At 53.9% G+C, this 135,920-nt stretch overlaps 8 protein-coding genes, 1 long non-coding RNA gene and 1 pseudogene across 26 annotated transcripts; 4 read left to right on the forward strand and 6 right to left on the reverse strand.

Annotated features, from left to right (window-relative positions):
- Nucleotides 1-2,257, forward strand: part of LOC133263059 (probable tRNA(His) guanylyltransferase) — a 3,171-nt pseudogene extending 914 nt beyond the window's left edge.
- Nucleotides 2,258-17,281: 15,024 nt separating this feature from the next.
- LIX1L (limb and CNS expressed 1 like) lies at nt 17,282-23,992 on the reverse strand. Of its 2 annotated transcripts, XR_009741438.1 has the most exons (7): nt 23,695-23,992; nt 20,987-21,150; nt 20,037-20,177; nt 19,722-19,817; nt 19,163-19,240; nt 17,978-19,043; nt 17,282-17,920 (listed from the first exon to the last, which is right to left on the reverse strand). XR_009741438.1 is itself a non-coding variant. In XM_061442714.1 (6 exons), exons 1-6 carry the CDS (start codon nt 23,975-23,977, stop codon nt 18,801-18,803), a joined length of 1,005 nt encoding a protein of 334 aa, XP_061298698.1. In that variant the 5' UTR covers nt 23,978-23,992; the 3' UTR covers nt 17,927-18,800. The 2 variants fall into 2 exon arrangements, 1 of the variants encoding a protein (XP_061298698.1); XM_061442714.1 differs by lacking the exon at nt 17,282-17,920 and having other exon boundaries at nt 17,927-19,043.
- Nucleotides 23,993-24,526: 534 nt separating this feature from the next.
- Nucleotides 24,527-26,260, forward strand: PEX11B (peroxisomal biogenesis factor 11 beta). Its single transcript, XM_061442715.1, has 4 exons — nt 24,527-24,609; nt 24,684-24,799; nt 24,876-25,077; nt 25,165-26,260. Exons 1-4 carry the CDS (start codon nt 24,554-24,556, stop codon nt 25,529-25,531), a joined length of 741 nt encoding a protein of 246 aa, XP_061298699.1. The 5' UTR covers nt 24,527-24,553; the 3' UTR covers nt 25,532-26,260.
- A 798-nt stretch (nt 26,261-27,058) lies between these two features.
- Nucleotides 27,059-39,911, forward strand: ITGA10 (integrin subunit alpha 10). Of its 3 annotated transcripts, XM_061442695.1 has the most exons (30): nt 27,062-27,502; nt 28,315-28,426; nt 28,817-28,914; nt 29,036-29,124; nt 29,217-29,331; nt 29,411-29,538; nt 29,971-30,119; nt 30,629-30,779; nt 31,799-31,964; nt 32,428-32,501; nt 32,719-32,863; nt 33,503-33,651; nt 33,725-33,868; nt 35,203-35,406; nt 35,482-35,612; nt 35,687-35,853; nt 36,549-36,688; nt 36,810-36,917; nt 36,990-37,075; nt 37,147-37,288; nt 37,444-37,536; nt 37,825-37,901; nt 37,987-38,070; nt 38,168-38,252; nt 38,544-38,657; nt 38,727-38,813; nt 38,908-39,021; nt 39,177-39,272; nt 39,377-39,490; nt 39,575-39,911. In XM_061442695.1, the coding sequence occupies exons 1-30, from the start codon at nt 27,460-27,462 to the stop codon at nt 39,638-39,640; spliced, it is 3,471 nt and encodes a 1,156-aa protein (XP_061298679.1). In that variant the 5' UTR covers nt 27,062-27,459; the 3' UTR covers nt 39,641-39,911. The 3 variants fall into 3 exon arrangements, 2 of the variants coding, with proteins under 2 accessions (XP_061298679.1, XP_061298680.1); XM_061442696.1 differs by lacking the exons at nt 28,315-28,426; nt 28,817-28,914 and having other exon boundaries at nt 27,064-27,502; XR_009741434.1 differs by lacking the exons at nt 37,825-37,901; nt 38,908-39,021; nt 39,177-39,272; nt 39,377-39,490; nt 39,575-39,911 and having other exon boundaries at nt 27,059-27,502; nt 37,959-38,070; nt 38,727-38,751.
- A 269-nt stretch (nt 39,912-40,180) lies between these two features.
- RNF115 (ring finger protein 115) lies at nt 40,181-47,375 on the reverse strand. Of its 3 annotated transcripts, none has more exons than XM_061442706.1 (9): nt 47,246-47,375; nt 45,616-45,674; nt 45,091-45,142; nt 44,117-44,328; nt 43,676-43,747; nt 43,442-43,514; nt 42,447-42,540; nt 41,484-41,599; nt 40,181-40,902 (listed from the first exon to the last, which is right to left on the reverse strand). In XM_061442706.1, the coding sequence occupies exons 1-9, from the start codon at nt 47,327-47,329 to the stop codon at nt 40,798-40,800; spliced, it is 867 nt and encodes a 288-aa protein (XP_061298690.1). In that variant the 5' UTR covers nt 47,330-47,375; the 3' UTR covers nt 40,181-40,797. The 3 variants fall into 3 exon arrangements, with proteins under 3 accessions (XP_061298690.1, XP_061298692.1, XP_061298691.1); XM_061442708.1 differs by having other exon boundaries at nt 41,484-41,661; XM_061442707.1 differs by having other exon boundaries at nt 47,264-47,368.
- A 248-nt stretch (nt 47,376-47,623) lies between these two features.
- On the forward strand, nt 47,624-52,100 carry POLR3C (RNA polymerase III subunit C). The gene is made up of 14 exons (XM_061442709.1): nt 47,624-47,813; nt 48,481-48,736; nt 49,244-49,429; nt 49,512-49,597; nt 49,686-49,790; nt 50,013-50,105; nt 50,198-50,278; nt 50,667-50,718; nt 50,817-50,877; nt 50,959-51,109; nt 51,276-51,377; nt 51,613-51,662; nt 51,746-51,895; nt 51,974-52,100. The coding sequence occupies exons 1-14, from the start codon at nt 47,667-47,669 to the stop codon at nt 52,053-52,055; spliced, it is 1,602 nt and encodes a 533-aa protein (XP_061298693.1). The 5' UTR covers nt 47,624-47,666; the 3' UTR covers nt 52,056-52,100.
- A 317-nt stretch (nt 52,101-52,417) lies between these two features.
- Nucleotides 52,418-62,049, reverse strand: PIAS3 (protein inhibitor of activated STAT 3). 3 transcript variants are annotated; one of them, XM_061442705.1, is made up of 15 exons: nt 61,951-62,049; nt 61,007-61,062; nt 59,876-60,252; nt 58,983-59,067; nt 58,441-58,491; nt 57,384-57,474; nt 56,317-56,451; nt 56,112-56,217; nt 55,646-55,719; nt 55,095-55,171; nt 54,483-54,619; nt 54,094-54,220; nt 53,742-53,866; nt 53,441-53,478; nt 52,418-53,335 (listed from the first exon to the last, which is right to left on the reverse strand). In XM_061442705.1, exons 3-15 carry the CDS (start codon nt 60,174-60,176, stop codon nt 53,123-53,125), a joined length of 1,560 nt encoding a protein of 519 aa, XP_061298689.1. In that variant the 5' UTR covers nt 60,177-60,252; nt 61,007-61,062; nt 61,951-62,049; the 3' UTR covers nt 52,418-53,122. The 3 variants fall into 3 exon arrangements, with proteins under 3 accessions (XP_061298689.1, XP_061298687.1, XP_061298688.1); XM_061442703.1 differs by having other exon boundaries at nt 55,095-55,255; nt 61,951-62,048; XM_061442704.1 differs by lacking the exons at nt 61,007-61,062; nt 61,951-62,049 and adding an exon at nt 60,784-60,972 and having other exon boundaries at nt 55,095-55,255.
- A 655-nt stretch (nt 62,050-62,704) lies between these two features.
- ANKRD35 (ankyrin repeat domain 35) lies at nt 62,705-68,371 on the reverse strand. Of its 3 annotated transcripts, XM_061442699.1 has the most exons (13): nt 68,151-68,371; nt 67,004-67,134; nt 66,821-66,909; nt 66,497-66,561; nt 66,305-66,362; nt 66,098-66,168; nt 65,913-66,019; nt 65,339-65,514; nt 64,206-65,110; nt 63,624-64,046; nt 63,083-63,172; nt 62,942-63,007; nt 62,705-62,826 (listed from the first exon to the last, which is right to left on the reverse strand). In XM_061442699.1, exons 1-13 carry the CDS (start codon nt 68,187-68,189, stop codon nt 62,767-62,769), a joined length of 2,280 nt encoding a protein of 759 aa, XP_061298683.1. In that variant the 5' UTR covers nt 68,190-68,371; the 3' UTR covers nt 62,705-62,766. The 3 variants fall into 3 exon arrangements, with proteins under 3 accessions (XP_061298683.1, XP_061298682.1, XP_061298681.1); XM_061442698.1 differs by having other exon boundaries at nt 63,624-65,110; nt 65,913-65,959; XM_061442697.1 differs by having other exon boundaries at nt 63,624-65,110.
- A 389-nt stretch (nt 68,372-68,760) lies between these two features.
- ARHGEF2 (Rho/Rac guanine nucleotide exchange factor 2) lies at nt 68,761-85,952 on the reverse strand. 8 transcript variants are annotated; one of them, XM_061442686.1, is made up of 26 exons: nt 85,671-85,952; nt 84,841-85,006; nt 84,498-84,606; nt 84,328-84,367; nt 83,600-83,714; nt 76,122-76,272; nt 75,638-75,705; nt 75,462-75,525; nt 74,854-74,983; nt 74,666-74,775; nt 74,439-74,585; nt 73,740-73,990; nt 73,537-73,662; nt 73,223-73,340; nt 72,890-73,147; nt 72,445-72,521; nt 72,149-72,318; nt 71,796-71,863; nt 71,518-71,706; nt 71,348-71,437; nt 71,177-71,244; nt 71,058-71,099; nt 70,917-70,967; nt 69,558-69,977; nt 69,292-69,463; nt 68,761-69,213 (listed from the first exon to the last, which is right to left on the reverse strand). In XM_061442686.1, exons 1-26 carry the CDS (start codon nt 85,943-85,945, stop codon nt 69,128-69,130), a joined length of 3,561 nt encoding a protein of 1,186 aa, XP_061298670.1. In that variant the 5' UTR covers nt 85,946-85,952; the 3' UTR covers nt 68,761-69,127. The 8 variants fall into 8 exon arrangements, with proteins under 8 accessions (XP_061298670.1, XP_061298671.1, XP_061298675.1 ...); XM_061442687.1 differs by having other exon boundaries at nt 71,058-71,081; nt 85,671-85,801; XM_061442691.1 differs by lacking the exons at nt 83,600-83,714; nt 84,328-84,367; nt 84,498-84,606; nt 84,841-85,006; nt 85,671-85,952 and adding an exon at nt 81,880-82,012.
- A 24,068-nt stretch (nt 85,953-110,020) lies between these two features.
- Nucleotides 110,021-113,627, reverse strand: LOC133263064 (uncharacterized). 2 transcript variants are annotated; one of them, XR_009741436.1, is made up of 5 exons: nt 113,482-113,627; nt 112,818-112,898; nt 110,377-110,493; nt 110,200-110,257; nt 110,021-110,108 (listed from the first exon to the last, which is right to left on the reverse strand). It is a non-coding gene; the product is annotated as an uncharacterized LOC133263064 (long non-coding RNA). The 2 variants fall into 2 exon arrangements; XR_009741435.1 differs by having other exon boundaries at nt 112,818-113,609.
- Nucleotides 113,628-135,920: the final 22,293 nt, after the last annotated feature.

Below are 135,920 nucleotides of genomic sequence, written 5' to 3' on the forward strand. Positions count from 1 at the left end.
TGAGTACCACTCTGAAACTAAAGCTGTTTTTTCTGAGTAGTCACTTAGATCTTATAACTAGTCTTTGTCTCTTTTTTTTTCTGTAGGCTGTATTAATAACCTTTATAATACAGTGTTATGGGTGCTTGTACAGCCAAGTGGTTTGACACCAGTGCAAGCACAGGATAGACTGCAGGTAAGAGTCTTTTTAGATCATGTGTTTTCCAGCTACAGAGAAAATCCTAAGATTTGTAAAGCTGGACTTGCCTACCCAGCAGGCGTGGCTGGATTGTCTGTTCTCACAATAATAATTTTGTGGATGTTGATTCAACGACTTCCTCACTTGTACAGGTGCTGACGTGATGAGAAAACACTGGGTTTTTGGCCGTAGGATTTTAATCCTTCAGTAGCATGCTCAGAAACCATAGAAATGTCATATAAACATCCAGTATATGTGTGCATGAAGTACTCTGGCAGGATTCAGCTAGTATGGATCCCCAGTCCCTTCTGTAGGATTTTGCCTCAACGTGGAGGCTCGAGCAGATCATTTTCTCCTGAAGTCTGTTGACTTTTATCGGTTTGTCTGGAAAATGGAACCACGCAGACAACAAAACCTTCTCTGTATTAACATCCTCGTTTGGCAGTTGGAAAGAATTCCTCTGTTGGAAGAGGTAGTTAAACCCTGTGACTTAAAGGTGAAAATCTGCCTAAATGTCAGTCTTGCATCCAGTGTTCACCCTTTTTCTACTCTAGAGATTCAGTTTGTTTGGTTTTCTCTAAGAGTGTTTTCTGTTTTCGGTTCTTCCCAGGGGACTTTGGCTGGAGATGAGAATGAAATACTCTTTTCTGCATTCAACATCAACTACAACAACAAACCTCTGATGTACAGAGAAGGAGCTGCCTTAGTATGGCAAAAGGTAAACAGCTGTATTACCACTTGCTTCATGCTCAGGGTTTTAGTAGGGACACTATGGCAGATAAGCTGCACTGTAAGGTCACCAGCTATATCCCAAATATATGTCTATGTATTTAACATATTCCTATGTATTAACTAACCATATTTACCTTGTAATGATGTGTGAGTATCTAATTATTTTGGAGATATTTTTGAGAGATGTGTCTCTATGAGCACAGTATAAAAACTGGTGTTTGAAGTGTGACTTAGGTACAAATTATGACTACTGAGCTAACCCATGTATCCATGGCTGAGGGGTGTTGGACTAGATGATCTGCAGAGGTCCCTTGGAGCATTATTGATTCTGTGAATTACACAAGTCTGATGTTTTTGCTAGACAAACCTGCTTTGTTTAATGAATTGTACCCTTGGTTTGTTAATGTTAGCAGCTTTGAAAATGCAGAAAGCATTCTGCTTCCTGAAAAACTCCATTTCAGTGACTATTGTCATTTTGATGTGATAATTGTTGGGGCCTGTGTTGAGCCCTTCACAGGACTAGATCCCAGGTATTTCCACTGCAAAGGAATTATGACCTTCTGGCCTACTGTTTCTTTGTTTGGCCTACTATTACTTTGTTTGACCTAATTGGAATAGATAGAGGCTTCCACCTGGAAATCCGTTCCACTGGGTCCTTATGCATGTTTGTTCTTGGTAATGACATTTGCATGGTTTCCCATTTGCCTTGTATAGCTCCAAATTAAATACTGTATTTTATTCAGGAACACTTGCAATCAGGTGACTTTGCGGGTCATTTCTTCAAGCCATGTGATGATGACATGCAGTTTCAGCTGCTCGTGGTTGAACTGAGAATAAGCTTCCTTTCAAAGGGTGCTATGTAGTGTGCCATAGGTTGACAGTTGCTTTTTTTGTAGCTTTGGTTCTTGTCCATTTGTGAATTCCCTCTGGAGTCTTTCCTGTCTGCTAATGTGTCAACTGTATTTTCAGGTTAATGAAGTTGTGACTGAGAAAATGAAACTGCCAAGGGAAGCAGAAGGAAAGGAAGTTGAAGTGACTCGGACTAGGAATAAAGTTGTTCCCTTGCACTGTGACATAATCGGGGACCAGTTCTGGGAGGAATACCCTGAGATTCTGGCTGAGGATAGTTGATATCTCTGAGTATCACTGATGGTTTACACTTCCCTCTGCTTGGGTTGCTGGCAAGTGAGGAGTATGAATGATGGCAGGGGGGTTGGAAGTAGACGATCTTAAGGTCCTTTCCAACCGTCACTATTCTATGATTCTGTGGCTGGCAGTTTAATCTGTAACCCTCTACAACAACTACTTTTTACTTAGCACTGTTGAGGCCTTGAAAAGACGCTTGTATGCTGTGACATACAAGGGTATGCCCGGATGGAAAAGCAAACTCATAGTAGAGTTTGAATGTTAAGGAATCATAATTGAGGACAGCTCCTTTCTTTGGTTTGTGTATTTGAACAGTTCAAAGCAGAGGAGAAAATAATACATTTGATTTTTTTTTTTGTTTGTTTGTTTCAACTGCAATGGGCCAGAATAGGATCATAGAAGAGTTTGGGTTGGAAGGGACCTTAAAGATCATTGTCCTGGCTTCCACTGTAGCAGTATTTTTTCTCCTTAGTAGCTGGTGCAGTGCTGTGTTTTTGGCTTTAGCCTGAGGACAGTGCTGGTGGCACCAACTGAAGACATGGGTGAGTTCAGTAACGTTTACTGCCATCAAGGACTTTTCAGTCCTTTTCTCTGCCTGGGAGGAGGGGCACAAGAAGCCAGGAGGAAACGGAGCCAGGACACCCGACCCAAACTAGGCAAAGGGCTGTGCTGTACCGCAGCACGTCGTGTCCACTGCATAAACTGGACAGAGCTAGCCGGAAGGCACAGATCGCTGCTCAGGTTGGGCTGGGTATCGGTTGACGGGTGGTGGGTGGTTGTATTCTCACCCCTTGTTATTTCCCTTATCATTATTGTTACTGGTGGCAGGAGGAGGGGGTTGTGTTCTACCTTAGTTACTGCACTGTTCTTATCTCAACACGTGGGAGTTGCCCCCTGTTTTGGCAGCCCCCTTTCTTGCCGCTCTCCCCCTTTCCTCCGGGCCCCCTCTCTTCCTCCTCTTGCTCCTGGAGGGATGGGGAGGAGAATTGGAAGAATATAACTCCTACAAGCTAAGAACAGTCCAGTAACGAAGGTAGAACACAAATCACTACTGTTTCTGCCACCAATAGTAAAAATGATAAAGGAAATAACAAGGTGAGACAGTACAATTGCTCACCACACACTGACTGCTACCCCACCCAACCCAAACAGTGATCTGGGCCTTCTGGCTATCTTCCTCCAGTTTATACACTGGGCATGATATGCCTGTGCTATGGGATACCCCTTGGCCTAGGTTGGGTCAGGTGTCCGGTCTCTGCTTCTTCCCAGCTTCTTGTGTCTCCTCACTGGCAGAGCATGAGACTGAAAACGTCCCTTGATAGGAGTAAACGTGACTTTAACACACCCATGTCTTGTCTTGTTGCTCTCAGCATTGTTCTCAGGCTGGAGGCACTGCACCAGCTCCTAAGGAGACAAATGATTACTACAGCTGACCCCAGGACCGTCGTTCAGTTCCAACCCCTGCCATGCGCAGGGCCACCTTCCACTTGAGCAGCTTGGTCTGTGTCCCATCTGAGGGAAGGAGGGGGCACAAAATTACCAAATGGAATGTATAAACCTCGAGAAGGACAGGAGGATTGTCTTGGCCGTGGGGCTAACGAACCAACTGAGCTGGTACCAGCATCTACTGCGCGTGCTTCAGAGCCTGCCAGAAGTGATGAAGATTGTTGGAAGAAGTAAACGCCCCTCAGAGACCCAATTCTGTACGCGGGCGGGGAACCTTCTGGACAATGCTGTAATCCATAGGCAGCCTCATGACTATGTGTGCCCAGGGACTACAGAAGGATGGCTTGTGTAGCAAGGCGGGGACACATGCTAGGAGGAGCCATCCGCCGTGTCTCCCGGTGTCGCAATAACAAATAACCTGCTCGGCAGCTTGGAAACTTTGTTGGCGAGTTTGGTCCTGGAGTTTTCTCCAAGTCACGTCTAGCCTGGCCTTGAGCACTGCTGGGGATGGGGCAGAATCCTTCAGCAGGCATTTAGTGTTGAATTTCAAGGCTCCTGTGTTTCATCAGATCAGTGCAAAGCTGTTTGAGTGCTTCCTGTCTCTGATCCTTACACAAAGGGAGTAGCCCAGCGGTTTTCTGTGATTCTGAAAGCTTTTGTCAAATGTACAGGATTTTTATACTTTAACAAAATAAAAATAATAATTTCTTCCCTTTATTTTCCGGGGAACTTTACTAGTAAAGTTACTAGAGGGGAATTGATAACCAAGATACCACAGAGATTTGCATCCTGTTGGGATAGGTGTTTTACACATTGTGTTCTCTTCTGTGCCTGGCCGAGTTGGTGTGCATCTCCTCCTGGCCAGCGGAGTCAAAAGTGGTACTGGAATGTTCCTGGGTGCCTGCAAAGAGGCTGCTGACACGAATTTGTACTGCTGTCTTGTGATGCTCCTGGGGATGGGACAGACAGTGCTCCCGGCAGGGCAGGTTAGAGGGAAAACAATCAATTAATTAATGAATCATAGAGAATAGTTAGGGTTGGAAAGGACCTTAAGGTCCTCCAGTTCCACCCCCCTGCTATGGGCAGGGACACCTCACACTGAAGTATGCTACCCAAGGCTTCGTCCAACGTGGCCTTGAACGCCGCCAGGGATGGAGCATTCACAACCTCCCTGGGCAACCCATTCCAGTGCCTCACCACCCTTATAGTAAAGGATTTCTTCCTTCTATCCAATCTAAACTGCCCCTGTTTCAGTTTTCACCCTTTCCCCCTTGTCCTGTCACTACAGTCGCTAATGAAGAGTCCCTCCCCAGCATCCCTATAGCCCCCCTTCAGATACTGGAAGGCTGCTCTGAGGTCTCCACGGAAACAGTTAAATCCATTAATCCAACAGTTAAATCCATACAACCTCTCTGAGCCGAGAGAGCTCTGCCGAGGTTAAGGGGCTTGGCCCAGTGCAGCTGGGATTGGAGAGAAATAACCTCTTTCAGTACAGAAATACAACTATAAAATAGGTTTTTATAAGGATATTACTGCTAGAACAGCAATCTGGCACACTGCTGCTAAGGGAGAGACAGGCAGGAGGTGGGACTGGCCATGAAACTGGAAACAAAGGCTAAGGTGTGACTGAATTCATTACCCATGAATTGCATCGCAGCCTGCTCTCTGTTTCCCCTTTTCTTCCCCCAGGAAGAACTTACACCTTCAAGGCAATGTGCATTTGGGTTTGGGTTTGGTTTTTAAGAGCCACTCACCAGGTGCTGATGTAAACTACACCTTTGCAGGTTCTTCCTGAGATTAAACAATGAGCCAACGTGCTCCTGATAGCACAGGGCTTCCCCTTTGCTGTGGCGTTTAACACGAAGCAGTGAAGCACACCCAGTGGGAGAACGGGCATTGAGTTTACTTTGGAGAAGGGGCTGTGTAATTCCCAGGAAGAGGATATGAGGGATTGTGAGAGGATGAGTCCTATGATGAACACTTGAATGCATTGGCTTTCGCAAATCATAGGTGTTGCTATGTGGATCTAACTGTATGAGCTGGCGAAGCTCCCTGAAGACACAAGATCAGACAACGAGCTTAATAAAATGGCCAGAATTCTTGAGCAAAAGAATTTGTAAAGGTAAAAGAAAAGGGGGGGGGGGGGGGGGGGGGCTTGATACAAGAGAAGCTAGTGCCTGGAAAACATAGGGTTAAAGTACTTTTAGCCTGACTTAGGTCGAAGATAAAGAACAATGTTTGTGCTGTAAGTCTGTGGAATTTAGTGGCCCCACTAAACATGAATGAGTTATTTCACACCATCCTTCTCATTATCAGTTAGCTTAGAGACAAGAGCCTCCGAACCATCTGCTAGCTTGGGATACTCCTTGTCTGCCCATCCTGTAACAGATTTTGCAGGAAGGTCGCACTGTTCTAAATCCTTGCCAGCTACCAGAAGAATTACAGCTAGGGCTGGTTTGGGCTGGTTCTGGGATTACTGGGGCGGCCGACTGTGCCAAAGGTGAAAAGTAACAGCGGGGAAGACTGTTCACTTCATCTGGAAGACCCCTACTCACAAGAGGAAGACTGCTCACTTCATCTGGAAGACCCCTACTCACAAGAGGAAGACTGCTCACTTCATCTGGAAGACCCCTACTCACAAGAGGAAGACTGCTCACTTCATCTGGAAGACCCCTACTCACAAGAGGAAGACTGCTCACTTCATCTGGAAGACCCCTACTCACAAGAGGAAGACTGCTCACTTCATCTGGAAGACCCCTACTCACAAGAGGAAGACTGCTCACTTCATCTGGAAGACCCCTACTCACAAGAGGAAGACTGCTCACTTCATCTGGAAGACCCCTACTCACAAGAGGAAGACTGCTCACTTCATCCTCACGACCCCTGCCCACAGTCACCGCAGAGCAGTGCGCAGGCGCCAAGAGGAGGGGACTCGTGATAATAAGTTCCTGGAGGTAGTTAGAATATTCCCCGCCTGATGATGATGACTATGTCTGTGACTAACTATATGATGACTATGTCTGTGACTAACGCAATAGTGAAAGGATGGAAACCTGGAACAAATGCCAATCAGGGCGCCTCTGGCTACAGGCACGCACCAGGTGCTGCTGCTCTTGCTTTATTGACTTTATCCCTCAATACAACCGTGTTATCTCTATTAGAAGAGTGAGCTCGGATTTCACAATTCCAAATGAATCCAAAGCATTGCACCCGCCATTGGCCCTGAAGCCCTTCCTGTCTCTACGTTGGTTTGGGGTTTACTTTCCTTTGAGATGCTGTGTGCTGCTGTCTCTTGCAGACTTGGGACATTCCATCTAAAGCAACTGTTCCAGAGGTGGTAACAGCTGGATTTTGGAGACAGAGTAAAAGTTTTAGATCAAGAGATTTGGCAACCATGATTCATGCTTGGAGCGTTTTATGTCCGCACTGTACCCCTAAGGAAGACGAAGCCGGCGCAGTTACCCCACATCGGGTGTTTAATGCATAAAGTCGTACACAAGGGTTAAGATGTCTGTGCTCTCATCCCGGTCTGCTGGCACAGCTGCTTGTGCAACCTTCCCCACATTTCCCCTTTCTTTATAAACCAACAAACCATTTTTGATTGATTTAGTAATGAAAGGATTTACACAAGCAGTTAAACAAGGAACCGCCATTAAACTGCCATTAAGCAATGCGATGTTAATAGTATTTTTCAGCTCTGCACTGATGCCCCATCCTGACAGCACATCTTCCAGTCAATCCCAGCCACTGCCCACCTGCAACCGCTGAGATCTGCCCTTTAAGTGTTGCATTGCTTCATGGATAGACTGGGACTGATCAGACAGGCTCATGCAACTCGTCCCATCGGAGCCTTTACAACCATGGCCCTGGGCTAACAACAGATCTATGGCAGCTCGGCTCTGAAGGGTGGCATGTCTGATCGAACCGACATCTGGTAACAGATCACTTAAGGCTAAAGAAGTAGCATTAGTTTGCTGAGATAACCAACAGCCAAGCTTGTTTAACGTTCCTAACGCTTTCCCTATAGCTGCAGGTGGGATAAATAATGCTGCTGCTGCTGCAGTCTCACCTGTAGTCCAAAGTGTACAACCTGCTTGATGAGTATGCACAGAGCGTGTAGGCTGTGCTTTCCTATGGCTCTCCATCATAGCAGCATTTGGCATGAATAGCGTCAGTCTTCCAATGCTCCGTGGTCTCCCACGCGCGAGAGGCGATACCAGGCCAGGCACGGTCTCCACAAATAAGGAAATATCCCGGTGGGAATTTCCTGGGATATCTGCTGGGTGTGGTATAACCGCACCAGGATGAAACACTGGGATATGCTGGTAGGGCAGCATGTACCCACTGAATATGGTGAGCTGTTGATCGATGCCACCCGGGTGGGATCTGTTAAAACCGGCCCGTATGTCTGTGCAATTCAAGGGTCGTCAGTAATCCATTTCTATGGATCCTAACACATCTAACTCTTGTGGTTCAAGGCGTGGTCTGGGGAGCCAACCCCCCAGCTCTTCCACAGGTCTACGATGTTGGAGCGGTTGATGCTCAGATTTAGCTAGGATAACCCGTCTTTGGGAACAGCCCAGTTATCGACAGGAGTCCCCACCAGACATGTGCCAAAGGGGTTTCCTCGATGCACATGGTGTGTCTTGTCCTCTTCGACTGGCTAGAGTTACCCATACATTCATTTTTGGCTGCGGTGGAAGCCAGTCCAGTGGTCATTTTCATCTTGCTGGTGATGATGATGGTGAAAATGAGGGCTTGACCCATTGCGCCGGTACCCATCTGGGACCCGAATCTGTGGGAATGCAAGCAATCCCTTGTCCCCAGGTTATTAACTGATAAGGTCCTTCCCATTTATCGGTTCTTAAATCTTTTACTACAACTTCTGCTTTATCTTTTATTTCTCGTTGCTTATCATATGCTGATAGAAAATGCCTAGAGATTGGTGGCCCACCTTGGTCACTCCATTGATTAAAAAACTTCAACACATAGAGCGCTTTCACCAGGCGTTCCTGGGGGAGAGTGTGCAAACTCCCCCCTTTTGTTTAAGTAAACAGATTGGATATAAGGAGGAAGTTCTTTACTGTGGGGGTGCTGAGGCACTGGAATGGGCTGCCCAGGGAGGTTGTGAATGCTCCATCCCTGGCAGTGTTCAAGGCCAGGTTGGACAGAGCTTTGGGTGCCATGGTTTGGTGTGAGGTGTCCCTGCCCATGGCAGGGGGGGTGGAACTGGATGATCTGAAGGTCCTTTCCAACCCAAACTGTTCTATGGTTCTATGAAACATGCACATACTTTAGTTTACCAAACTCAGGTATGTGAGTGACATCCAATTGCCAAAGCTCTAGCACACACAGGCCTCTCGGATTTACACCAAATGACAGTGAAGGGGCTGCAAGCTGGCAACCAGGACACGCTGTGACAATTTGGCGTGTTTGATTCATAGGAAGGTGAAAGGTTTTTTGTGAGGTTTTTGCACGTTGATGATAAAATGCATGAGAAAGACAAGCTTGTTCAAAACCAGTGGGCAAAACTGTGAGGCCGGGGAACAGGTCTGCACGTTTATTTCCCTCTGTCAGACCAGGTAGAGTGGAGTGAGACCAAATACGCACTATATAATATGGATGTTTGCTATGATTCAGACATGGTAACAGTGTCTGAGACAAATCAAACTCAGGTTTATGGTTACTTTCCTTTAGCTAGGCAGCTTTTAGTCTCAATCCTACTCCAGCCACCAGCTGAGTCTGTGACTCTATTAATGGGATCGTGCCAGTCCGGAAAAACTCGAGTGACCGCAGAGAGTTGGCTAATTGGAGGCGATCCTTGCCCTGTAAGAATTTCTGGTTGCCATTGCTTGTGGCGGTCTCTCCATACAGTAACTGCACGGCTTGGTTTACCAGACCCGTCAGTGAACACAGTGTGCTTAAAGGAGCAAGGTTACATTTGGGTAGGTTTTGAAGCCCAAACTGTAACTGCAATGGCTTATGGTTTGGAGGATGCATCGAGAACCGTCCACTGAATCCTTCTAAGCTGGTCTGAAACTCAAAGGAACTTTGAATTAGTCGCTGTAATATTTGCATTGTGACAGGTAACACGATTATTGTTGACTCTTTATCACTAAGGGCGATTAAACGTTGTCTGCCCTTTATTATTAGAGCAAAAAACATTTCAATTCGAGTGGTTATTGTTTTCCCAAATTGGTGAGACAAAAACCCCATTCAATCACAGCAAAGGGTTTGGATCTGAGAAATCCCATTGGAAAATTAATCTATATGGTTGGAAGTCAGAATTTCAAATAATTAGATGGAAGCTACAGTCAGGATTGCATTGCTGTGCCTGTCTATTGCTAATGGCTACAGCCACCTTAGGGAGGGCCTCTTGGGCATCAGGGTTCAGTTTTCATTCTGAACTAAAGAGCAGGGCGGCCCTTTAGTAAAGAAAACAAAGGGTGTAGCTCTTTATTAGAATAAAGTCCTAATAAAGCTCTTACCCAATTTATGGCACCTAATAATTTCTGCATATCATTCAGTGGTCAAGCATTTTTGTTGATTTTAACAGACTGGGGAACTGTGTGCTCACCTGTTATTTTCCACCCTACATATTACCACGGTGCAATTCTGCTCCTTTTTAGGGGCTATTTCTTGTGGCGTTATCAAAGACAGACTCCAGTTCTGGTGAAATATGAAGACCTTTATTGCACGTCTCACATCCCTTTTACAGTCTACTAAGCGCTAAGCAGTAATTTTCCACTCCTCTTACTTCCTTCTCATCCCGATTCAGCAAAACCACCAACGGTCACAAATATTTACAGGGTCTGCTCTGGTTTTGAGCTGCACATCCTGTTTTATCTTGCAAACCGCCTGCTTTGTTTTGCTAACTGATCTTGACCCTTCATTGTTCTCTTTACCCTTCCCAAGGCTGAAGCCCGACCAGAATCCATTTCATGACCTATTTCTGTCCCATTACCCACATCTCCCCCCTTCTGTTTTACTATAAGGACAGCTTTTCTAGATTTCTCAGAAAGTCGTTGTAAACATTGACGTAACCAAGGCACACCGATTAGAATGCATAGAAAGATTAACAAAAGGATTAAATCAATTGTGGTTTGAGTACTAAGTTCATTAGTGACATTTTGCAAAGCCTGGCTAACAGTGTGAGCCGTTTGTACTGGTTTTGTTAGTGATGCAGTACCAGCAGACACAGCAGCTGATATTACAATAGCTGATATTATAGCAAAGAAAAGCCAACCTATAAAACACCTAATTCTACGCTGTCTTGAATATGTTTGTGTCGTGGTTTAAACCCAGTCAGGTAACTCGTTCGCTCACTTCCCCCCCTTTCTTGCCCTCCCCCTGCTCTTGGAGGGACGGAGAGGAGAATCGAAAAGAATGCAACTCCCACGGGTTGAGATAAGAACAGTTTAGTAACTAAAGTATAACACAAATCACTACTGCTACCACCAATGATAATAATGATAAAGGGAATAACAAGGGAAGAGAATACAACACCTCAGCACCAGCCGATAACTTGCCCTCCCTCAGCCCGACCAAGCACCGACCGATACCTCCTGCAACCCTGCAGTCCCCCAGCCCTTCCGGCTAACTCCCAGTTACATCCTGGGCATGACATGCTGTGCTATGGAATACCTCTTTGGTCAGTTTGGGTCAGGTGTCCTGTCTCTGCTTCCTCCTGGCTTCCCCTCCTCCCTGGCATAGCATGAGGCTCACAAAGTCCTTGGCCAAACCAAAACATCGCTATCAGCTCTGTTCCCAGGCCGAAAGTCAAAACACTGCACTGCACCAGCTACCAAGAAGGAGAAAAATGACTGCTGCTGCTGAACCCAGGACATTATCCACCCCTTATTCCATACCATTCACGTCATGCTCAGATCCCACATTTTCAATATACCATCACTCTTATCTCGGTGCATTCTTATCTTAGTGCATGGACCAGTCCCAATAAAGCTGCTGCGTCCATCTGGTCCATGTCAGGCTCCATCTCTTGTAACAGTCTTCCAGAGCAGGAGAGACTGTGTGCAGTGTTCACACTTGTGAATAACCTGGGCAATAGTGTCCATTGCTAAGTCCACCCCTCGATCATGAGTCCATCTCTATGTTGCATCTCTGCTCTGATGACCTGAAGTGCAATGGGCCCACCAGGCTCAAAATAATTCACTGTCCCCTTCAGCAGTTTCTGCAGCTTGTTGCTGGGGACTCCATGCAGCTGCCTTCCATCTCCAATGCTTCCAAAGCACTGGAGGGGCCCAGTGGACTAGATACTTGCCCATACTGTCCCACACGCCCTGCCACTCATGACTGTCCAACCTTGGGGAAAATCTCTTGGTCCCCCTATATTGTTGTCTAACCCCAGACAAGACCCAAACCTGACTCTGCTTAACTTTTGAGATCAGACAAAATAGTGGTGGGTAAAACACACTCTGTATGTGTGCCAACATGCTGATCCCCATCACAATCAGCAGGCAGGTCCCAAGGGTACCCAAAGGCCACTCAAAACCTTCAGAACTCTCAGTTGATGCTGCTGTACTTGTCGGCTCTCCCACCGCCAGCTTCTCTTTTCCTGAGTCCAGCTCTTCCTCCTCTGCCTTGCTGGGAAATGCTGCCTGGTCTCCTGCATCCTCCTGGGGCTTGGCGGGCGGCTTCCGCGGAATGCTCTCGGCCATCGCGGGGCTCGGCTCGGCCACGGGGCTCGGCTCCTCCGCGGGGCTGGGCTCGGCTCGGCCGCGGGGCTCGGCTCCTCCGCGGGGCTCGGCTCCTCCGCCGCCTTCTCCGTCTGCTCGGCAGCCGCCTCCTTCCTCTCCTCGACCGCCCCGACCTCCTCCACCGGCAGCCGTCCCCTCGCGGCCTCCGGCCCCGCTCCCGCCGCCGCCTGGTCCCCGGGGCCGCTCTCCCGGGCCGCTTCAGCAGCCGCCGGCTCCCGGGGCCGCTCCCCCTCAGCTCCCCGCAGCCTCACGAAGATGGAGAGTAGGGCGAGGGCCAGGACGGTGAAGAGCAGCCGGACGGCCAGGTACAAGTCCACGGCCACGTCCGTCCCGCCCTGCTGCTGGAGCCCACCCGTATTACAAGCCATTGACATAAAGCACAGTGAGACAAGAACCTTAGCCCAGGCCCCACACTTGATAAACACTAACACACCAAATACCAGCTCTACGTAAGTTACAACATTCTGAAGCTGTGAGATCAAGAGAAACAACTCTGAGAGCCAATAAATCGTCATTGTGATGAGTGACTATTAATCTGGTCAGATCTGTTGTTATCTCAACCCTTCAAGCCCCACGTTGGGCGCCAAAAAGAACTGTCCTGGTTTAAACCCAGTCAGGTAACTCGTTCGCTCACTTCTCCCCCTTTCTTTCCCTCCCCCTGCTCTCGGAGGGACGGAGAGGAGAATCGAAAAGAATGCAACTCCCACGGGTTGAGATAAGAACAGTTTAGTAACTAAGGTATAACACAGATCACTACTGCTACCACCAGTGATAATAATGATAAAGGAAATAACAAGGGAAGAGAATACAACACCTCAGCACCAGCCGACCGATAACTTGCCCTCCCTCAGCCCAACCAAGCACCGACCGATACCTCCTGCAACCCTGCAGTCCCCCAGCCCTTCCGGCTAACTCCCAGTTACATCCTGGGCATGACGTGCTGTGCTATGGAATACCTCTTTGGTCAGTTTGGGTCAGGTGTCCTGTCTCTGCTTCCTCACGGCTTCCCCTCCTCCCTGGCAGAGCATGAGGCTCACAAAGTCCTTGGCCAAACCAAAACATCGCTATCAGCTCTGTTCCCAGGCCGAGAGTCAAAACACTGCACTGCACCAGCTACCAGGAAGGGGAAAAATGACTGCTACTGCTGAACCCAGGACAGTTTGTAACAATCGAACATTCCCTTTCCCATTCTGGGGTGAGATTCACTGGTAGCCATGCAGAAGCTCTTCGCTTAACAGGTATGCTACTACCATTTCAGTAAATTTAGTCTGATTTGAAGTCACTCGAACCTCTGTAACACGTGGCATACCAGTGAATCCTACACACCATTCGAGAGTCCCATTTGTTCTATATTTGTTAATGCAAATTGGAGGAGTAGCTGTATAAAATGTGGCACTTTTCAACATTACCTTGTCACTGACATCACTAGGACTGGGTGGAATGCATTTTCCACCAAGCCATGCTGTTTCTTCATTTAAAATTGGTGTTTCCCCATCCCACCATGTAACAGGTTGGAATAATGGGGGATTTAGTGAATGTGCCCAGTATACTTGACCATTACCCATGGTCACACATAATAGAACAGATATTACAAAGATTTCTGTCATTGTCACTTCTTTATGTCATTGAATTCTGGGCTTTCTACGCTTCGCTGGCAGCGAGTACGGTGCTGTCGACAGCTGTACGCAGCCGTACCCTTGACCCCATGTCAGCAATGGCACTGGTCCTTTCCACTCCTCATCATGCAGGTCTCTATATGGAACTGGTGGTTTGGGCAAGGAAGCGTCCATCAGATGTCACAAGCGCTGTATTGCGGAAGGAGAATCAAAACTAGACAAGTTTAAGAAATTTAGTACAAACAGCACTTTTGCCAACTGTCTGAAGCTGTTCATCTACCAACTTCTGTAACTGGTGCAGCTTTTCAAGAGGGGCCACTGAGCCACCCACCCCGCAGTGTCAGGTTTAGGGTGCGCTGCTCATCAGGGGCCCTCAGGATAAATGGGTGCCAATGCTCAGGAGGTCTCATCCCCAAAGTGCTATGGGGGTCGGGAGAACAAAAGGGCACACCCCAGCTCTGTGTCCTTCTGGGCCTGTAACGTGAACTAAGTCACGACTTCACCTGGGCAGAATGTGGCCTCCTGTGCCTGTGACTGCTGTGGGTACTTGCTCTACTTGCCAACCGGGAGGCCATGAGGCTGCAGAGATAACGGGCGCATCTGCTCCTGTGTCCGTTAATCCTGATAACACGATAGATCGTTCCGGGTTTTCTGCTTCCAGTTTGCATTTCAACAGAGGTCCAGACCCAGAGATTTTTTGGGCTTGTAATATCTGAGGGGCTCCTGCTGACCCCAACTTTGAGTCCCTCTTTCTGTGGCCGGCACGCCTCAACGCAGATCAATTGTGCAATTCGTGACTTCGCTGGAACAGAACAAGGGGGTACTGGGGTCCATACTTTGATTTTGACTTCTTGTTTAAAGCCGGCATCGATTAAACCAGGCACTACAAAAAGCCCTAGCGTGGAATGTGAAGAATGTCCCATCAATAAGGCACTTCTGTTGTTTCCTAGCGGCGCCCACATTCCTGTGGGAACAGCCTGGACCGCCGCTGCGCTCAAAGTTACTGACGCTGACGTTGCCAGCCCCCCTGCCGTGCTGGGGCCTGCTCTGGGGACCAGGCTGGATGCAGGGGCCCGGCCGTGCCGGGAGGCGCAGGGCCTGCTTGTGCCACCGCGCGATCCCGCTTCACGCTCCGGTTCCCGTCTGCCGGCATCGGCCTGCCATCCTTCCCGAAGCGCGACCGGCACTGACTGCCACCATGATGCCCCTTCTGACCCCTGGGACAGGCCCCCGGGCCCTGCGCCCTCTGACGAGCTGGGCAGCTGCACTTCACGTGCCTGGGTTGTCCGCAGGAGAAACAGCTTTGTTGGGAGATTTTCAGAGCCGCCACAACAGAGGCTATCAGTGAGCACTGGTGGGAGATCGTTCCCACGCTGTTACAGGCTTCGATCATTTCTAACACCGTTGGATTGTCCAGTGGCCGTAAGATGTTTTTGCAGTCGTCATTTGCATTTTTCACTGCGAATATTTTCAGTAAAATCTCCTTCACCTCTTCGTTGTCTACTTGCTTATCCAGAATATCTTTGAGCTTATCGATAAACTGCGCAAAGGGCTCCGTGGGCCCTTGCCGGAGGCTGCTGAATGATCGGCGCGGCTTTCCGGGATCCGGTATCTTCAGGAACGCTTGGAGCGCGGCCTCCCTGGCATCGTGCAAGGCGGTGACCGGCAGCTGAGCCTGAGCGGCGGCTGCAGCGTACCGACCCTTTCCCAAGAGCGCGTCTACACCCAACGCTCCTACCGGGTCTCCACGGCAACGTCCGAGATAACGAAGGGCTATTTGTTGGGCGGCTTCCTCCCAAAACATGGACCAAAAGACATATTGGGTGGGCGTTAAAATTAACTTTGCCAGCACTTTACAGTCCCACGGGTATAAGGGATAACTGCTCATAACGGACTGCAGGAGCTTCCTCGAATACGGGGCTGCCAGGCCGAAATCTAAAACCGCCTTCTGCAGCTCCGTGACCAGAGTAAAACTGAGCCCTCCCCAGCGCGGCCCGCGGCGCGCCTCGTACGGGATGGGACAGGCAGCGTTCAGCTTCAGGAGCAGCTCCACATCGCCCTCCTGCTCCGCCCCTTCCCTCACGTTTCTCCACACATCACCCGGGTCCGGGGGGCAGAGCTCGGGCGCTGCGGCCGGGCTGATCGGTCCGGGATCAGCGGGGTTATCTCCGCTTGGCTCCTCCGGTGCCGCCGCTCCGAGTGCCGGGGAGCCGGAAGGCTTGGCTGGATCTATCGAGTCGATGTGTTTCTTTATCACCTCGACCACAGCGCGCCAAGGAGACGGCAAGCTCGATGCTGTGGAGTCTCCCCGGGTGGCCTGGTCCGAGAGCTTAACCCCTGCTACAGCCCCCTTGGCAGGGTCATAAACGTTCATGGCGTCTACGCCCGGGACCTCCCGGGAGACCCAGCTCGGCAACCTGCGCAGCTCGGCCATCGCGGCTCCCAGCACCCCGCACACGTTCGCCTCCTCTCCAGACGCTTCCGAACCCATCTCTCCCGCCGCTCACCTCTGTCCTGCAGAGAGGATCGAGCGCAGCGCCGGGGTCCCGCTCCCTGCCCGCAGCCTCCTGCTCCGCTTCGAGCTGGCGGTTACCTCCCGGGTGCCTGCTCGGGCGCCGGCTGTGGCAGCTGCTGCCGGGCCCCGCTGCTGCCGGCGCACCAAGAGCTTTATTCCGCGGCACAGCGCGTCTGAAAGAGCTCTCCAACGGTAACTTCGGTAACTTCGCACCGGCACCCCGGGCAGTACCGGGCTACAACAGCTCCTCCTTCCCTCAGCCCCTTCCTGTCCCAGTGGGTGCACTTCTCAGCAGCTCTCTCGGTGTTCTCTCTTCCGTTCCTCTGGGCTTCCCTTGCGCGCTTCTCCCGTGCTTGCAGCTGATGACACCCAAGATGTCTGCGCTCTCGCCCAGCTCTGATGGCGCAGCTTCCCGTGCAGCGCTCCCCACACGGGTGCGGCGGAACCGGCGTCGCCGCCATCTTGGGGAGGTCAAAGCATGGCGTCCGGCCCGCGCCGCCATCTTGGGGAGGGCGTGCGGCGGAACCGGCGTCGCCGCCATCTTGGGGAGGTCGCGGTGCCTCCGCCCTCCCCAACGCAGCCATGGGCCGCGCTGCACCCCTGAGGAAGACGAAGCCGCCGCAGTTACCCCAAATCGGGTGTTTATTGCATAAAGTCGTACACAAGGCGCTGTGGTGGCAGCGATTCGCCCCGTCACTGCCTGAACACTGAGAATCCCATGGGATGCTCTAGGAACCGGGATTTGCTCCTTTCCCAGCCTCTGGGCAGAGGCAGAGTCTCACAGCAGGGTCCGGGGTTGCCGTTTGATGCTCCAGATGGTTCTGGAAGGCTCCAGAAGCACCAGTGATCCCATCCTAATGGAAGAAGGGAGTAACAGCGGCAAATCCCCCCCATTTCCATCCCATCAGACATTAAGCATCGTGGCAAGAGCTGCGTATATAAAAAAGGTACAAATCCCACTAACCCGGGTTTGTTAGGACAAGATTACAAAAGTGGAGGAGCTACGGCTAAGGCGGGGGGTGGAATTCCAGCTGCCCGCGTTGGAAAAGGAGGAAGGGGTTTGGGAATGGCCGGGAGCAAGGGGCAGGACCTGAGCCCTGGCTCAGGGTTAAACATGGCTCTGGTTAACGAAGACTTAAAGTGAGTTCTGGTTAAGCAAGACTTAAACCCAGCTCTGCTTAGGTAAGACTTAAACACTGTTCTGGTTAAGGAAGACTTAAACACTGCTTAAGCAAGACTTAAAATCAGTTCTAGTTAAGTGACACTTCAACACTGTTCTGGTTAAGCAAGACTTAAAGTGAGTTCTGGTTAAGCAAGACGTAAACAGCTCTGGTTAACTGAGACTTCAACACTGCTCTGGTTAAGCAAGACTTAAACCCAGCTCTGGTTAGGTAAGGCTTAAACACTGATCTGGTTAACAAAGACTTAAACCCATCTCCAGTTAGCTGACACTTCAAATCAGTTCCAGTTACCTGAGGTTTAAGCACAGCGCTGGTTAACTGAGACTTAAACACTTCAGTCTGGTTAAGGAAGACTTAAAATCAGTTCTAGTTAACTGAGACTTAAAACACTTCAGTCTGGTTAAGGACAACTTAAAATCAGTTCTAGTTAAGCGAGGCTTAAACACTGCTCTGGTTAAGCAAGACTTTAAATGAGTTCTGGTTTAGCAAGACTTAAACCCAGCTCTGGTTAACTGGGACTTAACCCCAGCTGCAGGGAACCAGACCTGATTTGAAGTCCTGGCATTCCCAGGGCTCCCCATTCCCTGCTTCCCATGGGAAGCCTAGCTAGGCCTTTGGAAGCTGGCTTGGGAAGGATGCTCCAGAAGGAACATCCACCTCCTTTGAGCATCAAACACTCACCTGGAAACCCAAACCCTCCATTGCCAGCAGAATTCCCAGCTGCAGCTGGGATTTGGGTTCAACACTCCAAGCATCCAACAAGGATTAAGGAGGAGCAGGGCAGGAGATGAATTAAACCCCCCTTAAGCACCATATGGCGTGGTTGTTAATGCACTACAGCCCACCCTGGGCATGAAGAGCCAGAGCAGGGCTGCAAATCCCAAGCCTGGAATGCCGGATTCCCATGTTTAAGCCTGGCCAGACAAGATCCCGGTTTAAGTCCCTTTTGCCATGCTCAGGAGCTTTTCCCCTCTGGGCTTGAACTTGTTGTGAAGGGGGTTGATAGAGCCCCCTCTATTCTAGAAGCAGAACAGCACCAGAAAGCAGGTCTGTGCTCCAAGAAGTGCTAAATCCCTGGAATGCTGCCGCCTCTGGAATACCACCAGAGCAGGAGGAGCAGAGCTGGAAGCAAAGTATTACAACATGGTTTTGAGATCTCTAAAGGAGCTTTTCCCTTTCCAATTCCTCTTCGCTGTGCAAATGGGCCAGAAGTTGGGAACATGCATTAGGGCTGGATCCCATTGGGAATTGGGATGCCAGCACTGGAGCCTAGCAGCTGGAGGAGTGTGTGCTTCCCAGCTGGCCAGCAGCCAGCATCAGGATGTCTTTCTTCTCCTTATGGAAGCGCAGCTCCTTCCCAGCCAGGCGGGCTTCATCCAGCTCCCGCTCCGTGGATGCCAGCTCCCTGGAAAGAGCCCCCGGGCTGCTCTGCTCCCGGTTCACCCAGTCCATGGCCATCTGGTTCCTTATGTCATCATCCAGAGCACGGTGGGAATAGTGAGCCAGGACCTCCTGGTGGGAATGGCAGGGAAAAGAAGTCACTGCACGGGATACAGGGTGCTGAGTGAGCTACAGGAGCTTTGGGAAGAGGATAAGGCGTTGGGAATGCTTCTCGGGATAGCAGGACTCACCTGCCGTGAGCACTGCCTCTCCCGCATGGCTTTGAGGCTGCCGTTCCAATGCAGCAACTGGAACACGGTCATCAGCTCCTGCAATAGCACGAGGGGGTCAGGAAAAAAGTGTGGGATGAGGGGGAAGAGTCAGGAGCACGTGTTGGGATGAGGACTCGGTGTCAGGAGCAGCCAAGCCAGTTCCCAGCTCCAGGCACAAAGGAAGGACTCTGGAACATCACGTCCCATCCTTTGCAGCTCCAGGGATCACGAAGCCTGTTCCCAGCTCCAGAGGCTGGAAGGCAAAGACTCCCTCAAGGTTACCCAGATGCAGGGTCAAGATTCCCAAAGCCAATCCCAGCCTGAGGAATACCCTCTGTAAACAGCCTGTCCATATAAACAGGGCTGGCTCCTACCTCTGGAGCGCTTCCATCCCAGGGAAAGGAGCCAGGCAAGTGCTACAGGAAAAGCTTCCCTAAGGCAAGGAACCCCCATTGCAGCAACACAAGGGGCTTTGGGATGCACCCAAACCCCCAGACGGAGCGGGAACGGATCCATGGCATTCCCCTATGAGCAGTACCTGGAACTCCAGCATCGATTTCCCCTTGTTAGATTCCAGCATGAAGCGGAAGGCACCAATCCCGGTGTTGGGATTATCAGCTTCCTCTCGATTGCCCTGCAGGAGACATTCAGACAAGAGCTGCAATTCCCAACCCAGCATGGCTCTGGGCACCATCTGCGTGCCACTGCAGTGAGAATTCCCTCTGGGATAAGTTTTAATCCTCACTATAAAACCAGCCCCCAAACCTGCCATAAAGAATTCCAGCTGGAAAAGCAACCTTCTCTTCCCGTCATTTGAGGTTTTCCCTCACCCCCATCAATGGGAAAGCCTTACATTGAAGGATGCCAGAGCCTCAGAAACACTCTTCTCAATGAACTCATCCGTGATCCGTCGGGAAGGGTGCTCATTGAACACGGAATTCATCAACGCGATCTTGGCAGCGCTCCTCCGGGCTTCAGCCTTGGTGGGACAGAACTGGGGAGACACAGACCCCATGAGAGAGCCCTTTGCTCCCAGTGGGAACTGGGTGGCGCTGCTGGGATGTGGCATGCTCGTACAGCCTGGAATCCTTAGGAAACCACAGTTATCCCAAGCACGCCAAGCACAGGGAACAGGGAGGCGGCTGAGCTCAGCACCAGGAAATGCCACTGAGCACAACAACAAACCCAAGGACCACAAAGACCATTCCTTGGGCCTGGGGTTGCCAGAGCTGTTCCTTTGGGATACATCCTTCAGGGCATGGAAGTTAAATGCCTGAAGCCAGGAGAGTGCAGGAATGGGAAGCGCTGTCAGGACCCAGCGTGCGTTTGAGACCTTCACTTCTGGGCTGGACCCTTTCCTTTGCTCCTCCTATCAACCCAATCGCTTCTCAAGCCATTTGCCACCTTTGGGAAGTGGTTCTGGGTGAAATGGGAATGGTGCTTTACCAGTTTGGAAATGGATCTCACTGGGAAGGAGGCTGAAAGATGAAAACCAGCCATCAAATGGTGGTCTCCAGAAGCATGGATCCCACCCCAGCACTGCTGAGGTACAAGCAGGGAACACATCCAGCGAAGTAAAAGCAGCATCCCGACTGCTGCTGGATGAGGGTTTATAGGAACATTTAGGAGGCAGCTTGAAACAGAAGAGGGTTACAGGGAGATCCCATGGCATTCCCATGCTGCCAACCAGCTGGAAAACAGTGCTGCTGCCCCCAGGAAGCTACTGAAGCATCAGTGGTGGTGGGGACCCGAGTGTGAGAGCAAGCTCTGCAGCAGGGACAGCCCCACCTGAGCCCCAGGTACCTGGAAGCTGCCGAAGCAACTGCCCCCAGGCAGGGTGACGTAGCAGACGTAAGGGGGGCTGTTGGAAGGGACCATCTCGTACACCACGAGGGCTCCGTTCTTCAGGTCAGCGCCGCGTGACTGCTTCATCTGCCAGAACTCCTGAAGGGCCTCCACGACGTTCACTGAGGGCACGGGGAGAGAACTGAGGTCAGACACAGGGAACCAGATCCCCCCCCAACCCCACAGCCCTGATCCAGCTCGGGGGGGACAGCACCAAAAGGACGTGGAGCTCCCTGGAGAAGGCTCCTAAAGGAGACCTTAGAGCAGCTCCTATAGGGGCTACAGGAAACCTCGAGAGGGGCTTTGGACAAGGGATGGAGGGACAGGACAAAGGGAATGGCTTTAACCTGCTAGGGGGGAGACTGAGGTGGAATATTGGGAAGCAAGTCCCTTCCAGCCCACCCCATTGTGGGATTCTCTGACCCACAGTCGGGCTCAGCAGTGTGGGGAGAGGGCGTGCAGGTGCTTCCTTAGTGACTGGAGTAATAGGGCAGAGCACTGAGATGTGGCCAAAAGGGTTGGGATTTGACTGGATTCAACACTTCCAGATACAAGAATGTTGTAGGAAAGTAAAGTACCTACTGGAAACTCTACAGATCCTTTGGGATAATGGGATCTCTAGGGCTGGAGAGCAAATGGCAGCGAGAGGAGCAGGAAGCATCTGCCCTCTCCTCAATGCAAGGCTGCCCAAGTGGTGCTGAGCAGCTAAACCCTGGCTGAGAGCTTCAATCCAAGTCTGGAATCCGATCTTCAGGCTGAATTTGCCCTCAATCCATGACTTTCACCCTTGGAAAGAGGCAGAAGATTGGAAACAAGCATCCTAAATCCTGGTCGGTGCCATCTTCGTGAGACTGGTCCTTAAAGAAGCAAGGACACATGCATCCTGAAGGATTTTAATCCCATATGGAACACGAAACACAAGAGAAAAGGACTGAACAATTTGCCCGGTCCCTGGCAGTGTTCAAGGCCAGGTTGGACGGGGCTTGGAGCACCCTTCTCTAGTGGAAGGTGTCCCTGTCCATGGCTTTAGATGAGCCTTAACATCCCTTCCCAAAGTATTTCATGATTCCATGACTGAAGCAGCACTGTTCTCTTTGCATCCTGCTTGACACAACACAGAGCCTGCTCTGCCCATCAGCCCAAGCTCTGTTTCTGGCTCCAGAGCTGTGGATCCCACAGCACATCTGCCTTGCATATTAAATACAGAGGAATAAGTGATTCCACATGGAGCCCAGCTACTCCGGAGCCAGATGAGCAGCATTCCCTGCTCCTGCCAAGCACTCCCAGCCTCTGCTGGACCTGCCGGAAGTCAGGAACTCAAACCAGTGGCAAAGCGTCTCCTTTTGGGGGGGCTCAGAAGGGTTCTTCCATCCCAGGACCAGGAAAATCTGAGCTTTAACCTTTGGTTTTGGTCTTTGTTCAAGAACAAGGAGTGGACACGAATCCCAGAGTCTCTGATGCAACACTTGGATGCAGCCCCATGGAGCCGGAGAATGGTGGAATGCTTCCCAGACATCAGCAGCCCCTTCCCGGTGACTTCTCCTCTCAGCCATAGGGATTCTCCTCGGTGAGGTGAGGAGCAGGGAAGTGAGGGCGATCCCAGGAAAGGAGGAGTTTCCCGGGATCACTGAGAGGAAGCAGGGGTTTCCTTGTGCTGCCATCAAGCTGAAGTCAAGGACCGACCAAATCGCTCCCACGTGAGACGAAGCCTCCTTAAACTCTCCAAAAAGGCTCAAACAACTCAAGCAGCCGCCACCTTATCCCACTTTTCCAGTGGGTCACAGCACAAGGGAGAATCCTCCTCTGCTTTATCCCACCAGGCAGGGACCCCCTCCAGGTCCTGCACCCTCCTGGGCACCTCCGGTTGTGCCCTACCTTGTGTCCTACACCTTTCACACCACCTAAACCATAAAGGTCTCTCTCTGGGTGGGAGATCCCAAGCACAAGGCTTGAGCTTGGGTGGCTCGGGGTCACTGTGGGGTGTCTATAGGGTGTCCATGGGTCACTATGGGTTGCTATTGGCTTGTGGAGGGTCTCCATAGGGTACCTATGGGTCGCTAGGGGGTGTCTATTGGTTGCTGTAGGTCATTATGGGGATCTCTATGTCACTATGTTGTGTCTGTAGCATGGGTTGCTACGTGGTGCTCATGGATCATTGTGGGTCACTACTGGGTATCTGCAGGGTGCAGAGGGTGGTCTCTATAGGGTATCTGTGGGTCGCAGAGAATCTCAATAGGGTCTCTATGGGTCGTGGAGGGTCTCTATAGGGTGTCTATGGGCTGTCTATGGGTCACTGTAGGTCATGATGGGATGCCTATATGGGGGTGGGGTCACCCTATGGGAGATGCTGGGGGGCTCTACGAGGTGTCCATGGGTCGCTGTGGGGCACGTAAACAAATAAAGCTCATTAAAAGTGACTAAAAAGCAAACAAATCCGACTGGAACCGACCGAAACCGCACATGGGAAAAGCCCCCAGGAACGGCACCGGTCAACGCCGATTCCTGACACCGAACCCAGCGACAACAACCGGGGGGACCAGAGCCCACGTTAAACCCATTCCCTTCTCCCGTCCCCCTGCCCCGTGCCCAAAGCCCGTGCCAGGGACCCTGGAGCTGCCCTGAGGCCCGGCGTGGGGCTCACCCCCCGCTCCCGCAGCCCCGCTCACCGCGGCCGTAGCCCTGCGTGTGCTTGGCGAAGCTCCTCACCACGGCCTCCACCGCCTCCCGCAGCACAGCGGGCGGCCCGCAGCCGGGCAGCGGCGGCGCGGCGGGTCCCTGCAGCCCCAGCGGGGGCGGCGGCGGCGGCAGCCCCAGCCCCAGCCCCGGAGCCGCTGCTGGCAGCGCTGCCGCTGGGCCGGGCGGCGGGGCCGGGGCCCCGGTGACCCCCGGGCGCAGGGAGCGCAGCGAGCCCAGCCCCGGCTGCAGCCGCGCCGCCCGCACCGACTCCATCGCAACCAGGGAAGGAGCCCCGCCGCCAGCCGCCGTCACTCACAGCCCGAGGGGCCAATGGGCGTGCGGATCGCCTCAGGGAGGGGGCGGGACAGAGGCGAGAGCTGACCAATGGCAACGCGGAGAAGGCTTCGGGGAAGGGGGGAGGGAGGGAGGGAGGAGAGAGGCAGCGGGCCAATGGCAGGGCAGAGTGCCGGGAATGTGGGCGGGGCGCTGGGAGAGCTCCCAATCAGAACTCGCTTGTGGAGAGCGTGTGGCGCACCCGAGTTACGTGCCCCAATCGCAAGTGAGGGACGGGGTGAGAAGGCGAGGCTTAGAGACAGCAGCCCAATCGTGCTGCAGGGCTGATTATAATGACAGAGAAATCAACCAATCGGAAAGGAGATGGGGGTGGGAGAATTGCGATCGCCTTCTGAGCGGGGTGCAGAAAGAAGCCAATCAAACCCTTCGATACACACTGCAAGGCGGAGCCCGCCGCCCGCAGCCAATCAGAGCGCTCGTTCAGCCCGTCACCGCCTTCCACCGCGCTGCCGGAGGCGGCTCCGCTTCGCGTCGCGGGCCCGGCCCGGCGCGGCCATGGAGCCCTGGGTGCGCTTCAGCGCTCAGAGCCAGGCCAAGGAGCGGCTCTTCAGGTGCGGGCGGCGGCTCCCGGCTCCCCGGGGCGCCCGGCGCCGGTGCGGCCGCGCTGACCCGCGCTCTCTTGCAGGGCCGCGCAGTACGCCTGTGCGCTGGCCGCGGACACGCTGCGGAGGAATGGGGCGAGCGCTGCGGCCCTGGCGAGCGTCCGGGAGCTGGAGGCACACCTCAGCCTGGGCCGCAAGCGTGAGTGCAGCCGGGGCGGGGGGAGCGGGCCTGGGGCGGGCGGGCGGCCCCAGTGACCGGCGGTGTCCGCCCGCAGTGCTGCGCCTCGGCAGCGCCGCGGAGGCCGTGGAGGCGGCCAAGCGGGCCATGCACCTCTCGGACACGGTGCTGCGGTTCTGCGTCACCCTCGGCCACCTCAACAGGGCCTTGTACCTGGCCTGCGACAACGTGCTCTGGGCCGGCAAGAGCGGGCTCCTCCCCAGCGTGGACCAGGAGAAGTGGAGCCACCGGTCCTTCAGGTGAGGCGCTGCCCGAGGGGTCCCTCCCCGGGCCGTGCGGGCCGAGCGCCGGTGCTTCCCCCCAGCTCCCTCCCGCTGTGTCCCCAGGTATTTCCTCTTCGCGCTGGTGCTGAACCTGAGCCGCGACGCCTACGAGCTCCGCATCCTGCTGGAGCGGGAGGCGGGCGGGAAGCGAGCCAAGGGCGGGGACAGCGCGCTCCAGGCCCGGGCTGACACCCGGCTCCAGCAGCTGGGGCTGAGGCTGCAGCTCCAGCTCCGGCTCCTGCTCCGAGTGCTCCGCAAGAACCCGCCGCTGCTGCTGGACCTGGTGAGGAACCTCTGCGACCTCTTCATCCCCCTGGACAAGCTGGGGCTCTACCGGACCAGCTCCGGCTTCGTGGGGCTCTGCGGCCTCACCTCCTCCGTGCTCTCCATCCTCACCATCCTGCACCCCTGGCTCAAGCTGAAGCCTTGAGCTCTGCCACCGGGATACACGGGGTCATTCCTTGGCTGCGGTGGCTTGGACCGATGGGATGCGGTGGGAATTCTGTGCCTCCCACTGCCTGTGGTGCCAGCAAGGAATGGGAGAACTCATTGGACCTAAACGTCATTCTTTTCCCCATCGACTTCCCCGGCTCTTTTAGGGGGTTGATTTTCCCTTTTTCCTCTTCAGAGGGAATCTCCCAAACTGGATCCAGCCAAAAGAGCTGGAAAAGGCTCCCTGGGTGCTTCTCCCAGGCTTGAGGGGGTTAAACCATGGGGTGGGATGAGGTGGGATGTATCCAACACCCCTTTGGATGCTGAAGGGAGTGGCCACAGATGAGCCAGGCTGGATTTGGGATGCCTTGGAGCTCTATGGATTCACCCTGCTGCACCTTGCTTCCCACATATTCTCCTAGGGCTTTTCCTTGGGATGAATCCAGGTGAGGGCAGCTCCGTGCCATGATTCCCATTGTTCCCATCAGCTTGTTCTGCTGCCTCACTGGGTTTATCCATTTCACTTGGGGTTTATGGCACTGTCCAGGGCAGGCAGCAGCATTCCGGCTGTGAGGAACGGGGCTGGGAATTCCCAGCAATGGAGAGGGAAAAATGTCATGAATGGGATGAGGAGCTTTGGATTTTGACCCTGGAATGGGGTTCGGAAAGCTCCTATGCTCCAAGGTACCCCCAGAGTGCTGTTAATAAATAGTCTGTACATGTGTTATTCCAGATATTCCCCCTGTTATTCCATACTCCCCCTTCCAGATCCCCCCTTCCAATTATTCCACGTATTCCCCCCATTATTCCACATATTCCTCCTGGTTTTCCATATTCCCCCCATTATCCCAGATCCCCCCTCTAATTATTCCAGTGATTCCCTCCCCGTTATTCCACATATTCCCCCCATCTTGTTCCACATTCCCCTCTCGTTATTCCAAATCCCCCCGTTATTCCACCTGTTTCCCCCATTATTCTGTATTCCTCCCATCCACATACCCTCTCATTCCCTCCTGTTATTTCAAAGATTCCCCCCCTTGATCCCAGTTACCTCCCACTTATTCCAGGTATTTTCCCCCTTGTTAGTCCACGTATTCCCCCAGTTGTTTGTATTCCCCATGCTCCTGACTCCCACCATCAACTGCCAGGATCCAGTCCTTGATTCGCTGGGGATGCTGCCCTCCAATCCCCCATGGATCCAGTCCCTGTTCCCCTGGGATTCATCCTCCTTGGCATGCAGTCCTTGATTCCCTGCAATCCAAATCCCCCCGTGGAGCCAGTCCCGAAGTCCCTGGGGATCTCCACCCCCCCCGATGCTGTCCCCAATTCTCCCCATTCCCTGGATCCCTTTCCTAATCCCCTGAGGTTCCAGATTCCATTCCCTGGGATTCAGTCACTGTCCCCCTGGCATCCAGTCCCTGATCCCATGGGAATCATGGGGCCAGGAACTGGAGATGGGGACCATGAACAGGAGGCTGGGGACAGCATCCAGGAGGTGGGAACAACGTCCAGGAGATGGGAACACAGTGTCCAGGAGGTGGCAGTGTCACCCGGAGGACGTGGCACCCCTCAATGCCCCATTCCAACATCCCGCCTTGGAGCCGGGTCCCTGGGGATGGCGCTGCCCCATCCATGGGGTTCACATCCTGAGGGGTGGGGGGGACCCGCTGGGATAAGAGGACCCCACACACACGATGATCCCGCATCGTCCCGCCCGCTCCTTCCTTCCCCTCCTCTGTTTTTCCGTGGTTTTCTGCCACTTTGCCTGTTTTTCCAGCGTTTCTCCCCCAAAAAAGCCCCGCTCGGGCACGTTATTTATAGCAGCCAATGGGAGGCGAAGGAGGAGGGCGAAAAACTATGGAAAAACTCCAAAAAGAGGGGAAAAAAAAACCCCATCCCAGACGGAGACAGAGTCACCTTTGAGCCATGGCCATGGCGGGGGCCGGCTGCTGGATCCTCCTGCTCCCAGGTAACGGCGCCCCCAGATCCAACGGGATTTGGGGTGGGATTCGTACGGGAAGGTGCGAGCCCCAACTCAGAGGGGTTCTGGGGGGGAAATCATCCCGATTTGGGGCATCTTTTGGGATGGGGGATCCCAAAATTCCTCCTGGATGTGGGGGGAGAAGCTGGATCCCACTTGGAGGAGCTGGGAAGTGGGGAAATCGATGCGGTTTGGGGGGGAGAAAGGGCAAAACTGGGCCAAAATGGGGATGTTGAGTTGGGGGTTACCAGCCGGACACTGAGGGCACGTCCAGGAAGGGGAAACTGAGGTGGGAAAGGAGGAACTGAGGCACCCATGGGTGCTGTGTGCTGTGTGCTGTGTTTGCGGTGCTGTATGTGGGGTGCTAGGTGCTGTATATGGGGTGCCAGTGCTGTGTATGGGGTGCTATATGTGGGGTGCTATATATGAGGTGCCAGAGCTATATGTGGGGTGCTGTATATGGGGTGCCAGTGCTATATGTGGGGTGCTATATATGAGGTGCCAGTGCTGTATGTGGGGTGCTATATATGAGGTGCCAGTGCTATATGTGGGGTGCTGTATATGGGGTGCCAGTGCTATATGTGGGGTGCTGTATATGGGGTGACAGTGCTGTATGTGGGGTGCTATATATGAGGTGCCAGTGCTATATATGGGGTGCCAGTGCTATATGTGGGGTACAATATATGGGGTGCAGCTGCTCCAATGCCCCCCCCAGGATCTCCCCCTTTCCCACCCCAATCCCGGGGCTGTGACCCCACATGGGGGTCCTGAAGACTCCCCAAACCCCTCCTGCCCCCCAGGCCTGTGTGTGGGGTTCAACATCGACGTGAGCCACCCACGGCTCTTCCATGGCCCGGCCCAGGCCCAGTTTGGGTACAAGGTGCTGCAGTGGGTGAATGGCACAGAGCGGTGGTGAGTGCACCCATGGGTGCTATGGGGCGGGGGGCACCCATGGGTGTTATGGGGTGGGGATGGGGGGGCGGCCATTGTGGGGGGCTAAAGCGTCCCCAGGGAGTGGAGGTGTGGGGCAGGGCAGGGGTGGTGGTGTCCTGAGGGGAAAACCGAGGCAGGAAAGAGGGAAGTGAGGCAGGGAAACTTGGCGCAAAAGGGGGAAATCAGCAGGGCAAGGGGCGATGGAGGCAAAGCGCGCTCCGTGCTTCCCGGGGCAGGAATGGGGCTCTGGGGCTCCCCGGGGTCGCTCCGGGGCCGATCCCGGCATTCCCGGCCGGAGCTTGGGCCGCGCTGGCGCCGCTCCCGGGCAGCCGCAGCCGGGCGGTGCCGGGACCCTCCGTGTCCCCGCAGGCTCCTGGTGGCGGCCCCGTGGGACGGCGACCGCCGCGGGGCCGTCTACAAGTGCCACGTCGGAGCCCGCGGCGAGCCCTGCGCCAGAGCCGACCTCGGTACCGCCGCGTCCATCGGGGGGGGGACCCTGCCCCTGGCGCCATTCCCGAGCCGCGGTGGGGCTCGGGGGGTCGGGAGGTTATCCCGGTGCTGACCCCTCGCACCCCTGTTTTCCCATAGGATCCGCAGCCCCGTGGCTCTTCCCTCTGCCCGAGCACAACATGCACTTCGGGATGACGCTGCTGGACTCTAAGGATGGGGGATTCATGGTGAGAGCTCCTTCCGAAGGGAAACTGAGGCCGGGATGTGGGTGGCTCAAAGCCACATTCCATGTGTCCCTGTGTCCCCCCACCGCGGCCAGGCTTGTGCCCCGCTTTGGTCCCAGCCGTGCGGAACCTCGCTCTTCAGCACCGGCATCTGCACCCGCCTGAATGGGGACCTGCGGGCAGTGGGGACCGTGGCGCCCACGGCACAGCGTAAGTGTGGGGCTTGGGATGCGGGGTAGGACATGCAGGGATGCGCCGGTGCCAGCCCTGTCCCCCCCTCACCCCACAGGCTGCTCCACGTACATGGACATCGTCATCGTCCTGGATGGCTCCAACAGCATCTACCCCTGGTACGAGGTGCAGAACTTCCTCAGCAACATCCTCAGCAAGTTCTTCATCGGGCCCGGCCAGATCCAGGTGACCCTGGGGGATCTCCAGGGCCGTGATGAGGTCCCCAGGGCCCAAATAGGGTCCTCAGGGCCTTAACAGGGTCCCAGGACCTTGGATTGATGCCATCATCCTTAGGGCAATGCTCTTGTCCCCATGGGGATGCCACCTCATGCATGTCCCTTGCATAATGTCCCCTTGTGCCAGTGTCAGCCCTGGGATGCTGGCAACATCCCTGGGGTGATGCCATTGTCACCAGGGTGCTGCTCTTGTCCCTGGGGTGATGCCAGAGTGCCCAGCATGATGCTGTTGTCTCTGTGCCAATGTCACCCCTGGGATGATGCCATCATCCCCATAGTGATACCACCCATCCCTGCAGTGGTGCCATTGTCCTCAGGGCACTGCTGTTGTCCCGGGGGGATGCCACCATTCCCGGGATGATGTCCCTGTCCCCTGGCACAGGTCGGGGTGCTGCAGTATGGGGAGCTGGCGGTGCACGAGTGGGACCTGGACCGGTTCCACACGGTGGAGGACGTGGTGGCTGCGGCCAAGAACATCAGCAGGCAGGAGGGCAGGGAGACGCGCACGGCACTCGCCATCCGGCAGGCATGGTGCGGGACTGGGAATGGGAGCTGGAATAGGGCTGGGATCTGGAATGGGATTGGATCTGGATCCAGAATTGGACTGGGGTCAGAGCTGGGCTCTGGTAGTAGGAACTGGGTGAGGATTGGGGTCATTGTTGGGTTAGAAATGGGATGAGAAATGGGGTTGGGGTCAGGATCAGGGTGAGGGTTGGGACTGGGGTTGGGATCAGGGTCAGAATCGAGATTGAGATTTGAGTTGGGGCTGGGATTTGGATCAGGATTGGGAGTGGGGGTGAAATTTGGATCAGGAATAGTATTGAAGTCAAGATCAGGGTCAGGACTGGGATCAAGATTTGAGTCAGGGTGGGGATTTGGATCAGGATCAGGGGTGAGATAAGGGTTGGGATTGAGATTGGGATCAAGTTGGGATCATGGTTGGGATGAGTCAGTCTTGCAGATTGGGATCGGGCTCAGGGCTGGGATCAGGATCAGGCTGAGGTTCAGGACTGGGATCAGCCCCTGTCCTCCCCCCCCAGCACGGCTGCATTCAGCGCGGCGCGGGGGGGGCGCGCAGATGCCACGCGCCTGCTCATCGTGGTGACAGACGGGGAGTCCCACGACGGGGAGGAGCTGCCGGAGGCGCTGTGGGAGTGCGAGCGCCGCAACATCACCCGCTACGCCATTGCCGTGAGTGCCCCCCTCCTGCATCCTGCTGCATCCCCATCCTGCATCCCACCTGCATCCCCATCCCACTGCATCCCCATCCTGCATCCCCATCCTGCTGCATCCCCATCCTACATCCCACCTGCATCCCCATCCTGCATCCCCATCCCACTGCATCCCCATCCTGCATCCCCATCCTGCTGCATCCCCATCCTACATCCCACCTGCATCCCCATCCTGCATCCCCATCCTGCTGCATCCCCATCCTGCATCTCCATCCTGCTGCATCCCCATCCTGCATCCCCATCCTGCATCCCCATCCTGCATCCCACCTGCATCCCCATCCTGCATCTCCATCCTGCATCCCACCTGCATCCCCATCCCACTGCATCCCCATCCTGCATCCCACCTGCATCCCCATCCCACTGCATCCCCATCCTGCATCCCACCTGCAACCCCATCATGCTGCTTCCCCATCCTTTGTCCCACTGCCTCTGCTCCTGCATCCTGGCTGGCATCCCTGCCCTGCTTCCACCACTGGGATCCTCATCCCACTGCATCTGGTCCTGCATCCCACATCCCACTCCATCCCCATCCTGCTGCATTCCCATCCCACATCCACCACCAGGATCCCCATCCCCATCCCACTGCATCCCCATCCCACATCCTGGCTGCATCCCCAACCTGCTGCATCCCCATCCCATATCCTGCTGCATCCCTGTCCTGCCTCCAACACCGGGATCCCCATCCTGTATCCACTCCTACATCCTGGCTGCATCCCTGTCCTGCATCCTGGCTGTATCCTCATCCTGGCTGCATCCCCATCCTTCAGCCTGGCTGCATGCACTCCCTCATCCCAACTGAATCCCCTTCCTGCATCCCACTGCATCCCCATCCCACATCCCAACTGAATCTCCATCCTGCATCCCACCTGCATCCGGTCTCGCGTCCTGACTGAATCCCCATCCCCATCTTGCTGCATCCACTCCCAAATCCACCACTGGGATCCTCATCCCGCATCCTGCTGCATCCACTCCTGCCAGGTCCTGGGCCACTACCTGCGCCGGCAGCAGGATCCCGAGGATTTCATCCGGGAGATCAAGTCCATCGCCAGTGACCCGGATGAGAAATACTTCTTCAATGTGAGCGACGAGGCCGCCCTCAACGACATCGTGGACGCACTGGGAGACCGCATCTTCAGCCTGGAAGGTGCCGTGGGGCTGGATCGGGGATGGGATCCCCGGGAGGCTGCGGGCAACCAGCTGGAATCACACCTGGGATCAACACAAGTCCCATGAGGAGCAGCTGAGGGACCTGGGGGGTTCAGATGGAGAAGAGAAGGCTCAGGGGGACCTTATTGCTCCCTACAAATGCCTGACAGGAGGATGGAGCCAGGAAGGGGCTGGGCTCTAATCCCAAAGGATGGGACAAAAGGAAACAGCCTCAAGCTGCACCAGGAGAGGTTTAGATGGAGGTTGAGAAGAGTTTATCCACCCAGAGAGTGGTCAGGGATTGATCAGTGATGGAGTCGCCATCCCTGGAAGTGTTCCCAAACCATGTCCATTACTGCCATGGGTTAGTGCTGGGGAGCAGTTGGACTGGATGATCTTGAAGCTCTTTCCCACCCTGCCTGATTCCATGATTCCAGTCCCATCTCCTTCTCCCTCCCCAGGCACCCACGGGTACAATGAGAGCTCCTTTGAGCTGGAGATGTCCCAGATCGGTTTCTCCATCCACCCCCTGGAGGTGAGGCTGTTGGGATGGGCAGGATCCGGCTCCGGGAAAGGGCTGGAGCAGGATTTGTGGAAGTGGAAAACAGTCCTCAGCCCATCCCGGGGCTGTGCATCCCTGTCATGGTAGGGTCTGGGGACAATGAGGCATCGCCATACACGTGGTGTCCTTGAGGCGTGACACACGCTTCCTCCCAAGCTCCCAGCATCATATGCCATGTTTCCACCTCCAGGATGGGATCCTCTTTGGCATGGTGGGGGCATACGACTGGGACGGGGCCGTGCTGGAGGAGAGCCGGCGGGGCCGCATTGTCCCACCCAGGAAAGCCTTCCAGAAGGAATTCCCCCTGGAGCTGAAGAATCACGCAGCTTATTTGGGTATGGGGGTGGGGAGACATCCGGAGGGATGCACCGTGTCCCGGGGATGTGGGGCAAATGGGGGTTCATCAGCAATTAAAGGATGCTCAGTGTACCCAGTGTGCTCTGTGTCCCTGGGATGCTCAGTACCCTGGGATGTTCAATGCCCCTGGGATGCTCAGTACCTCTGGGATGCTCAGTGCCACCAGGATGCCCTGTGTCCCTCGGATGCTCAGTACCCTGGGATGTTCAATGCCCCAAGGATGCTCAGTGTCCCTGGGATGCTCAGTACCTCTGGGATGCTCAGTGCCACCAGGATGCCCTGTGTCCCTCGGATGCTCAGTACCCTGGGATGTTCAATGCCCCAAGGATGCTCAGTGTCCCTGGGATGCTCAGTACCTCTGGGATGCTCAGTGCCACCAGGATACCCTGTGTCCCTGGGATGCTCGATGTCCCCAGGATGCCCGGTGTCCCTGGGATGCTCGATGTCCCCAGGATGCCCGGTGTCCCTGGGATGCTCGATGTCCCCAGGATGCCCTGTGTCCCTGGGATGCTTGAAACCATGGGACGCTCAATGCCACTGGGACACTTGGTACCCACTGTCCTTTGGGGACCCAGTCTTCCCAGGGATGCCACCACTATGCTGTGTCCCCACTCCAGGTTACGCTGTGTCCTCACTGCGGCTGCCGGGGGGGCAGCAGCTCTACGTGGCCGGAGCCCCTCGCTTCCAGCACAAGGGCAAGGTCATCCTCTTCCATATGGACACCATGGGGGCCGTGACGGTGGCGCAGGCGCTGACAGGGGAGCAGGTAGGGGCTGTGTGGGGCAGGGGAGGGGGGCTCATGGCAGCCCCGGCCTGACCCAGCCCTGCTGCACCCCCAGATAGGCTCCTACTTCGGGAGCGAGGTCTGTGTCCTGGATGTGGATGGGGACGGTGCCACCGATGTGCTGCTGGTGGCGGCTCCCATGTACCTGGGAGAGCAGAGCAGGGAGATGGGGCGGGTGTACCTGTACACGGTGGGGCAGGTGAGGGGTGCAGTGGGATTGGAGGGGATGTAATGGGACTGGGGGGGATGCAGTGGGATTGGGGAGGATGCAATGGAATTTGGGGGGATGCAGTGGGATTGAGGGGGATGCAGTGGGATTGGGGAGGATGCAGTGGGATTTGGGGGGGATGCAATGGGACTGGGGAGGATGCAATGGTATTGGGGAGGATGCAATGGAATTTGGGGGGATGCAGTGGGATTGGGGGGATGTAATGGGATTGTGGAGGATGCAATGGGATTGGGGGATGCAATGGGACTGAGGGGGATGCAATGTGATTGGGGAGGATGCAATGGAATTTTGTGGGAGATGCAGTGGGATTGGGGAGATGCAATGAGATTGAGGGGGATGTAATGGGATTGGGGAGGATGCAATGGAATTTAGGGGGATGCAGTGGGATTGGGGGGGATGCAATGGGATTGGGGAGGATGCAATGGAATTTGGGGAGATGCAGTGGGATTGGGGGATGCAATGGGATTTGGGGGGGATGCAGTGGGATTGGGGGGGATGCAATAGGATTGGGGAGGATGCAATGGGATTGGGGAGGATGCAATGGAATTTGGGGGGATGCAATGGGATTGGGGGGATGCAATGGGATTGAGGGGGATGTAATGGGATTGGGGAGGATGCAATGGGATTGGGGGATGCAATGGAATTGAGGGGAATGCAATGGGATTGGGGAGGATGCAATGGAATTTTGGGGGGGATGCAGTGGGATTGGGGGGATGCAATGGGATTGGGGAGGATGCAATGGAATTTGGGGGGGTGCAGTGTGATTGGAGGGATGCAATGGGATTGGAGGGAGGCAATGGGATTGAGGGGGATGTAATGGGATTGGGGAGGATGCAATGGGATTGGGGGATGCAATGGAACTGAGGGGGATGCAATAGGATTGGGGAGGATGCAATGGAATTGGGGGGGGGATGCAGTGGGATTAGGGGGATGCAATGGGATTGGGGAGCATGCAATGGAATTTGGGGGGAGTGCAGTGGGATTGGGGGGATGCAATGGGATCTGGGGGGGGATGCAGTGGGATTAGGGGTATGCAATGGAATTTGGGGGGATGCAGTGGGATTGGGGGGATGCAATGGGATTGGGGAGGATGCAATGGAATTTGGGGGGGGTGCAGTGGGATTGGGGGGATGCAATGGGATCTGGGGGGGGATGCAGTGGGATTAGGGGTATGCAATGGAATTTGAGGGGATGCAATGGGATTGGGGGCAGGATGTGGGGGGGATCCATTGCCCAGGGTCTCCCCTGTCCCCCTCCACCTCCCGGTGCTCCCGCGGGTACCGAGGCCGCGCCGTGCCCCGCAGCGGCTCCTGGCCCCCGCCGGGACCCTGCTCGCCGGGCCGAGGCCGCAGGATTCCCGCTTCGGGTACTCCATGGCCGCGGTCCCGGACCTCAACCACGACGGCTTCAACGACGCTGCGGTGGGGGCGCCGCTGGAGGACGGGCACCGCGGCGCGGTCTACATCTACCACGGGGCGGCGGGGACCCTCCTGCCCCAGTACAAGCAGGTGGGGCGGGGGCAGGAACCGGGGCGGGGCGGCGGAGCGCAGCCTCGTACGAGCCAGCGGTCCCTCGTCCCGCAGCGCATCGAGGCGGCGGCGCTGGCTCCCAGCCTCAGCTACTTCGGGCGCAGCGTGGACGGGCGGCGGGACACGGACGGGGACGGGCTGGTGGCCCTGGCCGTGGGCGCGCAGGGGGCGGCCGTGCTGCTGCGGTGAGTGCTGGGCGCGGGGCAGGGCTGCGGGTCCCGGCCCCCGCGGAGCCCCCACCCCGGGACGGGCGTTGCAGGTCCCGCCGGATCGTGCGAGTGACGGCGTTGCTGCGCGTGGAGCCTCCGGCCATCAGCGTCACGCAGCGGAGCTGCCGCCGCGGCGGAGCCGCCGCCGTTTGCCTCCGCGCCCGCCTCTGCCTCCGCGCCTCGGAGCGCGCCCGCGGCCGGGCCCAGAGCGGCTTCCGTGAGTGCGGCGGTGGGGGCGGCCACGGGGGGGCTGGAGCATCCCTGGGGTGTCCTTGGAGCATCCTAGGGGTGTCCATTGGGCATCCCAGGGGTGTCCGTGGGGCATCCCTGGGGTGTCCTTGGAGCATCTCTGGGGTGTCCTTGGAGCATCCTAGGGGTGTCCATTGGGCATCCCAGGGGTGTCCGTGGGGCATCCCTGGGGTGTCCTTGGAGCATCTCTGGGGTGTCCTTGGAGCATCCTAGGGGTGTCCATTGGGCATCCCAGGGGTGTCCGTGGGGCATCCCTGGGGTGTCCTTGGAGCATCTCTGGGGTGTCCTTGGAGCATCCTAGGGGTGTCCATTGGGCATCCCAGGGGTGTCCATGGAGCATCCCTGGGGTGTTCTTGGAGCATCCTAGGGGTGTCCGTGGAGCATCCCAGGAGGTCCTGGAGAAGCCTCTGGTGTCCCTGAGCAATCCCAGGTGACCTTGGAGCATCCCATGAGCATCCCAGGGTGTTCCTGGAGCATCTCTGGAGTATCCCAGTTGTTCCTGGAGCATCCCAGGGTGTCTCTTGAACATCCCAGGCTGTTCCTAGAGAATCCCTGGACCACCCCAGGGTGTCTCCACAGCACCCCAGTGCTATCCCCACAGCCCCACGTGCTACCCCAGGGATATCCCATCCCTATGGGTGATGCCATCTCATCCCGGTGCAGGGCTCCAGTACAACATATCCCTGGAGGAGGGGACCCCGGCTAGGGCTATCTTCGACTCAGGGGCACGGCGCCTGCTGCTGCAGCACCTCGAGCTGTGGCCGGAGCAGCCAAGCTGCCTCCGCTTCCCATTCCATGTCCTGGTGAGCCCCTGGAGCATCCCGGGTGCCCCTGGGGCATTCTGAGTGTCCCTGGAACATCTCTGGTGTTCCTGGAGGATCCCATAGCACCAGGGCCTCACTGGGGCCCACTCATCCTCCCCAGGACACCACGGACTATCTGCGCCCCGTCAGCATCACCCTCAGCTTCGCCATGGCTGATCCCAGTGGACCGGTGCTGGATGAGGCATCACCCACCACCATCCGGAAGCTGGTGGGTGCTGGGATCCTTCCCAGGATCCTTCCCCCCCTCTTGGCATCGGGAATCACACCCGGCTCCTTCCAGATCCCCTTCTTCAAGGAGTGTGGGGAGGATAATGAGTGCATCACCAACCTGGTGCTCAAGGCCACCATGGACATCGTGGGCTCCAGGTATGGGGGTCCCCGGGGTGTCCCCAGGGCTGAGCTGTGCTCTGGGGCTGTGACCACTCTGGGTGCTGCAGGGAGAGCCCCCACGTCCTGCGCAGGGGCAGGAGGAAGGTGCTGGTGGACGTGGTGCTGGAGAACAGGGAGGAGAACGCCTACAATGCCAGCCTGGAGCTCCGCTACTCCGGCAACCTCCACTTCTCCAGCCTCACGCTCCAGGTACGGGGTCCCCCCCATGACTTGGGAGATGGGGTCCCTTTGGTCCCAAATGGGTCCTTCAACCCATCCTGGGTGGGAGATGGGGATCCCTGCGGCTCTGGACCACCCCCCCCCCCCCCCCCCAGCCATAGGTGACATGTGTGTCCCCACGGCAGGACCACAGCCCAGTGAAGCTGGAATGCTGGGCACTGCCGGGACACCGCCGGCTCTGCAGCGTTGGGTACCCCGTGTTCCCCTCATTGGCCAAGGTAGGGGACAGGGGAACCCCTCCCAGAGCACCCATTGCACCCCATTGCCACCCATTGCTACCCCATTGCCACTCATTGCCACTCACTGCCAGCCATTGCCACCCCATTGCCACTCACTGCCACCCATTGCCACCCCTTTTGACCCCATTGCCAGTCATTGCCACCCATTACCACCCCATTGACACCCACTGCCATCCATTACCACCCCATTGCCACCCATCGCCACCCCATTGTTGCCACCCCATTGCCACTCATTGCCACCCACTGCCACCCCATTGCCACCCATAGCTCTCCTTTACCCTGGAGCTGGAGTTCAGCTGCTCCGTGCTCCTGGACCGAGCCAATGTCACCCTGGAGGCCACCAGGTAGGAGCAGGGTGCTGGGGGCTGCACCCATAGCAGCGGTATTGGGGGTGTCCTCAGGGTCCTCCCTCACTCTCCCTCCATCCAGTGACAGCTCCGAGGCCAGGCAGGAGGACAACGTGGTCCAGCTCTCGGTGCCCATCCGCTACCAGCCCGACCTCTTCCTCTCCACGTAGGAGACATGGAGCAGGGATCAACTGGGGGGAGTTTTATGGCACTGGGGGTGTTTATGGTGCTGGGGGTGGATCCAATCCCATCTCATCCCACAGTGATTCCAACCTGCGCCGTTACGAGATTCACCCACCCAGCACCTTCCCCCATGGTCCTGGCCCAGAATTCCGGACCACGGTGAAGGTGGGATATGGGGTATGGGGGGCGGGATATGGAGGTGCGGGATATGGGGATGCAGGATCTGGGGGTGTGGGATATGAGGATACAAGATATAGGGGTGTGGGATATGGGGATGCAGGATATGAGGATGCAGGATACAGGGGTCTGGGAAACAGGGATGTGGGATGCAGGATACAGGGATGCAGGATACAGGGGTGTGGGATGTGGGGATGCAGGATACAGGGATGCAGCATACAGCGGTGTGGGATGCGGGATACGGAGCAGTCCGGGGGGTCTCACCCCATTCCCCCCCAGGTGCAGAACCTCGGGTGCTTCCCGGTGCGGGGCCTGTCCCTGCGCCTGTCCCTGCCCGCGCTGGGCCCGCGCCGGGTCCCGCTCCTGCCGGTCACCCGCGTCCTGACCCACAACGTGAGTCCTGCGGGGGGGCGCGCGGGGGTCCCTGCACCCGCTGCGGCTGAGCCCGTGTGTCCCCCCCAGGCCACCTGCGTGCTGCGGACCCCCCCCGAGGGCACGGCCGCGGTGGTGCCGGTGCAGCCCGAGGACCTGCAGCGCGTGGAGCAGCTGGTGAGAGGCGGGGGACGCAGCGCATCCCCCCCCCCCCCCAGCACCCCCAGATCCCCCAGCACCCCCAGACCCCCTCACTCCGTGTCCCCCCCAGGACTGCACCAACGCCTGGTGCCAGGAGCTCAGCTGCCGCCTGGGGCCGCTGCACCGCGGGGACGAGGTCTCGGTCCACATCCTGCGCAGCATCCACACCGCGTTCTTCCATGGGGTGAGGGGTGCTGGGGGGATATGGGTGATGGGGGAGGATATGAGGTGAGGGCGGATATGGGGTGCTGGGGAGGATATGGAGGTGCTGGGGGATATGAGGGTGATGGGGGAGGATATGAGATGGGACCATCCCATCCCGTTTCGTTTCCCCCCAAGGCTCCATTCCGCAGTGTGCGGGTGCTCAGCAGTGCCTGGCTGCAGGTCCCGCCCAGCAGCGCTCTGGTGCTGGAGGAGGGGGCGCAGCGCAGGGAGGTAGGAGCCCCCCCAGACCCCGCACCCAGTCCGGGGTGCAGGTGGCAGGGAGCACCCCCCCCTTATTCCCACTTTCTCCCTGTGGCTCCTCCCTCGTCCTGCAGATGGTGCTGGAAATCCTGCAGGGGAAGCGGGTGCCAGTATCCCTCTGGATCCTGGTGGGCAGCGTCCTGGGGGGGCTGCTCCTCCTGGCGCTCATCATCTTCTGCCTCTGGAAGGTGAGATGGGGCCGGGGGAGGCTGTGTCCTTCATTGCCCTGCTCCCTCCATCCTCACCCTCCACCCTCTCCTTCTCTCCCCCAGCTCGGCTTCTTCACCCGCAAGAAGCCCCCCAAGGAGGAGGAGGAGGAAGAGGAGGAGACGCAGTGAGGGCAGGAGGGGCCCCTGGCACCCAGCACCGTGGCCTTGGGGAGCACCAGGGGCTCGGGACTCTGCCCCCCCCAACCTCGGCTCCATCCTTGCGGAGGGCGATGCCTCCGCTGGGGCTGGATTGTGCTGGCACTGGGATGCAGCCACAAGAGGTCGGGAGAAGGAGGAAGGAGCCCCCCAAGTGTCACCTGAAGGGTCGTGGAGGTGGGGAAAAAGGGGGGAGCAGCGGGTGGGAAGGAGCAGCACCACCAATAAAGCTCAGCTCTGCGGAGGTGCTCAATGCTGGTACCCGGGATGCTGGAGTGCTGGGACCCAAACCACCCCCCTCTGCCCAGGGTGTCTGACAGCACCATGGAATGATGGTGAGCACAAGGGGGGGTGGTGGTGTAAAAGTCAAATATGGATGAAACGGCACAGAAATTGGTGGTGGGGGGGAAGCCCAACAGGATGAATGTCCACAACAAAGAGGGGATGGACCAAAGGGAGGGTCAGGGTGGGTCCACACCAGGATTTGGGGGTGAAGAAGCTGCACAGGTCAAGTGGGTTCCTAAAGGTTGCCTTTAATGTGGTCCATAGGGTACAACCCGGAATGGTGCTGGGCAGGGGGAGGCTTGGACAGACCCAGAGGAGCCAAACCCCCCTCCCCCCCAATCTCCACCACCAGCCACTAAATCCTGCTCAGAGCCGGGGCCCAACCACGCTCCCGTCCCCTTGGCCTCACCTGAGACACCTCCAATGGTGTGTGACAGCCACCGTTGCTCCAGTGCCAAAGGAATCCCCAGCCAAATTCTCCTGGATTCACTTCCAACCCCCTCCTGCTGCGGGGGGGCAGAGGGGAGAAGCCCCAAATCCCCTTTCCCACCCCAAGCTCTGTGCCAGGAGGGGGCTGCCCCCCCCTTGGGATGGGGTAAAGGGCTCCCAAAGTATAAAACTCAAGGCAAATCACTCCAAAAGAAAGGAATTTCGGACTAGAGAGGCGATTCCAATGGAGACACTGGGAGAAGGATTCGGGAGAGAAAGCCAGCACTCGGTGCAGTGAGTCCCTCCCTGCTCTATGGTTCCTGCTACTCTGGGTTGGACTTGGAGGTTGGAATTGGAATACGATGTACACTGGGGGGGGATGCTCCAGGCAGAGCCCCCCGGGAAGCTCGGGAGCATCAGAAAGTCCATCGCTCCTGCACTTGGCTGGGAGAGGCCTCCGGCGGGTGCCGGCTGGAATCCTCCCCCTTGAGGCTCTTCCTGCACACAGGACATGTGTCGTGCTGCAAGAGAAAGGGGAGGGATGAGGGACAAGAGGAAGCGGCTTCAGGCTGCACCAGGAAGGATTTAGTTTGGATACTGGGAAGAGTTTATCCACCTAAAGGATGCTCAGGCATTGGAACCAGCTGCCCAGGGAATGGTGGAGTCATTGGAAGTGTTCCCAAACCGCATAGGCAAAGCCCTCAGTGCCATGGGTTAGTGGTGGGGAATGGACTTGAGGAGCTTAAAGGTCTTTTCCAATCTGGTTGATTCCAGGATCGAGGGAATGATGCTCAAATGGTTGCTTTCCCAGGGGGATAATACCCAGAACATTGAGATAAGAATGAATGGAGGGGTGGGATGAGAAGGAATGGTTTCCAACAGGAGGAGGGAAGAGCTAGATGGGATATTGGGAAGAAGAGTGGTGGCACACTGGAATGGGTTGAAAGGAGAAGGTTTGGACATCCCATCCCTGGTAGTGTTCAAGGCCAGGGTGGATGGGGCTTGGCACAACCTGCTCTAATGGAAGGTGGCCCTTCCAAGCCAACCCATTCCAGAATTCCAGGATTCCCAAAGGGCCTGGAGCTGGGACAGAGGCTCTTACCAGCTCTAACCAGGGCACGATGCAGTTGCTGTGGAAGAAGTGGTTGCAGGGCAGCTGCCGGACCTGCTCGGCCACCGCGTAGTCCTCTTTGCACACTGGGCACTCCAGGCCTGTATCTGCAAGAGACATGAGGAGCTTTGACTCACCAGCCAAACCGGGACCAGCAGCATTCCAGAGCCTGGGATTGAAGACAACACAGAAAAAGGATCAGTTAAACTAAGGTGATTCGAGCTGAATCTTTAGGTTCGCAAGGGGGATGCTTCCATCACCCATCCTTGTGCACTGAGAGGTGGCAAATCCCAGCTCCCTGTGATGCCACACCACAGGCATCCCAGCTCCAGCAGTTCCAACAGAAGACACTGAGCATTCCAACATGGACGTTTCCTGGCCAGGAAGAGACTTCGGTGTATTCAAAACACCAGTCAAAACACAAGGAGCTGTTGTGGAAACTGGTTTTCCCATCACTTGGTCCCTTTGGAGCAGTCGAGCTGAAGCAATGGAGCAGCTCAGAGGAAAAAGGACAAACACAGGGAGAAAAGAATCCCTGGGATGAGCTCACTGCAAAGCCAGGAATGTCTGCAGAAAGCCACAGGAAGGCGGGAGTTTCACATGATTCCAGAGCAGGAACATGGTCAGAGCCAAGGTGAAAGAGGAGAAAGCAAAGCCCTGTTCTGGGACCAGGACCTGGAGACTGGGACCAGAACCAGGAGACTGGGACCAAAGAGAACATCTGGAAGCCACTGGGGGGGGGGGGGGGTGTCACCCCAAAGAGGTGCCACGAAGACTATGGAATGATGGAGGTTGCTGGTGGTGGTGGGAGCTGCACTTCAGAGGTGCCCAGCAGCACTTCCCAATGCTCCCAATGCACATCCAGGTGGTGATCCAGGCCTCCATCAGCCAGGGAATGCCAGGGTCACCATAAAGCCTGAGGGGACAAGTGACATGGGGGGGGGTGGCACCTACCGACTTGTTCCTGAGTTACTGTCACTGTGGGGAGGGAGGAGATCTTCTCCTTGTCAGCAGGAGGGGGACCAGTGTTCTCCAGCTGCCCCAGGAGCTGTGGAGAGGGAAACAGGATGAGGAGGAGGGATCTGCCTTGGAATCAACACATCAACAGGAGCATCGGTCCCTTCTGCTCATCATGGAATGGGTCGAAAGGACCTTAAAGCTCCTCCAGGTCCAACCAGGGCCACCACCCACTGGGCCACGTTGCTCCAAGCTCCATCCAACCTGGCCTGGACCACTTGTGGCCCAGGCTCCTGCGGGTCTGCACTTGGGCTGAGCTCTTTTCCCAGTGTTACAGCTCCATGACAGGAATTTCATGCTCTGACCCAAATTCACCCAACAACAGCTTCAAGCATGGTCAGGGAAGGTGCAGAGAAGCCTCATTGAGCTTTGGAAGCCACATGAAAGCCTGGGATGGCCAGAGCTGCTGCTCCAGATCCCATGGGAAGCTGTGGAGCCTGTGCTGGGCTGTAGGGTGGGAGGAAGGCGCCAGCTCCCAGCAGCCATGTGGGATGCAGCCTCCTTTTGGGAAGCAGGGAGGGTGCGAGAGCCAGGGGCTCCTTGGGAAGGGCACCAGATGGATTCAGCATGACACCAGCAGCCAAATTAGCTCCTGGTGAAGCATCCATCTGGGATGCCAGGGATGGAGGCTGAACACCCCCAATGCAGCAAGTGGAAGGTGTTCCATGGCTTTAGATGAACTTGAAGCTCTCTTCCAACCCAACCCATCCCATGCTGATGCTATGAATCCTCAAAGGAGGCAGCCAAAGCTTCCAGGAAGCAGGACAGGGCTCATCCCTCTATGAACCACAGCAGGAACCAGCTCTTGGGCTGAGATCCTGTATCTCCAGAGGAACAAGGTCTGAGGCCCCTGGAGAGGCAGGACACAAGCAGCCACCCCCCCACCAGCAAAAGGACCCAGCTCAAAGCCCAGCACACAAGGAGGGTCTTACCTGGGTGACGATGGCATCAAGGCCACTCTGTCCCCAGGCATAGTCCCCGGGGTTGGAATGCAGCATCCCGCTCCTGCGGATGGGAGCAGAGGGTCAAAGGAGCCCTTTCCCTATCCCAAAGAACCTCTGGGCTGCGCACAACCCTCCCCACTGGGAAAGCAGAGCTCCCCAGCACCAGGCAACTGGTTTGGACTGGTCTGGACTGGTATGAGCAAAGCCACATGTGCTACTCACCAGGAGAAAGGGTGTTGGGAGCCAGGAAGTGCTGAGTTTGCAAAGAAGCCTGCAAAGATCTGCTGGATTATGCTGGAGAGGGAGCGACGGCAAGAGCAGACAAGGAACAAGGTGAGCATCAACCCCAGGGCAGCAACAGCCCAGCAGAACCCCCCCCAAATCCTGCACAACACAAGCCCAAGGCAGGACGAGCACAAGGACAGGAGGGATGAGAGCTCAACCCAGCATTCCCAGTAGCTCTAGAACAGGCAAAACCCCCCTTTCCCTATGCACAGCTCTGATTCCAGCTGAGGGGAATGAAGGCAGAGCATGTGATGGGCAAACCTCTGGTCACCCACAGGAGCCAGGACCCCGTTTTCTCTGCCCAAATCCAACATTTCCTCCTCCAAATCCCACCTTTTTCCACTGATGGGACAGGGAAGTGCTTCCTGAGGCACTCACCCCTCGATAGCAGGAGACCTGTCGGGGCGGGAGCTGCCCCGGGCCCGGTACCTCCGTGTCATGGGCAGCCGGGGGGGGCGGCTGGGGCCCCAGAGGTCAGCATGGGCTTGGTGGCCCCTCTCAGTGTCCCTGTTGTCCTGCTCCAGGGAGCTGCTGCTCAGGAAGGGTCGGAAGTCCGGGAAGAACATCGTGTGGTCCAAGTGGTCCCAAAGCTGGAGGAGGGAAGAGAAGGGGGAAGCCACATGAAGCACATCCCACGGAACTGCGCTGCCAAGGCGGAGGTTGGAAAGTCCAACTCGCCAGCAGCACTTCAGCACATTCCCATGGTTTCCATGGCTCCCAAGGGAAAAAAGCTTGGCTAAAGTGCTTAATTATAGCCGAGCTCATCAGCTGAGCCACCCCCAGGAAGCCCAACACGGCAGCTCTTCCGTGCAACAGCACCCATCCTTGGAGCCACCCAGGGCTCTCTGTGCCTTAGGCAGGCCTAAAACCCACTAGGGGGTTATTCCTTCCATCATTCCCTTGGATCCAGCTCCCATGGATACAAGCAGGGGATTTCTAAAGTGGGTTTATGGTAGCATCAGAACGAGCAACCAAGGAGCATTGAACAAGAAACATAGGAGCACGAGTGCAGAAGGGATAGCAAAGGAGCAGCCTTGGACTGAGGGTGGGAATTCGATGCTAACCCAAGGGACAGCAAAGGAGAAGCCATGGACTGAGGGTGGGAATTTGATGCTAACCCAAGGGCTGTTCTCCTCTTAACCTGGAGCAGACCCTCTCTGGGGGCTTGGGAATGGGGTAGGAAAAGAGGCTTCCACCCCTCGCAGCTCCTGCTCTATGCCACAACACATGGAGCTGGTTGGGATGCTGTAGATGGTACAACTCAGAGTGGCAGCAAGCAGGAGGAACACTTTCACATATCCCAACATATCCCAGGACGGGGTGGAAAGGAGGAGCAGGAGAACAGCGCTCACCTCTGCAAATTGTGTGGCCGGGCTGTCATCGATGCCGCTGCCATCGAGAAAGCTGGAGGAGAAAGAGGAGAAGGAAAGGAGGTGACACTTCCAAAGCCACATCCCATTCCAGGCTGAAACAGATGGAGCTCGGGAGCAACCCCCGTTTGAGAATCATGGAATCCTGGATTGGCTTGCAAGGGACCTCAAAGCTCATCTAAAGCCATGGGACACCTTCTGTTAGAGCAGGCTGCTCCAACCTGGCCTTGGATCCTGCCAGGGATGGCAACTCCATTCAACCCATCCCAGGGTCCCACTGCCCTTAGCTTCCCAGTATTCCCTCTAACTCTTTCCTCTTCCTCTTGGAAGCTGCTCCTCCTCATCCCATCCCTCCATCCCTTCTCACATGAATGTTCCACCATAGTGCCTTCAGTCTCCACAGCAAGAAGTCCAAACCCACCCCAAACCATTCCCTTTACTTTGGCATTCCCTGTCTTCTGCCCCTTTTCCATAGCTTTGGAGAGGAGAAACCAGGGCTGGAACTACCTGGAATCCTCAGTGACCTCCTCGATGAAGCCAGACTCGCACCGTGGGCATGTGTATTCCTGCCAGGACAGAGGAAGCTGGGATTAGCCACCAAGGCTGGGAATTCAGCTCCTAAACTTCCACACCAAAAAGCCACCGTGGCTTCCTGCTGCCTCCCTGTGCCTGGAAAGCCCAAAAGCAGCCGGAGGACAGGGATCCTGACGTTCCTCCTGGTTCCTCAAACCAGGAATAAAGTTTCTGGGAAAAGTCTCCTCATGTGGAACCAAACCCCAAAGGCCCCAGTGAGCTTCCAGCCCTTGGGATCCATCCTGCAGCTTTGGGTGGGATCTGGGGGCTCTACTGCATGAAGACCCATCAAACCCCATCAGAGCCCCGTCAAACCCCACCAGAGCCCCATCAAACCCCATCAACCCCACCAGAGCCCCATCAAACCCCATCAGAGCCCCGTCAAACCCCATCAGAACCCCGTCAAACCCCACCAGAGCCCTGTCAAACCCCATCAGAGCCCCGTCAAACCCCACCAGAACCCCATCAAACCCCACCAGAGCCCCATCAAACCCCATCAACCCCACCAGAGCCCCATCAACCCCACCAGGGCCCCATCAACCCCACCAGAGCCCCATCAACCCCACCAGAGCCCCATCAAACCCCACCAGAGCCCCATCAACCCCACCAGGGCCCCATCAACCCCACCAGAGCCCCATCAACCCCACCAGAGCCCCATCAAACCCCACCAAGACCCAACAGAGACCCAGGAGATCCCCATCAAACTCCAACAGAACCCAGTAAACCCCATCAAGACGCATGACATACCCATAAAACCCCATCAAAGCCCTACAGAGACCCATCAAGCCCCACCAAACCCCAACAAAGAGCCACCAAAGCCCATTAAGACCCACCAAACCCCAACAAAGGGCCACCAAAGCCCATTAAGCCCCATCAAGCCCCATCAAAGCCCAACAAAGAGCCACCAAAGCCCATTAAGCCCCATTAAGCCCCATCAAGCCCCAACAAAGAGGCACCAAAGCCCATCAAGACGCCCCAGGCACTGTCTCTGCCCCCTCTCTGGAGATCCAAGCCCCCGCAGCAGCAGCAGGGCCTTGGGGGCACCCACTGCACCCCCACCAAACCCGGCTGGGCCCAGCAGGAGCCCAAAGAGCAGCGATTCCATGGCTGGGGCACGAAGGAGCCCACAGAGGGGGGGTCACAGCCCAGACCGGGGCCATCTGCACGAGAGCCACCAAGAGCCCATCCCTAGGGAATCCTAGGTGGGTCCCGAGGAGGGGGAGGGCGGACAGGAGGAGGGGAAGGAGAAGGGAAGAGGCTGGGGTCACCCTGGAGGGGGGTGGGGGGGGGTGTTACCGAGCCCCCTGCCTGCTCCCCGCAGCAATCCCAGAGGGATCGCACCCTACATACAGGAGTATGTCAGGAGGGGAGTGAGGGGGTCTCTGCTGGCTGGGGAGCGGGGGGGTTTGGGGTTCAGGGACAACATGGAGCGGGATACCCCGGGATACCGGGACACGGGAGGGGGGGGCGCTCAGGGGGAGCCGCTTAGGCCCGGGCCCGGCCGCACGCGGGAGCACTGCGGGGCCGAGGCCGCGCTGCCCCCCGGGCCGAGCCCGGCGCTTACCGGTAGCTTGGGGCTGACCTCGCCCTTGCAGCTGTGGCAGAAGAAGCGGTGCTGGGGCACGGCGGCCGCTGAGGCCTCCGCCATCTTCTCGCTCCCGCCGTCAGTCCTCCGCCGGGCCAGCGAGGCGGCGCTCCGCAGGGAGAGAGCGGCGGCGCCGGCACGAGACCACCCCCCCCGCGCTAGCCACTCACTTCCGGTCGCCTCGTCTGCTCCAGGGCAGAGAGTCCGGAGCGGAGCAAGGGGAGGGCGCGGGATAGAGCGGCGCCGGAAGTGGCAGGCGGGGAGCCGGAAGTGGCGGTTGCCATGGCGGCCGGAGCCGGGTGAGTGAGGGCGGGCCCGGTGTGGCGGGGGGATGCGGGGCCACATTCCCGGCATTCGCCCTGCTCCCAGCGCCACCGAGGGCGTTTGAGGCGCCGCGGGGATGACCCAGGCGGAGCTGAAGCTCTGCTCCCTGCTGCTGCGGGAGTACTTCGGGGACATCGTGGAGACAATCGGCACGTTCCTCATTCGGAGCGGGCCGCAGCCGCTGCGCCTCATTGCGGCCGACACCGGGCTGCTGCTGGACCAGGTGCGGTGGGAGACAGCCCCTGCCCTATGGCCGGTGCCCCCTCCCTGCCCCATCCCTGCCCAGTGCCCCATCCCTGCCCAATGCCCCCTCCCTGCCCCATCCCTGCCCAATGCCCCATCCCTGCCCAGTGCCCCATCCCAGCCCAGTGCCCCCTCCCTGCCCCATCCCTGCCCAATGCCCCATCCCTGCCCCATCCCTGCCCCATCCCTCCTCTATGCCCCATCCCTGCCCCATCCCTGCTCTGTGCCCCATCCTTGCTCCATCCCTGCCCAATGCCCCATCCCTGCCCCATCCCTCCTCTATGCCCCATCCCTGCTCCATCCCTGCCCAATGCCCCATCCCTGTGCCCCAGCAACCTACCCCCCCTGCCCCAGTGCAGCTTGAGGCCGTTCCTCTCGTCCCATCCCTTGTTCCTTTGTGCCCAGTGCCAGCACATCATGGAGCAGTGGCCATGAACTAGCAGCCACCAAGCGCCACCTCACCATGAGGAAGAACTCGGTGCTGAGGGTGGCAGAGCCCTGGCCCAGGCTGCCCAAGGGGTGCTGGAGGCTCCATCCCAAAGCCCCATGGACACGCTCTGGGTGGCCCCGGCTGGGGACTGGTGTGTGGGGATGTGGTGGTGCCCCAGGGAGCTGGGAGCCTATGGTGCCACGGAGCCTCCTTGCAGGTGAAGAAGGCGCTCTGCGTGCTCATCCAGCACAACCTGGTGGGTTACCAGGTGCAGAAGCGGGGCCTGGTGGAGTATGAGGCACGGTGCCAGCGCGTGCTGCGCATCCTGCGCTACCCCCGCTACATCTACACTGCCAAGAGCCTCTATGGGGACACGGGCGAGCTCCTGGTGGAGGAGCTGCTCCTCAACGGGCACATGAGCATGAGCGCCCTTGTGAGGAAGGTGGCGGACAGGCTCACCGAGACCATGGAAGGTGGGAAGCTCCGCAGGGAGCAGGGGGCAGGATGGTGGCGCTGGGTATGTGCAAAAGGACCTGCCCAAAGTGGGCTTGGGGAAGGGACACCTTCGACTGGTGCCTTGGACACTGCCAGCTCCTCCATTCAACCCATTCCAGTGTCCCACCACCCTCAAGGAGGAACTTCATCCCAATATCCCATCCCAATCTCCCCTCTGGCAGGTTAATACCATTCCCCCTTGTCCCATCCCTCCAATCCCTTGTCCAAAGCCCCTCTCCAAGGTTTCTTGTAGCCCCTTTTGATTGGAATCAGGATCTTAGACTGCCTTGGGTTGGAAGGAACCTCAAACCTCATCCAATCCAGCCCCTGGCAATGATCAGAGACATCTTCAATAAACCCCATGGGAATGTTGCCCCCCCCCAGTCCCAAACCACCCTCAGAGCATTCCTGACCCCCAGCATCCCCTCACCCTTCGGAGCCACAGGCACCACCCTGAAGCCACCATCCCTCTCCCTGTGGATCAGATGGGAAAACCATGGATTACAGTGAGGTGGCCAACACCTTCGTGCGCCTGGCAGACACCCACTTTGTGCAGAGGTGTCCCCTGGTCCCTGAGGGCCTCGACACCCCCACGGTGCCACCTCCTCCTGCGCCCACCTTGGTGCTCAACGAGAAGGACATGTACGTGGTGCCCAGGCTCAACCTCGTAGGTGAGACACCCCTCGGTCATGTTCTGCTGCCCTGATCCCACAGGGATGGATTGGGAAGAGCCAACTCCAGCTTCTCTGACAGGGAAAGGGAAGCGGAGACGCTCGTGTGAGGAGGAGGATGGGGAGCGCCAGGCTAAGAAGCAGAAGCAGGATGGAGAAAGCACTGAGGTACCCAGGACATGGAGCAATGTCATCTACAGGGCATAAAGCATTCCCTCCTTCCCCCCCCATTCCATCCCTTTTTCCCTGTTCCCAGCCTCCTCCTGACGACGGCATCTACTGGCAAGTCAACATTGACCGCTTCCACCAGCACTTCCGGGACCAGGCCATTGTCAGCGCCATAGCCAACCGCATGGATCAGGTCTATGGAATCCCTTGGATCCTCCTGCCCTTCCTCTCCTCCTACTTGTGGTCGTAGTGGGGATGTTCTAACCCTGCTCCACCTCCAAGCAGGCTCATGATGGTTGTAACTGGAATGACCTCCAAGTCCTTTCCAACCCAGCCCATTCCGTGGTGGGTTCATGCTGCAGGAATTGCTCAGAACTGAAGTTCTCCCACTGTTTTCTTCTGTTCCCAAATCCAGACCAGCAGCGAGATTGTGCGGACGATGCTGAGGATGAGCGAGGTGACCACGTCCTCCAATGCACCCTACACGCAGCCGCTCTCTTCCAACGAGGTCAGTTCCTGCTTCCGGTTTGGGGTCCAGCAGGAAAGCACCTGGAGCCTTGGAAGAGCTCCATTTTACCCCTCTTTATGTTCTCCTTGTAGATATTCAGGTCTCTCCCCGCTGGATACAACATTGGGAAGCAGGTTTTGGACCAGTATCTCACTCTGTTGGCAGATGACCCGGTGAGGAAACATGTGCTCGTGGTTCCTGTCCTAGTGCCGGAGCTCTGGGGGGGTTATGAGCCTGCCCCATGTTTTGGGGGCATCTGGGGCTGAGGGAAAACCACTTTCCCATTGGATTTCATGGAATGGTTTGGGTTGGAATTGACCTTAATGCTCATCTAAAGCCATGGGCGGGGACTGGAGCAGGTTGCTCCAACCTGGCCTTGAATACTGCCAGGGGTGGGGCAGCCACAGCTTCTCCATTCAGCCCATTCCAGTGTCCCACCACCCTCACAGGGAAGAACTTTCTCCTGGTATCCCACCTAAACCTTCCCTGTTTGAGGTTGATCCCGTTCCCCCCTTGTCCTGGATGAAGGTCCCTCTCCAGCTTCTCCCTCTTCCCTTGCAGCTGGAGTTCGTGGGGAAGGCGAGGGACAGCGGCGGGGGCATGTTCACTGTCAGTATCCTTTGGGAAGCAAGAGCCTGACCCCCTCCCCATTCCCAGCACGTGAAACATTCCTAAGAGCTGCCATTATCCCTTGACCTTCACCTTGCACTGATCTCCACAAGGCCCTGGCATCCCTGGCCACGGCCACCTTGGAGTCCATTGTGGAGGAGAGGTGAGGTGGCCACTTGGGGCCTTCATGGGCTCGTTCTTGACCCTTTCTCCTGCCTCCTGAAGTGTTCCCCTCTTGGCTCAGGTTCGGCTCCCGCTGTGCCCGGATCTTCCGGTTGCTCCTGCGCAAAAAGCACCTGGAGCAGAAGCAAGTGGAGGATTTTGCCATGATCCCAGCCAAGGAAGCCAAGGACATGCTCTACAGAATGCTCTCGGAGAACCTGGTGGCCCTGCAGGTGAGGGTGGAGAGGATGGAGGCCAATGGAGCTCCAAGGTGGCCCCACGCGGGAGCGGGACATCACTGGCTCCAGCACCACCACCATGATACAGGCTCCTCACAGTGCAGCCATTGGGTTGTGATGGACACAAGCCCCATAGAGCACTTCCCCCTTCTCTTGGTAGGAGATTCCCAAAACTCCTGACCATGCTCCCTCCCGCACCTTCTACCTGTACACCGTGAATGTGCCGGCTGCAGCGCGCATGCTGCTGCACCGCTGCTACAAGGTATGGACGCCAACATGTGCTTCACCACCACCACCATGCACGGGGGTTCTCTTCTATCACCACAGTATGTGTGGTTCTCCTCCACCACTATATGTGTCTCCACCACCACCCCATGAGCAAAGGTGCCTGTTTGCCCACCTGTGTCCCTCATCCTGGAGACCCCATGGCTGGGTGCAACCACCTTGTCACCCCTCATCAGACCAGAGGCTCATCCGTTCCCATTCCCCTTTCCCAGAGCGTGGCCAACCTCATGGAGCGCCGCCAGTACGAGAGCAGGGAGAACAAGTGAGTCCCCAAAGCCACCGCGTCCCTGTCCCTGTGTCCGGGTGCAGGGCCCCCAATGCCACCGTGTCCCGTGTCCCCTGCAGGCGGCTGCTGGAGAAGTCGCAGCGGGTGGAGGCCATCCTGGCCTCGCTGCAGGCCACAGGCGCGGGGGACACACAGCTGCAGGACATCGAGGAGATGATCACGGGCCCCGAGCGCCACCAGCTCGACACGCTCAAGCGCAACGTCAACAAGTGAGGGGCGGGATGGGGAGGTCCCTGTGTCCCCCGCGTGTCCCTCTGCATCCTCCATGTGTCTCCCCATGTCCCCAGGCTGGACGCCAGCGAGACGCAGGTGGACGAGACCATCTTCATGCTGGAGTCGTTCATCGAGAGCACCGTGAGGCGGCCCTGAGGGGACAATAAAGGGACAGAGCCAAGGAAAAAGCGTGGCCTTGGGGGTGCAAGGGTGGGGGTGTCCCCTATGGTGCCATTGAGGTGGTGCTGTGCTGAGCAGATCCTTGTTGGAATGGGACAGGAGCCTGGGCTGGGCATGGAATGAGGAACTCAGTGAGGAATGCTGGTGTGACCCAGAGCAGCAGCACTGGGAGCCAGCACCTCTGGCTGCGGGGAGAGCAGAACATCATCCACACACCCATCCAATCCATCCATCCATCCCCACATCCCCACCCAGAGGCATCCAGGAGCCACTTCCTGACGTTCCCAACTCTTCCCACCACGGCAGTTGGGGTCCTGCTGCACAGCACCAGCTCCCAATGGATTTAATACCTTTATTGCATGGAAGCACCCACAGCACCTGGGCTACAAGGCCTCATCCCAATGGAATCCTGCTCCCTGCTGCCCCAGCCCCAAAACATCCCACTTGGAATTCCAGGAGCCACAACTCCCATTCAGTCCATAGATAACCTGGGCAACATCACCACCTTCAGTTATCCCTATGTCCATAGGGAAAACAGGGGAAAACTTGGGAACTATCCATGCAACTGGAATTACAGATTCTGTGTGTGTTCCCTGACCAGCTCCAAGCTGGAAGGAGGTAAAAAAAAGTGGAAAAAGGCAGGTTTGGCTTTTAAGAATCCACGGGAATTGCACTGGAGGGATGGGGCACCCAGGCTCTGGCTTCATCCCAGCCTTTCCCATTGGCTTCTTCCCTTAAAAAGGAGGATTTCTTCCCAGCTGGAATTCTGCTCTTGGAATTCTTGGATTCTGTATTGGAATTCTTGGGAGTTCTATAGAGGAATCCCATGGGATAGAACCAGGTTGAAGATGCTGCTTCCAAAGTCAGGGGGGTTGGTTTAACCCTTGGGAAGAGGCACTTCCCAACCCCCCATCCCAATCCCAGTGGATACAGAGTTCACCAGCACAAGGGGTGGGAATTGCCCAACGCAGTGGTCAGGTCCCACCTGGAGACAAGGCCAGGACTCGGCCTTGTGTCCCATCTATTCCCAGCGGGAATGCTGCTCAATCCAGGGCGATGATGTCAGATCTGCATCCCGGCTGTGCTGTGGGGCTGCTCTGGAGTGTGGTGGTGGCCACGATGCTACTGGTCTGATGGGATCCGGCCATGGACATGGGGGTGACACCAAGGAAAGGCCTGGAAGTGCTTCCATATGGGAAGAGATGGCCAAGGGCATCCTGCTCCTGCAGGGAGGTGATGACTGAAGGGCTGTAATGCTGCCAAGCAATGGGAATACCTCAGTCAGCTCCTGGTACCCATAAAACCCCATCCAAGGGGATGGAGCCATCCCAGAGCTTCTCAAAGCCACCACCCAAATGTACCTGGTTTTCACTTGGAAGGAAGGAAAACAACTCCAGACCTAGAATAGGAAAAAAGGGGAATAAACATCCAGTGGGGAGGGGATTCTAATGGGTCCAGCCCCCTTCTCAATGAGATCCCAGCATCCTGACAGCTCCCCAAAGCTGGAAGGGCTTTGGATAAAGGACGGAGGGATGGAACAAGGGGGAATGGCTTTAACCTGCCAGAGGGGAGACCAAGATGGGATCTTGGGAAGTTTTTCCATCCACCTACCCACTCTGGCTGTGCTGACTGGTACCTTCAGAGGGAGGGACCTGTTGTTACCTGCAAGTTCCGAGTAGGAAGGGTGGAAGTCAGGAACGGGGAGGTTGGAGACATAGTCCCTGCCCAGGGCTGCCATGGGAGCACTCCGGAGCACAGAGGAGGGCCGGGGGTGGATGCTCAGCACCCTGGAACACAGCAGGGACACGAGGAGCATCACTGGGAGCAGCCTGGGAAGATCCAGGAGCTGCCCCCTGAGGTGCCACATCCCAGCACAGGACACCCGGAGAACAGGGGGTGCTTCCTGAGAGCTGTGTGTGGGGAGGGGAAGGAGCAGGGAATGAGCAGGAAGTGAGCAGGGAATGAGCTGGGAATGAGCAGGAAGGATGCAAGCCGGGGCCGGACCCCGCCTCACCCCTTGTGCCCGGGGACGCTGCTGAGCGGCCGCTGCCTCTTGGCCGCCGGTGCCTCCTCCTCGTCGGACGAGTCCCGGGTCAGGTCGATCACCTCTGCCCGGGGCCCGGCGCCCGCAGCGGGAGCGGCTGCAAGGGAAGAGCCGGCATCAGCCCCGGAGCGCCGCGGCTCCCGGAGCGCAGGTCCCAGAGCGCACCAATGCCAAGGGGAAGCAGCAGCTTTCCTGCTGTTCCCAGCACAGGGCCTCTCGTGCTCCTGGTGGTTTCAGCTCAATCCCAAACTCCAGCTCCAGCCCGGGCTGGGGGATGCTCTGAGTGTTGCTTTGCAAGTTGGAATTCCAAGCATTTTGGCATCCCAGCCAAAGGACTGGTGAGGAAAGAGCTTCCATACCCTCAATGCCACTGAACACAGAGGTCTGGCCCATGTCCTGCTTCTCCTTCTTCAGCTTCATGGGGCACCAGGAGCCATCCTCCATGAACTGGATCTCATCACAGTCTGTGCAGGAGTTGAGGATTTCCACGAACAACCTGCCAGGAGAGAGCACAAACACTCCATGGAATCCTGCAGGGATGAGACAAGGGGAATGGCTTTAACCTGCCAGTGCCTGCCCCATCCCTGGTAGTGTTCAAGGCTGGGCTGGATGGGGCTTGGAGCAACCTGCTCTAGTGGAAGGTGTCCCATGGCTTTCAATGAGCTTTAACTTCCCACCCAAACATTCCAGGATTCCACGATTCGGGAGCAGAACTGATGGAGCTCAGGAGCTGGGCTCAAGGGGTGCAAAGAATTAACCCCCTGGGCCAGCATCACCTGCACGTTTAGCTTTAGGATATACAGTGATTGTGACAAAGGCTTCTTGTTCTTTAGGAGAAACCTCTCCAGACTGGATCAGTTTAGGGAATGGAGTTACATCCCATGTTATTCCAGGCTGTAAGCTGTGTCAGGATGGCAGAGATAAGCCTTAGAAGAAAGCCATGACCCTGCGTAAAGAGCCCTCAAGCTCACCCATCGATGATCAGGTCGTCGTATGGGGCTTTCTGGTCACACACAGGACAGGTCCACGTGGGCTTCTTCTCGTTCATCTGCAGGTAGAGGGCTGCATCGAAGCACTGCAGGTGGCTGCACGTGGTGGCTCTACAGGGCACCCTCAGCCTCATCTTACCCAGCTGAGGGACAAGAGACAGGAGCTCAGGGGGATTTATCCAGCCTCTTTCCAGGGCTAATTCCCATCTTGCCCCTGCCCAGCGCATTGACCTGAGCTCAGTGTCCAAGAGGAGTTAATGGGGGAGAGAAAAGCTTTCCCTGAGGAACTGGTGCCCTTTGGTTTGCTTTGGAAGCTCATTCCACATGCTAAGAGTGAAGGGGAAAGGCAGGGAGAGGCTCCCCAGGAGGCTGTGTGAAAGAGCAGCAGGCTTGCTTGCCTTTGGGCCTCAAAGCTGGCTCCTTTGCTACCAAAGCAGGGCTGCAGCAGCACCTACACAGTGGTTAAGGTCAAAGCAGGAAGCTCTTTGCAAAGGCCCAGCCAAGAGAAGAGGAACATAAATGTAGAGACCTACTGGACACAGCAGGGACACGCGTAAGCTGGTTGTAGCTATCTCACTGTCGGGGTCAGCAGTTAGCTTTTCCTTGACTGCAAGAAGAGGAGGGGAGAGAAGGGTCTCCTGTCATCATCCTCCTTCTTGGACACGCAGCGACATGTACAGACGGGATGGAGCGTTCCACATCACCCTGAGGTGCTGGCACAGGGTGGCCAGGGAAGCTGTGGATGCCCCATCCCAAGGCCACAAGGTTGGACGGGGCTTGGAGCAACCTGCTCTAGTGGAAGGTGGCTTTAGATAAGCTTTCACGTCCCTTCCAACCCAAATTCCATGGGGATTCCATGATACCACCACGTGTTAGTTGGATGAGTAAACCCAGTGTAACACCCATGTGGGCCAGGCAGGCAGAATTCCCAAGCCAGGCTGTCAAGCGAATCCCATCGACCAGCTGGGAAAAGGCTGGGAAAACCCAAGAGGGACTTACTGAGGGCTCGGGAATGATCTGGGTTTCGGATGCCCTTGGCCCGGAGCTTCTGCAGCAGCACCACAGCCGTCAGCTGCTTCACCAGGTACACGGACAGTGAGTAACTCTGTTGGAGAGAGCCCCGCTCAGGAGAGGGCTCGGTGCCTCTGCCAGCCCATCCCTACGGAACGCAGAGGGATGGAGCAGCAGCTCCCACCCCACTCACCCGGCCCAGCTCTGAGGACCAGTTGACCACGAGGCTGTTGGGGACGGTGGCCGAGAGCCGCGCCAGGGGCGTGATGTTGACCGGGCGGTTGGGCCGCTTGGGCTCAGTACCGCTCTTGCTGGGGGGGAGGTAACCCTGTGGGGCAGAGAACCTTGACTGAACCCTTCCCAAGGTGTAAAGGCCACCAATGGGCACCTCCAACCCCCTAGAATGGGTTGTGAAGGAGCTTAAGATCATCTGGTTCCATGGGCAGGGACAGCTCCCACTAGAACACATTGCTCCATGCAGCATTCTCTTCTCCATTCCCAGTGTTCTCAGCCTGGCTCCTGGGAGCTACTCCAGCCCCTGCTCATCCTCGTGGCCTCCTCTGGACTCTCTCCCAACAGCTCTGTGTCCTCCTTGTGTTGAGGGCACCTGAGCTGCACCCAGTGAGGCCATAAAGCCACCTATGGGAGTCTCCAGCCCTCATTCCACCCCTCAGGATGTATTTCAAGTCATGCTTTAGAGCTTGTCTGGGAATTGCTCTACAGATCCCAAAGTACTGTTAGTCCTTGTTATTCATTCCTAATGGGATATTAGGATTGTGGATGCTCCATCCCTGGAGCCCACAGGGTGCCTGGAGAAGCTGTGGCTGCCCCATCCCAAGACCAGCTTGGAGGGGACTTGGACCAACCTGGTTTAGCGTAAAGCATCCCTGCCCATGATGGATGATCTTAAGGTCCTTTCCAACCTAAACCGTTTTAGGATCCCCTTATTGCTCAAGGAATGAGGGATAAATGGTCCCTTTAATATCCATACCATGAGAAAGGAATCCCAGTGTGAGCTCAACCCCAGCACTGGCACTCCAAGGTGTCTACAGGGCAGGTTAAAGCCATTCCTCTTGTCCCATCCCTCCAACCCTTGTCCAAAGCCCCTCTCCAGGTTTCCTGCAGCCCCTTTAAGCACTGGAGCTGCTCTAAGGTCTCCTGGAGCCTTCTCCACGCATTGAAGGTGCTATTCCATGGATCTCAGCTTTTACCAAGGGCAGGCTTCAGGCTCAAAGGAATCCAGAAGGAAGATTTACTCACGGGCAGGGGACAGAGTTTGCCATTGACCTTGACAAATAAGTTAGGTGGGAAGTGATCTTCCTGGGGGCAGCTGGTTTCACACAAGCAGAACCTAAAGGAGAAAGTGGCCAGTGAGTGGTGACATTCCCAAACTTCCCTTTGCCAAGCGGAAATCCCTTTTCCCCAAGCAGAATGGATTCAGGGCTGGAAAACAGGAGGTGAACAGCGCCACAAGTGCTTCAAACCCTGTTTCACCACCAATGACTTCAAGGGCTTCTCTACATCAACTCCCTGCCTGTGGCTCTGTTGGCATCCCCTGCAAGTCCCAATCCTGCCCAATCCCAAGGCTCTGGGTTCCTCTCCAAAGTGCCTGCTCCCTGAATCCCACCATAGCCCTGTGCTGGAGCAGGACCTGGAGCCACAGGTACCTGGGAGTTCTTGCTCGGGAACACACACAGCAGGAAGAGATGGTGCCCACCACCTCTCACATGAAGGTTTGCTTCCTTGGAAAGCTTCCTTTTGGAAAACCCTTCACCCTGCCACCCAGAGCACGGCAAGAGGCGCACCCTGAGCCTTGGAAACCATGCACCCAGGGGCTGTTGTGTGCTACAGAAGAACCATTTCCGTACGTCCACCTTGTTCCTGGGACCGTCAAGGCCTACTCCAGTGGAAGGTGTCCCTGCCCATGGAGCTGGATGGGCTTTAAGGTCCTTTCCAGCCCATTCCAACCACGGGTGAATGTTGGGGAAGAGCCATCCCAGCTCCTGTTTGGTGCCACCAAGAGGCAGAGGGTGCTGGGGAGGCACCTCCATGGATTTTACCATTCCCACTCTCCACATGCCATGGATTGTGTTGAGTAAGAGCTGAGGGAAAATCAAATGTGAAGCTCAGGAAGCTTTTGTCTCATTCCTGCTTAAAACCAAGAGGAAGGAGTTCTCCAGGAGCCCCAAAATGCTATGAGATGTTTTGCTGCCCTTCAAACAGGGAATCTCATGCGGCAGCAGCTCCAGGGGCGATTCCAAACCTGAAGGCAGGGCAGAGGGATGTTGATGGGATGCTTTGGGTGGCATTCCCTTACCTCAACTGCACTTGGATGGTGTAGTCACACTTGGCACCTGGTAAGAGATCTCTGCAAGAGAAGAGAAGGGCTTCAGATGGGCAGCAGCACCCACTGGAGCATCAGAGCCCCACAGCAGGACATTGCCCTGAGTCCTGTTGTGGCTGCTCCATCCTAAAGCCAGGCTGGAATGGGCTTGGAGCAACCCGAGCTCCAGGAAAGTGGAGGAGGGTGGCTTTAGATGATCGTTAAGGTCCCTTTGAAGCCAAATTCCATGGGGATTCCATGATGCCACCACTTTTTAGTTGGACAATGAATAAAACCAGTGTAGCTAAAGGGTAAATCCATGTGGACCCACAGGCAGAATTCCCATGCAAATCCCATCAAATAGCTGCAGAAGTGATGGGAAAAGGAGGAACACCCCACGCCCCCCCAAGGCTGCTGCCTTTTGGGATGCCATCAATGCCAGCCTCACTGAAGATCCTGCCTGGAGGCACAGCCTCAGGTCTGGGATGAGCTGGAACGGCTGGAGCCCAGTTATGGCATTCCAGAAGTTCACATACCGGGAAGTGAGGATCTGCTGGACCTGCTGGGGGGTGAGAGCGAAGGTGAAATGAGCCTCCTCGAAGCGCTGGCTGGTGCTGGAGGCTGGAGAAGAGATAGGAAGTGATTCCAAAGCCATAGGAACACCAAAGCACAGCTCGATCCATGGCCAAGATTAACTGGGAGCCACAGAGCTGAGCTTTTCCAAGCGGATATTCCATTCCTATCCCTATCTCTAGTACGAAAACCAAGACCTGGTGGCTTGGACAGAGAGGAGGTGACTCCAAAGAGCACCTCCAAGCACAGGTTCTTCAGCAAGGTGGGGGGGGGGGGGGGTGGGGGGTGGGTTTGCTTCCCCAGCGCTGAAATGGAATTCCTGACCACTGCAGGAATTCCAAGGAATTCTGACCATCCTCAGGCTTGCTGTTCACATCCAGAACCAACTCCCGTCTTACAACCAGTCCCTGCTCTGCTGGCAGCCTCCATAAACCCAGAGAGAAACAGCTCCAACATTCCCAGGAGCACAGGGAGAGCTTGGGAAGATCCAGGTGTGGGGAAAAGCTAAAGCTGGATCTTCCTCACTTGAAGCAGAGTGGGGAGGGACCAGGGGGCTTCATCCCCATCCCCTGTCTCACTGTCCTCACCCATCACCACCTCCTCCACCCCTGCTTTGTTTGCCTCCCCCATAGTCCAGATTCCTGGCATTCCACAGCCACCACGAGCTGAATGGAGAAGGTCTGGATGCCCTGTCCCTGGCAAGTGTTCAAGGCCAGGCTGGAGCAACCTGCTCTAGTGTGAGGTGTCCCTGGACGGGCTCTGAGGTCCCTTCCAACCCAAACCCATTCCATGACTCCATGATCCCACTGCCCTCCCTTGGGAAGCCCCAGGCTCTCCCTGCCACCCCCAAACATACCCAAGGTGGTGGGTTTGATCAGCTCATCATACACCTGGTAGAAGGGCAACCTCTTCATCGTGACATCAGGGTGCAGGGGGTGCACGGGGGGAGTCCCATGCTCCACATCCACCTCCTGCTTGGCTCCAGGTCTCGGAGGTGGGAATGTTGCTGCCATGGGGCTGGAGCTGTGCCCATAGGGAAGCTGCCCCTCTGTAGTGGGTGCGGGCAGGGGCCCTGCCTGCATGTGGAGCATGGGGAGGTGGGAAGGGGCCAGGGGCTTGCGGGGAAACTTCCTCCTGTAGAGCTCCTTAATCTTCATGGGGGTACTTGGGCTCCTGCTTCCTTCCAGGCAGGAGAGCGTGGAGCCGGGATACCCCACAGCTCAGCACCATGTGCTGCAAGGGAAGGGAACCACCGTTACAAGAGCACCAGGAGGATTCCACACTGGATACTCAAAAGGTTGCTACAGCCCAACCAAAACCCCCTGGAGCTTGAACTTAAACTAAAGCCAGGCTTTAAGCTCTCAGCTGAACCCCACTTAAAGCCCAAAAGGGGGTTGAGGTGCTGCTTTTCCTCTCCAAAGGATACATTGGAAACCAACCCAATGCTTCCCAAAGGAGACAGAGCTGAGGAAATGCTGCTCCTGAGCTCAGGGGATGGCTTCTTGGAACAGGAGCAGCCATGGACAAGTGCTATGGAAGCACAGATCCACCTCCATGGGTGTATCCATGTGCTCAGCACTGCCCAACTCTGCCTTCAGGGCAGGGACAAAGGGTTAAAGCCAGGATCAAGCAGCTCACGAGGGATCGGGAAGACTTTTCCCTTTGGGGTCCCCAAATACAATGCACTCAGCAGCAGGTGGACTCCGCATCCAACCCTCCTATAGAGCCCCATAGAGCTTCCCATAGCACCAGCCCCACAGAGACCTCTTATGGGGCCTCTATGTCCCCTTTATCGCCACTGGGGCTCGGGACACACTGGGGCTGTGTCCATCCCAAACCTCATTCCAGGGACTCACTGCTTGCCTTGGCCTTTAGCAGGGAACTTACACCCCATATTCCAGCCTTGGGGGGGGGGGGGGGGGGAGGAATAAGCATTAACCCAACAGGGAGAAGGATTCCAAGGAAAACAAAGCAGCTTTGGGATTACCAGGGCAGGAACTCCCTGTTCCACAGGAGGGCAAAGGAGGACACACGCTCGCATTCCTAAAGGAACAAGAGATGGAGGGGGGTGAGAGCCTGGCCCATACCCCCCCCCTCTGCTCTGTGGGGCTCAGCTCCCTCCCCACAGCCTGGCACAGCTCTGAGCCCCCTGGCTCTGCCCCGCATGATCCCAGCCCCTCACAACACCCGCCATGGGTCCCATAGCCCCTCACAACAACACCCGCCATGGGTCCCATAGCCCCTCACAACAACACCCGCCATGGGTCCCATAGCCCCTCATCACAACATCCACCATGGGTCCCATAGCCCCTCACAACAACACCCGCCATGGGTCCCATAGCCCCTCATCACAACATCCACCATGGGTCCCATAGCCCCTCACAACACTCACCATGGGTCTCACAGCCCCTCACAACACCCGCCATGGGTCCCACAGCCCCTCACAACACCCACTATGGGTCCCATAGCCCCTCACAACACCCACTATGGGTCACACCGCCCCACACAGCCCCGTTATGGATCCCACAGCCCCTCACAACACCCGCTATGGGTCCCACAGCCCCACACAGCCCCGTTATGGATCCCACAGCCCCTCACAGCACCCGCTATGGGTCCCACAGCCCCACACAGCCCCGTTATGGATCCCATAGCCCCTCACAACACCCGCTATGGGTCCCACAGCCCCGTTATGGATCCCACAGCCCCTCACAACACCCGCTATGGGTCCCACAGCCCCACACAGCCCCGCTATGGGTCCCATAGCCCCTCACAACACCCGTTATGGGTCCCATAGCCCCACACAGCCCCGTTATGGGTCCCACAGCCCCACACAACACCCGCTATGGCTCCCATACCCCCTCACAACACCCTCTATGGGTCCCATAGCCCCACACAACACCCGCTATGGATTCCTACCACCCCCCGCCGCACTTTCAGCTCCGCCGCCGCCATCTTGGGACACGGAGCACTGCCGCGCAGCACCGCGCATGCGCCAACAGACCACGCCCATTTCCCTTAGTGCCCCGCCGACTTCCCTTATGGCTCCGCCCACTTCCCATATGGCCCCGCCCCTCTGCCGCTCGCCACGCCCTCTCAGCCTCACCACGCCCCCGGGACGGAACTGGGGGGCTGTAGCCTCCTATGGGGCTGTGTGAGCTGTATGGGGCTGTATGGGCCTGTGTGGGGCTGTCTGGGGACTACTGTTATATGGAGCTGTCTGGGGCTGTATGGAGCTGTATGGGGCTGTGTGTGCCTGTTTGAGGCTGTATGGAGATATATAGGGCTGTGTGAGGCTATATGAGACTGTGTGGGGCTGTATGGGGCTGTGTGGGGCTGTATGGGGCTGCGTGGGGCTGTATGGGGCTGCGTGAGGCTGTATGGGGCTGCGTGAGGCTGTATGGGGCTGTGTGGGGCTGTATGGGGCTGTGTGGGGCTATATGGAGCTATATGGGGCTATATGGGAACAAGCACTATATGAATCTCTATGGGGCTTTCTATAAGGCTCTTTGGGGCTCTATGGGGACTTGGTGCTATATGGCACTCTATGGGATTAGTCCTATTTGTGCCCACCCGTGGCCTGGCTCCCAAACCCACCCCGCGTACCCCCATGGAGCAGGACCCTCGCTCCCAGCCAGGACCCTCACACTGCTGCAGCCAAAGGCAGCCAGGGACAGGGAGCACAGGATGGGACCAGGAAGCTTTGCCTATTTAATGCCTTAGTGGGAGCCGTGGGGCCGATCCTGCCCCTCAGCCCTGGGTGCGCAGGATGCGCAGCAGCATGGCGTGCACCCCCTCATCCATGAATCCCTGCGGGAGGAAGAGCTTTGCCAGGGAACGGGGTCCCAAAGTGGGTGCTGAGCTCCATATTGCCCAGCATTCCAGCTGGAATTGTTCCCCTGGAGCCAGGGCTTCGGGGTCCCACCTGGGCAGCGTTGAGCAGATGGGTCCTGTAGATGGCCACGATGTCCCGGTGGTTCTTCTGCTGGACCTGGGAAGAAGGAGGAAGAGGAGGATGTGGAGGTGGGGTGCTGGGTCCGAGGGGACCGCGGGTGCTGGCACCCACCTCCAGTTGGAGCTGGAGCCGGGCGCTCTGGCTGCGGAGCCCCAGCACCTCTGCCGACAGCTTCTCTGTTTCCACCAGCAGCTTCTTCATCTGGGACAGGGATGGGGACAGCGATGAGAAGAGAATGGTTGGCAATAGGGAGAGTGATGAGAAGGGAATGGCAGTGGAAAGAGGACAGTTATAGGGATGGGAAGGCAATGGGGATGGATATAGAAGGGGGATGAGGATGGGAAGGGAATGGGGATGAGGACAGTGATGGGAAGGGGATGACGGTAGGGACAATGATGAGGACAGCCTCAGGAAGAGGATGGTGATGGGAAGGGAATGGCAATGGGATGGGGACAGTGATGGAAATGGTGATGGGAACGGGATGGGGACAGATATGGAAGGAGGACTGGGAAAATGATGGGAAGAGGATGGTGATGGGAAGGGAACGGCAATGGGAAGGGGAGAGTGATAAGGACTGTGATGGGAAGGGGACAGCGTTTGGAACAGTGATGGGAAGGGAACGGCGGTGGGAAGGGGCCGGTGCCGGCCTCACCTTCCCGTCCTTGTCCCGGCAGGCCCTGGCGAGCTCCCCGGCCCTGTCCCGGAGGCTGCCGAGGCTCCGCTCCAGCCCGTCCGCGCGCTCCCGCAGCTCCCGCAGCTCCCGCTCCCGCTCAGCCGCCCGGCCCAGCGCCTCCTCCTTGGCCCTCGCCTCCTCGGCCGCCACCTCCCGCCAGCGCTCGGCATCTCCCGCTGCTCCCGGCGGCCCCGGGGGGATGCTCCGGTCGCGCAGGGCGGCCGCGGTGCTGACCAAGCGCTGCAGCGCCCGCGGCACGCAGGGACCCGCGGCCAGCACCAGCTCAGCCACCGCCTCCTCCAGGTCGGCCAGTACCGCGGGCACAGCGTCCCCATCGCTGCCGGGGGCTCCTGCTGCGGGGGTACCTTCGCCCTCCATCTCTGTGATGAGCTGCAAGGCCTCCTGCTGGGACCGCACCAGCCCGTCCAGTTTGTGGTGCAGCTCCCGCAGGATACCGGCCCCCGCGTCCCCGGCCGCTTCCCGCACCCGCTCGCCCACCCCATCCCGCAGCAGCGCCAGCTCCCGCCGCTGCCGAGCCAGCTCCCGCCGCAGCCTCCGCACCTCCCCCTGAGCGGCACCTTCCAGCTCCGGGTCCTGCTCCCGCAGCCCCCGCAGCTCCTCCTGCAGCCGCTCCCGCTCCCGCCCCAGCCGCGCCAGCTCCGCCAGGAGCATCCCGTTGCTCTCCTTCAGCTCCTGCATCTCCTTCTCCGCGCTCCCACCCTCCCCCGGCGGCTCCTCCCGGCTCTTCCCACCCGGAGCCGGCTCCGGGCGTTGGGAAGGCGCCGCCGTCCCGTTGAGCGCCTGCGGCAGCTCCCGCTCGAGGGTTTCCAGGAGGTCGCGGGATTCCTCCAGGATCTTGGTGTGGGTCTCGTCGGCGCGGCTCAGCGCCTGCTCCAGCACCAGCACCAGCTTCTCCCAAGCGGCCAAGCTCCTCCGCACGGCCTCGGCCGACACCACCTCGTAGTGCAGTTTGCTCCTCAGGGCATCCTCCACCTCCTTCTGCAGCCCCTTGCTCCGGGTGAAGGCTCCCACCTTCGCTTCCCGCAGCCGGGCGCACTCATCCCGCAGCCAGCTCAGGAAGGGGACCAGGGCAGCGGCCCCGGCCCCGGGACATGTCCCCCCCGGTTGGTGTCCTTCACCCTCGGCCATCATCCTCTTCCTCAGCTCCTCCATGTGCTGCGCCAGCAGGGCCAGGCAGGCGCCATCCTCATCCTCATCCAGCATTCCATTCCCGGCTCCGGCCAGGAGCTGCGCCAGCTCCCGCACCTGCTGCCGGATGCTGTTGGAGGCGGCCTCCAGCCGCTGGCATTCCCGAGTTTTCCTCTCCAGCTGCTCCTGCAGCCGCTGAACATCGCTCCCATCCTGCTGCTTTTCATCCTTGCCCTCATCTTCCTCCTCCTCACTGTCACTGCCCGGGGTCCCCTCTGTTTGTGGCACGGAGTCCCCGGTGCAGCCAGCACCGTTCTCTGCTGAGAGGGGAAGAAACGATCCCATTTGTCCCGCTTTTACACCTTTTTCCCCTAAAACAAGCAGCCGGGTGGTGGGTGATGGTGATGGGGTGATGGTGACGGGCTGATGGTGGCGAGGTGATGGTGACGGGGTGATGGTGATGGGATGATGATGATGGGGTGATAGTGATGGGGTGACAGTGATGGGGTGACAAGGGCAGGGGGTGGTGACTGGGGGACTTTCACCTCTCCCACTGCAGCGAGCGCGGCGTAGGAGCCGCCGGAGGGCGCGGCTGGGGATCTTCTGCTCCAAGTGGTGCCACCGCTCCTCGTCCCCTGTGTCCCCGAGGGCCGCCCCATGGCTGAGCAGCAGCTCGGCCGACTCCAGGCTGCCGTGTTCGCAGGCCAGCGCCAGGGCTGTGCTGTGGAGCAGTGACATGGTGACATGAGTGCTCAGTGGCATGGTGACATGAGTGCCCAGTAGCATGGTGACATGAGTGCCCAGTGGCATAGTAGCTTGGTGACCTGGGTGCCCAATGGCATGGTGACATGATGGCATGGGTTCCAAATGGCATGGTGACATGGGTTCCCAATAGCATAGTGACATGGTGGCACGATGGCACGGGTGCCTATTGGCACAGTGACATGATGGCACAGTGACATGATGGTGGCACAATGCAACCCGTTCCTTGCCACTCCTTTTCCCCTCACTCTTCCCTTGGGGCCAGGAGGCATCCCCAGGGTGCACCGAGCGCCATCAAGCCGTTATCCTGCACACGGGGCACAGCACAGACACCCCCCTGTCCCTGCAGACACTCACTTCTGCTCCTTGTCGGCCAGGTTGGGGTCGGCGCCGCGCTGCAGGAGCTGGGCACAGATGGCAGCATGGTTGCCCCTTGCCGCCAGCATCAGGGGGGTCTGCCCGTGCTGGGGGGACATGAGGTGCTGTCAGCGCCCCCCCCCAGCACCCATTGGGTCCCACACGTCCCCAGGGTCCCCACTTACTGCATCGGTGACATCCAGGACGGCCTCGTGGTCACAGAGCAGGAGGACACTGGAGGCACAGCCCGAAGTGGCTGCATGGGCTGTGTCAGCACGTGGGGGGACGGACACGGCTCTTTTGGGGGTCACTGGGACATCCCCAACCCCGTACGAGCCTTCAAGACCCCCCCAGCCCAGCCCAGCCTGGTTTGGGCCCCCCCTGGCACTCACCAGCCCAGTGCAGAGGGGTTCGGCTCTGCCCGTCCACGTGGCCCTCGTTGGCACCGTACTGGAGGGGGACACAGTGGGCAGCTCCTTGTCCCCATGTTTATCCCCATCTCCATCCCGAGCTCCATCCCGTCTGCACCCCCAGCCCTGTCCTTGTCCCCATCCTTATCCCTATCTCCATCCCCATCCCCGTACCTGCAGCAGGACCTTCACGCACTGGGGCTGGCAGGCGATGGTGGCCAGATGCAGCGCGGTGCTGCCTGCAAGGAGACACCCTCGGGCTGGGCACCGGCGCCCGAGAGGACACCGGGGAGAACCCCCAACCCCAGGGGACACCCCACCTTGGGGACATCACCCCATGGCATGGCAGGACAGGGATGCTGCCCCAGAGCTTGCAGCCTCCGGGTGCAGGTCTGGGGTACACTCAGCCCATCAGCATCACCATCACACAGGGACTGGACATTGGCTCCATGGGGTGTCCCCGTCTATGGGGGTGTCCCCACAGTATCCCCCTCTTACCATCGTCATTCTTCTCATTGACCGGTGCCCCATGGGCCAGCAGCAGTGTCAGGCACTCGGTGAGACCCTTGGATGCAGCCAAGTGGAAGCTGGAGGAGGGAGAGTGGTGGCTGCAACCCAGGTACACTCCCCCCCCCCCCCCCCCGGTGTCCCCCATGGTGTCCCCTGTGGGGGGGAACATACGCGGATTGCCCCACGGCGTTCAGCTTGGCAGGACGCGATGTCTTGCGGGCGGCGAGTGCAGCCACGCGCCCCACGTCCCCCTTCTCCACTGCTTCCAGCAGCTTCTGGTCCTGCTTGTTCCAGCTTTCCACCTGGAATGGTGGCGGCGAGGGGAAACTGAGGCACAGGCTTGCGGGGGGTGTGTGTGTGTGTGTGTGTGTGTCAATGACCGCCCCCCGCAGCGGCGTGGAGCCGTGCCTCAGTTTTCCTGCTTGCTGGAGGGCTCCATCGGGGATGGGGTCGCGAATCCCAGCGGATCCCGGCCCTGGGCGCAGCCAGCAAGGGGAGGCGAGGCCGGAGCGTGCCCCAGCCTGCTCCTGCCCGGCTGGTTTGTCGGGCTCGGCCCCGCCGCCGTGCGGGGTGTGGTGGCACCGACCGGCGCTCGGGACCGGCAGCGGGATCAGGTCTGGGAATACGCACCGGGACGGGCACCGGCATCGGGGGCCGAGCATCCCAGTATCGGGGTTGCGATTGCAGCCACCCTGGAGCCAGGACTGGGAGTGCAGGCGGGGGATGGATTGCGGTTGAGGTCGTAGCTGCCATTAGGGCTGGGGTCAGGATTGGGATTGTAGCTGGATTTGGGCTGGCATCAGGGCTGGGGTTGTAGCTGGCACTGGGGCAGGCATTGGTGCTGGGATTGCAGCTGGAATCGGGACTGGTGTTGGGTTGTAGCCAGCATCAGGGCTGGGGCTGGGATTGGGTTTACAGCCGGCACTAGAGCTGGGATCAGGGCTGGGATTGCAGCCAGCATCGGGACCAGCTTTGGGTCTGGGCTGTCACCAACACTGGGGCTGGACTGAGGTTGGGGTTGTAGCTGGCATTGGACCTGGGACTGGGCTCGCAGCCAGCATCGGGGCTGGGACTGGGAGTGCAGTCGGCACCAGGACCAGCACTGGGTCTGGGATGCAGCCGGCATCAGGGCTGGGACTGGGGCTGGGGTTAGAATTGGGATTGAATCCAGGATCGCAACCAGGAACTGTTGGGGGGGGGGGGGGGGGGGGGGGGCTTCCTCCCACCCAGCCCCACAGGGTTGCCACGGCAGCACCCATGGGTGCTCAGCGGGCCCGGGGCTCGCTGACACCCGCAGTCATGGGGCGCCGGGACTCACCGCCACCTGCGAGCTGGAGCAGGAGAACATCCTCTTCATGGTGGCGGGGGGGCACAGACCGGGGACACCCCCAGGACCCCGCGGTGCCGCGCCGGTGCCGCTGCAGGTCTGTGGGTGCCGGTGCTGCCGCCCCAACGCGCGGCCTCCGCCCCGTCACCTCCCCACGCCCGCGGCTCAGCCCGGGCTTGTCCCGTCCCCTCCCCGGCGCCGTGGAGCCCCGGCCCCCCTCCCCCGGCCCCAAGCACCCGGGGTGTGGGTGTCCATCACCCTGCACAGGGCTCTGTGACCTCCCGGGGGTCCCCATCACCGCACTCGGGGGAACACAAACCCCAGTATGGGACACACACAGAGCACACTTTGGGGTCAGACACCCCAAGACGAGGAACACACATGCCATTTTGGGGGGGACGCACACCCCATTTTGGGGGAGACACACCTCACTTTGGGGGACAGAAACCCCAGTGTGGGAGTGACACATCCCACTTTGGGGGTCACACACCCCAATATGGGGACCCCCCCCCACCGTATGTGTTTGAGACTCATCCCACTCACTGCACAACCTCCCCCCACAGGGCTCCCTTGCCCCCTCCGCCCCCTGCACATTTTGGGGCCAAACAGGGCTTTTTAATGATTTTCCACTCATTCTTTCTTCCTTTCTGGCGCTTTTTACACTTAAATTGAGGGGGAACCAAGAACCGTCCCCAACCCCATGGCCCGGCGCCCACATACCCGGGGACCCCTAAAACTGGGAGGGGAGTAGGGGCCGCATCCTGCCCCGTGCTGGGATCCCCCAACCCATCACAATAAATAAATAGATCCCAGCAGAGACGGGGGGACCCCCAAGTCGGTCCCATCCCCCCCCTCCAGCTCTGTAAGGCTCCCATGGGAATAGCAGCTTCCAAATCCCGCTGTCCCCAATGCTCCCCATATGGATCCATGTGGTTATAGGGTGCTGGGGGTGGGGCTGGAGCTGGTCCCTAACTATCAGAGGAGCCCCCGTCGCCATCCTTCAGCTCCTGGCTGCTCTCCACCTCCTCAGGAATATCCTGCATCCTTAGGAAATCTATGGGAAAACATCAGGTTAATCCCCACCCGTGATGGGAAAAGGGGGTGATCCTGCCCCCCCCCCCCCAAAACCCACCTCGGGGGCTGGTTGGAGGGGAGCGGCGGCTTCCCAAGGCTTCATCCTCCAGGAGCACATCCAGGATGTCGTTGCCATCCCGGAGCCGGTCGGGATCGACCCCCACCCCGTATTCCAGGTCCTCTCGCGGGCAGGGGGCGAAGGGGGGGGAGTGGAAGGAGAGAGCGCTGTGCTGCGGCCGGACACACTCGTGTCATGAATGAGCACATCTTTACCCCCCCGTTACCCCCGCGCTGAGACCGGACGCACTCGTGTCACCGCGGTACCTGCGGCGGGGTGAAGCTCAGGTACAGCGCGTCCCCTGCCGGCAGGCTCCTGCGCCGCGGGTCGGCTCCGCGGCGCCCCCGCGTGGTGACGCCGCCGTCGTGCCGCAGCGCGCCCAGCTCCCGCCGCGCCTCCTCCAGCTCCCGCTCCAGGCGGCCGCGCTCCCGCTCGCTGTCCCGCAGCCGGGAATCCAGCGCTGCCGCCTCCTGCGCCCGCTCCTGGCACTGCTGCCGGCAGCGGCCCAGCTCCTCCTGCAGCAGCCCGTGCTGCCGCTGCAGCAGCGCCAGCTCCGTCGCTCCCGGTTTCTCGCCCGCCCGGGGCGCCGGCTCGGCAGGAGCCGCTTGGGAGCCGCGCCGGGATGGTTTGTCCGGGGCCTCCTGCAGCCGCAGCTCCAGCAGCGTGTCCTGCTGCAGCACCACCGCCTGCGGGAGCGGCGGCGTGGGCAGGGGCACAGGAAGGGATGCGGGCAGGGAGACGGGCAGGGATGCGGGCAGGGAGACGGGCAGGGATACGGGCAGGGATACGGGCAGGGATACGGGCAAGGATGCGGGCAGGGAGACGGGCAGGGATACGGGCAGGGATACGGGCAGGGATGCGGGCAGGGATACGGGCAGGGATGCAGGCAGGGATACGGGCAGGGATGCGGGCAGGGATACGGGCAGGGATACGGGCAGGGATGTGGGCAGGGATGCAGGCAGGGATACGGGCAGGGATGCGGGCAGGGATGCGGGCAGGGATACGGGCAGGGATATGGGCAGGGATAGGGGCAGGGATGCTGGCAGGGATGCGAGCAGGGAAATGCAGGCAAGAATATGGGCAGAGGGTTACAGGCAGTGGGTAGGGGCAGGGGAATGGGGTCAGGCATACAGCAAGGGGAGGTGGGCAGGGGGTTTATGTAGGAAGGGGGATGTAGGCAGTGGGATAGAGGCAGGTGAATGTATATAGGCAGCGGGATGTGTATGGGCAGGGGTTCTGGGCAGGAGGATGTATTTGGAAAGGGAAAGTGGGCAGGGGAATGCATGTAGACAAGGGGATATGGGCAGGGGGATATGGTTAGGGGGATGTGTGTGGGTAGGGGATACAGGCAAGAGGTACAGGCAGAAGGATACAGTATTTGGAAAGGGAATGTGGGCAGGGGGATGGTTGTGGGATGGGGGTATGGGCACGAGGATATGGGCAAGGGGGTGCATGTGGGCTGGGGGACACAGGCAGTGGGATATAGGCAGGGGGATGTACGTAGGTAGGGAGTGCAGGCAGGGAGATATGGGCAAGGGGATGGTTGTAGGGTGGTTATAGGGGGATGGATGTAGCAGGGGAATGCCAGCTTGTCCCCCTCATGCCTGCAGCCTTGTCCCACTGACCTGGAGCTCATGCAGGAGGCTGTAGAGGTTCACCAGCCGCTGGTTGATTTCCTGTGGGAGGAGAGGACAAGATAGTGAATCCCGGAGAAGCTGCAGTGGGGAAACTGAGGCACAGCAGGGACAGAGCCCCCCTGCCCTTACCTCCTGTGGTACCCGCGGCAGGACCTGGTTGCCATTCCCATCCTATGGAGAAAGAACAGTGACACTGTGGTGGCACAGGGTGGGAGGGCCCAACAGGGTGCCCTCCCCATCACACTCACCCGTTGCCCAGCGTCCGGATCCGTGCGGCAGAAATCCATGGAGCCATTGAAGCTGTTGGCATCACCGTCTGGATGATGGAGGAGAGGCTGGGATAAGCCCCATGGGGGGAAGGGGGAACCCCAAAGCAGCAGAGCTGGAACATGTCCCATATCCCATGTCTCCCCCCTTACTGCTGGTGCCGGGGCTGGGGCAGGTCTCGGCCTCATTGCTCTGATCTCGGTCGCGCCCGGAGCCAGTGAAGATCTCCGTGAGGCATTCCACTGCGGGAAAGCAGGATGAGATCCCCGTGCCTCAGTTTCCCCATCCCAGAGCATCCCAAAGCATCCCAGAGCATCTGTACCTTCCCGGATAGCGTCATGCATCAGCTTTTCCCCTCGGGAAGCCTCGGCTGAGTCGGAGTGGAAGAGGGAGCGTGGGGCCAGGGTGGGAGAGGGCTCCTCAGCTCCGGTCAGCGCCAGCATGTCCGCAAAGAGCCCGACCTTCTCCTCCAGGAGCGCCGTCAGCTTCCGATCCTGCTGCAGGATACGGTCTGGGAAGGGGGGAGAGCATGAGCAGGGATGGGGAGGGATGAGCAGGGATGGGGAGGGATGAGCTGGGATGCGGGGACAGGGATCCCACCTTTCAGCTTGCGTAAGGATGCTTCGACCTCTGTCTCAATCAAGGGAAAATCCTGTCGGCTAGGACAGCTGGAAGAGATGGGGAAGAGATGATGCGAAAAAGAAGGGAAAGAGGGGGGAAGACAAGGGAAGGGAAGGGGAAGAGAAGGAGAAGTGATGATGGGGAAGAGTTAATGGGAAAGGGATGATGGAGACAAGATGAGGGGAAAGAGATGCTGTCCCCGCTTCCCACCAGCTGCCTCCAGCCCAGGCTCAGAGGCTCCAACTAGGAGCTGCACCCACATTCGCACTCCCCATCCTTAATCCATGGAGATCCCCAAATCTAGCCGCCCCATCCCATGGGATGACACTCACAGCCCGACCGTCTGCTGGATGAGCTTCATCCAGTGGTTGCGGTCGTCACGGGATGCGGCATGGACCTCGTACATCTCCGGTGGCGCGGCGCTGATCAGGAACATCCCCTTCTCCTGGTTGGCAATATCCCGCACGATCAGGTTCTGCAGGGACACGACGGCCGGCTTGTCCTGCAGGAAACAGGAGGGGATTGAAGTGACAGCCTGGCTGCGGCGGGGTGGGATGTGAGGGGATGGGATGTGAAGGGGACGGGATGCAAGCGGTCAGGGTGCAAAGGGCCGGGTGCTGGTGCTCACCAGCATGGGAAAGGTGTATTTCTGGTCCTTCTCTTGCAGGAAGATGAGGACATCGGTCAGCAGCAGCACCAGCACATCTGGGGGGAGCACAGGGAGGTGATGCTGAGGTGCGTGGCCCTTAGGCTTGCTAAGGGTGAGGAGCCCCTGGCACTCCTGTGCCCTGGCATCTCCATCCCTGGGCACCTCCAATCCCTTGGTACTTACTCCTGGCACCATCATCACACCCAGGTACCCTCATAGCCTGGTACCCTAACTTCCTGGCACCCCCATCCCCTGCCATCTCCATCCCACAGCCCTTGAGCATGCCCATCCCTTGGCATCTCCATCCCCAGTCCTTGGCACCTCCATCCTCATGCCCTGGCGCCTCTATCCCAAGCACCCTGGTCCCAGAGCATCCCCATCCCTTGGCATCTCCACCCCCATTCCCTGGCACCTCCATCCCCACCTTTGAAGCGCCCAGCCGCGGTCTTCCAGAGCATGCACCCACTGTGCACCAGTTTGCGGCGCAGGAGCTCGTCGCGGCCGAAGACACCGGCGCGGCTCTCCCAGGGCAGCTGCACCTTGGCCCGGCCGTCCACGCGCCTGTAGACGTCCCAGAGCCGTGCGTTCATCTCGCACTCGTGCACCTCCTCGTTGATGGACGAGATCAGCTCCTTCACCAGCCTCAGTGCCCGTGAGAGGTCCGCGGAGTCGCCCTCGTTGTCTGGAAGCAAAGGGGTTGGGATGTAGGCAGGGTTGGACCCAGTTGGTTTGTCCCATCTGCTCCCAATCCCGGTACCTTTGGAGTTCTTCAGGATGCGTTCGATGAGCACAGGGTACTTGGTGATCCTCTGTGTCACCAGCAGGATGCACTCGGGAACGCCGTGACGGCGGAGCAGCGGGGACCGCGCCATCCTCTGGCCAGGAGGAGGAGGAGGAAGGGAAGAAGTGCCATTAGCAGTGACCAATGGGGATGCAGGGATGGGTCAGAGATGCAGGGACAGGGATGAAAAGGTGGGGACACAGGGATGGGTCAGGGATGCAGGGATGGGATGAAGCAATGGATACACAGGGGTAGGTCAGGGATGCAGGGATGGGGACAGCGATGTTCACCCGGATGAACTGCTGGAAGCGCTTGTCTCGGGCCAGCAGGTCCTTGTACTCCTTCACGGCCTTGGTGTGCTTGCTGCAGAACTCCGAGTAGGCTTTCCTGAGCTGCTCTGCGCTGCTCCCGGAGAACTTGGGGACACGAGGAGACATCAGCGAGGCCATGTGAGTGCCCCCCATAGCACCCACTGCCTGCACTGGCCCCTTACCTGGTTGACCAGGATGTCCCCAAGGCGGTTGATGACAAAGTTCTTGTTGCTGTCCTGGGCCAGGGACTCGCGGCGCCGCTCCAGGAGCTGCGCCAGGAAGCGCTCATGGATCTGGCTCAGCTCATCCACGCATGGGAAGATCCTGTGCACTGAGGCCGGGTCGAGCTGCAGCTCCTCCAGCATGGCCTTGCGGAACACGGCGCCCATGATCTTCAGCGTGCGGACGTGGTGGATTTCTGTCTGGATCAGCTCTGCCGTGGCATGGGACGGGATGGGTGAGAGCGCGAGCAGCTGCTGCCACTGGGTATCCCCCATCACTCCAGCTCCATCCCTGTGTCCCCATTACTTCATCTCCATCCATGTGTCCCCATTGCTTCAATCCCATCCCTGTCCCCTAAACTGTTCCTGTTTCCCCATCCCTTCATTCCCATCCCTGCATCTCTAACTCATCCCGAAGTCTCTTACTCTGTCGCTGTGTCCGAATCTCTTCCTCCCTTGTCCCTGTGTCCCCATCGCTTCATCCCCATCCATGAGTCTCAGACCCCTTCACGTGTCTCCTGTACCTTGTCCCTGTCTCTCCTTTTCTTCATCCCCACCCCTGCGTCTCTAACCCATCCTTATGTCCTTTATTCTGTCCCAGTATCCCCATCTCTTCTTCCCTGTCCCTGCATCCCTGACCCACCCCCGTGTCCCGCTCACCATAGATGACGTCCTGGCGCTTCATCACATCCATCTTGTGCTGCTGCAGGTAGCTGTTGTCCACCGCCAGGCTCCAGGAATCCGCCTCGAAGTCCTTCCCGTCCGTCTCGAAGTCGCTCATCAGCTGGTTCAGGATCACGTCAGGACCTGCGGGGAGGGTGGCACAAGGTGTGTGTGGGGGGTCCCATGTCCCATCCCATGTCCCCCCATTCCCATTGTGTCCCCACCTTCATCGATGAGCGACTCCACGGACAGCGTGCGGTTCCGCATGTTGAGGGAATCCGTGGACTGGGACAGGATCCGCCGTATTCCCAGCGGAGACTCATCATTGAACGTCCTTTGGATGGGTGGGATGTGACGGGGACACCCAGGGGACAGCCCTGGGACACCCAGCCCCGGTTTTCCCAGTGCTTACCCTGAGATGTTGGTGGTGGAGACGCTTTTGGAGAGGGAAAGGGAGGGTCGGCCCCGGCGGGGGCCCAGCAGTGTTTGCCGGAAGCTTTCCGAGGGGTAAATGGCAGAGTTGGGGCGTTCCCGGATGGCAGCTGGGGAAAGAGGGATAACACCGGGGAGGGTCAGCGCCATGACCCCCCCCAACGCCCCCCAGGCTGCCTATGGGGGATACTGCACGCCCCTGGCATCCCCATCCCTGCAGGCAGAAAAAGGGATAGGGATGAAGAGATGGGGACATAGGGATGGGCATTAAGTGATGGGGACACAGGGATGGGTCAGAGATGCAGGGATAGGGATGAAGACGTAGGGACACAGGGATGGGGAGGGACAGATGGGGACATAGGGACAGGATAAGGGACATAAGGATGGGTCAGAGACACAGGGATAGGAATGAAGTGATGGGGGGACAGGGATGGAGATGAAGCAATGGGAATTGAGGCCTTCTTGTGATGTAACAGTGATGGGCAACATCGAGAGGGGGGTATCCTGTCCACCCCCACCCCCTGGCTCATCCCGTCATCCCATCCCGTCATCCCATCTCACCCTATCACATCATCCCACCCCACTCACTCTTATTGCGCAGTGAAACCGACTGCAGCGCCGAGCTATTCTTCAGCAGAGCCGCTTTCTGTTGCTGCAGGAGGGGAGCGGAGGCGTCACGGGGGTGGCACCATGTCCCCGTGTCCCCACAATGTCCCCATGGTGCCCATGCGACCACAGTGTTACTTGTCCCGCCTAGCACTCACCTTCTGCTTCACCTTGGTGCAGTTGGGCAGCGTGTCCTTGCAGCGGTTGTGGATGGTGACGTTGCAGGCTGGGGGGGGACACAAGGGGCAGGGAGAGGTGATGCAGACACGTCCCGCCACCCCCATCCCGGAACACCGCCAGTGCCGGAGCGATGGGAGCAGATGCAGCGGGAATCCGGGTGGATGCGGATTATGGAGCTGCAGCTGCCAAGGGAGCAGCTGAGCCTCTGCAGTGCCATTGACCACCCCCCAGTGCCACAGGACATGGTGCCACCGGCTCCACCCGGCATCGATGGGGATGTGCCAGATCACCTCCATGGGGCGAGCATCTCCATGGAGCCAAAGCTGAAGCCATCAGCCTCTTGCAATGGGGACTGTGGTGCCCACCCTAGCAAAGCCACTATGGCAAAGCCACCCTGGTAAAGCCACCGTAGCAAAGCCACCCTGATACAGCCACCCTGGCAAAGCCCTTTTGGCTACTCACTGGGGCAGATCAGAGCTTCCTTGGCCGTGATGCTCTTGTTGCAGGCGAAGCACATGGTCATGCCGGACACGGTGATGGTGGTGAAAAGGTGGCCATTGGTGTAGCGGGCGTCCTTCTCCTTGCCCTCCTTCATCTTCTCCTTCTCCTTGCTCTGCCCGGAGAGATGCGGCGGGCGCCTGATGGGGCTGCGGCTCAGAGGCCGCCCCCCAGCGCCCCCAGCCCCACTTTGCTTCGGGATACGGCTCATGGATGCGGGAAGCCGAGTGGGACACGGGATCACCCGGTCCCCACTGGCACCCGGTGGGTCCTGGCCCCCGGGCATGGGGGGGACAAGGAGCTGAGCGGCTGGGGAGAAGCCACCCGCATCGCTCCTGCTTCCCATCATCCCATAACCATGACAACGGGATGGCTGCGGGAGAAAGCCCCCCCCACATCACCACCCCCCCCCCCCCGCAGCCACCAGCCCCAATGGGGATGAGGTGCGGGGGCCGCGGTGGGGGGGAGGTGACAACCGGGGGCATAGGCAGGCACCAGCTCCGCGCCGTCCCACCTCCTCTTCCTATCCAAAGTGGGTATTTTTACCCTTTCCCACCCAAAATGAGGGGGTTGGAGGCCAAAAGTGAGGGGGCTGGTGGCCAACTTCCCCCCCCCCCCCCCCGGTGATAGTTTTGGGGTTCACCATGGGTTTCCCCCTCCTGCAAAATGGGAGTGAGCAGGAGTTATCCTGAGCACCCCGAGCGGCTGCTCCTGTCGCATCCAATGGACACAGAGCAGCCTTTGTGTGCCCCCCCCTCCAGCACCCGGCTGTGCCTGGCACCGGGCACCCCCAACAGACACTGCATCCCCAAACCAGCAACATCCCCAATACCCAAAGGGGGGGTCTCACTCCCCATCACTGCTTCTACCCCCCTGAAGGTGGCGAGAGGCCGAGCCCCCCCACAGGAAGGGAGACCCCGGCGCTCACCCGCTCGCTGCACAGGGGTCCCTCCACATCCCCGTCCACCGGGAACGGGCCACAGGAGCAGCAGCACATCCCAACATCTGCCCCAGCATCTGCCCGCGCTGGCCGCGACCCCCCCGGCTCCTTTGTGCCACGTTTGGCTTTTTTCCTTCCCTTTTCTTTTATTCTGCTTTGGGCTTGGTTGGTCACTTGGGATCAGTTTGACTTTTTTCCTTTTTTTGGCTTTCCTTTTGGCCTTTTCCCTGTTTCCCCCCTCCTTCTCCCCTTTTTCATGTTTTCTCTTTCTTTTCTTTTTCTTTTTTCTTTCTTTGTCCTTTTTTCCTCTTTTATTTTTCCTTTCTATTTTTCATTATTTTTTTCCCTTTTTTCTTTTCCCATTTTTTCCACTTTCTTTTTTTTTCCTTTCTTTTTCTCCCCCCTTTTCTTTTTCCTTCAGTCCCATCCCTTTATGTTCCTTGCTTTTCCTCCTCTTTTCTTTCCCTCCCCCCACCCCCGCTTTTCATTCCTTTCCTCCTCTTTCCCTTTTTCCCTCCTTTTCCTTTTATTCCTTCCCTTCCCTTTCCCTATTCCAGTCTCCTTCCCGTTGTTTTGATGTCCCGTCCCCCCGCCCCGCATCGCTCCAGCCCCGTCCCGGCCGCAGGAAACCGAACCCGCCGCCAGACAAAGGCGGGAGCTGCTTCCTGCAGCCGCCCCACCCCCCCCACCCCCCCGCTGTCATTTGTCCCCCAACAACCGGCTCCCACCAGCCCCAAGGGGGGTCTGGGGGGCCCCGAGGGGCTGTGGCTGCCCCCCAGGACAGGAAAGGGGCGAACCCCACACCGGGACCCTGCGGCACCGGCTCCAAACACAGCCGGGTCGGGGACAAAAGGCCAGGCGGGGGGGTTGGAGGCCCCGGTGGTGGGACACGGAGGCCCCGCACGACAAGGGGTGACAGGGGTGTAATGACCCCCCAAGACCTGCCCTAAGTCCAGCAGCGGGTTTGGGGGTGTCCGGCTGCACCCCATGGCTTGGAGGACACATGAGACACGAGTCACCGCGTGGCTCTCTCTATATATATATGCATGCACACCGGGGGGACCCCCCAAAACACACGGGGGTGCCCGGGGGGACCCCCAACAACCCTGCAACCCCCCTCCCCCAGCATCACCCCCAAACCCAGACTCCCCAAGAACCAAACTGGAGCCGAATCCCCCCATTGGGCGCCGCAGGTTTGTGGGGACACGTTTTTGGGGGGTCCCCCCGCACGCACCCCCCCGGGGCTGGTGGAGAAAAGGAAGTTTCTCCACTTTAAATAGAAACCGGAGGTGTTTGGGGGGTTCTTTTTCCGCCGCCTACAACGGGAGCGTTTCTGCTGCCGCCGCCACGACTTCGCCCGAAATAGCCCAAATCCCGGTGGGAAAACCCCCGCGCCAGCCCCCGGAGCGCCAAAAATCCCCAAGTTCTGACCTGGGCGATGGGTTTGTGTCCCCAGAACGGCGTCACGGCGCTGTCCTTCCTCGGCTGGGGACGGTCCCGGCCCCCCCACACCGTTTGCCACCCCGACGTTGAACAAAGCCAACGCCGTCCGCACAGTCAGCAACAAAAGACGCCGCTGAGCCGGGGCTGAAACCACGCGGGGATGGTCCCGTTCCCCCCCCCCCCCCCGAAAAGAGGGGGGGGTGTCCCCCAAAGTGCACAAATCCTCTCGTTCTAACCCCAAATTCCCCCCTCTGATGTTTGACGCCACTGAGGGGTGAGGGGGGGACAGCGTGGGGACCCCCGACTCTGCTCTTTTTGGGGGAGGCAGTAGCAAGGGGGGGGCTCTGCAATGCCGGGATTGCCCCCAAAAGCTGGTGTTGGCACAGGAGACGGGGTCTCCCCACTTTGTAAAGCCACAGCCGGGGGGTCCCACATATCCTGACAGCGGTGTCCCCCCATTTCTAAAGCAGGGATGCTGGCAGCCGCTCTGGGGAGTTGGGGGGACCCCCCGGACCCCTCTAGCCCAAGGCCGGCGCTGGCTGCTGCGAAACGGGCACTGAGGAAACTTTCTTTAAACAAAAACCACCATTTCCCCCCCCCCTTGGCCGGCGCAGGAATCAACAACCACTTCCCCCCACCCCGCCCTGGTGCCATCACCGCGCCCCAAACCCCACTGCTGAACACCCCGAAACCTCCATCTACCCCAGACCCGACAAACTCGCTGCATGCAAGGTTGGGCCACACCATAGGAGCCATATCGGGGGACCCCCCCACCCCCAAGCACCCCCGCTGTTGGGGTACAGCGAGTTGCGCACTCGCCTTGCACACTCACCTGCCTTGCACACCCGCCTTGCACGCTCGCAGCAGCACAAAGCCCAAGTGCAGGCAGCGCTTGGCAGCAGCCGGGTCCCCTCCTCAGCCCCCCTCCCCACTGCCCAACGTCGCGATTGCCACATGCTCCGGGCCACAACGACGGCGTCCGAGACCCTCCCCAGCACCCCCGGCTCTGCGTGCCTCAGTTTCCCCATCTCCCCAAAGGCTTGGTCTCTACCGGGCTGTGGATGAGAGAAGCGGGGTGCCGGGGGGGGTCCCCACGTCCTTGGGCAGCAGGAGGAGAAAGCGACTTCCTCACCACGCCACCGAAGGGCTTCGGCGGAAACGGGGGGAAGGTGGTGGAGGAAGTTTGGGCCGTTGCTTTGCCCCACGACTTGTCGCTGGTGGGATGGTTGGTGGGGTGCGGGCAGGGGGTGATTGCCTTCCCTGGAGACACCCCCTGCACAATGGGGAGCTGCCGAGACTCCCCTGTGCCCCCCAACCCCTTTGCTAAGGGTTGCATAAACCCCACTGGGAGCATCACCCCATCCCCACGACACCCCTCACACCAAACCTGCCCCCACCAAGTCTCAAGCTGGATGGGGAAGGACAAACCCCCCACCCCCGACCGCAGTGAGGTTCCCCTCAGCTTGGGGGGGGTGGTGTGTTTGACCCAACCCCCCCCATGCTGGATGGGTGTGACCCCGCACCCCACAAGTAGATGCAGGGGAGCGAAATGCCCTCCCCCCGAGCGCCCAGCGGGACCCACCTTGGCACGATTGCTCCTTGCCCGGGCCAGCGACTCGATGCGGGACATAATCCCCGGAGCTGCCCCGCTCCTGCCCCGTTCCTGTCCCGTTCCTGCCCGGCGCCGGGCTCCGCCTCCCCCCCAGGGGCGGGTCGCGGTGCCGGCCCCTGCTCGTGCTGCCCGCGGGCCTTTGTTCGAAACGGGACGGGGCTGGGACCGGGCCGGTATCAGGCTCCAAGCAGGGATCGGGCAGGGATCGGGCCCCGGCAGGGATGCTCAGGGCTTGTGCCTCAGCTTCCCTGCCTCCCGTCGCCCTGGGACCCCGGTCACCATTAACCTTTGGGGGACCCTGACCCATCCTTGGGTGCCACCAGCGCTGGAATAAAACAGCAAAACCATCCCATGGGATTCCAATCCCTCATTGCCCGGCTGCTGCAGGACTCCCCACACCGCTCCTGGAGCCCCAAATACCCCCAAAGGGCAGCTCTGGGGTGACCCACGGATCCCGTCACTGCATTGCGGGTCCAAAGGGGCCTTTTCCCAGGCTTTTATTTCAAATTGATGCCCCAAGCGAGCTGCTCTGGGAAAAGGGCTGGAAAACACTGGTTCTGCCTCAAGATTCCCAACAAGAAGTTGGGCTGAAGATGATTATAGGGACCAGGAGCTGAGCTGACCTCAGCACGGTTAAACATTAACGTGCCAGCCAGGAGAAGCTGGGGTTTATTGGATGTATCCAGAGATAACTCTACAAGGTTGCCAAGAAACTGGAGCACTGGGATGGCTCCAGTATCTGCCAGCACCAGGAGCTGTGGCCAAGAGTGACCCAAGTGTCACCTATTAAACCCCAGGACAAAGCCACCCCCCGCAGCTCCTTAAGGAAATAAGAATCCCTTTTGTCCCTGCAATTCCAAGTTCAGCAGCACCCAGGTTCCCCAAGGGGACGGGATAAAGCCGGTTTGGAACTGGGGGAGATGCAGGTTTAATGAGTAACCACAGTGATGCTGCTGTGAGGTGCCAGTGCTCCCTGGAAACTGCCTTAGTTTCCCTCAGTCATAGCTGGCAGCAAAGGAAAGGGCCACGTATGTACCAAAACCCTGCAGGAAGCGGGTGGGATGAACCTGGCTGTGCAGCTCCCGCAGAAGATGAGAAGCAGGAACAAAACCATTGGGAAAACACATCCAATGATCCAACCTGGGCCTGGCCAAAGCTGTGTTTGAAGTAAAGCACAGCCCCAAAAGCAGAAGCAAAGCCTGTTGAGGCCACCCAGAGCATGGCAGGGGATGTGGTCATGCTCCCCCTTTGACCCAGAACCTGATCCCGAGGCCTCATTTCCTCCCCGAGCACAAACCGCTCCAGCCAGGATCGTGTCTGCTTCCCCCTTTCCTGAAGGGGTGGGGACCCTGAAACAGCCCCAAACCCGATGGAAATGGACCCAAATCGGGCACCACAGGGCAGGATGTGACTGGTGGGGAGGCTCCAGTGGTACTGGGGATATCTGGTGCCTCTTCCTACATGGCAGTGCCACTGGAAAGCCCCACAAGCGTCACATGGGACCTGAGGGCAAAGGGGGAAGCAATGGCTCAGCCATCAAGAGCCCGGAAGGGAGGAGATGGGGGTGCTCCAGATGCAGAGGGGAAGCTGCGGGGTTCCCCCTGTGAGGCCAGTCACCCTCACCCTCAGCCCATGTCGCAGCCCCCCATCATCACAGAGCTGGTGGTGGGTGCTCTGGTGAGACCAGCAGCAGAACCTCATGGCCCGGAGCAGATCCCACCACTCACCTTGGGGTGGCTGGACATGGTTTGGGGTCCCCAGGAGGGGATGGCGCCGAGGCCCCGCAGTGGCAGTGAGCTTGGCCGTGGCCGTTGGGATTGTGGTTCCTTCCTGAAATAGCTCAGCCCTCCCCTTCGTGGCCTCCTGCTCCCTATGGCCGTTTTCAACCTCCCCCCATAGCTCCAGCTTGTGCCCCCAAAGCGGCTCTGGATGCTCTCTGCTACCTGCAGACCTCTGGGGTCCTCTTTCTTGGGGCCCCCACCTCTCTTGGGGTCCCCATCACCAAACCTCCCTCTTGCAGCAACCAGGACCCATCCTCCCATCCTCCCTGCCACAGCCTCTACATGGGGGCCCCCCAAACCTGTGAGCACCCCTCATGATCTGTCCCACACCATGGCAATGGTGCCACCAGCCTCAGGGCCTCCTTCCACCATCCTTTTGCCCCCAGGGGACCATGCTGGGGGGGGCTCTATCCTGCACCCAGTCTCCCTCCCATTGCTCTGCCTGATGCAATCGCCACGTGCACAGCTCCGTATCCTGCTGCATTGATCAGGATTGACATCTCCGCCCCTCTTTTCCAATCCATCCCCTCCATGGGGAACCAGCGCTCCCAAGCTTTGGGGACCCTTCCTTGTTATAGGACAAACTTTGCTAAACCAAGTCTCGGCCAGAGCCTGGTTTGAACAACTTCCTGCTAACTAAAAATAAGGATACCAATGGATTTAACCCTGTTTGTGCTCAGCACCCGGCAGGATGGGACCATACTAGAGCCGTGGGGTGGGGGCGGAAGCATGGCCCCGTGATGATGTTAACAGCTGGCAGTTGATCCAGCTGGGAAAGGGGCAGGATGAGCTCAGGGGCCAGCGCTAGGGATTAACGGCTTCGCATGGCAGCAAATCAAACCCCGGCCTGCTCTGGGGGGGGACCTCCATGCCCGACACAGACACCATCAACCGAAGCGCCCCACGGGCAGGCATCGCCTCCCGGTGAAACGGGGAAACTGAGGCACAGGGATGGATGTGGGGGGGGCTTGGCACTGATTGAGGCACGGCTTCCCCAAACGACAGAGCATTAAATGACCCCAATCCCAACCCCATCCTCGCGTTCCAGAGAGGGAGTTGCCCCCCGCCACCCGTTTTGCTTCCCGTCTCTACCGTCCGGGCTGGGAACAAGCAGGAGCAAAGTATCCCAAATGGAGGAATGGCTCCAGGAAGCCGCAGGCTGGAGCGGAGGGGCCCCGGGAGGGCGGTGAGCTCAGCGCACAAACAAGCATTCCCGACGCCAGGAAAAACCTCATTTCCTCCGGCCGAGCCCGACGAGTCCCGCTGGGAGCGCTCCCCCAGCCCACGGCGGGAAGGGGGGACCCCAAGTGTCCCCCACCTCGCCCACTGGTGCCCGTCGGGAATACGGCAGCGCTCGTCATTCTATGCTCTGCTCGGCGGCTCCGGGTGCACCGGGATGGTGTGAACGTGGGGATGGGGATAAGGGGGAGATGGCAGCACAACCAAACCCGCATTAGCCGGGGGGGTGGTGGTGTGTACACTGGAAGGGGGAGTGTCCCCAACTTTTTAGCTCCCAAAGGATGAAACCTTTGAGGTGGCTGAGAAGGGGAAATTGAGGCACGGCTTCTCTAAAGAGCAGAGCATCAATTGACCCCAATCCCAACCCCATCCTCGTGTTCCAGGGAGGGAATTACCCTCTGCCACCCCTTCTGCTTCCCCTCTGTACCTTCGTCTTCCCCGTCATCCTCTTGATGAAGCTGAGGGTCCTGCCCAGGGGGGTCTCTTCCCGGCTCTGGCTCCCGGCCTCCCGCTCCAGCTGCCCCCAGCTCCCGGCGCCGGAGCTGCAGGAGACGGAGGATCCAGCCTGGACAATCCCCCTCTGTCCCTGGAAACAGGGAGGAGCGAGCCCGGGCTCCGCACCCAGCACAGAGCCCCTTCTGTTCGCGGGGTGCGGGAAGAGCCCTCCACCACGGGCCCCTTCCCCGGTCACCCCCAGCAGTGCCAACTCCCTGTAAGGTGGGGAGCAGGTTGTGGGGTGCTCCGGGCATGGACCCCACTCTCTCGGGTGGATAAACCCTGCTCCGGACCCTGGAGACACAGAGGGGCAGGGACACGCAGCACTGTCCCCTATGGCTTGTCCCTGTCCCCCTTTGTGCCCCGCGGGGCTTCCGGCCAGCGCCACCCGGGCACAACCGCCCTAATGAGGATGGGAATGGGCTGTGACAGGCGCCGCTGGCACAGTGTGATGCCAGCGGGGGGGAGGGGGACACCGTCCCCACCAGCCTGATGTACAATGAGTGAAGTGTGTCAGGTCTCAGCCTGGCCCCGTCGCATCTATCCCGCTTCCTCTCTGCAGCCATAACCCCTCAAAAATCCCTGTTTTCATCCCTAAGTCTCCCCTCTGGTCCTCGAGGTGCTTTATTCACCCCCCAGCACACCTCATCCCAAACTCACCCATTGACCAGGCTCTGCTGGGAGGCAAAGAGGGAAATCTCTGCAATGGGAAAAGAAAAGAAAGAGCGATGAGAAGAGGGATCAAGAATCCAGTTTAAGCAGGGATGGGGGGGGGGGGGGGAACGTGGTGTTCCCCCATTCCTGGGCCGATTCTGGGTGCTGCCACTCACCGTCTGCATCGGGGGATCTGTTGATGATGCCGAGAGATGAGGATTTGGAGAGGCTGTAGCTGTGGAAGCTCTGCCTGCTCCGGGATATCGGCAACCCCTGCGCATCCTCCTGCCAGCATCCATGGGAAAGGGGTTGGCGTCGGGGACACCATCTATTATCCCCCTCCCTGATCCCCGAAATAGAGCTTGGGCAGGAGCATCCTGCTCTCAGGATGATGACAAAGCCACCCGGGATGAGGCTCTGCTCTTACCCAAGCTCATCCATGCATCCGTTCCCCCCGGCTGCAGGTGGGTGATGGGACACCCTTGGGTGACATGAAGAGGAGAGGAAGGGGGCTCCTACCTGTGCCCACCGCTCATCTGCCTCTGCCTGGGAAAGCAGGGACTCCAGGTCATCGTTGCTGTGGACAAGGGGGTTTCTCCGGGGGTCCCTCTGGTGATGTCCCAGCCCATCCAACTGCTCCACGCTGGAGTCAGTGTCGTTAGGGCTCAGTCCTTTGAGACTCACTCTGCAGTGGGGACAGAGGGGACCCCGAGCTGGGCATGGAGGGAGACACACAACCAGGCCCCCCATCCCCATGGGGTGAGGCCTGCTCTAGCACCTGGCTTTTGGGGTACCCTCAAAATTGGTCATCCCTGGGGCGCCTGTGACCCCTGAGCATCCTGACATCCCCCTGAGTACCCCCACACCCCCCTGAGCACCCCAACACCCCCTGAGCATCCTGATGACTCCTGAGCATCCCGACACTCCCTTGAGCATCCTGGCACCCCCCTGAGCATCCCAATATCCCCTGAGCATCTCAACATCCCCTGAGCATCCCAATATCACCTGAGCATCGCAACATCCCCTGAGCATCCCAATACCCCCTGAGTATCCCAACACCCGCTGAGCATTCCAACACCCCTCTTGAGCATTCCAAAATCCCCTGAGCATCCTGACACCCCTTTGAGCATCTCAACACTCACCTGATCATCCCGACACCCCCTGAGCACCCTGATGCCCCCCTGAGCATCTCTATACCCCCTGAACATCCCAACATTCCCTGAGCATCCCAACACCCCCTGAACATCCCAACACCCCCTGGACATCTCGGGATGTATTGGGAGGGCCCCGATGGAGCAGCGGGGAGGGGATGAACGGCTGGATGGGGACACGGGGCAAGTCACTGCTACCTGAGGTGGTCGTAGCCGGGGACCCCGCGCAGCTCCTTGCCCGGCTCCCAGCTGTGCCGGCGGAAGGGATCCCGGGAGCCGATGCGGAGGGCGCAGGATCGCCGCAACGGCACCGCTTGAACACGGTCCTCCTCCTCCTCCTCCTCCTCCTCCTCCTCCGAGCCAGGGCCGGGGCCGGTAACCGGCTCCAGCGCGGACATGCAGCGGCGCTTCTGCCCCGGCAACCCGCACAGGGCTCCTTCGCAGGGACCCAGGAAGACATCGGGATCATCCATCCCGGCGCTGCGGAATGCAGGAGGGAAGCGTTGCGGGGGGGGGACGGACCAGCCATGAAGCGAGTTGGTGGGGTCTCAGCTAAGAGGACCCTCCACAGTAGATTCACCCATTGCTCCAGTCCAATCCCCAAATCCCAACACCAGCTCCATGGCCGTGCCCGAGGCATCGCCCGGGGCTGGAATACCCTGGTCCCAGCAGGAAAAGGGATGGAATGTGGAGCAAAAGCATCCCCCACATCGAACCTGACCCTGCCCAGTTTGGGAATCGTGGAATCACAGAATGAATCCTGGAATGGTTTGGATTGGAATGGACCTTAAAGCTCTTGAAACTTCCAACAGCCTCTAAAGTTTCTGATGGCCATAGAAGAGCTGCCTCCCCCCGCGGGCAGTGTGTGTGTGCCCCTTTGCACTGCATGGGGCCCCCCGACCCTATACAAATACAGCCGGGGGGGAGCAGGAACACACAAAACACCCTCTCGGCTCCTCGCAGCCGGTTACTCATTAAGCTCCCAGGAATTCGGCCGGGATAAGAGCAGCAAGACCCGGGGGTCCGCACCGGGCTGCGGCTCAGTCACTACTGACACAAGCGCCCCTCCGGCACATTTCCACCTCCGTGAGCATCCTGACATCCCCTGGGCATTCTGACACCCCTTGAGCAGCCCAACACCCCCCATGGCAATGGGAGCAGAGGGCAATGGGTGCCACAGTGCACCCAGCTAGCAATTCGAGCGCTCTGGTAGCACTTTGGACCTGGGCAGGTTGGAGTCATGGATCCCAAGGGAGGAAGCAAGCAGCAAGGGGGGGTCTTCCTCCTAAAAGCCACTTGTAGCCGAGGCCACGAGGGAGGTAGAACCCACCCCTGCTTCGGGTGTTGTTCCTGGTTCCTTCCGAGGCAGAGCCGGATTCCCTGGCTCCAACAGGGATTAACCATGGGCTTTCCAGGATGCTCCAACTCTGTGTATGGGGAAACTGAGCCCCAAGGGGAAAAGTGACCAGTGCGAGATGGGGTCATCCCATTGTTGTCACCATGGAAAGGGGGGATCCCGGTGTCCCATCCCAAGGGAGCAGCCACAGCAAAGGGGGGGGGGGGGGGGAACGGGACACACAAAATGATGCTGCAGCACCCACGGGTGTGGATGGGGGGCTCAGGGACCTACCTGCTGGTGATGCGGTCCCATGGGAGCCCTGCACCCCGCTCCCTCCTCCTTTTCCTCCTCTTCTCACACACGGGATCAACCAGGAACCACTTGGCAAATCAGATCCTTTTCCCCGTTAACCCTTTGCCCTGCTCCGATGGACACACATTCCCATAGGATTCCCCAGACGCAGTCTAGCTCCCCACTTCCCTCCTCCTTTCCCCCCCTATTCCCTTCTGCATTGGGATTTAGGGTCCAACAACAGCCCCTTCGGGGGTCTGACCTGCTGCTTCCTGACTCCCAGGGATCCTCCTGGGTGGGATCATGGATAATCCATCACAGCCGGAGCAACAGGTAACCCCAAAGCACGCTGAGCCGTGCCTCAGTTTCCCCGAGGGGGGGAATTCCTTCTCACTGTAGGAAGTTGTTCCAACCTGGAACAACCCACGGGATACATGGAGCAGGTCAGGGTGCGGAGCTGTGATAAGGGCAGGGTGAGCCGGGGTGACTCAGGCACTGTGTGCCATGGGGGCTGAACCCCTCTGCTCCATTGCCATGGGGCTGAACCCCTCTGCTCCATTGCCATGGGGCTGAACCCCTCTGCTCTCATTGTCATGGGGCTGAACCCCTCTGCTCCCACTACAATGGGGCTGAACCCACCCTGACCCTTGGCTCTGTCTCTCCACTCATTATTCATTAGGCTGCAGGTTTATCCCATAGGGAATGTTTTTGTTTGGCATCCATGGGTGGCACCAGGGACCTTTGAGCAGCTTCGGGATGCCAGAGGTGACACCTACTTGGAGCACCCAGTGCCTGGCAGGGAAAGAAACAGGCATGGAATGGTTTGCATTGAAGGGACCTTAAAGCTCATTCAGTTCCAAGGGCAGGGACACCTTCCACTAGAGCAGGTTGCTCCAAGCCCCATCCAGCCTGGCCTTGAACACTGCCAGGGATGGGGCAGCTTCTCCATTTACCCTATCCCAGTGTCCCACCAGCCTCATAGAGCAGAACTTCCTTAAATCCAACCTAAATCTCCCAACAGGCCCCTAAAGTTCCCTGAAACCATAAGGAACCATCAATCTACAGTGGGAGTAGAGGGATTCCACCCCTATGGCAGTGGGGAGCACAGATTTTAGCTGGAATGCTGTTGGGATCAAGGAATGAGCCTTTTCTGACTCAATTTTAGGGCTGCAGCTCCTGGTGTCCAAGCACCCTCTTCACCAGGGTGTCCTTAGGGATGGCTACTGCCTAGATCCCAGCTCCAGCTTTACCCTTAATACCCCAAGACACGTTGTTGAAGATACAACACAGAGAACCCCATTGGTGTCCTGTCAAAACCTGCCCCCCAAAACCCCACTGCTGGTATCAGCCATCAGTTACCTTCACCATGGAGGTATTCCTGAAGGATGCAGCTTCCAAACAGAAGTGTGGAATGGGACCAGGGCCTTCAGGATGAGCTTCTTTGAGCACCCAACAGCGACCGTGCCCCTTATCCAGGCCGTACAAAGGGTGGCAACGGAGGAATCCTGGACTGGAAAACATCGTTGTGGTGACAAAGGCACAGTGTTTGCTCCGGCACCGCCCGGGATTTCTATCCACCAACACGAAATTCCCAGCTCCCGGCACAGAATTCCCACGCTGCTCCTGCCAAACCTCAGGGCAAAACCTCTGGAAACACGTCAGGATTCACCTGGCAAAGGAGTTATCCCAGTTCCCACTTATCCCGGAGCTGCTTCCCATGGGGAGGTGGGAAGAGAGGGGAACCTGAGATTGGAGCCCGGGAAGCACCAGAAGCATCCCTATAATGGGTGCTAACCCCAATATGCCAACAGCAGAGGCCACAGGGAGGGATTTGGGTGTTTTTCCTTCGTTTTGATGAAGAGTTCTTGGGGATGCTGATCCTAGCACACCATCACTTGGGGTTCAGCTCTTCCAAAGCTCCTGGCCCCAATCCCACAGCAACATGGAGGAAACTGGGATGGAAATGGCTCTTTGCATGGTGTTTTCTTCTGGATAATGGCCATGGGTTGACTACAATCCAAGTGACCCCACAAACAGGCATTGGGCTGGGTTGGCACCATCCCTGTGGTGCCATTCAATGGCATTTTATGGCAGGGGTTGGAACTGGATGATCTTTAGGTCCTTTCCAACCCAAACCATTCTACGATCCTATTAACTGCAAGATACCCACAAAGGGAGCTCCTTGCTAGAGGAACTGGCTTTATGAGGTGAAAACGCACTGAGATAGGGAGGAGAATACCAGGGGATTGCAGGAGAAGGAAGCTGCAGGAGGAGGAAATGGGATGTCAGGAAAGCTCCTGGAGCCAAGAAAGAGCTTCTGTGTGCTGGGGGAAGGAGCATCACAAGGTGAACCACGAGGAACCACCAGTCAGGGCCAATGTGAGGGCAAGGAAAGGCAAATCACAGTCTCGGACCTGGTGGGAAGCTCAGAGCTGGGCTCACCCCGGAGCCTGGAAGCGCCCCCAGCCCTGCAGGGTTCTCATCCTCTTGTTGACCAGACCCCACCCCGTGTGCTGGGGCTGCACCCCCAGAGCAGTTTGAGGTGAGGGGTTCAGGAGGCACAAAGAGCCCCAGCAGTTGGGGGTGTGTGGGAGGTGGCTGATGCCAAAAGCTTCCAGACCTGAGGCCATGTCCTGTGGGCTCAAGGCTCTGCTCTAAGCTCTGGTTAAAGGCTTTAGAACATTCAAAGACCAAAAGAGGGGTCCCCGAGCGAGTAAAAGGCAGATGGAGCCCTCTGGGGCTAAGGAAAGCCTGAGGATGGGGAAACTCCACAGCATGAGTGTGTGAGAAGGACAAAAGGAAGGGTGGGGTTGTTTTAAAGCCTTTAGGGAGTACAGAAGTGTGAAGGAAAAGGGTTGTTGGATTTGCAGGCTCAACCACAAAGTCTGATGTGGAAACCTTCCTCCTTCTGAGCTGGTTCTGCCACCCCTGTTGGAAACCAGGGCTGTGTTTGGTGCTGGTTTGAGCTGTTGGCAGCTGAAGCACCAGGGAGAGCATTTATAGTTTGGTATCATCATCATCACAAGGACTTACATCCACAGGAGATCACAGCTATCAGCGACTTCCTCTCCCCATGGCAGCAGTGCCATGGTCCATCATCCTCCATTCCCAAATCACAACCATCACTTAGGAGCAAAGCACCATTTGTGGAGAAGGGGAGCATTGCTAGATGAGAATTCCAGCCAGAATTCCACCCGTTCCTGCCTCCAGAGACCAGATATTGGGTGTTGAACAGCGAAAGTGATCTCTTATTTCTCAAAGAACATCTGCAATTGCATCAGCACCGCTTGGGGAGGGAATGATTGCAACATCAACCTTCACACCAACGCTGCTGCCTTGGGCTTTGTCACATCGATGCTGTCAACCAGGAATTAAGCTCCAGCTTCATGGAATCATGGAATGTTTTTGGTTGAAGTGACCTTAACTCTCACCCACTTCCACGGGCCCGGACACCTTCCACTGGAGCAGATTGCCCCAAGAATCAGCGGAGAAAGCAGCTGCGCAGGGCGGGACCGAGGAGATTTGAGCCTCGGCGGCCACCGTCCCGTGCGTCCGTTCCCCCCCCCGCATTTGGTTCGTTCCTGCCGCAGGCCTTGGTCCGTGCTCCCCCGGCCGGGCCTATGTGAGGGGAGGGGGGGAGCCGGGGCCCGTTGCGGAGCGCACAGAGCAGCGGCGGGGCTCGGGGCATGAAGCCCGAGGGCCGGAGCCGGCGCTCCCTGTCCTCGCCCGCGGCCACCCGGAGCAGGGCCCACCCCGCGGGTCCCCCCGCCCCGTTCCCAAGCGCTGCCGAGGCTCCCGGGGCCGTCCCACAGCACACGGGGGTGCAGGGCTCAGCCGGGGCCCGTTCGGGTCTCCTGGGGCTGTCTGGGGGCCCTGGAGGGTGTTTTGGTGCTCGGGACCCGGGGCTTTGCAGCACGGCCCCTGCCGAGCGTTTCCCGGCCGCAGAACGAGCTCCGGAGCCTGGGTCCTGCGTCTTTGGGCTCCGAAGCGGGCTCCCGGTGGGCGTTTCTGGGGTCAAAGCCGGGGCCGGGCTGGGTGGGGAGTGCTGGGCTGTGGGAGAGAGGTGTTGAGGGGCATTTCAGGTGGGTTTTGGGGCAATTTGAGCCGGATTTGGGTAACTTGGGCATGTTTGGGGCGTTTTGGATGGGTTTAAGGGCGCTTGGGCAGGTTTCTATAGGACGGGGCCGCACGCGGTCGAATCAACGCGGGGGTTTCAATCCCCGCTCTGCCCCGCTGGGTCCTAGAGCCCCACCGCAGGACGCAGAATCCCGCAATGGGTTAGGCTGGAAGAGACCTTCCCAATACTCCATCTCAGTTTCCCCTCTGGCAGATTAAAGCCTTTCCCCTTGTCCTGTCCCTGCGCCCACAGGCGAAGAGCCAGGACAGCTGCCGCACACAGTGAGCTCCACAACGGTGCCACCAGCATTGCTCTCGCTTCTTGCTTTCCCACTTAAAACACCATCTAAGCAGATGCCTATCCTTCCAACCCTAAGCCAAATGTGTTAGGACAAAACCAAATAGCTGGGCACATTCTATACAGGGTGCCCACCAGAACGGTGCTACCAACATGGATAGCCTCACCCATCTAAAACCCCATCTGTGTAAAGCCTCACTGGACAAACAGCACTCTCCCCTGACCCGAAAACCAGCTCAAGTGTGAACATCCAGACCCTGATGCTAAGCCTGTGGTGCCGGCAGCTCTGTGCGCCAGTATCCTCTCTCACAGACAGTACAAGGGAGCCCAAGGTAGGCTGAGACCTCATCAGCCTTTTGGCCCAGGCACTTGTTTCTACTCATTGGGTAGTCGATAAGTAATTATCTTTCCTTCTGTTTTAGGCTATCACAGCAGCTGTGGAAGAGCAGAGGAGGCACAGGACTCAGACTAAATTCCTCTATAGACATGTATTGACCCTTCCATTGTGTTATCTGCCCTGTGCTTATTTCTCCCTCCTTAGCAGCAGTGACACATGAAATGCTTTGAAACAAAAAAATCAGGATTAGATACAGCTTATGTTATTACTGCCTGCTGTGAGCAAGGCATAGTCCAAAGAATATACGAACTATTTAAAGGAGAGATAGAGCAAAAGGGGTTCTGAGGCCAGCAAGTCAGTACTGTTAGCGGTGCCTGGCCATTTGCACTGTCAGAGGTGTGCTCAAGGACACCTGAGTACAGTCAATACAGAGGCAGTGTACAGATTGGAGTTTTAGGTGCCAGATCAAGGGTGGATAGCCATGTTGGTGGTACCATTTGTTCTGCTGACAGACAGGGTATGCCACAAAGTGACCACACACTAGCTGTATAATATGCAGGGTTTATTAAACAAGCACACTAAAGCCAAAAAGCACACTAAAAGCAAGCACACTAATGTGAATTAGGTAATTCTATATATAGTGAATAAGCACAGTAAGGCAAATCAGAGATATAGGTATACAAGTAAACTACCAAAGAAAGTTAGAAATGCATTAGATCATGACTGTATAGAGAGAACAGAGATTAAGAAGAAAGACATCACCAGTCACCACCAAACCATACTCCAGGCCCACACTTCAGCTGGGAAGCCCCGTTGCAGGTGATGTCGGGAGTCTCAGGTAATTGGGAAGTTCCTGTGTGGGGCTTCCACCCATAGGCGAGGCCTCACTCCGCACAGCAGGAGTGACACAAGAAGGTCCCGCTTTTACACCCCCATCAAAACCCCGGGTCTCTGACCGTTTACTCGTGTGGCCGTGCAGCTTCTCGTGATCTCAGCGCTGGCCGCACCGAGAGCGTTGCCCAGGCGCCCCCGTGCGGCCAAGTGTGGAGCTCATAGGACAGCTGCACCCGCCTGGTCTGCGGCTCCTGCCCCTTTCAGGCAGTCGCGACGAACACAAACACTGCCGAATGCACTGTGGCAAGCAACATCCTTTGTTATGGTTCTCAGTCGTGGGAGGGAATCAACTCCCAGCTAGGTTCCCATCCGTTACACCGTTCCAGAGCTCACTGGGTGTAGGTGATTGTGGGAGACCTTGTTTTATGCTGTCTGTCTGAAAGCTCGTTTGTGACCCTGCTGATCTTGTTTGAAGGTTTTCCATTCAGTCAAGCACAGCTTCTGTGAACAGATACGGAAAAAGCAGCCAACCCAAACCTGTTTGGACCAAGGTCAAGGCAGTCACGTCACTGTGGAGCATGTGCTGAGCATGGACAACCCCCAGCTATAGCCCCAGCCCAGCACCGTGGGGATCGCCTAGAGCAGATCAGACAACAGAAGACACATGGCTCAGGACAGCCCACGAAAGCGGTCAAAAAATGAGTTACCTAAAGTGCTAACATCCAGCCCCTGCTCCTAAGAACAACGTGTTCAGGCAGAGAGCTGGTGCTTGGCCTCTCCCGCACGCAGTGAGCCCCGCACCGATGCCAGCAGCGCTGCTCCGCTCCTCGCGTTCCCACTTAGTCCAGACGCATGAACCCCCTCCGGCGCCCCCCCCTGGCCGCCCCGTGGCCCTGCGCGCAGAGCGGGACCGTCCGTCCCCTGCTCCCAGAGCAAGGGCGCCGGGACAGAAAGCGGCTGCTGGCCCCCTCCCGCACGCGGTGAGCTCCGCAGCGGTGCCACCGGCATCGCTCTCACTCCTTTCCCACTTTAAAGTCCAGTTGCGTGCAACCGCTCGCCGCCTGCTCCCGGCCATCCCGCAGCACAGTGCGCAGAGTGAGAACGGCCGGGCCCTGCTCCCGCATCCGCAGAGCCAGGACACAAAGCTGCTGCCGGGGCTCTTCTGCACACGGGCAGCTCCGCAACCTTCTCCTTGAGTCTGCTCCTCAAGCAGCCGTGGCCGAGCCTGCCTTGATGTGCGGGTGTTGTGGTTTAACCTGGTAGACAGCTCAGTCCCACACAGCCACTCGCTCACGATAACACATGGCCTTGGGTCAGTTGGGTTCAGCTGTCCCAGCACTGTCTCCTCCCAGCCTCTTGTGCACCCCCAGGCTACGTGCTGCTGGAGCAGCATGAGCAGCAGAGAAGGCCTTGGTGCTGTGCAAGCACTGCTCAGCGGTAACCAACACATCAGTGTGTTATCAGCACTGGTTTGGTCACAAATCCAAAGCCCAGCACCATACACGCTGCTCTGATGAACATGAATTCCACTCTACCAAACCCAGTACAACAGGGTGATCCTGCCCCTCATGAAGAACATCGGAAGATCAGAAGGCGATCTCTTCTGTTAAGAAAACTTCTTGAGGTTTCTGTAGGTCAAATTCCATGTCTTGAGGTCTGTTTGGAGTGAAGCTCCATTGTGTCAGTGGTTAATGTGTGTGTACACATGGCTCACCTGGCTTGCGGTGTCACAAGCAATAGGAAAAGGCCACAGCAATAGGAATTGAAGGACATGGCAGATAATAAATAAAAAGAGGAGATGGTAGTTAAATGAAACTGCAGTGGGAAAGGCTGGAGCTCTGCCTTGGGATAGATGATGAGCCTGTCGAGAGCTTGTGGGTCAGGATTAGACAGGCCCACCAACATGGGGGAGGTATTTAGTGTTGACTGCTTAATCAGGAAGAAGTAGATGAGGCCTTCTTCAGGATACTGCAAGAAGCCTCATGTTCTCACACACTGGTCCTCCTGGTCTTCGACTTAAACCACCTTGGTAGCTGCCTAGGAACAACACTGCAGAGCAGAGCCCATCCAGCAGACTTCTGGAGAACATTGGTGATAGTTTCCTAAGCATGCAGAGATGGGGCTAGGAAAGCCAAAGCCCAGCTTGAGCTGAATCTGGCGAGTGACCAGAAGGCCAACAAAAGCAGTTTTTGTAACTACCTAAGGTACAAAAGGAAGATGAGGGAGATTTGGACTGAGGGTCCCATCTTGAAGGCTCTGATGGCTATGGGGTTGGTCCACACTTTCCCAAGTTTTCCTCTGCCTTCTCTGGTGTGGATCACAGGGGCTGCCAGCCCTACACAGGACCCAGGAGAGGCCTTGTGTAGGAGAAGAGGAGTTTGAGCTTGGTCAGAGTATGCTGAGTGACCTTAATTCTTTGGGGAACTGACTTTGAGCCAGACTCTCTAAACTTAGCTCTTTGGGGAACTAACCTCGAGCAAGAAAAGTGGAGCAAAGAAGCGGAAGAAAGAGGATGAAAACTAGAGGAAGAAGAAGGAAGTGAGAAGTGAGGAGAAGGTCGAAAGGAAGACGTTGAAAAGGCAGACTAAGCAATTAAAAGCTTGTATTGTGCTCGTGGACAGCAGCAACTAACCGATCGCATTGTAGCTCTGAGCGGGTGGACATAATCTACAACGTAGATAATCTTTGTAATCAAGTAAAAGGGTCTTCAACTTGCCGTCGGAGTCAGCCTTGTCCTTTGTGTAGTCACAGCTGGATTCCAGCCCTCCAGCTCTGCTCTGGGTGAAGATCCTTACCTAGGGTAACTTTTGGGCTAAGGTGGGGGTGGGAGGTTGTCTTAGGGACGTGTGCTGGCCACGGACTGAAGGACAGCAGCAAAGTGATGTGGCCTTAGGGTCAACACTTCCTTCAGTTCAAGCCTTGACGCAGAGTCCCATCCTTCCTTCCATGCCACCCTTCAGGAGGGAGGATGGCACCAAGAGGTGACAAATGGTGGACACCAAACCTTCTCCAGCCACTTCGCAGGGGAGGTGGAGCAGCCAGAGGACAAGGACTGCTGGCTCTGCACCATGAACATGCTTTAGGGCACCAAAGACTCGGGATTATCTCGGAGTAGCACCAGCATTTTCCTCTCCAAGGCAATTTCCAGCCCAGGTCAGCTCCCGTCTGATCTCCCCACATCCCTCCTCTGCTCTGGCCTGCGCTCCTGGCCCCTGCCCTGTGCTCCCGGCAGGGCCTGAGCTGGCAGTAGGATGGGGCTGTAGTGCCTGGGGCTGTAGGGTGACCCTGCACTGGCCATGCTGGTCAGGCAGGGAACAGGACCCAGGTGGATGAGGATCACTGCTGCTGAGCCCTTTTCTGTCTTCCCTGATGGCTCAAGTAGCCAAGGACAAGGCTGGGCAATACCATGGGGTATCTCCAATGGCACAAAGGGCAGGGCAGGGCTGCACTAGATCAGCCTGTGGGCTTTCCAAGTCTCCCCACAGGCTCTCCTGCCATTGCAGAGTGCTCCTTAGCCCGTGGTCTCTTCAGGTTCACCATCTCCTCTGGGAGACTCCTCCTCTGATTGTCACTCACGTTAGGCAATGCCACTCACTGCCCAGCCCGACTCACCAGTGTCCCTGGAGGTCCCTTGAGCTCTCCTGGGTGCAGACACTTCCTCTCCAGGATGGCATTGCCATCAGCCCCACTGCAGGCTGGACAGCAACAGGCAAGAGAAACCTGTTGCAGTTTCCTTCGACATGTGCAGCCATGAAGGGAGCTCTTTGTCCAGCCCTTGGCCCCCAGCAGACCCCTGGGACACTAAGCCTGTCCCTCTGAGTCCATAAGAACCCCAGAACACAGAAGTCTTTTGGAGGGAGCAGCTCCTTGGGTGTATTCCTGACTCCAGCTTTGGCAGAGGCCTCCAGTCTTCTGTTCCTGCCCTGAGAAGCCCATTTGTGACAGCTTTGACACGGTGGTTCACATGGCCTGCTCCTGCCTGCAGCCACAGGGATGCCACTGTACAGACAACAGCACTGTCACCACTTACAGGACACCCCAGGGCTTACACAAATATAAGGGTACAGGAGGACCTGGTGCAAGGGAGGGGAGACCGGCACTGGAATGACCATGTGGCCATGGCCGGAAGCAGCAGCCCTGATGCACAGGGTGCCCAGCGGGCCACAGGAGCTGCTCCTCCATGGGGCAGTCAGCATCTGCCTCCTGAACCCCTCCTGTACCCTGGGGCTGCTCCAGAGGAGATGTGCAGAAATGGGAGCTGGCACTCGTGATTGCGGCTGGTTTCTTTACTGAGCTAGCTAAAGAGGGAGCCCGGATGTGTGTGCACATGAGGTGATTGGGTCAAGGACACAACAGGCAGGCACCCAATGAAAAAAAACACTAAGGAAAATTTAGACACATCTGAAGAAAAATTATTCAGGACATTACAAGAGATACACAGGGAGTCCTAGTCAGGAAATGGGCACCGTTACTGCTGGAGGCACCACTGAGTACAGCAGTGACACCACCAGATCTAGGGATGGGGAGGAGATGGGGGGGGCTTCAGGTAGGCAAATGCTGCAGTGCTGACAAGCAGGGAGAGCACAGCCAGGTGAGGGAGGCACGTGGAAAAGGCTTTGCGGCATCGAGTCCAGCATTAACCAAACACTGGCAAGTCAACACCTGAACCATGTCCCTTAGATCCTGTGTTCTGAATACCTCCAGGGATGGTGACACAACCACTTCTGTGGGCAGCCTGTTTCTTCTATCATCATCAGACAGGACAGCCAGGCCAGGGCAGGCTGGGATCTCCAGGACCCAGGAAAGGATCCAGGGAAGTCAGTTGAGGCATCTCATCCTGGGGGTACTCCCATATTTGCTTCCCCATTTTTGCCTCTTTCCCACTCTTGGGACAGTTCCAGTGCTTACCAGTGGAATGTAGGACCCAGCAACAGCTCCTGTCCTGGCCCTGTTGCTGGGGGAGCACAGGGGCTCCCACGGGCATTGCCGCAGTCAGGATTGTACACGTGTGCCCAGAGCCCACCAGCTCCTTCCTCAGTGCCTTTGGTCCGGAGGTGGAGCATGCGAGGGCATCACGGCCTACGAGAAGTGGAGAGTGACCGACATTCGCACAGCAGAGAATCATGGAATCCCAGCTTGGTTTGGGCTGGAAGGGACCTTAAAGCTCATCCAGCTCCAACCCCTGCCCCAGGCAGGGACCCCTTCCACTAGAGCAGCTTGCTCCAAGCCCCTGTGTCCAGCCTGGCCTTGAACACTGCCAGGGATGGGGCAGCCACAGCTTCTCTGGGCACCTTGTGCCAGCGCCTCAGCACCCTCACAGGGAAGAGCTTCTACCTAAGAGCTCAGCTCAGTCCCCCCTCTGGCAGGTTAAAGCTGTTCCCCCTTGTTCTATCACTACACACCCTTTAAAAGAATCCCCCTCCGCCTGTCTTGTAGGCACCCTATTAGGTGCTGGAAGGCAAACTCATTGTCTTGGGCTTAGAGAAGCCTCACTCCTTGTTGCTGAGTTTGGAGTAGCTGCAGTTTCTGCCTCAGATATCGGAGTAGCAGCAGTGCCTGTCTCAGACATTGGAGTAGCCGCATTGCTTTGCATGGCACTGAAGTAGTGGCTCTGCTTGTTGCAGTGCTTGGAATAGCTGCTGTGTTTATGCCTGTTGTTGGCATGTAGTAGCTGCAGTCCCTGTCCCTGGGGTTAGAGCAGCCGCAGTGCTTGTAGCTGGGGCTGGAACAGCTGCAGTACCTGTCACTGGAGTTGTAGCTGCCACAGTGCCTGTCCTTGGTGTTGGAGTAGCCGATGTGCCTGTTGCTGTGGTTGCAGTAGGCACAGTTCTTACGGCTTGGTTTGGAGAAGCCTCACTGCTTGTCGATGGGGTTGGAGTAGCAGCAGTGTGTGTCATTGGCATTGCAGTGCTTGTGGCTGGCACTGGAGTAGCTGCAGAGCTTGTGGCTGGGGTTGATGTAGCCACTGTATACACTGCAGGCCTTGGAGTAGCTGCGGTGCTTATTGCTGTGTTTGGAGTAGCTGCAGTGCTTGTTGCTGTGTTCGGAGTAGCCGCAGTGCTTGTTGCTGGCATTGAATTAGCTGCAGTGCTTGTTGTGTTTGGAGTAGCCACAGTGCCTGCTGCAGGGGTTATAGTAGGCGCAGTGCTTTTTGCCGTGGTTGTTGGAATACCAGCAGTGCATGTCACTGGAGTTCTAGGAGCTGCAGTGACCGTCCTTAGTGTTCGAGTAGCCACAGTGCCTGTTGCTGTGGTTAGAGTAGCCGCAGTGCTTGTGGCTGGTGTTGGAGTAGCTGCATTGTGTGTTGCTTTGCCATCAGATCCTGCCTCTGGTCCCTCGGCTTCCTTTGCCCCTCCTCACTGCAGAGCACGAGAGACTGAATCAGCCTTGGTCAGGGTAAGTGCTACTGAGCAACAACTAAAAACATCGTTGTGTTACCAGTGTTATCCTCAGACTAAAGCCCAACCTCAGCACTGCCCCAGCTACAGGGAGGAGGATGAACTCTTGTGAGGTGTCCCCCTGACACCTAATCCTCTCCAAAGACCCCAGAAACCAACCCCTGCAGTTCCCCCAAAACCCCAAAGTCCCCCAAAACACCCAATCCCCCAATAAACATCCAACCTCACAAAACTCCAAAAACCCCAAAACCCCCAACTCTCCACAGAAAGATCGAAGACCCCCAAAACACCCAACCCCCAAAACCTCAAAGTCTCTGAAAAACCCCAATTCCCCTCCCCCAAATGCATCCTAACCTCCCAAAAGCCAAAATCCCCCCACAAAATACCCAACCTCCCAAACCCCCCAAACAACACACACACCCCAAAAGTCACACACACCCCAAAAGCACCTCCCGCTTCCTTGCCCGCCTGCTGGCTCAGGCTGTGCGGGTAGAGGGCCGTTGTCTCCTGAGGCAGTGGATGTTTGCAGCCAAGAGTGGTTGAACACATCCTCCAGGGATGCTCTGTCGCAAGCGCGCATGGACAAGCACCACCTGATGAGGTGCTGGCATTCTGGGGAGAATCCGGGAACTGCCGCTCAGTTGCAGGAGGCTCCTGAGCACCTTGTGCCACCGTCCGCAGCGCCCAGGCCTGGGTGTGCTCAGAGCCGCACCCAAACCTCCTGGTCATGGTCCGTTTTGGAGGAGAGCAGCATGGTGCCCCCCTGCCCGGTCCCACAGGAACAGGTGACCCCCTTACCCCGGAGATGCTATGGTACTCCTCTGGCCGGCCCCATCACTACCGCGTGTCTCCCTGCCTGAAATGCTCCGGTGCCCCCTATGCAGCCCCACCGGTACCAGGCACCTCTTTGCCCTGGATGCTCCCTATCCTCCGATGACTCCACGGCCGCTCCCCTCGCGCTGTCCCGGTTTCCCCCCTCCCGGCCCCACCAGCTCGCTCCCGCCCGCCCTGCTCTGAGCTGTCCCGGTGGCTCCGCGCACTCACCCGCTCGCCCCACGAGGAGATGCGCTCCCCGGCCACTCGTTTGATGGCCACCTGCAAGCCAAGGGCAGAGCTGGGCTGAGCTGAGCTGAGCCGAGCCGCGCTGTCTCCCCGCGGCGCTCTCATACAGGCGGACCCCCGAGTACGCGGACCCGAAGCCGCCTCTCCCCAGCAGCGCTCCCGCTCGGTAAAAGCCGCTCCAGGGGCTCCTTGTCCTTCCCCGCGCGTCAGACGCAGCCGCTATCGCTACGCGCCTGGTCCCCGCCGGCCTCCACCGGCCGCTCCGGGCCGAGCGGAGCCGCGTCATTCCCGGCCGAGGCTCCGCGCCGTGCCGCTCGCCGCCGGTCCCGCAGCGCAGACAGGCCGACGGGTCAGTGCGGGTCAGGAGCACCACGGGCACCTTGCCCGACCGCGCTCCCGGTGCCGGCACCCCCGCAGCCGCACCGCGCACCGGGGGCTCGGGGGTCGCGGCTGCGGGGCGGGGAGGGAGGGAGGGAGCGGCCGCGGCTGGCCCCGGGCGGGGCGGTGCTGCCTCGCCAGACCCAGCGGCAGGGCTCGCCCAGCGCCGCCACTGCCAGTACCGAGAGAGCCGAGCGGTGCCAGCGAGCCCCGGCGGGGGGCTGGCGGGAGGCCCCGAGGGGGTGGGGGGGAAGCGGGGGCAGCATCGCGGGGAGGGGCGGAGGGAGGGCCCCGAAGCGCCCCGAGTTGCCGCCGCCGCCGGCGGCTGTGCCCCCCTGAGCCCCGGGCGCCCGCTGTCACCGGGCGGAGCGGCCGTCGGGGAGGAGCTGGCGGCCGCGGGAGCTCCTGGAGCGACGGAGCGGACCCAGCCCCGCGAGCGGGGAGCCTGGTCCTCGCTGCAGCCCTTTTCCCTGCGGCCTCGCCGCTTCCCGGAGACCCCGTCCCGCCCGCTTCCCCCCGCGCCGCCCTTATTCATCGCGGCCAAACCCCCGTCCCCGCAGAGAGCTGGATCCAGCCTTCCCCGGGCTGCTCTCGGGGGCTGGTCCTGGGTTACGCGGCTCCGCGAGCTTTTGCGGGACCCACAGAGTCAGTCTCGGTGGGAGACAAACCGCCGGGCCCCGCAGCAGCCACTCTGTGCTCCCCCGCACCATCCTTCATCCCGCAACCCTGCAATAAAGGGGTGGCTCCGTCCCATCAAGTGCTTCCTTTTATTTCAATCAGCATGGAAAACAAACCAGATTCTTGCGTTCCCTACACTGCGCACTATTGACTGTGAGCACAGATCCCACCGACTCACCATTGTCCCACGGCCAGACCCTACAGCACAGACTGCTGAGGCCAGCACCCCTGCCCCAGTCCCAGACAAGTCCCCCCTGGGGAAAAGCAACCCTCAGCTGCAGAATGAGAACCTGCCCGTGGCAGGGAAACTGCAGCGACCACAACTACGTCCACAGGGAGCTGGGGAGGAGCCGCTCCGCACCTCTGCCAGGCTGCTGATGGGAATGCTACGTACCCCGGACGGGCACGGGACACACACAGAGGGAAGGACCCACATGGAAAACCTGGCAATCAGCAGCTGAAGGAGCAAGGCACGGGTTGGAAACCCGCAGGAATTATAAAGAGAGAAATAACTCACCACCAGCCAGAGCTCTTTAAAAAAAACAAGAGCAAAGTCATGAAAAGAAGTGAAAAACGAAACCTGGAGCAACAACAGGAAAGGTGAACTTCTACCACTAAAATCACTATCAAGAGCTGTACAACAAACTTTACTCCTGTAGGACTGTTGTAGGTTATAGGGGACAGAGCATAAAACTACACAGGGGAAAGGAAAATGCTAACCGGCAGTGATGCCCAATACAATTGCTCAGCACCCACTGAGTGATTCCCAGCCTCACCCAATCCCATCCCTTCAGGGTGACTCCCTGTAGTTTCTATACTGGACATGACGTGCTGTGGGATGGAATACCCCTTTGGCTAGTCTGGGTCAGGTGTCCTGTCTGCTTCCTCCTGGCCTCTTGTGCCCCTCCTCACTGCAGAGCATGGGAGACTGAAAAGTCCTTGATCAGGGTAAGTGCTACTGAGCAACAACTGAACCGTCAGTGTGTTACCAGCATTGTTGCCAGAATAAAGCCAGAACACAGCACTGCGCCAGCTACAGGGAAGAGAATTAACTCTATCCCAGCCGAAACATCACCCTGGGGGCTGGGAGCTCAGCCCTGAGGCCAGCGCCAGCCTCACTGCCTGACCAGGGGATGGGAGCTCAGCCCCGGGGCCAGCACCAGCCCTGCTGCCTGCCCAGGGGATGGGAGTTCAGCCCTGAGGCCAGCACCAGCCTCACTGCCTGACCAGGGGATGGGAGCTCAGCCCCGGGGCCAGCACCAGCCCTGCTGCCTGCCCAGGGGATGGGAGCTCAGCCCCGGGGCCAGCACCAGCCTCACTGCCTGACCAGGGGATGGGAGCTCAGCCCCGGGGCCAGCACCAGCCCTGCTGCCTGCCCAGGCAGCCTTGAAACCCTTCACACCAAAGAACTTCTCCAGTTCCCTGGGCAAGCCAGGGCTGCAGCAACTGGAGGAGCTGCGAGTGCCTCTAGAGCAGGGACTCCCAGGCAGAGGTTGGAAGCTCCCCATGAGCCCTGGAGCCATCGTGCAGGGTTGATGCACCTGGGTGATGCTGGCACTGCCAGTGCAGAAGGTCCCTCCTCTTGCGTGCTGCCCAATGATGCTGCAGGTGCTGCTCTGGGAAGTTCTCAGTCGTCTCCCCACAGTGACTGCTGTGGGGAGTCACCACATGCAATATAAGCAGTGAGAGTGGTGATGTCATAGTGCATGGCAGGTGACATCACAGCAGCCCCGTTGCCTGCCCAAGCACCCAGACACCAAGATGGGAACCACCAGAGGAGCTGCTGTTGCCTCCTCCACCGGTAGTTTGTGTTCCGTGGGGCAGCTGTCATCTCTCGGTGGCTCCAGTGAAGGGTCCCGTGGGGTTCCATGGCCTCACACACCTGAACATGGGGTGTTCCAGAAACAGCCACCCCTGTGGTCCCATGTCCCCATGGTCATTGTGATGCTTGTGTCCCCATGGTCCCCATGTGACCCTCCATGTCCTTATGGTCACCATGTCCCTGTGTCGCCAGCACATTTTCATGGTCACCGTGGTGTAACCTTAAATCTCAAACTAACAATAGCTTGTGTGCCTTTAGCATAGTAGAATAGGCCAAACTGTTCTAACTTACTAATGTGTAGAGCGAAAGGAATGTTCAGGTGGGGGAAGTTCAGGTGGGGGAAGGAACATCATGGGACTGATAACACCTAAGGAGAGAGTAAATAAGACCAAGGATGCCAACCTTCAAGACAGCAGAGCGGTGCCCAGCGTGGGGCGAGACTGGATCAGAGCAGAAGCAAGGACATAGCAACTGCTAACTGGGCAGTAGGACCTTGCGAGCTTGAGCAAGCACTGAGGTCATTCAGTAAACACAGTGAGGAAGACTATCGGTGCCCACCAAAGACCCCACTCAGCAAGAAAGCGCATGCGTAATTGGGATGCAAATATTAGAACTAGTTCCTGGAAAAGCTGTGAATAAGCATGAGTATGCTAAATACAGAGCTACTGTTGCCAAGTACTGGGTGTGCTCACCTTTGTGAAACGATTCACGTGTGCGCCCAGTGCTGCAATAAAGAATGCTGCTTTCGGAAACTCCAAATTGAACCTTAGAGAGTTTCTCTGACCGACTTTTATGGTAACAATTTGGTGCCTGTTCAGGGACACTCAGCCATGTTTCCTGCGGATCTGAGGAGTCTCTGGGACCTTCATGCCACATTGAGGGAGTTTGCCTGAAAGGAACCCCAGCTCCCAGGTCTGACTTGGGACCTTGGAGAGACCCTGATTTAATTTCTTTAAAAAAGTATTCTTTTTGGTCCCTTTCCACATGAGGCACAGAGGGACGCCCTGCGCGGTGGGTAAAAGGCGGTTTGGTTTTGGTTGTCTGGACTGGTCAGTTCCTGGGGAGAGTAGCTTGAGAGAGGACGCCTGCAACACTGGAGAGGAGCGGGGGGAGATCAGCGTCCGGGAGCTTCACCTCAGAGCGACAAGAGCCACTGAGGAGGGAGCCTCAAGTCCTCGACAGGGCTTGCCCAGGAGCCAGCAGCTCAGCTCACGCAAGGAGCTGACTCACTGGGGGCAGAGCCAGGAGGAGCGGCACCAGCCCGGAGTGGTTAAAAACCTGCCCAGGGAGCGGGGCGAACAGAGCGGGTCGAGGCAGCTTGAGTGGGATGACTGCCTGATGAAGGGGACTGGCCTGGAGCGCAGGAGGAGGAAGGACTGCTTGCTTGTGCGGAGAGACGTAGGCGGACCGATGGACCAGATAGATCATGGTCACAACACGATCAAAAGCTGTAGTGAGGAATAACGTGTGTACCCGGACTGAGCCTTCCTGCAGACATGTGGCCGTGCAGGTCTCTGGCTGCAGTAAATGCCTGAGCCCGGCGCTTGCAGTGGAGAGAGCCAGTGCCACTGCTTGTGTGCGGAGTGAACGGATAAATGATCTGCTCGGGCAGGCGGCTGAACTGAGGGAGGAGGTAGAAAGGTTGAGAGCCATCAGAGAATGCCAAAGTGAAATAGATTGGTGGAGCTATGCCCTAAGGCAAGGGCAGAGGGAAGTGGTTGAACAAGTGATGGACCCCCTTCCCTCCTACCATCAGATAGAAGGAGTGAATTTAAGGGACAAGGAGGTATGGAGGGAGTTCCCTCCTCGGAGAAGTAAGCGAAAACCCTCGCAATCCCTTTCTCCCTCCCAGTTGCCCTTGAATAACAGGTACGAGGTCTTGGAGCTACAGGGCCAGGTAAATGGAGATGGAGGGGTAGATCTATCTAGTGAGTCACCTGGGGCTTGCCACTCACCCCCATGCCTTAGAACTTCCTCAGCCAAGAAGAAAAGAAGAGTAATTGTGGTGGGTGACTCCCTTCTGAGGGGAACAGAAGGGCCCATTTGTCGACCAGATCCATCTCACAGGGAAGTCTGCTGCCTACCTGGGGCTCAGATTAGAGATGTTAAAAGGAAACTCTCTGATCTGGTGCAGCCCTCTGACTACTATCCACTGCTGGTTTTTCAGGTTGGCAGTGATGAAATTATTACAAGCAGGGCAAGGGCAATGAAGAGAGACTTCAGGGCCCTGGGGCGGCTGGTTAGAGGGTCCGGAGCGCAAGTGGTGTTTGCCTCCATACCTGTTACAAGCAAGGGTGAAGAGATAAATAGGAAGAGTTTGCAGATTAATATATGGCTATGGGACTGGTGCCAAAGGCAGGGGTTTGGGTTTTTCAATCATGGGCTGCTATATGAGACACCTGGTTTGCTGGTAGCAGCTGGGATACACCAGGCCCCGGGGGGGGGAAAGGTTTTTGGGGCAGGAGTTAGCAGGCTCATTGACAGGGCTTTAAACTAGATATGAAGGGGGAAGGGGAGATAACTGGGCCTGTTAGGGACAAGCCCAAGAGAAAGATGCTAGGGCTTGAAGGATGGCGGACTAGGGAGGACTCTCAATCTATTGTGTCATTTGAGGGAAAGGATAGTTGTTTAAACCCTGTCCTGCAGGGAAAAAAGGGTACCTGGGCAAGAGTTAGCAGAGCTCACTTACAGAGCTTTAGGTTAGATTTGAAGTGCGAGGGGGTTGTAGCTGGGTTTGAACTAGTGGGGCACTGTTCTAGTATGAAGACCAGAAGGCCTCCCACCTCCCAAGGGTGCCACTAGCATGCTCTGCTTTCACCCCGAAATGCCTGTACACCAATTCATGCAGCATGGGGAATAAACAGGAGGAGTTAGAAGTCTGTGTGCGGTCTAAAGGTTATGACCTGGTGGCAATTACAGAGACATGTTGGGACAGCTCGCATGACTGGGATGTGGTCATGGATGGCTATGTCCTTTTTAGGAAAGATAGGTCAGCAAAGCGAGGTGGTGGAGTTGCTCTTTATGTGAAAGAGTGACTAGAATGTATTGAGTTCTGTCCAGGGGCAGATGAGGAGCAAGTGGAAAGTCTGTGGGTGCGAATTAAGGGACAGGCTGGTACGGGTGGCACAGTTGTGGGGGTCTATTATAGACCTCCTGGTCAGGACGAAGGAGTTGATGAGGCTTTCTACAGGCAACTGAAAGCAGCCTCACGAGTACATGCTTTGGTCCTCATGGGGGATTTTAACTACCCCGATATTTGCTGGAAGACTTACACAGCCAGTCATTCACAGTCTAGGAGGTTCCTCCAGTGCATTGATGATAACTTCTTAATGCAAATGGTGGACGAACCAACTAGGAGAGGAGCGCTGCTGGATCTGGTACTCACCAACAAGGAGGGTCTGGTTGAAGAGGTCATGGTCAATGGCAGCCTTGGCTGCAGTGACCATGAGATGGTGGAGTTTAGGATCCTGTGTGGGAGGAACAGAATACCTAGCAAGGCCACATTTCTGGATTTCCGAAGGGCAAACTTTGGCCTCTTCAATCAATTGCTAAGGAAAGTATCATGGGAAAGGGTACTAGGTGGTAAAGGGGCTCAAGATAGTTGGTCAGCATTCAAGGACCATTTCTTCCAAGCTCAGGATCAGAGTATCCCAATGGGTAGGAAGTCAAGTAGGGGAGCCAGGAGACCAGCATGGTTAAACAAGGAACTGCTGGGCAAACTCATGCGGAAAAAGAGAATCTATGGATTATGGAAGGAGGGGATGGCCACTTGGGAGGAATATAGGACAGCTGTTAGAGGATGTAGGGAGGCAATTGGCAATTAGCTAAGGCCTCCTTGGAACTTAATCTTGCAAGTCGGGTTAAGGACAATAGAAAGGGCTTCTTCAAATACATAGCAGATAAAACTAACACAAGAAACAGTATAGGCCCACTGCTGAACGAGGTGGGTGCCCTGGAGACAGAGGATATAAAGAAGGCAGAGGTGCTGAATGCCTTCTTTGCCTCTGTTTTTACTCCTGCAGACTCTCCCCAGGGGACCCAGATTCCTATAGCCCCAGAAGGAGTCAGGATAAAGGAGGAGTTTGCTTTGGTGGATGAGGGTTGGGTTAGGGATCAGTTAAGTAATCTGGACATCTATAAATCGATGGGTCCACATGGAATACACCCGTGGGTGCTGAGGGAGCTGGCGGAGGTCATTGCTGGGCCACTCTCCATCATCTTTGGTAAGTCGTGGGAAACGGGAGAGGTGCCTGAGGATTGGAGGATGGCAAATGTCACGCTGGTCTATAAGAAGGGCAAGAAGGAGGACCCGGGTAATTATAGACCGGTCAGCCTTACCTCCATCCCTGGTGAGGTGGATGGAACAACTTATTCTTGACACCATCTCTAGGCATATCAAGGCTGAGGGGGTCATTAAGAGCAGCCAACATGGCTTTACCAAGGGGAAGTCATGTTTGACCAACCTTATAGCCTTCTATGAGCAAGTAACTAGGTGGATGGATGATGGTAGAGTGGTAGATGTGGTTTTTCTTGATTTCAGTAGGGCATTACGTACTGTCTCCCACAGCATCCTCATAGATAAGCTAAGGAAGTGTGGGCTTGATGATCAGGTAGTGAGGTGGATCAAGAACTGGTTGGAAGGAAGAAGGCAGAGAGTTGTGGTCAATGGGGCAGAATCTAGCTGGAGGTCTGTGACTAGTGGAGTCCCTCAGGGGTCGGTGCTGGGACCAGTGAAGGGGAAAGGGACCTGGGGGTCCTGGTGGATAGGAGGATGACCATGAGCCAGCAATGTGCCCTTGTGGCCAAGAAGGCCAATGGCATCCTAGGGTGCATTAGAAAGGGTGTGGTTAGTAGGTCAAGAGAGGTTCTCCTCCCCCTCTACTCTGCCTTGGTGAGGCTGCTTCTGGAATATTGTGTCCAGTTCTGGGCCCCACAGTTCCAGAAGGACAGGGAATTGCTTGAAAGAGTCCAGCGCAGAGCCACGGAGATGATTAAGGGAATGGAACATCTCTCTTATGAGGAGAGGCTGAGGGAGCTGGGACTCTTTAGCTTGGAGAAGGGGAGACTGAGGGGTGACCTCATCAATGTTTACAAGTATGTAAAGGGTGAGGGTCAGAATGATGGAGCTAGGTCTTTTTCAGTGATTTCCAGTGACAGGACAAGGGGCAATGGGTGTAAACTGGAGCATAGGAGGTTCCATGTGAACATCAGGAAAAATTTCTTTACTGTGAGAGTGACAGATCACTGGAACAGGTTGACCAGGGGGTTGTGGAGTCTCCTACGTTGGAGATATTCAAGGCCCGCCTGGACAAGTTCCTGTGTGATGTACTCTAGGTTACCCTGCTCTTGCAGGAGGGTTGGACTAGATGATCTTTTGAGGTCCCTTCCAATCCTTAGGATTCTGGATTCTGTGATTCTGTGATAGTAGTGTGTATCCTTTCTAGAGCAGTCTCTTGGTCTTCTATAAGCCATTGTGAACAGACTATTGTTGGTACACATGGTATCAAAGAGGTCTTATGACCTCAGCGTATCTCCCTGCATGGGATCACCTCAAAAGGTTCAACATGGATTATTTTCTCTGCCCCACCCTCTGCCCCCAGAAACTAAAATCTTATTGTTTGCATAAAAAGCTTCTCTATTTCTGGTGATAATGAATTCTCTCAGCTTGTCAAAAAGCACACCATTTGTCACATGCTGTAATGTATTCATGACTTCATGGTAACTCCTGAATATGTATCTGACAGCATGAGTGCTCGTAGTACCATGATCTCATCAATTCTAGACATTCCATACAAGAGTATCATCCTCACCAAAACCATGCATACCTATGAATAGATCCAAGAATATAACATAAAGAACACTGTACTAAACTAATGTTAGCAAGGTATTTGCATGCTTATCTTGAGCACCATTGCTCTTTACTCACCAAATCTACTGGGTTTCATTTAACAGTTGTGTTTTGTGTGTACCCACTGAAATACACTGGAAGATTAATCAGTCCTGGAATTATACACTGCTGGGAAATACGTGTTTGAGTCACCTCCATGTCCTGTCCCTCTCATGTAACAAATACAAAAGGAAGGCAGAGAACAGAAGCGGCTTCATGATCATTAGACAGAATTAAAAATAGGAACCCTTACATGGAAAAAGAAGGAAAAATACAAAAGGGGAAGTCCAATTAGCCATCCTTACTGAGTAGAACTCACTTTCCATTGCTTTTTTTTCCTAGAGCCTTTTCTACAGATGTAAAAAACAGTATTACCATGTACTTCATCTAAAACTGAAGGAATTTAATCAGTAATCTGATGTTACAGGTACCTACCTGGAAACAGACTCAGAGAAACTTAAAGAGTTTTATGCAATTACTCATTGAATGAAGGAGGCCCAAATTTGCATTTAATACAGGAGTAAGAATAAAAACATAAAAATGAAAAATAGGAGGATTTGAACATAAAATACTTTTTTTCTTTATAGTTTTTTAAAAATCAATATTTAAATGAGAGAAAAAAGAAGTCTTATCCTAAAATGTATTTTTTACCTTTAGGGGATAATATGATTTTTTTAAGTAATTTTATGAGGAAAAGCACACATTTTTCAATGGCTGTCCCTGCACAGCTCATCTCAGAATAATGTTTTCAGGCTTTTTTTTCATTCTTTCATCACTAACAAGAGATACAAAAGATACTGGAGCCAAAGTTAACAGTTCGCAGAGAATATTGTGCAAATACAGAGCTCCAGTGCCTGTCTCTGAGCGGACACAAGTAACCAGCCCCTGACAGAATTAAAGTGCTAGATCACCACTTCATTGCTTCCAGAAGATATAACCCAGAAACCAACCAATCCCAGATAGCCCTATATAAAATAATTTTTACTTCTATCAGGTAAGTGCAAACTCTTTTTTCTTCCATTTCCCTCCCTCAATAAGAAGTACCCTAAAAGAGCAGCTTTTGACTAGAAATGTGTCTCAGAAGAGTTATCTAAAGAATTAACTTACTCATCTACAAGTCCATGCTGCAAAATAAGTCTGTGAGCCTCTCCTCTAGATTATTTTATGATGAAACCACAACTGAGATCTGTGTATAGCTGTAGAAATAAAGATCTTTAAAAAATGTTTTGCCTTTATTGAAAGAACCAGCTATTGTGTTTCTCTGGCAATTAATTAACTCACACATACCCATGTTAGACATGGCAATAGGACTACCATGTGAGTTGAGTCACAGGCAACCTCTCCTCTCTATGAGAGAGAAGTAAAAACATGATTTCAGAGCTTTTTTTTGTTAGAAAAACAATCAATCAACCAAACAAAAACAACCCAGAAACTACTGTCCTGGTAAAACAAAGGGGTTGATACCTGCCACACTCATCCTTCTTCAACTGCAACTTAAAGGGCTTCTGTTGGATTTTCTATAATTCTGCTTCTGTGTCCTGAGAAATCCATTGCTACCAAAGAATTTTCTGAGATACTTCTCTACAACAAACTAGATTTAGTTTGTTCATCTTTTAAAACATCCATCATTTTGAAGTCAGCTTCTGAAAAAAACATTCTGTTTTGTAAGGGGTGTTTCAAGCATCTGCAGTGTTTTCCATGAGAGCCAAACTCATTCAACCCAAGGGAGCATTGCTGCTGCAAACTGCAATTTTACAGTCTGGCAGGAGAGATCATCTTTTTGCCTTACTGCAATGGACAATAATTGCATCAATTTACCCAAAACTCTATGTATATATTCAACTATAAAAAGCCCTTTGCATGTCAAAACAGGTCAGGAAAGTGTTAAGTTGTCCAAGTAACAAAAAAAAAGGAGAAAATAAAAATTCTTACAAATAACCATCAAATTAACAAAGACTTGGAATATTTCATTATAAATTTCATAAATTTATATATTTTTAATATAAATTTTCACTCAAAGTTTTGAGTGGATTTTAGAGACTTAACAACTGTAGATCTGTTACACTTTTTCTCTTCATGAAGATCGTTTGTAGCAATAGAATAAAACCACCAAAGTTTGACAAAACAGTCTTAAAACTCATCAAAATATTTCCCAGAAACCAAGATTTACAAAATCAAGTTTAATACAGGTTGTAATGGCTCGAATGTCGGCAGGCACTGGAATATCAAAAGATTAAAGGAACATTCTAGCATTGTGTAAGGTAAAGTAACATCTGGAACACAAGAGGCCCAGATTTCTGTGGGGCTAGCAAAGCTTCCCAGTCCAAAACCAAAGCAGCTCTGTTTTGTTCCTGTTTGGTTATAAGCATGAATGTAACTAGAAACTACAGCTCACTGTAATTGTTGACACTGTAATCTACGTCCTGCCTGAGTAACTGCAACTTGTAAAGAACTTTGCTAAAGTAAAAAACACAGGTGAAATTAGGGAAACCATTTGTCTCTAGGAGAGTGGAGGGAACTCCTTGTAGCTGACATAGAATAGAATCATAGAATAGTTTGGGTTGGAAAGGACCTTAAGATCATACAGTTCCAACCCCCCTGCCATGGGCAGGGACGCCTCACACTAAGCCAGGTCACCCAAGGCTCTGTCCAACCTGGCCTTGAACACCACCAGGGATGGAGCATTCACAACCTCCCTGGGCAACCCATTCCAGTGCCTCACCGCCCTCACAGTAAAGAACTTCTTCCTCAGATCGTCCTCAGATCCAATCACATGGTTGTGAGTGATTGAGGAATGTGAAACATGGAAGTGGTGCCCTTGTGAAGTATGTTCCTTAGTTTCTGCACTTAATTCCCAAGTTTATCCAATTTACTGTTTAATTCATGTATTATGCACAAGTAGAAACACAGTGCCATGCTTAATACTGGTTATAGATTCTGTTGTGTCAGAAGTTTTGTGAGTTAAAAAGCATGCAAGAGTGTATGAGAAAAGAGAATTGATAATGGTGCCACGATCCATTATAAAAGCAGCAGCTGTCTATTGTAACATCTTCACATAAAAGGAAGTGAAGACATGGTCCATGTATTTATCACAGTTTTGAAACCGTGCATATTAGCAATATCACTGAAAACTAACTTTTTAAATACCTGTACAGCAAATGCATGTTTTAGGCATTTTAACAGCAAGAATTATAATAAAAGCTCAAAAAATCCACCATAAAATCACTGTCACGATTCCTTGCAACATGTAATTTTTACTCAATTTAGCCAACAAAAACCACAAAAGTGATACAAATCATCCATGAAAATGTCTGAAATCAAATGACTCATAAAGAGCTGAAAAAACATAAGATATTAAAGGGAAGGACAACCTGATCCAGTCCCAACTATCTGAGGAGATGGACACAGCATCTAGTATAGGCTGCTGTCCTCCAAAATCCAGTTCTGCCAAATTACAGTGCTCCTCCAAAGTCCAGTCAGTATTGCAGCAGATGAAATTCACCTCAAGTACTTAACATTTCATATTTAAAAAAATAAAATGGAAGTATTACTGTACACCAAAACGGATTTGTTACAGCTTTCTTATTCAGCACTTAGAGCATGTGTATCCTTAAACACTTTGCTTCTTTTTTTATGCATTTATAGCTCCGGTGCTCTGTTTCCAAAATCCTCTTTCCATTCTTTCTGACTGCGATAATAAGCCAACGAACTCTCAAAAGATTCATGATTTGACAGAGGGAAAAAGCCTCTTAATTGGTCTGAACTACCTGATTTGCATTAAGTAATTAATTAGCTCTGTAGTCAACCCTAACAGCCCTAAATATTTCAGCAAGCATTCACATAGGCAAAGACTTGCACGATGGCAGAAACGATGTATTTATTCGTGGAGCTACTGTGGGACATACCATAGGTGTTATATTCAAAGGGCTGCAGCCGCTTCTACCTTGATACGGTTGCATGCAATTCTGATACAGCTGCATCCCATACTGAAACCAGAAAATAACATGCTTAGCATTTTAAATTATAACCCTAAGCTAAGTAAATTGTTTTTCCCAGATGTCAATGATAACACATGCTTTTCTTTACTATTAAAACTCAGGGACAACTGCTCTTAGGATAAGGAAATGCACATTATCACCACTGTTGCTGCTGCCTTTATAAACGTACACTCTGCTTTAAATGCTACCCATTTAATACAACAAATGACCTACTCCTATTTTGTCACACATAGACACATTTTAAAAACATACTAAAAACATTCTTGCATATTCCTGTTGTTTTGTTCAATATTACTCAACAACCTCAATGACTTCAACATGGTTGCATATAAGCATATGCTTATAGTTAAGTATTTGCAGGACTGAGGCTTCAAGACATCATCCCATGCCCTACAATGATTTCAGTAATTTGGTCTCCATTTATTGGGTTGAAATACAATAAGCTTTCACATTTCAGAGTACAAAGTTGAGATTGCTATTGCATGGGAACCTAGATGTTCCTCTAGCACACAATATCAAAATTGCACAGAGTAAACCTAAGCAAGAAGTTAACTCCACACAGAAAAATTACCTTAAGCAACCTAATTGCTGTCATCCAACAGGTCCTACTTTGTTCATCATCTGCACAGAGATGTTTCAGGTCTCGGGTTCCTCCTGATTTGTTAGGCTAGAAGGCCACAGAACATTTTTTTAGCATTAATGCATATCTTGAACACAATACCTGTTGAAATAAAAGCCACTAATTCTGCTATTTTATAAGAGACAGCTGAATATTGTTTTCAGAAACCTCAAAGAATCTTCAGCTTACCTAAATATTGTGGTTTACTTTAATATGTATCAGAATAATAAGCTTGTACCTTAAAGCAGAATCCATGGTTTGTTGGTGCTCCAGAAATCTTTTTGCCTGTCAAAGACACGTACATATCACTATGGCTGAATTCACAGAAAAACTGCAGATGCCTTGGCTCCTAAAAAGAAGAGCCATGTACTATAGTTAGACTATTTTTAGCCAGCCTCTCCAGAGATATAGTAGTTATCCTGCTCCAAAATAGTCTTAACATACTGTAGTTTTAACACTGACATCATGAAATCTAGAAAGAGACAACTCAGCTTTAATTTCATAATGCAGAGAAAAAGCACACCAAATTAGTCAAAGAGTTCATTCTGCCAGAGAGGGAGAAAAACCAAAGTACAAGTGATGACACTTGTGGAAAAACATCCACTAAATTCAAGCCACAATACTATTACAGTAGGAGTCAAGGTTTGAGACCTGCATGCATTTCAATCAAAATAAAAGGTACTTTCATAACCTGAAAACTGTCCACTCCTCTTTCTAACCATTATCTCCATCCTCTAAGATGAACCAAGTTAAGGAAGAAAACAAAAGAGATTTGCTGAAGGGTACAAAAGCAGCTCAATGATTACTCTGACAGTTAACAGAGAAAATTCAAAACAAGGAAAACCTTTGTTTTAAGTGGTTTACGTACAAGGTGTCTCAGCTCCAATGTATCCTGTTTGACATTATCAGGTTTCAAGAACTGCCACCAAAAAGTTGAAGTAGTAAAATGGAAAACTGTGCAGTGACAAAACATGAGAACTCTCAAAATCTTCTTGTAAAATCCCTTTATACACAGGGGTTTTATTTTACATAATGAAGTAAGACAACCCCTTTTCAAAGCACCTACTTACACTTCAGCATTTTAACTACTAGTTGAAAATTGATTTTAAAAGAGTACGCTGTTAACTGACTGGCAAAATACTGATCAGAATGAAGCAAAGTTAGGCAAAAAGAAATTACTGTTTCTAAGACAATACTTTTCCAATTTTATATCGCTCTAGATTTTATCTATTATAAATTTTTTTTCCTTTTTATCATTAAGTTAAAATTAAAATTTTTGTTATTAGAACAGATTTTAAATACATCCACATTTGCTCTAAGTTCATTATGTTCTCCCCTTTTATTTTCTTCTTTTACCTATGATGTACCTTTAGTGGAAAAATAACGGCCAGATCTTCTCAAAAGAAAGTACAGTTTTTTCCAGGATTTTTTCCCCTGCTCCTTTGCATGCAAATAACCATGAAGCTCAGGAGATGTGCCGGAGCTTAGGAACATCTGAAAGAAAACATCACATACGCATTTTTCTTTCCATCTGAAACTAGCTTTCTATTTCACTAACACAGACAGAACTAAAGGGAGTAAACCCCTAAATCCAGTATCACACCACAGTAATTCAATTATGATTGCATCTAATCCCATTAAGAGTACCTCTGACTTAAGAGGTGTAGAATGTTACACAACTCCAAGGTATGCTAAGCAAGTTACATATTTATATAGAACGTATGGTTTGAAATGAGAGCATTAGTTATGCAATATGTTGACTTCAGCAACGAAACCAGTGTTAAGAAGTTCTGATCCCATGCCTCAGACCCTATTTATATAAAACTGCAAATGAATGCTACCAACAGATGAAGAAGAAACAAAACAAAGCTACCTCTCCTTCCTCCTGTGTTACAAACCAGGTAAAGGAACCGATCTGAGCTAAAATTAATTCAGCAAAGACCTCACAAAAACTGAATCACAAACCCATGCAGGTCAGGTAGATGTCAACATTTTCAAAAGGAGGAGACAAATGAGCCACCTGAAGGGGTGCCTGAGCAGGAGCTTTAGGAGCCAAAACCAGAAGCTGGGCCAATCATCGAGACAGCTGCTCAAGATATTCAATGGCTTTGCTTTAGCCATTTCAACCAGACATTGCCAGAGCGCAACACAACTGTTACCTAGCAAGACACTGTTATTTTAGCAAAGAGCAAGTACACAGTTTTACTCAGTCTGCAGGATAAAACTGCAAGTACCCATTAAAAGCTGGCAACCACATTAACTTTATGCTAATTCCATGAAATGCATTATTCATTTTTATTGCACTTCTTCCACTAAAATTGCTCAGAACAATGACTCGCATCTAAGCATACTAACCTTGAATCCTTCAATTTCCATATATGCAAATGAACCAATGTCATTACTAAGCTCTTCAAGGAAAATTGCTACAGGCTGGTCTGTAGTATCATAAATACTATCTAGACTTATATAGAGGTAAGGAACAAAGGGTTTTCGGGTTGATATCTGCAGTTTCCATTGCTGCATTTTCCTCCTGTCCACTGCCACTTCCAGAAAATCTGATTTGAGGACACAAAGCAAAAGTTGATCAGGCAAGAGACAGAATGGCCAGTACAGACTGCAGCAAAATAATGAAATGAATGTGATTTTGGAAGCACACCAAGTTCTTTAGACACTAAATAATGCAGTTCAACCAGGAAACACAAGGTTGCTTTCGCTTCTATTGTTTTTCTGTCTTGCAGTCTAAATTGAGCTGGTGTGAATGCAGTAACATGGGCAGGCTTCACTTGACAGGGGAGCGTCCTAGCTCACAACAAAGAATGCATTATGCATAGCTTCACCGCTGTTCACCTGAATAGTTACGTTACAGTAAGACTAGGTACATCTGTCTACAGCGCTGCTGGCACACAGCTGGGTGCAAATGCAGTTTAAGCTATTTCAGCCACACTGAAGCAGAAGGGGAGGTTCTGGTAGGTGTTCAAGCCTGTTAATCATTTGCCACGAATGAACAGGTTCACTGATAGAAAATATAAAGGCTGAGTTGAAGAAGTATTTTAACTCCATAAACAACGTCAAATGGAAGCTTTAGGAAAATCTAAACGAGTCAATCTATGTAAAAAAAGAACAGCACCCTTTTAGGTTTTAGTATCTCTGCTTAACACGAAAGGAGTGCTTGGCTCGCAGCCTGCACAAGTGTCTTTCCCAGGATTTCTGCCATAAGAGCTTCAAACCAGAAGTGCTGTCATGAAGAACACTTTTCTTACTCAGCAGACCAAAGTGGAATACAAAATACAAAGCTCAGCTTCAACAGTCATCGTTGTGCCCATGCTATCAATTACAATAAAGTAGCAATAATGCTAGGAAGAAGGCAATCCCAGACCCATCTTTTTCTTTCTAAGACAGCTGAGGACTGTGTGAGAAAGTACTACCTGAGCAAGCTGAAGTTAAAATTAGTAAATGTCAGAAGGGATGAGCAGTAAAAATATTTTAGAGTCAGAGCTGAATGCAATAAACACCTGAAACTAAAATAGTAGAAAAGATCACTTCTTTGGGATTTTTGTTCTGGCTTGGGTTTGGTAGGGTTTTCTGTTGTTTTGGTTGTTCGTTGGTTGTTTGGTTTTTTTTTTAGTGGAAGTACGTGCAAATTTATTACTAGGGGAAATGGCTCCCTGTTCAAACAGATAATAATATACAACTAATATAAGAAAAATAAGAAAAGTCCTTAATATAGGAAGATGAATTGCAGAGTTAAATGATGGTATGCTGCAGGCAGGGATTACTGCTCACATGATACACAGAAATAAGCCTGCACCCTCTCTCCCATGCAGTGAAATACATAACACGATTTGTAGGCTGGTGTCAAATGTCACCATGTCTTTCAGGTAGTAGCATATGACAGCACCAGGGACTCTTTGCTTAGCTGTAAAGCCAACCAATTTAAAACCAATCTGAACAAAAACCAAAGCAAAATAAATGCCTTTTGTTGGTAAAAAATCAAATCAATCAACAGGGGAAAAAACGCAACAAGAAAAAACATTGCACTGTCTCAGATTAATATAATAATAACAAAAACCAGAAATTCTAGAGGTCACTAAATGCAAGGAAGTTTGAGAGTCATACTCATAACTAGAAACCTTATTTGTGACACCTACAACATTTTTAATGAAAGACTGGTTGCAGTAGCATAGAAAATATTTGCTAAGGTGGACGCTTCTCAAGCATTACATGCTATTTTTGAGAGTCAAAGAAGCCAACTATGAATCAAGTTTGACTTTATGACTGATTTCTTCAAAGATGTGATGACAGTTGGCAATGATCCAGCCCAATGCTACTGGGAATGAGCAGGATTTTCCCCTGAACCTGCTGCTAAATTCTAGGGCACCAAGCAGCTCCAGTGAAGAACTGACTCTCACTATTGTCTCCTATTGACTTCAGTCAGTCTGAGGGTTTTAGACTGGCAGAAAGGCCAGAAAAACCTAGAATGGAAAATGGTGAAAGGCAGACTGGAAAATGCCAAGGAGATTGACAAGAGACTGAAATTCTGTGCACGGCTATTTCATCCTGAAACCTGGAACAGAATCAGATGGGAAACTGGTCAGGGAAAGAGAGACTTTCTGTGGCAGAATGATTAGGAAAAGAAAGCTTAAATCTTAAATCTGTGAAGGCAGAGAATGAGAACAACTCAGAACATGGGGAAGAGGGGCAAGAGATGGCAATGGGGAAGGCCAAAAGGAAAAGTCACTACCAGGAAGTCTACCTTCCACAAAATGATAAGTGCCTGTCGTGGTTTAAGCCCAGCCATAAATCAGAACCATGCAGTCTCTCTCTCACTCCTCCCCTTCCCCCCCCACTCCCGGAGGGATGGGGAGGAGAATTGAAAGAATGTACCTCCCATGGGTTGAGATAAGAGCAGTCCAGTAACTAAGGTTTAACAGAAATCACTGCTGCTACCACCAGTGATAATAATGATAAGGGAAATAACAAGGGGAGAGAATACAACCACTCACCACCCGCCGACCGCTACCCCATCTGACCAAGCAGTGATCTAGCCTTTCTGGGTAACTGCCCCCAGTTTATATAGTGGTCATGACGTGCTGTGGTATGGAATACTTCCTTGGTTAGTTTGGGTCAGGTGTCCTGTTTCTGCTTCTTCCTGCCTTCCCCTCCTCCCTGGCAGAGCATGAGACTCAGAAAGTCCTTGGTCAGGCTAAACATTACTTAGCAGCAACTAAAAACATCGGTGTTATCTGCGCTGTTCCCAAGCTGAAAGTCAAAACCACAGCGCTTGCACCAGCTACTAAGAAGGAGAAAAATGACTGCTACTGCTGAACCCAGGACAGTGCCTGTCTTGGTAATCCTGCTGTGTCTTTAACTTAATTTTTGCATATATAAAATCTATTTTGTTATGCTTATTTAGGAAAGGCATATGGTCTCTTCTTTAATATATCCTACATCAGGTGCGAGGTTCTTTTTGTTCCTCTGGAAGATAGGTTGGACGTGTGCTGTCTACAATAGTTTATTCTAGTGTATTCACATTATATGTAAAAAGCTATTAGAAAGAAGCAGTGAAATTGGCCAACAGAACTCTGAACTTCAAGTCTACTGACCAAACCTGAATATCAGTTGCATCTATAAACAGTGGGGGGTGGGAGGGGAACAGGTCTATTCTTAAAAACAAAACCAGAAAGAACTGTAATTACCCAAGTAATTTCAATCCTCTATTTTGAAGGTGGCACTGTTAAATTTAGAACACTGACATACTTTATAGTGAAAAAAAATCTGTTACAAATATAATTAAATATAAAAAACTTCAAAATAAAAAATTGGAGAAATGTTATTCACAGACAAAAAAAAACAAAAAAAAAAGGAAAAAAGAAAAAAAAAAGAAATCTAGGATAAAATTTTGACCCTTCAAAGGAGTTTAAAAAAAACCCACCAACACTTTATTGACCTCAGTGAGGGTACGATATCACCTACTAAGGACTCAGTTCTGTCAACACTCTATGCTGTGCAGTCTATTCATTGGAAATGCTGTCGTGAATAAGAGAGGCCTCAGATTAAGAGCTTCATGCTACCTTCCTTTCTGAAATGTTTTTAAGTGTCCAATTTGTAAAAATAACCTACAGCAAGACTTCTAGATGATCCATATGGCCCACCACTAGACATGTACATACAGTGTTGTCTCAGAGAAACCATATTCTAATAAATATCGCTTCTAATTCTAATAGTGACACGTTTTTTTTTTTTAGGCTATAGGTCAAACCTCTCTTTGGCACACACAGACATTTGGTATATGTCAGCCCTAGTAATTTTACTTAGCACATGCTAAATGGATACGTAAACTGGGGGGGTTGGTTTGGTTTTGAGGCTATTCAGATGTTCTGACTTAAAGTCATCAGCCAAATTATTCACTTTCAATGAAAGTTGAGAAAAACATACTTGAAAAATATTCTACTTGCTCACTGTTCAATCCACAAAAAACTATAGAAGTATCAGAAGTGATTTTTTAATCATTTGTAAGCACTGAGTTGTTAAAACTAATGTCTCTCTTGATACTTGACCAAGCACATCACAAATGATAACCAAGACTGTTAATTCGTCTTAATGAAAGTTTCCAAGGATATAGCGACTGGTGTGAACAACTGACCCAACAGCTTCTGCTGAAACATGCATGAGGACTGCACAGTTCACAAAGGTATTCTCTGCCTCATGCCTCCTAAGTTTTATTGAACAAAATACAATTAAACAGACAATGCACCATAAAACAGCAACAGAGGAGCGTTCACAACAGATTTTTCCATCTATCAAAATAGGGTGTAACCATTACCTATTTAGAATGATTCTTAATCTTACCCGCAAGCTTTGCACATTCGCTATATATCACATATGGGCAAGAGTATCTAAATCAAATGTTTACCTTAGACTGCAAAATCTATTTGCTCTTTGGGTAGCAAAAGTGAATCAATTTTCATTAGATATGCAGCATCTGTAGAAATCTTTTTTTTTTTTTTTAGGTTTGTAAAAATTATTTACAGAATCTAGTTCTGTATGTGTCAATTATATTTTATTTGAGACATTTTTAAACTGTTTGGGGTTAGCTTAACCTCCTGACTAAACATCCATTTTTATAAGGATATAACTTTAACACAGAGGAGTGTTTTGAGAATTAGTTGTTTAATGTTTTTCATTTACTGGCAGACCCTAAAGTAGAACTTATTATATAATTTAAAAAAAACTCAACAACCTAGTTTTAATATTTCTTTTAGTTTTACCTTAAAAATCTTGTGTTATTATGTTGCCTTTCCAATCAGTCTTTATCCCCAAAACTCACACATAGGCTTGTTGTCTTAAGACCAGTGAAAGTTCTTCTATTAATTAATTTTTCTAGTGACAAGCAAACAAGAGTGACGAGTATGTTTCCACCTTTATTACTCATTTTTCCCCTCTTTGGGAAGTAAGACGATGATCCCTGATGTGGTCATTCTGTGAAATTATTCCCACTGTAAATTAAAATCTTGTGTCCACTTAAAAGATGACTAACACTGAGTGACCTACCATTTTTTTCCCCAAAGGCTACAGTAGCCTTCAAGCTAACAAATCATACTAGTCAGTCTAAATTTTCTGCTCATTAAGTTTAACCATTTAAGCCTTTTTTTATATACAGTTGCATCACATTACCATTTCCTCATTATTCTACCAGTGCCTGCTGTTAAGTATACACCAAGTACTGCAGCACTTCACCTTTTTAAGGAAACAGGGTCTTTCACCTGAAATACCCAAGAAAGGCATTAACCATTTTTATTCATCTTCTGTTTTGACACTCCGTGATTCCAAAAGAATGCCTAAGTTTCCAAGTGCGGTCATACAGTAACTGTCTGGCAGGGACACACCATATCTCGTAAGGAAAAAAAAGTATTAACCATATTTGGAGTTATTCAAAACCTAGAAACAGATCCAACAGTGGCAAAGAATTATGCTCACAAAAAAAAACAGGCAATGGGAAATTCTAAGCTATGCTGGCTCATCTTCATTGCATACCTGTAATATCCCAGAGCAGCTTACAGCTGCATGGGTCTCACTTGGAAAAGGTATCATATGATGTGGAAAAAAGCTCTGTAACAATAACAATTTGTATCAAAGTTCAATAAGTATAAAACTTCCTGTCTCTTTTGGATGCAAAATTAAAGTTCTGCATGCCCTGCAAGACACTGCAAATTCTCTGATCCAGTAATCCACATTTACCTTACTATCATTCCTAAATTTGTGGCATCTGATATATTATTTTCTGAAAACCTTAAAAATTTTGAGAAAACAACAGCAGTTTCTGGAAGCAAGAGGGTTTTATACACCAGTACTTGGCCCTTAGTTCTGTTTTTCTAGAAGTAACTTCTATTGCTGTTGACATATAAGAGTTGCCTTGGGGTTCAATGGGCTGCAAAGTAGGGGCAATATACGCCAACATTGTTTTCTATTCCTTTCCTTACACTAGAAACCCAGCTAAATATTTTGGAACAACTTCCATTAATAGAGAATAAGTCCTCTCAGTTTTTACCTAACTATCCACTTTGTGTATGAATATCAGTTAAATCTGACTATATCAACAGGGTATGGTTAAAAAGTCCACATTTAAAGTGTTGATTTCATTATCAAGGAAAGCTCAAGGGGTAATTTATGGACAGACCTGCAGCTGGGGAGTTCAATACAGCCATGCAAATATGAACCAGCTAAGAATCTGGTCATTACTTATGAAGTTTTCTCAAGGTCTGGACAAGTTTGAGGCCAATATTCCCTTGACCATCCAATGTCCAGTGACCTTCATTTTTAATAAAGCTGAACTACTGGTAGGGTTGATTCATATCAACTCATTTCTGATAAAGCGTCCCTGCTACACCTAGGTCCACAGTACCCAGAAGAATGACTCAACAGAAACAGTAAGGTCTCTGATCAACCACAGTTGCTTATGCTAGTCATAGCTGCATGTCTGCCACACTCCACAGCTGGTTTCACTCACTGGTTAACCAACACACTTCTTTGAAAGCTTTTCAATTAACCATTGACTGTCTCAAGCTTAGAATTTTTCAGTGGTGTAATGATACCTCTATGTTGGGGAGTACATGACTTGCCCAGAAAAACGCAGGTGGAGAAAGAAAAAACTTCAGATCTCTTAGATCTTTTGTTATCTTAATATTTGCCTTTTCATCCTTTTCACAGGTAGATAATTTGAGTTCCCTTCCACTTTTCACCTTTCAAGTCCTCATACATTTCTGCTATTTTGACATCTGAAACAAGCTGGCTTTACAAGAGACAGCATTAGGAGTGACCCAAATACACCATGCATTTGAGCAACCAGATAGTGAATTTCTCCAGTTGAGCCAGGAATGCTTCCACGACCTGTGGCATCAGCCACGGCCTGAATTAGCAACATTAACCTTTGGCCACATCCTTGAGTTACGAGTTGTCTCTGCTCTCCTTCCATTCCTTACATACACTAACTCTGGCTTCACTTCCACTAACTTGTAATAGGTTACAGCTGCTCACAGCCTTTTGTGTCAGCTGTCATTTAGCTGCAGCTGTGAGAAGCTGCCATTAGGCAGCACTGGCCCATAACATCCAGTTTTCACTTTTAACAATAAAATCCATCTTTGCTAGATGCCCCTCCTCACACTGCTTCATTTTATGTTTTGTTGTCACTTGATGGAAACTTCACTCAGTTTCAATCACTTTGTTTTGTTTCAGATCTATGTGCAAACTTCAATGAAGTTAAGCCCATGACTGCATGAAGTTTATAACTGAGATTAATTAATAACTGAGCTAGTGGAGAGGCAAAGATGTGTTCCTTGGCCTCCCTCTGCTCAGCTTTGGGCCAAGGCAGGGGAGCAGGCCTGCTGTCCTGCGGCTGGTCACTGCACTAAGGTGGTCGTGTGTTCTCAGAAGCCCCAGCAGAAGGTGGGGATGCTCGAAGGCTGGTAGTTGCAAAGCAGAGGAGGAGAGGTGGGCAGGCTGCCTTACCTTTCCTAGGTGGTAGCCTGCCTGCGCTGGCTTCGCTGTTTTGTGTCCTCCAAGGCTGATTTTGGTTCCATTGTGTACATGGCAGACCCTTTTCCATAGATGTCCAGTTCCACCTTGGAAATGCAGCAAGACGTGGTGTCTGTAAGAGAGGCAGGGAGGTTGCTGGGTACACAAGTGTTCTGCTGACAGGCAGGGTACTCAACAAAAAATCACACGCTCGCTGTACAACATGCACAGTGGATTAAACAAGCACACTAAAGCAAACAAGCACAGTAAAGCAAACTGGGTAGATATTTCTATGCAGTAAATTGTGTATATGTATATAAGTACAGAGGACAATTAGCAGTGCATCAAATCAATGCTACATAGAGAGAACAGAGATCACCAGTCACCACCGAACCAGCCTCCAGGCACACATTTCAGCTGGGAAGCCCCATTGTAGCCGATGCCGGGGGTCTCAGGTAATTGGGAAAGTTCCTAAGAGGTGCATCCACCCACAGGTGAGGCCTTGAATTTGGCTGCAAGAGGCTCTTGCCCTTATGCCCTTGGAAACACAAGGGCTTTATGCCAGCTCTGCCACTGTTTACTCGTGGGCCCATGCAGTTCCTCATCATCTCAGTGTTGGTCGCACTGACAGAATTGGCCAGGTGGCCCAGCGTGCCCAAGCAGGAAGCTCATAGAACGGCTGCACCCTCATGGTTTCCTGCCTCTTTCCGACAAACAGTCACCATGAACATACACACATGGACTCTGCCAAATACACTGTGAAAAACCCACACTGGGTTGTCTCTCAGTCAGGAGTGGGAATCAACTCTCAGCGAGGTTCCCATCCATTACAGTCACAGCCAAATCCAAGCACAGGAGCGGTGTGCACATAGAGATGGAGACGAAAATGGAGATAAGAAAAATAATGTAAAAGAATATTTTCTTTTCACAAAATAATGGAAAACAACCAAAATTGTCTTCCTGATACAGACACTCAAGTTTTCTACTGCAATTGAAAATAACCTGAACAAAACAAAATTCTCTTAAAGCCAAGACTACCCATTTTCTAAGAGCCTTCTCAGCTTTAACAGTGGCACACACAGTCCTGGCTTCCACAGGAGGAACTCAAAGGTACGCTTCTGTTGAGCTGGACATTTGTGATGGAGGTTCTGTGGGAGTATGGGCCCTGAATACCCCATGAGGGAGGGCATCTCTGCTTTTATAACAGGGACACAGGGCTATGACTTCAGTTTTCCAGAGAAAAAGAATGTTGTGCCTTGATTTGATTAACCCTACTGTGATTGATGCAAGAAGCCTCAGTGTCTGTATTTCAGGCAGCTTGCTTGCACAAGTCACACAGTGTTTATGGTGAAGTTTTCACAGAATCACAGAATGCCAAGGGTTGGAAGGGACCTCAAAAGATCATCTAGTATAACCCCCTGCAAGAGCAGGGTAACCTAGAGTACATCACACAGGAACTTGTCCAGGCGGGCCTTGAATATCTCCAATGTAGGAGACTCCACAACCCCCTGGTCAACCTGTTCCAGTGATCTGTCACTCTCACAGTAAAGACATTTTTCCTGATGTTCACATGGAACCTCCTGTGCTCCAGTTTACACCCATTGCCCCTTGTCCTACCAATGGAAATCCCTGAAAAAAAACTAGCTCCATCATCCTGACACTCTCCCTTTACATACTTGTAAACATTGATGAGGTCACCCCTCAGTCTCCTCTTCTCCAAGCTAAAGAGTCCCAACTCCCTCAGCCTCTCCTCATAAGAGAGATGTTCCATTCCCTTAATCATCTTTGTAGCTCTGCGCTGGACTCTTTCAAGCAATTCCCTGTCCTTCTTGAACTGAGGGGCCCAGAACTGGACACAATATTCCAGATGCGGGCTCACCAAGGCAGAGTAGAGGGGGAGGAGAACCTCTCTTGAGGTTCTATCCACCCCCCTTCTAATGCACCCTAGGATGCCATTGGCCTTCACTACTGTCCAGCAGCTCAATCCCCAACCTGTACTGGTACATGGGGTTGTTCTTCCCCAGATGCAAGACTCTACACTTGCCCTTGTTGAATTTCATCAAGTTCCTCTCCGCCCAACTCTCCAGCCTGTCCAGGTCTCGCTGAATGGCAACACAGCCCTCTGGTGTGTCAGCCACTCCTCCCAGTTTAGTATCATCAGCAAACTTGCTGAGGGTACATTCAGTTCCCTCATCCAGGTCGTTGATGAAAATATTAAACAGCACTGGTCCCAGCACCGACCCCTGAGGGACTCCACTAGTCACAGACCTCCAGCTAGATTCTGCCCCATTGACCACAACTCTCTGCCTTCTTCCTTCCAACCAGTTCTTGATCCACCTCACTACCTGATCATCAAGCCCACACTTCCTTAGCTTATCTATGAGGATGCTGTGGGAGACAGTACGTAATGCCCTACTGAAATCAAGAAAAACCACATCTACCACTCTACCATCATCCATCCACCTAGTTACTTGCTCATAGAAGGCTATAAGGTTGGTCAAACATGACTTCCCCTTGGTAAAGCCATGTTGGCTGCTCTTAATGACCCCCTCAGCCTTGATATGCCTAGAGATGGTGTCAAGAATAAGTTGTTCCATCCACCTCACCAGGGATGGAGGTAAGGCTGACCGGTCTATAATTACCCGGGTCCTCCTTCTTGCCCTTCTTATAGACCGGTGTGACATTTGCTATCCTCCAATCCTCAGGCACCTCTCCCGTTTCCCACGACTTACCAAAGATGATGGAGAGTGGCCCAGCAATGACCTCCGCCAGCTCCCTCAGCACCCACGGGTGTATTCCATGCGGACCCATCGATTTATAGATGTCCAGATTACTTAACTGATCCCTAACCCAATCCTCATCCACCAAAGCAAACTCCTCCTTTATCCTGACTCCTTCTGGGGCTATAGGAATCTGGGTCCCCTGGGGAGAGTCTGCAGGAGTAAAAACAGAGGCAAAGAAGGCATTCAGCACCTCTGCCTTCTTTATATCCTCTGTCTCCAGGGCACCCACCTCGTTCAGCAGTGGGCCTATACTGTTTCTTGTGTTAGTTTTATCTGCTATGTATTTGAAGAAGCCCTTTCTATTGTCCTTAACCCGACTTGCAAGATTAAGTTCCAAGGAGGCCTTAGCTAATTGCCAATTGCCTCCCTACATCCTCTAACAGCTGTCCTATATCCCAAGTGGCCAGCCCCTCCTTCCATAATCCATAGATTCTCTTTTTCCGCATGAGTTTGCCCAGCAGTTCCTTGTTTAACCATGCTGGTCTCCTGGCTCCCCTACTCTGATCCTGAGCTTGGAAGAAATGGTCCTTGAATGCTGACCAACTATCTTGAGCCCCTTTACCACCTAGTACCCTTTCCCATGATACTTCCCTTAGCAATTGATTGAAGAGGCCAAAGTTTGCCCTTCGGAAATCCAGAAATGTGGGCTTGCTAGGTATTCTATTCCTCCCACACAGGATCCTAAACTCCACCATCTCATGGTCACTGCAGCCCAGGCTGCCATTGACCGTCACTACTTCAACCAGAAGTCAGTATTTGAATAACCCAATAGCAGGGACAGCAACAGTCTTAAGGTGTGCTATGAAGGAATAAAGTTTTTGGATCTACTCTTCCAGTGTAAAGCCAAATTTCTTAACAAAGATTACATAGCAATTTTGTAGATTTCATACTTCACCCCCTAAAGGGCATTTGAAGACATTTCAGTGATAAACGGTCGACAGGATTGCAAACTGATTGAAGAATGGGATAACAGCATTACCAAAAGGCCCATCACAAAATGCAACTGGTCATTCAGAGAATTCCTTATAAGTTTATAAAGGAGTAGTTGCTTGGAGTCATCCAGCACGTCTAAAAAGCTTCCTTCCAACTAACATTTCTAAGATTCTGTGAACTACAGCCCTTTCTTCATAATAAAGTTATTGAAGGTACTTTGGCAACTGAAGTAGGTCTATTGTGATAAAGTTAGAAAGCATAAAAATCTTTTTATGTGAAGGAGAACAAATGTTGCTTATCTTTGGTGTTAAAAAAGGAAAAACGTAAGAAAATTAACTTTAAAAGAACTGATGAATGAGAACATAAGTCCTAATCAACCTGCATTTTCTTTCCTACCCAATGTGATTGCTGTGTGTACTGTTTAATGTGGATCCCAATACTGGCATTTGGCGACTCCATTTTGGATATCTGCGAAGTGGCACATTCTGATAGCGTTATTTTTCTGAATTCAAATAAAATGCCTGTCCCTGGCAAACATGCAGAAGGTTCAAGGTGATGCGAAGGATCTGTGTAACTGTGCTCTGAACGTTTTTATTTATGTCCTGGAGAGGGTGAAAGGCCACTAGGTGGTGAGAGAGGGCTCGTTAAAAGAGCCTGAGTCTATTGAGAAGGCTTGTTTGTTCTTGTATTTGCTGTGTGCTCTTACCGCATGCTGAGGTGGCAATTATCCCTCTTTAATAGCTAAATTAGTATCAGAGCTCTGGATTAGAATGGATGGGGATTTTGACGGAAGTTATAATGATTAGGGACTCCGAAATTCTTAATTCCAGATATTTTCTTACCTTGTAAAAATAGAACTCTTAAAAATTTTGAGGATAAAATTAGTAGTTTGCATCCATGCCATTAGTGCAAATCCACTGTAAGCCTTTTTCTGCTTTCTTCTCCTGAAATCTTTTCTTTTCATACAGCAGTTATGCTCTCATTCCTGGTATGTGGTTGGGCAAAAGTAGGTGGCCACTAGTTCTTGCATGGTTGATACATGCAAGTCCATCTTACCTGTTTCTTTAGTGACCTGAAAGAGCGGCAAGCTTTCCAGTGGCTGTCCCTCCATTTCCCTTCTTTGGTACATTTGTTAGCTACATCTGTTCCAGACTTGCACAATACAGTTTGGACTCTGTCCACTACACAGCTGTGGATCAGGTACTTCCTTCTGTCCTCCAAACTGTTCTCAGCCGATATTCCAAACCCAGTGATTCAGTGAAAGCTGTGTCTTACTGGTAATCATCCTTAGCCTATGCCAGGATTATGGCCAAATTATGTCTGTCTATAATCTGGTTGGGATACATTTTCAGTGAACTATCTACAGTGACAACTGTTAACCATTGAGAGTGTTGTGATTTGAATAATGAGGCCATGAAGTGAGCAGAGTGTACCTGTGTCTCCGTGGGAATTGTGCTGCTGTGCAGAAGTGAGTGTGCATTTATGAATATTGGCCAGACATGAAAGTTGTTCTGCAAGTCTGGCATGACCCTTTCTGTAAACTTCCTGTTAAGCCACCTTTTGCATTTTCCCTATAACGTTTGGGATTTAGGTAACGCAGTCACACAATATTTGGGTCAGAGTCCAAAGAAAAATTTTGTTCAAAGCACAAACTTTGAGGGTGCTTTTCTGTCTGCAGAGATGCATTGTAATTCTGTGCAGTCTAAAAACTAGTGCCTAGAGTGTCGTTCATTCTGAGAATGCGTATTTGTCACATAATAAGACAAGGTGAAGGAGAATTTAAGAAGTATTTCCAGTGACACATTTGCAAAGAAACACTGATTAAAAGCATGACGTACATACTTAATATTATTTTTGCTTTTCACTAATACTTACTATAATGAATTACAACAGTTTTAACTGGATGTTTACAAAAAGATTTCCAGAGTCCCCTTACTCTGAACATTTTCAGTCTCTTTTAAGGTATTCCTGGTATGTGATAGCCAAAGTAACCCCAAAACATTTGTATTGTCATTGAATCATGGATTAAAAATAAAGCATTTTCAGATTGTACCTCTAAATAAATATTTCAGCTTATATATACAGTTCTAAAACAAAGTGATGGTAACATGTACAACAGGTTTTTCAGGTGGGTGGCAGAGAAGTGATTGTAAAAAATGGAAAAGAAATCCTTTGGGATACATTTAGGATCTCATACTGAGAAAATTGGAGAACTTGATATCTTAAATGTATTTTTCAGCCTTACTACTCTGAGCTGATACAAGTTAATTTCAGTGTACATATTACTTGTTCTGTATTCCATGTGAAAGAAGAATGGATATGCAATTCCGGGACTTTTTCCACTAAATGTTTTTTCATAATAGCCTTCTTAGCTTGCAGAAAATGTTAGGCTCCTGAGCAGCATGACTTTGATATGAGTTCTTCCTTTGCCAAATACTGATTGCTTTAGAATTAGCAGTCTGGTATTCAGTTCAAGCTTTGGGGTTCATTTGGAGGGGGAATAAACAAGCTGAAAATTAAATCCTGTTCAACAGACAACTGAATTGTCAGCCCTTCCTTGTCTTCAGTGTGTTGGCAGGAAAATTGGATGCATAAGAAAGTCCGATGGATGATAATCCATTTTTGGGTTCTTAGCTGGAGAATAGGAATTTACACATGCACACATTGGTAATTCCTTAACTAGCAGTGTTTGACCTCGACTGACCAAGTCTGAGAACAAAGAAATTGCAAACTACTTCCAGACATGGTAGAAAGGGGTAGAACAGCCATAAGTTGTAAGCAGTTTAGCGGCTGCTTCAGATGAGAAATCTTAATTACAGGTAAGAGAGCTAATTCTATCTTCTCCTTTCCCCTCTACTCAACTTGGATAGTTGCATCTTTCCCTCGCATACCATGGGCTACTCTACATTAGCCCTACTTCAGGATCTTCTGTTCACTGCTCTCTAAATCTTGTAAAGTCTCTTTTTTCCCTTTTCTCTTTAAAAAAAGTTTAAGTGGAGATTGTTCTCCTCTATTTACATTAGTACTAGCTATTCGCTGTTGCACTGAAGCTTCTTGATCCTAGATGTATCAGCAGTGCGATACAAACTGGGCAAGAGCTAATGTTCAGTAACCTAGAGTAGGGAAATACTGATTGTGAATTTTTAAACATCTGAAAGTCAAAGGTAACATTTCAAGCGATGTTTCTCGGTTTCTTCTTTCTTTGCTGTATCTACGTTAATACATGCATTTGGAGCTGCAGCTGTTCTTTCTCCTGCAGCAAAGAATGTATTACTATATCAAGCATGTTACTTTTTGCAACGGGCAGTTTCTTTGGTAACACATAGCATCTTGTACACAAAGGAGGTAGTGTGAGCCTCACAAAATAAATAGCATAAAGTGTAGTAGTTAGTGAAACTTGGCTGTTTCTTGCCATTCTGTAAAAACTCAGTGTTCATATAAACAGTTATAGGTCCAAAGCAAAGGCATAAGGAAGTATTGTTAATGCAGAAAGAATATTATTTATAATTATATTTAGTTAACTGTTCTTTCCTTTTAGGCCCATACCTAACTTAAAGGGGAAGTTGAAGAACGTTTTATCTTTCTGTTGTGCATTTTTGATCGTGCTGTGAATGATCACTGTCTTTTTCCTTCTCTCAGTAGTCATAGTAGTAGAAGGTTTCTCAGGTATGTCAAGCATGAAGAAATACCATAGCAGAGGACAATTGTATTCTATTTTTATTTTTTCCCATTTTTACAGTTGGAAGATGGTGGGAAGCTATTCTATACCCTTGATCATACCAGATTTTCTGGGCTCATCCAGCTAGTGGAATTCTACCAACTTAATAAAGGAGTACTGCCTTGCAAGTTAAAACACTGTTGTGCACGAATTGCTCTTTAACCAAAGCACCTGTTGTTTCATCAAAGGGAAAGGAAGATGTTGGATTTTTTTTTCCCTTAGAGGCAGTTTGTATAGTAAGAAGGGAAAAACAGCATTACATTGTAAAGATTCCATGTTTAATCTGCAAAAAAAAATTATGTTCTATATAGATAAGAACTTTGTGATTGTGACAACAAACTTAACTTTATGGTTTAAAAAAAAAAAAACCTTCTTTCCTATGTAATTCTTTAGTGTTGTCTTGGATTTCTTTTGGGTTTTCTTTTCCAACTGAAAACAATAAAAATGATATTGTGTAACTTCTACAAAAATATAACTGAAGGGAAGACCTTTGTTCTTAGGTTTAAAATTATTTTTTTGTCTCTCAATTCCTCACAGTTTCTATACATCACATAAAAAATCATATTTACTGTGGTGAGAATAAGAAGCTGAACTGCACGTTTTATTTGTAAATAAAATGAATAAATATTTTGCAGTATATTTTTGAATGCTACTTTGAGGATTATCATATCCAAAAAGTGAAAAATCATTAAACCCACTTCTAGCTGATCAGTTGTATTGAGTTGTGCTATTACTATTGTAAAGGAGTTTTTTTTCTCTAACCTAACAAGTAAATCTACATCATTATCCAGAGCTGAAGTGTCACTTGCTTGGCTGCGATACGTATAAACATGCAGAAAGTATGTAGTGCATAACATGGTTTCCTATATGCCTACAGTTTCTAACACAGAGGGAGAGAGATCTGTTCTGTGGATTGTTGCAGAGCTGGGGAGGGAATCAACTTAATTGCCCTTAAAAAATAAAGGTCCCATTAAAATATTTATGTATTTACAATATTTGCAATACTTACAAATAAAGGTAAATCCAGCGAACTTTACTCTTTGCTGAAAACCTGGTGAGAGTGCATTTGCAGTCAGTTTCTAGCTTGTTTTATTATTTATCACCGAGTAATAATTTCAATATAGTTACCAGTCAGCCAGTCTTTAGAGATTACCAAACATGTAACATTTGAGCTAAAGGGTTTTGGTAGAGCAAATTGAATTTTGGACCATAGTGTTAGAAATACTTTTGGCATCTATGTTTTGGAAGAGAGATGATGCTCCTGCATCCTTGATCGAAGGCTTGAACGGAGTGAGGTTTGGATGGAAAGAGGCATCCCTGTCACGATGCTTTGCTGCCCAATAGGTTTCATCTTGTTATGAGGGTTCAGGTCCTAGCCCTGGGCATCTGTACTTGGGGTAAAGGCTGGAGTGCAAAGTAGCGCTTGGAGATGGACCACCACACTGAATGCAGCCCCTCCTGCCTGTGCTTGATTTGATTCTCTGACTGTCAGACAGCCCAGCTGTTCGACTGTTGGAGCTCATGAGGAGAGAAGGTGAAGCAGGCCTATGCAAGAGACAGAGTAAGATGGAACAGAGGCACAGAGTAACATTGTGCGTTAGCCGACAAGGTCATGTATATGGAAGCATTAGAATATTATGGTAACTATGGTTTTGTTATTGTGTTTGTGGAAGGCAATCATAATAGCATAATACTGTGATACTTCATTTACTGCCTTGATCCACACATCACTGACCTTTTCCTCGGATATGCAGGTGTGTTTTTTAAAGCTCATTAAAAAAGCAACTCTTCATAACGTGTACCAAAGATGCAACACGTGCGGTGCCTAAGCTCATTCCATTAGTAATGCCTTGTAAAACTCTTCACAGTCTAATAAATTTAACAGTTAAACCTTGAATATAATTACAATTTGAAATTACAAAAATATACTTTAAATTAAAACCTCTTCAGATTTAGTTTAATAATGCGATTACTTCTCAGGCCTAAGTATTATTTCAGAGACAGGTAGAGAATAAGAAGAAACATTCTCCTCTGCATGCCTTGTTTTTGATCATCTGACAAATAAAATGAATTGTCTACAGTAGTGCATCTCTACTTGGACATGTGAAAGCTTTGCCATAGTGTTTATTTCTATTTACGTGTTTGCTGGCATGCTTCTATTTACATGTTTGCTGGTAGAGAAGCTTCACTGCTTAGTGAGTGAGGGCCTTTGGACCTATCAGACAAAAAAAGAGAACGTGGGGATTACGTGGTGGAGAGACATCAACCATCACAAATCTTTGCCTGCTTATTTTAAGCTTTTTAAAAAAGAAAAAAAACCCCAAACCATACCCACAAAAAAACCCAAACAAAAAAATCCACCGGAAAAAAAAAAACCAAACCAACAAACCAAACCTGAAACAACACACACACACAAAACCCCACAAACCCCACAAAAAGGAAACCCCAGGTAAATCAAAATACTGTGTAAAGGACATGGAGTTTAGACATTTTACAGTTTTAAACTGCCAAGTACTCATAGCACCCGTTATCTGTAAAGGGTTGTCTCCTGCATTTTGACAGCGCTCAGAATCTAAACTGAAATTTTGCTGAGAGTCCAAAATCTTCTTTTACAAAGGTTCGTCCTTTTCCTGACCCGTGCGGTTGGCTGGGACTGCGTCACGAAGACCAAACCGGTAAAATTCATTCAATCTAGTTTGGTGTTTAAATGCCTTAACAGGCTACCTCCTTCTTTCAGTGTTAGTGGAGGAAGAACCGTGAAGGGAGGTGGTCTTAATGTGTAAAACAAAGAAACAAAAACCCACCAACACACACAAACCAAGCAACCCCTTTGATATCCCAGACTACTTTTGAACCTGCTAAATGGTACAGGCGGTTGATGCGTGACTTGCAAGATCTTTGCTAGCAACCAGTATTTTCTCGTCAGAAAAACGGCAAGGTTTCCTATGATGCCACCCAGGAGATGTCTGACTGTGTCTGAGTGTAAAGTTCTTTGACCGTGTAGGCAATACTGTTTGAAACAGAATTTCTGTGTGTTAACTGAGGCTTCTGATTAGGAATACCACACTGAAGTGCCCGCTGTTACAAAAATAGTTGGCTAATCAGGAGTTGTGAACAGCTCAAAGAGAAAGCAGACCTCTTCTGGGCAAGCCAATCTGTGTATCTCCAACGGTTTGCTTCTCTAAAAATTGTGGATAATTTTATATTTACCTCACAGAGAGATTAAGGACCAATTTAAAAGAAATAAAAATACGTAAAAAACCAAACCAACCAACCAAACAAGGAACAGCGACCAAACAGCCACAATTTCATTTGCTCGTGTTTGTAAAGGGTTTTTTAATACACAGGGAAGTAATTTGTTTTTACCTTTACTTTGGGGAGGTTAGAATCTACAGTCTTAAAGTTCTTGATGAAAAATGAAGTGTCAAAGCACATCGGATACTTTAAAAACACAGCATACTTCCTTCGGGTTTAACATTTTATACTTCGAGTGAATCTGTGTAGTGTAGTGTAGTGCAGTGCCAGGAAGAGAGAACTAAGCTTGCCATGCAGAGATGCAGAAGCAGTGTAACAGCACAAGCCCAGCTTTCTACCTGGGGTAATCAGCCCTGCAGGAGTAAGCTCTGAAGATGTGAGCTAGTTCAGGGATTGCTCTGAACCTCAGCTCAGCATTGTATTTGCTGGCATGCCCTTTGTGCCTTAGTTTGAATCTTAAAATCTTCTTGGCTCAAAGGAGCTTAAAAGTTAATTCACCGGTGTTTCATAATGCACGTACATACAGGGCTGGAGTCAGGTTCACGGGCAGCATTAAATGACATGTTTAAACTTCGGAGTGTTTTTACGTAGCAACCTTATTAAGTCCCTTAATGAATTTTTTTGAAATGCAGCAGGTCTCCAGCTCATCAAACTGAATGTTTGGGAAGAGAGCTTGAACCGTTAAAAAGGAGAGGATTATGTAACTACAAGTGGGATCTGTCAAGGATAATTGAATTTCTCTCAGATGTTGTCGGTTACATCCTGGTTTAAGAATTACAGCATTTTGTGCGTCCTTGGGGGTAGAACTATTCTGCAATGTAAGTGGGTTTGGGGTGTCTCATTTGAAGACACAAATCAGCTTATTTCAGGAGAATGGCCTCTTTTTTTTTGTTGTTAAATTTTTTAAAAGGTACTCAGCTTCATCTAAATAGAAGCCACTCGGTCACCAATCAGTTTTAACTGTTTAAACCTGTTTAATAAATGCAGCTTGCAAATCAGTCTAGCATTTGTCTGTAAGGAATCTTACGTGGAGTTTTTGTTACCTATATTACTTTAGTTTATAAAAATACAAAGCACCTTACAGCTTACGTAAGCGTTTCTGTTTGGTTAGTAAAATAATGCTCACTGTTCTGGTGTTTCAGACTCCTCTTCCTCAGCACTGTAATGCATTCCCTTTCTAATTTCAACTTTGTAGCTGAAGCTTTCACTGAAATCATCAAAGATGGAACATACGCCTTTGCTTGAATATACTTGCAAGCTTTCAGAGGTTGAAGACTTCTGGTCTATGCAGAATCAATGCGTACGGTAGTGCAATTAGCGTTAATTTTAATGAAATGCACGGATATTTAAAACGGAATGAACCTGGCTTTGCAGCATGCTTTACAGCCCGGTTCACATCTGTGAACAGTGTGGACTGTTGGCCTCTGGATGTCAGCAGCGTATCGCGATATTCCTGTAATAAGCAGCTACTTTCCTGCTTCCTCTCAGAAAAAGTTCTGTGCCTTGGGGTCACGCAGTGCTTTTTCCTCTTAGGAAATATTCACTTACTCTGTACCAGCTAGTTCTACCAATTGCTAGGTTTGTTAGCAAGTTAAGCTTCAGGACAAGAGCCTGAACTCAATGAGTGATGAAAAATTTATTAGCAGAGATGATTAAATATGCAGATAGTCTGTGAAGCTTGTTCTTGAAAC

Source organism: Pezoporus flaviventris, unplaced genomic scaffold (genome assembly GCF_033815535.1).
Source record: "Pezoporus flaviventris isolate CSIRO_AGI_PZ_B2104156 unplaced genomic scaffold, CSIRO_AGI_Pfla_v1 ptg000244l, whole genome shotgun sequence".
Taxonomy (NCBI): Eukaryota; Metazoa; Chordata; class Aves; order Psittaciformes; family Psittacidae; genus Pezoporus; species Pezoporus flaviventris.

Bases quoted from the DNA above. Each gene is read 5' to 3' on its own strand.
- POLR3C (XM_061442709.1), top strand. From the start codon at position 47,667: ATGACCCAGGCGGAGCTGAAGCTCTGCTCCCTGCTGCTGCGGGAGTAC. The intron at 50,878-50,958 runs GTGAGGTGGCCA...CTCTTGGCTCAG, and splicing joins GAGTCCATTGTGGAGGAGAG to GTTCGGCTCCCGCTGTGCCC. The intron at 51,896-51,973 runs GTGAGGGGCGGG...CCATGTCCCCAG, and splicing joins CTCAAGCGCAACGTCAACAA to GCTGGACGCCAGCGAGACGC.
- ITGA10 (XM_061442695.1), top strand. From the start codon at position 27,460: ATGGCCATGGCGGGGGCCGGCTGCTGGATCCTCCTGCTCCCAG. The intron at 38,071-38,167 runs GTAGGAGACATG...CTCATCCCACAG, and splicing joins CCCGACCTCTTCCTCTCCAC to TGATTCCAACCTGCGCCGTT. The intron at 38,814-38,907 runs GTGAGAGGCGGG...TGTCCCCCCCAG, and splicing joins TGCAGCGCGTGGAGCAGCTG to GACTGCACCAACGCCTGGTG.
- ARHGEF2 (XM_061442686.1), bottom strand. From the start codon at position 85,945: ATGGATGATCCCGATGTCTTCCTGGGTCCCTGCGAAGGAGCCCTGTGC. The intron at 75,526-75,637 runs GTGAGTGCTAGG...CCCCTCCTGCAG, and splicing joins GCACCAAGGTGAAGCAGAAG to CAACAGAAAGCGGCTCTGCT. The intron at 69,464-69,557 runs GTACCGCGGTGA...GTCCGGCCGCAG, and splicing joins TGAGCTTCACCCCGCCGCAG to CACAGCGCTCTCTCCTTCCA.
- ANKRD35 (XM_061442697.1), bottom strand. From the start codon at position 68,189: ATGAAGAGGATGTTCTCCTGCTCCAGCTCGCAGGTGGCG. The intron at 63,008-63,082 runs GTGGGTGCCAGC...CCTTCTTCCCAG, and splicing joins GGCTCCAGCTCCAACTGGAG to GTCCAGCAGAAGAACCACCG. The intron at 62,827-62,941 runs GTGGGACCCCGA...TTCCTCCCGCAG, and splicing joins ATCTGCTCAACGCTGCCCAG to GGATTCATGGATGAGGGGGT.
- PEX11B (XM_061442715.1), top strand. From the start codon at position 24,554: ATGGAGCCCTGGGTGCGCTTCAGCGCTCAGAGCCAGGCCAAGGAGCGG. The intron at 24,800-24,875 runs GTGAGTGCAGCC...GTCCGCCCGCAG, and splicing joins CCTCAGCCTGGGCCGCAAGC to TGCTGCGCCTCGGCAGCGCC. The intron at 25,078-25,164 runs GTGAGGCGCTGC...CTGTGTCCCCAG, and splicing joins TGGAGCCACCGGTCCTTCAG to GTATTTCCTCTTCGCGCTGG.
- RNF115 (XM_061442706.1), bottom strand. From the start codon at position 47,329: ATGGCGGAGGCCTCAGCGGCCGCCGTGCCCCAGCACCGCTTCTTCTGC. The intron at 41,600-42,446 runs GTAGGTGCCACC...TGTCTCTTGCAG, and splicing joins AGTAACTCAGGAACAAGTCG to ATACAGGCCTGGAGTGCCCA. The intron at 40,903-41,483 runs GTAAGAGCCTCT...TTTCTCTTGCAG, and splicing joins TCGTGCCCTGGTTAGAGCTG to CACGACACATGTCCTGTGTG.
- LIX1L (XM_061442714.1), bottom strand. From the start codon at position 23,977: ATGGAGTCGGTGCGGGCGGCGCGGCTGCAGCCGGGGCTGGGCTCGCTG. The intron at 19,241-19,721 runs GTACTGCTCATA...GTGCTATTGCAG, and splicing joins AATCGATGCTGGAGTTCCAG to GAGCTGATGACCGTGTTCCA. The intron at 19,044-19,162 runs GTGAGTCCTGCT...CATTCCCACCAG, and splicing joins AGAGGCAGTGCTCACGGCAG to GAGGTCCTGGCTCACTATTC.
- PIAS3 (XM_061442703.1), bottom strand. From the start codon at position 60,176: ATGAAGATTAAGGAGCTCTACAGGAGGAAGTTTCCCCGCAAGCCCCTG. The intron at 56,452-57,383 runs GTGAGTAAATCT...TCTGCCCCACAG, and splicing joins GCAAACTCTGTCCCCTGCCC to GGTTACCTCCCCCCCAGCAA. The intron at 55,256-55,645 runs GTAGGTCTCTAC...CTTGTCCCTCAG, and splicing joins GCGTGTCCCTGCTGTGTCCA to CTGGGTAAGATGAGGCTGAG.